General features: G+C 42.7%; 3 protein-coding genes across 6 annotated transcripts in view; all 3 read left to right on the top strand.

The window, feature by feature from the left end:
- LOC118385566 (laminin subunit gamma-3) overlaps positions 1-66,344 on the top strand; it is a 244,519-nt gene extending 178,175 nt beyond the window's left edge. The window contains exons 13-28 of the mRNA XM_052521317.1: positions 42,181-42,369; positions 43,347-43,592; positions 46,469-46,622; positions 46,783-46,925; positions 47,163-47,341; positions 49,819-49,999; positions 51,100-51,326; positions 53,619-53,695; positions 55,182-55,316; positions 58,121-58,337; positions 58,462-58,605; positions 60,268-60,370; positions 60,917-61,119; positions 61,306-61,446; positions 63,185-63,284; positions 64,447-66,344. Of these exons, the coding sequence (XP_052377277.1) occupies positions 42,181-42,369; positions 43,347-43,592; positions 46,469-46,622; positions 46,783-46,925; positions 47,163-47,341; positions 49,819-49,999; positions 51,100-51,326; positions 53,619-53,695; positions 55,182-55,316; positions 58,121-58,337; positions 58,462-58,605; positions 60,268-60,370; positions 60,917-61,119; positions 61,306-61,446; positions 63,185-63,284; positions 64,447-64,709 (2,702 nt within the window). The 3' untranslated portion in view covers positions 64,710-66,344. The remainder of the gene's footprint in view (positions 1-42,180; positions 42,370-43,346; positions 43,593-46,468; positions 46,623-46,782; positions 46,926-47,162; positions 47,342-49,818; positions 50,000-51,099; positions 51,327-53,618; positions 53,696-55,181; positions 55,317-58,120; positions 58,338-58,461; positions 58,606-60,267; positions 60,371-60,916; positions 61,120-61,305; positions 61,447-63,184; positions 63,285-64,446) is intronic.
- Positions 66,345-75,238: 8,894 nt separating this feature from the next.
- Positions 75,239-124,138, top strand: LOC118385407 (allograft inflammatory factor 1-like). 4 transcript variants are annotated; one of them, XR_004826019.2, is made up of 7 exons: positions 75,242-75,410; positions 75,656-75,717; positions 91,954-92,020; positions 96,962-97,003; positions 97,305-97,467; positions 122,058-124,005; positions 124,045-124,138. XR_004826019.2 is itself a non-coding variant. In XM_035772528.2 (6 exons), the coding sequence occupies exons 1-6, from the start codon at positions 75,386-75,388 to the stop codon at positions 97,702-97,704; spliced, it is 447 nt and encodes a 148-aa protein (XP_035628421.1). In that variant the 5' UTR covers positions 75,239-75,385; the 3' UTR covers positions 97,705-98,669. The 4 variants fall into 4 exon arrangements, 3 of the variants coding, with proteins under 3 accessions (XP_035628421.1, XP_035628419.1, XP_035628420.1); XM_035772528.2 differs by lacking the exons at positions 122,058-124,005; positions 124,045-124,138 and adding an exon at positions 97,617-98,669 and having other exon boundaries at positions 75,239-75,410; XM_035772526.2 differs by lacking the exons at positions 122,058-124,005; positions 124,045-124,138 and adding an exon at positions 97,614-98,669 and having other exon boundaries at positions 75,239-75,410.
- A 4,030-nt stretch (positions 124,139-128,168) lies between these two features.
- LOC118385406 (5'-AMP-activated protein kinase catalytic subunit alpha-1-like) lies at positions 128,169-141,278 on the top strand. The gene is made up of 9 exons (XM_035772525.2): positions 128,169-128,356; positions 129,768-129,909; positions 131,754-131,847; positions 132,461-132,605; positions 132,824-132,911; positions 133,291-133,515; positions 133,820-134,327; positions 138,515-138,641; positions 139,012-141,278. Exons 1-9 carry the CDS (start codon positions 128,257-128,259, stop codon positions 139,323-139,325), a joined length of 1,743 nt encoding a protein of 580 aa, XP_035628418.1. The 5' UTR covers positions 128,169-128,256; the 3' UTR covers positions 139,326-141,278.
- Positions 141,279-144,179: the final 2,901 nt, after the last annotated feature.

The following is a 144,179-nucleotide window of genomic DNA, read 5'->3' as shown; positions in this document are numbered from 1 at the left end:
ATATTTTGAATCAATGATTGTGTGGTGGGATGTTTACATTCCAAATGAATGCACAATGACAGGTTTTGAATGAAAGACTGGCTGTGTTACAAGTGTGACCAGTTTGGAGTTTTTTACTAAGCGTTGTGAAAATGTACCACATAAAATTTACTTGTGAAAATATTTGACCAAAGTGATAAAAACATTTGTAATGATCACTAAAAGAGTAAGGAACCCTTTTGTGAACTGTAAGGAACCGTTGAAGAGCTCAAAAGGTTTTTTGAGTCATTATGGTCACCCTCCCAAAAGAAGCCTTTTTTTTAGGGTGTGCAGCCAATGCCAGTTAAATATGTATTGCTGTCCTCATATTTTTTCTTCTATCACTCACTGATTTACTCTCCAGTGAGAGAGAAGAAGGGTGACCCTTTACTTTTCTCTCTCTCTCCCTCCCTCCATCTGTCTACCTTCATTAACTGACAGAACTTTCCTCCTTATTTCACTCACTCTTTGGCCTTTTATCTCTCTGTTTTTATGCTAACATGAGACAGGTAAAGGGTCACCTTAAATTCTCCCATATCTCTCTTTCTCTCTCCAATTGTCCTAGCCAGAGTTAGTACCCGTTCTGCCCTGTATCTGTTTATCTCCATCTCTACTTATTTCTCTCCCTCTGTCTCCATCTTAGACAGAGATCCGACCTACTTAGAAGAAGTTGCCAGAGCCCTGAGAGAGAGAGAGAGAGAGAGAGAGAGGCGTGCATCTGGAAGCCTCATTAGCAGCCCCTCAGCTAATTGAGCCTAATTTAGGAGCAGATATCCTGCTTCTCTCCTGCCCCTCTCTCTCTGTCTACCTCTCCCTCTCCGTCTCTGTCCAACTCTCCCTCTTTCTATGTCTGTATCTACCTCTCCCTATACTTCCCTTTCTTTTTCTTTCTCTTTCACTCTGGTATCTAAATTTCACCATGTCTCATGGTGCTCTAAACATATCTTTATTTATTTATTTAATTCTCTTTCTATGGTTCATCTTGGCCATCTTAATACAGAACAGGAGTTTCACAAAATGATTCTATCACAAACATAATTTGCTCTCTTTACAAAATAGCGAGTAGGAGTCAAGGAAAGAAAGAAACAGTGCAAATGTGTGTTTGTGCATGAGAGAGTGAGCGATAGCGAGATTGATTGTATACACAAATCTGTGCATGAGTTAGGGGGAGGAGATTTATTTAATTTATTTATTAACCTTTTTATCTTCAAAGCAAATTGGGTTTCAACTCAGCATGTTGAGTGGAGCATTGTTTAGCATATTTTAGTGCCTCCGTAGGTTTGTAAGTAGAAGGAACACCTAGCAAAGCTTTTATTAATATACATAAGTGTGTTCTCCCTCTCACATATTTGCAAATCATATTTTGGTATAATTTCTTGCTGCGAAACTCTAGCACAACACATGGTCTGGGTCGTGTGCAGACCTGGCGTTTTGCTTTAGCCAGCCTGGCATGTCAGATGGGCAGGGTGTACATGTTTGTTTCATTACGCAAGCACGAAATGTTAGCCATTCAAGTCATAAAGAGGTACAAAATGGTAGCATTTCAATTCACAAAGTAGAACAAAATGGTAGCCATTCAAGACACAAAGAAGTCCGAAATGTTGGCAATAAATCATGCACTGGATGACAGTGCACACCAACTTTAGAGTTGTCAAAGACATTTACAAGTAACAAAGTTAAAGCTAGGTAAGATTGCGGGTTCAGGTCAAGGAGAACAATTAAGGTAGGTTGAGGGGTAGACAGTGTTCTTTCTCCAGTGTTGGTCGGGGCCACCGGTTTTGTCATCCCTTAAAAGTCTTAATTGCTCTGTAATTACTTAGGGGGAATTCTGACCAGAGTTAAGTGCACGTAAATGGAAAGTAATTCCCTTTTTATGCACTTTTCTCTGTTTGCATATTCTTACAGTAAATTTAAGCATGAGAATAGCATGCTATTCACCCGCTCTTTTTTTGGTGGGGAAGATCAAAGAAATGAAGGTGTGTCAGAGTTGTGTCGACATACCGTATCCGTATTCTTACTTTGACTTAATTCCCTCATTATTCCACCATCTTTATTCGCTAGGAAACCATGAATAAGGTTGAGTGAACCTGCCGGTTCCAAGAGGAAAATTATTTACTTTACGCTAGCTAGCTAAATAATGAACCATAATCCCAACTCATGTCGTTACTACCCTGCATGAATCTGCAGGTAGCTAACCAACCAGGTTCGATGTTAGCTAGCTAACACTATGCTATAACCAGTCAAGCAAATGAGTCTGAAATACAAATAATAAGATCATACACGTAACGTTAGCTAGCTAGCGAGCCAGCCAGCTAACGTTAGTTAGCTAACATTCCACTTTAGCTTGAAATGAAACCACTTTAAGGTCAAAATCAGAAATGTGTAATATCTGAAAATGTAGCTAGCTAGACTATCTTACCCATATAAATCATCAATGGACGGGTCTCCTGTCGGATGCCATGGTTGACCTTAGTTTGAAGATGTAATCGGGAGACAGGTGTTTTCTCCATCTCCTTAGCTATCCTATTCGAATTCCACTGATTTCAAAACTCGATCCTCCAGAAAGTGGAGAGCATACACGTAACATTAGCTAGCGAGCCAGCCAGCTAACGATAGCTAGCTTTTTTTAAAGCTGAGTTAGAGAGGATTACCTAGACATACTGACCAGCTCAAATAGACAGAAGCATGCTATATGGCAGACCTACTCAAACTCATCTCTCTGCATCTATCTGCGGCAGGGTAGCCTAGTGGTTAGAGCATTGTACAAGTAACCAGAAGGTTGCAAGTTCAAACCCCCAAGCTAACAAGGTACAAATCTGTCATTCTGCCCCTGAACAGGCAGTTAACCAACTGTTCTTAGGCTGTCATTGAAAATAAGAATTTGTTCTTAACTGACTTGCCTAGTTAAATAAAGGTAAAATACAGATCTTTATCTTTAACATCATTATCTTAGCCAATTATGGCTAGGGGAAGATTGCTGACTTTTCTGTACCTAAACCAACTAGGCTCGTAATTTAACAGATGGCATACAAGTTTGTTACGAAGGCAAATCAAATTTCACATGTTCGAGAAGCCATTTCTGCCAAAAAATGCATTTTGATCACTAATTCCTGTGAAGTAGCGACACGTGACATGCGCCTAGTTTCCTAAAACGGGTCACATATTTAGATGGCTTTTCTTGTAGCCCTTTGTAGCTCCGTTGGTTGAGCATGTACTTGTTAACGACAAGGTGGTAGGTTTGATTTCCGTGACCAGCCATATGTAAAATATATGCAAGCATGAATGTAAGTCACTTTGGATAAACACATCTGCTAAATGGTTTATATTGTAGATCCCATTCTCTCTATCTATTCCCGTAAGTCTGTCTTGAAAATGTGTGATTAAAAGGTCCACTGAATTTAAAGGGATAGGTTAAGATAAATATACTGAAAACCCTATTGAATGAAAATGCCACGAGAAAACCATTGGCTAGCAAGAGGGAGTATTTTCAGAGGTTTAATTCAATGTATTCAGTGCGCTCAAGGGAATCATGTCTGCAAAGCCCGTTCTGCACCTCCATAAGGTAAATGTCAAATATAAAGTATTGAGAAGTGTGTAGGAAAGGCTACATTTCCTAAGTCTGAATCGGGCCCTTAATGACCTGTGTTCATCCAGGGATTAGTTAGCAGAGCAGGGATGGAATTTACACAGTGGCTGCACACACAGGAGGCAGTGGCAAATGGTTCTTCTTAATCATGTTCTGTTAACAGCCCTGCAGTCGTGTAGCTTCGATTTGCTGTAGCACAACGTAACAGATTGGAAATGTTCATATTTGCAGTGGGACGAGCAATATTTCTGCCAACAGAGTGCCAAAAAGCAAATTATGCAGTGTTAAATGAACACTGCGCTTAGTACTGATGCTGTTACACTTTGTCAGTGTTAGGGAATTAATACCTCATATAGTATTTTTAACACTAGAAAGTATATACAGTTGAAGTCGGAAGTTTACATACACCTTAGCCAAATACATTTTAACTCCGTTTTTCACAATTTCTGACATTTAATCCGAATAAAAATTCCCTGTCTTAGGTCAGTTAGGATCACCACATTATTTTAAGAATGTGAAATGTCAGAATAATTGTAGAGAGAATTATTTATTTCAGCCTTTATTTCTTTAATCACATTCACAATGGGTTAGAAGTTTACATACAAATTAGAATTTGGTAGCATTGTCTTTAAGTTGTTTAACTTGTTTCAAAAGTTTCGGGAAGCCTTCCACAAGCTTCCCACAATAAATTGGGTAAATGTTGGCCAATTCCTCCTGACAGAGCTGGTGTAACTGAGTCAGGTTTGTTGGGCTCCTTGCTCGCACATGCATTTTCAGTTCTGCCCACACACTTTCTATGGGATTCAGGTCAGGGCTTTGTGATGGCCACTCCAATACCTTGACTTTGTTGTCCTTAAGCCATTTTGCCACAACTGTGGAAGTATTTGTTTTATTTAACCTTTATTTAACCAGGTAGGCCAGTTGAGAACAAGTTCTCATTTATAACTGCAACCTCACCAAGATAAAGCAAAGCAGTGCGACAAAAACAACAACACAGAGTTACACATGGGATTAACAAACGTACAGTCAGTTACACACTAGAAAATCTGTATACAGTGTGTGCAAATGAAGTAAGGAGGTAAGGCAATAAATAGGCCATAGTGTCAAAGTAATTACAATATATCAATTAACACTGGAGTGATAGATGTGTAGATGAGGATCTGCAAGTATAAATACTGGTGTGCAAAAGAGCAGAAAAAAAACAAAAACAAATTTGGGGATGAGGTAGGTAGTTGGTTGGATGGGCTATTTACAGATGGGCTGTGTACAGCTGCAGCGGTCGGTAAACTGCTTTGACATCCGATGCTTGAAGTTAGTGTGAGAGATATGTCTTCAACTTCAGTGATTTTTGCAATTTGTTCCAATCATTGGCAGCAGAGAATTGGAAGGAAAGGCGGTGTTGGCTTTGGGGATGACCAGTGAAATATATGCTTGCGGTTATTGTCCATTTGGAAGACCATTTGCGAACAAGCTTTAACTTCCTGACTGATGTCTTGAGACGTTGTTTCAATATATCCACATAATTTTCCCTCCTCATGATGTCATCTATTTTGTGAAGTGCACCAGTCCCTCCTGCAGCAAAGCACCCCCACAACATGATGCTGCCACCCCCGTGCTTCATAGTTGGGAATGGTGTCTTCGGCTTGCAAGCCTCTTTTTCCTCCAAACATAATGATGGTCATTATGGCCAAACAGTTCTTTTTTTGTTTAATTTCTCCAAAAATACTATATTTGTCCCCATGTGCAGTTGCAAACCGTAGTCTGGCTTTTTTCTTTTGGAGCAGTGGCTTTTTCTTTGCTGAGCAGGCTTTCAGGTCATGACGATATAGGACTCGTTTTACTGTGGATATAGATACTTTTGTACCTGTTTCCTCCAGCATCTTCACAAGGTCCTTTACTGTTGTTCTGGGATTGATTTGCACTTTTCGCACCAAAGTACCTTCATCTCTAGGAGACAGAAGGTGTCTCCTTCCTGAGCGGTATGACGGCTGTGTGGCCCCATGGTGTTTATACTTGCGTACTATTGTTTGTACAGATAAAAGTGGTACCTTCATTTGGAAATTGCTCCCAAGGATGAACCAGACTTGTGGAGGTCTACCATTTTTTTCTGAGGTCTTGGCTGATTTATTTGATTTTCCCATGATGTTAAGCAAAGAGGGCTCTGAGTTTGAAGGTAGGCCTTGAAATACATCCACAGGTACACCGCCAATTGACTCAAATGATGTCAATTAACCTATCAGACGCTTCTAAAGCCAAGACATAATTTTCTGGGATTTTCCAAGCTGTTTAAGGGCACAGTCAACTTAGTGTATGTAAACTTCTGACCCACTGAAAATGTGATACAGTGAATTATAAGTGAAATAATCTGTCTGTAAACAATTGTAGGAAAAATTACTTGTGTAATGCACAAATTAGATGTCCTAACCGACTTGCCAAAACTGTAGTTTGTTAACAAGAAATTTGTGGATTGGTTGAAAAATGAGTTTTAATGACTCCAACCTAAGTGTATGTAAACTTCTGACTTCAACTGTACGTGTTTCATGAAATTGAATGATATCTGGATGAAACCTCATCAAAGTATGATGACCAAAGTATGAAAAATAACTATTGTTTCTACACTGATAAAGTTTGATCATAAAGTTACAGGTCCCCTCCCCCATGTCAAACACTTGGATTGAGAAAGTGGGATTATTAAGGGATGGGGTGACTTCATCCTAACGCTCATTTTAATACGCCCAATGGTAACATGATATTCTCTTACCTAATTTAAATAAGTACTGCCTTGTAACCAACATCGGAGAAGGTGTGTTTGCAAAGGGGGGTGGTTTTATAGCTCGATTGCTACTCTACTGGTGCCAAAATGTGTCTGTAGGGTGTCGGCAAAAAATAATTAAAGGATTACCCTATTCGTCTATGGCAAATATATATTTCCCTTTTCATCTGTATCTGATGTTAACAAGTTAATGGCAAGCAAATTCTTCAGCCTGCATGTAGCAAAAGGGAGGGAAGAGGTCGTTTAAAACGTAAAACACATCCATCAGTGCTGTTGTAATTCATATCACATGAGACATGCATCTTCAATTTGTTTGAGTTGTTTTGTGTATCACCAAATTCGCTTAAGATGAATTTACTTCAACACTGCATCCAAGAAAAGCGGTCAGTCAAGACGAGCTCGTGAATTTATGCTCCCTGCCCACTCAAGCCTGTCTTTTCAAACTTCCTGGTTGTTAGATACCTATGAGAGAAAAAGTACTTACATTTTAAGCAATTCTATAGCATTTGATGGGTGATATTTGAGCATTAAAGGCAATTTTACATTGGAATCAGAATGACTGTCCAGGACCAACATTATTTCCAAGTATTTATTGTCACATGCTCTTATGTAAGCATGTACATAGACTTCAGAACTAGCAGCAGACATGCTCAGACCTTAATTAAATGTTAACCTCCAAGGGATCGGTGTCCGCAACCCACACGGGACAGTTGAGCTAATGGTGGCTAATGTGATTAGCATGAGGTTGTAAGTACTGTAACAAGAACATTTCCCAGGACATAGACATATCTGATATTGACAGAAAGCTTAAATTCTTGTTAATCTAACTGCATTTATTCTGTCTTATTCTGTCTTATTTACAGTAGCTATTACAGTGAAATAATAACATGCTATTGTTTGAGGAGAATGCACAGTTATGAACTGGAAAATGTATTAGTAAACCAATTAGGCACATTTGGGTAGTCTTGATACAACATTTTGAAGAGAAATGCAATGGTTCATTGAATCAGTCCACAACTTTGCACATACACTGCTGCCATCTTGTGGCCAATATCTACATTTCGCCTGGGATAGAATAGTACATTATGGCCTTTCTCTTGCATTTCAAAAATGATGGAACAAAAAAACAAAAATGTTTTATTTCTTTATAATGCGTTATGTTCTACTACATTAATTTCACATTTCCACAAACTTCAAAGTGTTTCCTTTCAAATGGTTTCAAGAATATACATATCCTTGCTTCAGGTCCTGAGCTACAGGTAGTTAGATTTGGGTATGTCATTTTAGGTGAAAATTGGAAAAAAGTGTCCGATCCAAAGTGATATAATATCATGATGATTTGTATCAAACGGGTGGTAATTTTGTTTTGCAAACTCTGCTATTGTGAATGCCAGCCAAACACTAGTCTTTTGAGGTGTACAATTTAAATGACCAAACCCTCCAAAAAAAATGTTGTCTCCTGATGTGGTTTAGCATTGATGTGAACTTAGAACATCCAATTTTGTCAAAGGAAAAGTGTGATTTTGAAAGTAAAAACCTGGGGAAAAAACTGGGAAATACGAAACGTGGAAAAACAAAACCAAGAGAACTTTTTGCGTGGGTTTTGGTGTTATTATGGTGAATACATGTTTTGGCTGGTAAGAATTCTGAGTGGCTGATATACTTTTTACCTGCAAAGTGGCAGGGGAAAAAATGGTGGAAGAAAAAGTTTGTTTTCAGGCCCTGTTCTTAAACCATGTCGCGGGTCATTCCAAAACCCCTCACAGGCATTTGTTTACACCTTGTTCAGTCATGTTACCTCATTAGCTAACTAACAACCTGGTTACACTACTAGTATATCGAAACCAGGGCTCTCCAACCCTATTGCTGGAGAGCTACCATCCTGTCGGTTTTTTCTCCAACCTTAATCTATCACACCTGATTCTAGTTTTGATTTTATTTATTTAACCTTTATTTTAACAGGGAAGACCTAGAGACCTAGGTCTCTTTTACTAATGTGTCATATACATACAGCATAAATATACACATTGTAGCTAAACTATCTATCTAAATATACATACAGTACCAGTCAAAAGTTTGTCCACACCTACTTATTCAAGGGTTTTCTTTCTTTTTACTATATCTACATTGTAGAGTAATAGTGAAGACATCAAAACTATGAAATGACACATTTGGAATGATGTAGTCTTGAAGGAGTTCCCACATATGCTGAGCACTTGTTGGCTGCTTTTCCTTCACTTTGCAGTCCAGCTCATCCCAAACAATCTCAATCGGGTTGAGGTCGGGTGATTGTGGAGGCCAGGTCACCTGATGCAGCACTGCATCACTCTCCTTGGTCAAATAGCCCATACATAACCTTGTGAGGTGTGTTGGGTCATTGTCCTGTTGAAAAACGATAGTCCCACTAAGCGCAAACCAGATGGGATGGCGTATCGCTGCAGAATGCTGTGGTAGCCATGCTGGTTAAGTGTGCCTTGAATTCTAAATAAATCACTGACAGTGTCACCAGCAAAGCACCCCCACACCATCATACCTCATCCTCCATGCTTCACTTTGCGAACCACACATGCAGAGATCATCCGTTCACCTACTTTGCGTCTCACAAAGACGTTTAGTTGGAACCAAAAATCTCAAATTTGGCCAAGGGCAGATTTCCACCGTCAAATAGTAGTGGTTTCTTTGCAGCAATTCAACTATGAAGGTCTGATTCATGCAGTCTCCTCTGAACAGCTGATGTTGAGATGTGTCTGAACTCTGTGAAAAATGTATTTGGGCTGAAATTTCTGAGGCTGTTAACTCTAATGAACATATCCTCTGAAGCAGAGGTAACTCTGAGTCTTCTTTTCCTATGGAAGTTCTCCTGAGAGCCATTTTCATCACAGCGTTTGATAGTTCTTGTGACTGCACTTGGAATTGTTCCGATTGACTGACCTCCATGTCTTAAAGTAATGATAGACTGTCGTTTCTCTTTGCTTATTTGAGCTGTTCTTGCCATAATATGGACTTGGTCTTTTATCAAATAGAGCTATCTTCTGTTTACCACCTCTACCTTGTCACAACACAACTGATTGGCTCAAACACATTGAGGAAAGAAATACTTTTAACAAGGCACACCTGTTCCTTTAAATATATTCTAGGTGACTACCTCATGAAACTGGGTGAGAGAATGCCAAGAGTGTGCAAAGCTGTTTTGTGTGCAAAGGGTGGCTACTTTTAAGAATCTCAAACATAAAATATATTGATTTGTCTAACACTTTTGTGTTATTTCATAGTTTTGATGTATTCACTATTCTACAATGTAGAATAATAGTAAAATAAAGAAAAATCCTTAAATGAGAAGGTGTGTCCAAACATTTGACTGGTACTGTATGTGTAAAAATATAAACACAACATACAACAATTTAAAAGATTTTACTGAGTTACAGTTCACATGAGGAAACCAGTCAATTGAAATGAATAAATGTGGCCCTAATCTATGGATATAGACACACATTATAAAATGTGTCATGAGAAGCACAAATAGAACATCACAAATCACCAATGTGGAGATCAGGAGTTGGGATGCAGTGATGAGCATCAAAACGGTCATCTGTAACAAAACGAAGGGCACTATGGTAGATGGCATCCAAGTTAAGAGTAGTACAGTAGCAGCTGCATTTTGACAAATAATATCACCATAATCAGGAACAGATAAAAGGTTGACTGAATAATCTGCTTCCTACTGCTTAGAGAAAGGTAGGATCTGTTTCTGTGGAAAAAAGGCAACTTTAAATCTCAACTTCTTAACAAGCTCATCTATATGTTTAAAATGTCACACCCATATCAATTCAAATGCCTAAGTATTTATATGGGGAAGAACATTAGATTGGAGAAGCATCTAAGGAGTGAACATGTAGTTAATCTGAAACATTCTTAGGAGATTGAATACAACATTCATTTAGTTTCCAGCATAGCTATAACATCTGACTGTAGTGTTGACACAACCAGACCAACAGTTGGGGCAATAGCATACATAATAGTATCATCCGCATATAGATGAATTTGACAGTTTAACAGATTGACCAATGGTGTTAATATGAATATTGAAGAGAACAGGTCACAAAATTGACCCTTGTTGTACACCTTCTTTTACTTCAAGAAATGACGGCTTATGGTGGCATGAAAAAGCATGTGAACCCTTTGGAATTGATTGATCTGATCTTCATCTACGCCACAACAATAGACAAATGCAGCGTGCTTAAACTAACAACACAAAAATTATTGTATTTTTTGTGTCTATATTGAATACATCATTTAAACATTCACAGCTTAGGTTGGAAAACGTATATACGAACCCCAAGGCTAATGACTTCTCCAAAAGCTAATTGGAGTCAGGAGACAACTAACCTGGAGTCGAATCAATGAGACAAGATTGGAGATTTTGGTTAAAGCTGCCCTGCCCCATAAAAAACACACGCACAATTTGAGTTTGCTATTGACAAGAAGCATTGCCTGATGTGAACCATGCGTCGAACAAAAGAGATCTCAGAAGACCTAAGATTGAGAATTGTTGCCTTGCATGAAGCAAGAAAGGGTTACAAAAGTTTCTCCAAAAGTCAGTCCACGGTAAGACAAATTGTCTATAAATGGAGAAAGTTCAGCACTGTTGCTACTCTCTCTAGGAGATTTCCTCATCGTCTGTCACACCCTGATCTGTTTCACATGTCTTTGTGATAGTCTACACCCACCTCCAGGTGTCATCCATCTTCCCCATTATCCCCTGTGTATACCTGTGTTCTCTGTTTGTCTGTTGTCGGTTTGTTTTGCTCCTTCATACTTACCAGCGGTTTTCCCCTCTGCTCCTGTCTTTGGTGCCTGTTTTCTAGTTTTCCCGGTTTTGACCTTTCTGTCTGCCCTGATCCTGCCTACCTTCCCATACCTTTGCCTCACTACTCTGCATTACCGACCTATGCCTGCCCTGACCGCCGCCCTGTGCCTTTGCCCCACTACTCTGCATTACCGCCCTATGCCTGCCCTGACCGCCGCCCTGTGCATTTGCCCCACTACTCTGGGTTACCGACCTCTGCCTGCCTGCCTGCCTGCCGTCTTGTACCTTTGACTGCCTGTGTTCGATTTAATACATTTTTGTTATTGACCTTTTTTACCAGTCTCTCCTCTCTTGGGAGATCCCATTGCTTGGAAGGCAGCCACGGTCCGTCATTTATTTACACTGTTATAGGCCTATTTATTTTTTGCCCTGTTTATCAAAAGTGTTGGGAAAATAATAATCAATAATCAACTGACTGGCTTTCTTGACGTCTATAGTATTCTCTCGGGTATGCAATCTGTTTCTGCTCAGGTTATGGATGTGTACACTGTCCTTCTCTTGGCACATATCAAAGCTGCAGGCTAAAGTTAAATCTAGACTTGGTTTCTTCTATCGTAATCTTTTCTCTTTCACCCCAGCTGCCAAACTAACCCTGATTCAGATAACCATCCTACCCATGCTAGATTACGGAGACGTAATTTATAGATTGGCATGTAAGGGTGCTCTCGAGCAGCTAGACATTCTTTATCATTCAGATTTGCAACCAATGCTCCTTATAGCACACATCACTGCACTCCATACTTCTTCTGTAAACTGTTCATCTCTGTATACCCGTCGCAAGACCCACTGGTTGATTCTTATTTATAAAAACCTCTTGGGCCTCACTCCCCCCTATCTGAGATATATACTGCCGCCCTCATCTTCCACATACAACACCCGTTCTGCCAGTAACATTATGATAAAAGGTCCCCAAAGCACACACATCCCTGGGTTGCTCGTCGTTTCAGTTCGCTGCAGCTAGCGACTGGAACGACCTGCAACAGACACTCAAACTGGACAGTTTTATCTCATTCTCTTCATTAAAAGACTCAGTCATGGACACTCTTACTGACAGTTGTCGCTGCTTTGTGTGATGTATTGTTGTCTCTGCCTTCTTGCCCTACCTTCTTGTGCTGTTGTCTGTGCCCAATAATGTTTGTACCCTGTTTTGTGTTGCTACCATGTTGTTGTCATGTAGTGTTGCTACCATGCTGTGTTGTCATTTGTTGCTGCCATGCTATGTTGTTGTCTTAGGTCTCTCTTTATCTAATGTTGTGTTGTCTCTTGTTTTGATGTATGTTTTGTCCTATATTTTTATTTAATTTAATTTTAATCCCAGGAGGCCTTTTGGTAGGCCGTCCTTGTAAAGGAATCTGTTCTTATTAACCTACTTGCCTAGTTAAATAAAGATTAAATAAGAAATAAAATAAAATAAATAAAAACAAAGCAACACATTTCATTGTTGCATCTAAAGCACATACCACAAATTCCAGAAAATATGATCATTACAAACCAAATAAATATGTAGACTATAGCAGCCTACAGGTAGGTAAATGGTGGTTTCTTCCCTGTCTTCTCTCTGGCTGTGAAGAGCATGATGTAGAACTGTAGGCTACATGTGTGCATTGTAGAAGCCCATTGGAGGTTTGACAACTTTGGCCAATCAGAGCATGAAAAAAACAATAAAGATTCACAATCTCTGCCTTGATGTTCATAACACTCCACCGACCCCCTCTTGCGCAGTGGAACCCAGAACGATACGTGACCACTTGGTTAGGGCGAAACCGTTCTGCCAAGGCCATCCAAACTAGTGGCCACTGCAAAGCCCAAGAGCTGCTGCCAGCTGATCTCAGAACATATCGTATTATTATGTATGCATGTCCGAAACACTCCATTTAGTATGGTACGTATTAATTTATGGATGTCCATCATCCATTTCATATGATATCTTATGAATTACCATTCATACAAATTTGCTAAATGTACAATATGCAACGAATTTGCTAAACTTACAATATGTTACTAATTTGCTAAACTTATGTTAAGAATTCTAGCTAGGTGGCTAACGTTAGGGATTAGGTTTAAGGTTAGGGTCAGTGGAGGCTGTTGAGGGGAGGAGGGCTCATAATAATGGCTGGAGTAGAGCAAATGGAATGGCATCAAACACATGGAATCCATGATACCTTGATACATTGATACATTGATACCTTTCCAATTATTCCGCTCCAGCCATTACCACGTTCCCGTCCTCCGGAATTAAGGTGACAACAACCTCATGTGGTTAGGGTTACATTTAGTGGAAGGGTTAGCTAAGAGCGTTAATGTTAGGGTGAGGGGAATAGTTAACTAACATACTAAGTAGTTGCAAAGTAGCTAAAACGTAGTAAGTAGTTAAAGTGGCTAAAATGCTAAAGTTATCCGTGATAAGATATGAACTCGCAACCTCTGGGTTGCCACCCCTTCCAACCACCCTACTTTAGTTTTTGGCTTAACTGTTCTGCACTCAGATAAGGCAGAATTTACCACAGCTCTAACCTGCTCCCAAGCAATATTTTTTCTCTTATTTGTCAAGCCATTGCTGAGGGCTCCAAAAAGTATGGCTTGTTTTGCTTCCACTTCGGTGATCAAAAGTTCTATTTCTGCATCCGAAAAGTTTTTTTTCTTTGTCTTCTTTGATTCCTCCATGTTGGAGGACAGAAATTTGTGACATTTCTTGCAGCTTTAAAGGGAAGGTTTGTGACCATGAATGGTCATTTAGGTCAGTTCTTTATGTAAATGAGACTTCACGTGCACTAGCACAATGTTTTAGAACATGTCTGATTTATGAAGGCAAAATACTTACAGGTGTGTGTAAATCAAGCGTACGAGCTATTGATGAATACCAACTTTTTTGTACTTGCGAACATTCTAAATTTTCTTCATACGAGTTCATTTAGAATATTTTCTAAGCAACATTGATAAATGAGGGCCCTGGCCCCCTCTGGAAGTTGCTGTAGCCCTGCTTGGGGTATTTAGCCTATATTGGCTAATGATTGAGACACAGGGCCCATTCTAGCTTGGTGGAATTAATTGAGATGAATGAATGAATGAATGCACCACACCAAAAGCTTGATTTTATGATTTTCTTTTTTAAATGAATTTCCTGCAATTCTACATAGCAATGATTTATGTTAACTACTTGGTCATTTGATTTGATGATTTAATCTATGCAATTAAATTCTACAAATTGATAGTTCACCTCTATTTTATTGGATTCTGTAAGAGGGTATATTGTAACCATGTGTTCGAGCTAATCAAATAAATGTATTTCACGCTGTCCTTTTAGAACCAGGAAAGGGTGCTCAAATAGTAAAGGTTAGATCAAAGCTGAATCAATGTGTTAGCGTAGTAGGCCTACAACATTACTGAATACACAAAAAACACCACATTTCTAATGAGATTTTAGGATGGTTAACTGAACCTGAATAGTTCCTCTAAAAATATGTGCCGAAACTCAAAATAGCCACTAGGCAGGATAAATGCTTTGATTGAAACAAAATATAAGAAAGGATAATAGTTTATTAAAACAACATCTTCTCTAATTCACTCACGAAAAAGTAATTCAAGAAGATCGAAAAGGAATAGGCTATTCCCATGAAAAGGATTGAGATCATTCAGATGATTGAAAATGCATCTGCATGCCACCAGTAAAATTATCATTTACGATTGACAGTGATGATGGCCTATTTAAAAAAAAATGGTATGCCTAATTTGGTGTTTGAGAGTATTAAAAATATAACATTTTAGCTAGTTTATAAGATGTGTCAGGTTAGTTACAACTGGTGTTGGAAAGGACAGTAAGCACTCCAGGAACAGGGTTGGAGAGCCCTGTAATGATAGGCTATTCAATATGCTACATCTGCAGATGCAAACTTTGATTGAGGAAATGACATAATCTGTGTATTTTCCCTCACCTAAAACAATAGCACCACGCCTCTAGTTACAACTGAAGTTGGAGCGAAAACCTACAAGAGGGTAGCTCTCCAAGAACAGGATTGGAGAGCCCTGATCTAAGCTTTTGGGGGCAGAGAAAGAAATGAAAAGGGACAGCTTCTTTATAAGATCCATGATCCTATAGCAATGAATGACACTCTCACATGTCATTGTTTACAAACGCTCTTAAAGAGACAGTGTAGTTCTTTTACGCAATGTAGAAACCTAATATTGCACAAATGACTTTGTTATTCCAATGACAGGTTTTTGTATCAACATTTTTGCTTTTTCTAATAAAGAAATATTTCTACAGGGTTACATTTTTGTTTCTAGAGCACATCATGTGCTTCAAAAGTAGCCAGATTTCACATAGGCCCAATATGCTATATCTCAATAAATTTTAAAAATGCTCCTAGATTTTATGTTGTGCTCTTAACTTTAAGATAGGAGCACCGATGAACATCTTTAATTTAGAGCCCTGGCTGTGGCTACCCCTTCCTGATGGGTCCTAAGGTTGTTTGTGCCTGTGTGAATGACTATGTGGCTAGGAGACCCTAGTCAGTCCTTTGACAGAGTCTATTGCGCATCTTGTCAAGGGAGTGTCAGGTTTTTGGACACCAGAGTTAAGCCACTCGGGAAAGAATTACTTCCCATTTGAGTCTATCAGTGGGTGTGGGGAGGGCTGTTAGGGGATGCTAGGAGAAGGGGGGGTCTTCTGAGTTGGTGGATCCTGTCTTTCTTTTTTTTAACCTTTAATTTTACTAGGCAAGTCAGTTAAGAACAAATTCTTATTTTCAATGACGGCCTAGGAACATTGGGTTAACTGCCTGTTCAGGAGCAGAACGACAGATTTGTACTTTGTCAGCTCGGGGATTCAAACTTGCAACCTTTCAGTTACTAGTCCAACGCTCTAACCACTAGGCTACCCTGCCGCCCTGTCTGTCCCGCAGTGGTGTTAAGGCTGTGGTCGGGTCTGAAGTGGGCTGTTTTGTGGGCTTCTCACATCCTCCTTCAGATGCACCATTTTTCCAGAGTGCAGTCACGACGCTCTCCCTCTTCGGGCTCTCCGGATCTGGTTGAAGGGGTGTTGTTGTGCTGGTCTGTGCTGTCTGGAATGTGTTAAATCACTGTTTGAGCTCCACTAGCTCGATTTCCAGATGGGTAAATGTATCCCTCATTTTAATGAGGCAAAAGTGCTGTTGTGGGATCTGGGTTTGCGCTGTGGCTCTCCTCTTGGGGCTGCTCATCTGTGGTGCCGTTTGAGGAGGGGCTGTGATCAGACTCGCTTGGGATGGGGGAGTCATCGACAAGAGTGAGCTTCTCCTGCTGTGTTTTCTCTTTGATCGTGTAAAGTTCCTAATGAAACTGTTTGAGGTTGCCCTGCACCAATCCTGTTTCAGCCATGTACAGGTTGATGTTGGCTGTCTTGTCCTGTATTCTGAGTTTCCATGCTCCAATAATACCTTCTCTCTTGACAGAGGGGTAGTGTGTTCTTATAGCACTGTGCCATGCCAGGGGATGGTCTGTGTGTAAAATTAAGTTGCTTACGTTCCCATCTTTGTTGCAGTCGGCAAAAAGTGTCTCTGGCTTGTCCTTGTGTAGCTTCTTTTGTACTGTTTCCGTGCAAGTGTATTTTTTTTTATATCCAGGGGTTACTGAGATGACCTTTGCACAGGGGGAAGCAATGGAGCAGGTGGCCTCAGAGGCCTCTGCATTTGGGTGGGGGAGGCAGTGTTGCTCAGCTGCCATTGTTAGGCTCAAGGGCTTTACACACCTCTCACCTCAGTGCAAATTGTAGTTGCAGCTGGGACGTCTGTCCTGTCCAAGCAAGCTTGGCAGCTCTGTAGTCCTTGGTAGTAAGAATCCTTCCAGGTCATTTTTTTCAGGGTAATTCTGTCCAAAATCAAGATTGTAAGTTTTAATTTAGAGTGAAGGTCATGTTTTAGAGGGTAGTATCCTGTATAAATCTTTGTGAAGAAAAAAAGAAAAAAAAAACATCTAATTTATTATAGAAAAATTCAGGAGCACATGCACTCATGACCTCTCTCTCTGTAATAAATATATTTTTCTAATATAGAGCTCTCTCTCGCTCTCCTCTCGATCAATTTCTCCCCCTAGGCAGTGTCTCCACTCTGTTTGTGTTGACTGTCACCAGCTGGGGAAATTACATGGTCAGCCTCGTTCCTTAATTCCTTTTCTCTGTTTTTTGGAGTCTTTATTTTCTTTCTTGACCCTCTCTCTCTCTCTCTCTCTCCCATCCCCCCTTCTCTTTTTTCCTTTCCTCCATTCTCTCTCCTGATTATTCTCCTCTGTATCTCCTCTCATGCCTGGTGTGAGCTGGGCCTGAGGCCTCAGACAAACATGGTCCCCCGGAGAGCTTAGGAGACCAAATAAACCCCCATCTCTAAATTCTTTATCAGTCGACTTCCTCCTCATGGATTTTCTAACGAGTAACCTTACAAATCAGAAGATGACATTTAAACAGGCTTCAGGGGAAACTGGCATGGCCTGGTTCCTCTGTCTGGGCTCTAACGCAGAATCTTTGTTGACAAATAGGAAGTGATGAGTTACAATGCACTAGGTAGTCTAATAGGTATTGTAATGAGGAAGACGTTTTTTTTATCTCAGTGTCTGTTCTGTGTTCTTTAAAATTGATGCAAAGTGACAGGTACTCTGTGTAATGGTGGCCTTTATTAAACCCTTTACAGACATAGAACTCCACTACAGCAATTTGTCGATAGAGACAATTAATAAGCTTTCGTACAATTTAAAGTGCCGCATCAGAAACTTTTCAGACAGTAGAATTCTGCTTCGGCATAGAATGTCCGGTATTGTTTACCCGACAACAATAAATGTTGCTGATCAATGTGCCAATGTGTTGTTTTTATGCAGTTTTTTTTTATGTTTCGATAGCTAGATGTGTTTTTTCCCACTAAATGTCTTGGTAAGTCACAGTATTTAATGAACTTTAACTCACTTTTTCTAGGAGAGAGTGGTCGTCTGCCTGCAGACAGCAGGCTGGCAGACTGCAAGCAGGCAGCTCAAGATTATTTGACTGACAGTTCTAGTCGTCTAGCGATGGACTTAGTCACTTAGTCACTTCAGATGCAGCATTCCTTTATTTAGTTCTGTCTTCCTTCTGCTCCTGCTTTCTTTCCTTCTTTCTTTCCTTCTTTCCATCCTTCTCTCTACAACCTCCAAAGTGGTGACAGTAAATTATTCAGCAGTTTGACCCCGTACAAATATAATGGCATCTGTAACCCCACATGTGACCTGAATAGGAGGAATGATCCGGGCACTGTTTTCGAAAGAAACAAGCAAGAAAGTCAGCTTTCAAGTTGGCCTGGTTATATGTCTTGATTTTATTAGTCAATCTCGGGAACCACATGCAATGAATCACATGCAGGTGTGTGTGTGTGTGTGTGTGTGTGTGTGTGTGTGTGTGTGTGTGTGTGTGTGTGTGTGTGTGTGTGTGTGTGTGTGTGTGTGTGTGTGTGTGTGTGTGTGTGTGTGTGTGTGTGTGTGTGTGTGTGTGTGTGTGTGTGTGTAGCATATTGGAACAGTTGAGGTTTGCCAAAAATTCAAGTTAACGGCGAGATGCTGAGGACTTTGAAAAGGAGACTGCATGTATGACTTGAAGCTACATTCCATGAAGATTAACACGGCTGTACATGCAACAGCTCAGTAAGAGATTCTCCACTGACCTCAAACACTATTATATGGTTCAATACTGTGGTGTGTTACAGACATGAGCTACAGCTGTTGCCCAGCATTTCTGCGGATAGACAACCACTCCATAACTCAGAAGACAACAACACCTCTGACAACCACTGCACATAAAAAGAGATCTGAGGCAACATTAAGAAGAGCCCATTCGCTGAGTCAGCCTGAATGTAATGAACCCCCCTCACACACACACACACACACCCCACCCACACCCCACCCACACCCCACTTCCGCCAATATGCACCCTCTCAATTTACCTCCAATGTCCCCTCTTACTCCCCTTCCCTTGATATCCTGACCCTTCCCTTACCCTAGCTACGTCCTTCCACTCCTCTCTCCACCCCCCAGACAGAACATCTACAGCCAACTCTAAAACAGGCAAGCAGCACATCTGGGGTAGATTTTTTTAAAGAGAGTCACAGCGACATTAGCATCAAATAGCCCTGGAGCAGATGGAAGGAAGCAGCCCCTCTCCGCCTCTCTACCCTCTAGACCTCTCACACTCCAACTGCCCCCCACCCACCTGGCAAGCATTAACAAACAGATTCCTCTTCTTTTTATCCTTCCAAAAGCCCCTTAGTAGTCCAGAGAGCTACAGACCCCATCAAACCCAACAGACATAACCGATAATTCTGGGAAAATACATACCTTTTTGTTTGATAAGTTCATCTTAAAACCATGAAATTAATCATATTATTTTGGCCTGTGTCAACAACAGGTCTAGTTGACAAGTTGTAATCGTGCAGTGGAAGATACTAATTGTTTGTGTAGCGGTATTACTCTGCTTGAGTAAACCGGCTACTAGAAATTAGTAGAAATTAAATGATGGGGTTGTTTCTGGTAGTTCATTGCAAGCTTTTCTTTCTCTGGCTCAGAAAGAGTGTGTGTGTGTGTGTGTGTGTGTGTGTGTGTGTGTGTGTGTGTGTGTGTGTGTGTGTGTGTGTGTGTGTGTGTGTGTGTGTGTGTGTGTGTGTGTGTGTGTGTGTGTGTGTGTGCGTGTGTGCGTGTGTGCGTGTGTGCGTGCGTGCGTGCGTGCGTGCGTGCGTGCGTTCGCATGAATGTGCATGCCTATGTATCCCAATTCCTACAGCACCAAAACCCCACACCATTCTCCCCAGGGCTAGACCTCCCAGGTCTTGGAAACTGAGTTTGGTCATGTAAATAGAGAGATTTAGAGGAGGGGTGGAGGATGCCGGGATCAGAGAGAGCAAGCAGGATGCTGCTATGATCTCCACATAAACATTAAACCCCAAAACCTTCCTTCTAATCCACTCTCAATGACAGCTTTTCATCTTATAACCTCCATCTTCTGTACCTTCTCTTTGATACCCTGTGAAACCACATACTGTATATCTGTAACACTGAATGAAAAGTACAGAACAGTACAGCAGTGTAGTACTGCACAGTGCCATCTCAAGAAATTGCTCTTAATGTATGTACAGTGCCTTCAGAAAGTATTCAGACCCCTTGAAATTTTCCACATTTTGTTATGTTACAGCCTTATTCTAAAATTGATTCATATATTTTTCCCGCTCATCAATCTACACACATTACCCCATCATGAAAAAGTAAAAACAGTTTTTTAGAAATGTTTGCAAATTTAGCGCTCTGGAGCAGGTTTTCATCAAGGTTCTTTCTGTACTTTGCTCTGTTCATCTTTGCCTTGATCCTGACGAGTCTCCCAGTTTTGCTGCCGGTAAACATCCCCACTGCATGATGCTGCAACAACCATGCCTCACCGTAGGGATGCTGCTAGGTTTCCTCCAGACATGACAGTTGGCATTCAGGCCAAAGAGTTCAATCTTGGTTTCATTTGACCAAAAACTCTTGTTTTTCATGGTCTGAGAGTCTTTAGGTGCCTTTTGGCAAACTTCAAGCGGGCTGTCATGTGCCTATCACTGAGGAGAAGCTTCTGTCTGGCCAATCTTCCAAAAAGGCCTGAATGGTGGAGTTCTGCAGAGATGGTTGTCCTTCTGGAAGGTTCTCCATCTCCACAGAGGAACTCTGGAGTGACCATCGGGTTATTGGTCACCTCCCTGACCAAGGCCCTTCTCCCCCGATTGCTCAGTATGGCCAGGTGGCCAGCTCAAGAAAGAGTTTTGGTGGTTCCAAACTTCTTCCATTTAAGAATTATGGAGGCCACTGTGTTCTTGGGGACCTTCAATGCCGCAGACATTTTTTGGAAAATATCTCCCTTCCCCAGATCTATACCTCGACACAATCCTGTTTCGGAGCTCTACGGACAATTTGTTCGACCTCATGGCTTGGTTTTTGCTCTGACATGCACTGTCAACTGTGGGACCTTACATATACAGGTGTTTGCCTTTCCAAATCATGTCCAATAAGTTGAATTGAGTTGTTGAAACATCTCAAGGATGATCAATGGAAATAGGATGCACCTGAGCTCAATTTCGAGTCTCATTGCAAAGGGTCTGAATACTTATGTAAATAAGGTATTTCTGTTTTTTATTTAAGATATTTGCAAAAATGTCTAAAATAATGTTTTTTTGCTTTGATATTATGGGGTATTGTGTATGGATTGATGAGGAAAACAAACAATTCAATCAATTTTAGAATATGCTTGGAACAGCGCTCAGGACCTCAACAGAACAATGACCCTGAGCAGACAGCCAAGACAACGCACAAATGACTTCAGGACAAGTCTCTGAATGTCCTTGAGTAGCCCACCCAGAGCCCGGAATTGAACCCGATCAAAAATCTCTGGAAAAAACTGAAAATAGTTGGGCAACAACGCTCCCCATCCAACCTGACAGAGCTTGAGAGGATCTGCAGAGAAGAATGGGAGAAAGTCCCTAAATACAGGTGTGCCAAGCTTGTAGCATGATTCCCAAGAAGACTCAAGGCTGTATTTGCTGCTAAAGGTGCTTCAACAAAGTACTGAGTAAAGGGTCTGAATACTTATGAAAATGTAAGATTTCAGTTTTTCTATATAAATTAGCAAAAATGTCTAAAAACCCGTTTTTGCTTTGTCATTGTGGGGTTTTGTGGGTAGATTGATGAGGGAACAAATTAATCAATTTTAGAATAAGGCTGTAACGTAACCAAATGTGGAAAAAGTCAAAGGATCTGAATACTTGTCACACTTGTCTGTGTGCCTTTTTGCTAAAATGGGGAAATGTACATGGTGTACTTAAATATTTCCATAAGTGTTTTCTGTGAGTGGCTTGCTTTTTTAATGGAGAGCATTTGGCTCCATGTGTAGATAATACTACATAGACAGAGAGCAGATGTGAGAGGGGTGGGAAGGAGGGTGGTGAGGGGAGGGGGAGCAAGGGAGGTGAGCAGTGAGGAAGCATGGGTTAAGGAGCAAGGAATGGCGAAACGAGGGAGGATGGTGGCAGTGGAGAGTGAGGGAAGAGAGGAGGGGTAGGCAGGGTGGAGCACAGCAAGGGGGGGGGTATGCAGTGTGTCTGTGATGATGGGGCTCCAGTCCTGAGCAGCCAGGGGCTGCGTGTCTCACATACGGAAACATGGCCGACTGCTAATGTTCACCGGAGGGCACTGGGGAGAAAGGAGAGGAGGCACAGTGTGGTGGAGCATAGCAGTGCAGAGTAGAGCTAAGTAGAGCAAAACTGTAGCTGTGGCTGGCTGGCTCGCCAGACTTGCCCAGAAAGAATAGTCAAATCCAATCAAATTTGATTTATCACATGCTTCGTAAACAACAGGTGTTAACTAACAGTGAAATCCTTACTCACAGGTCCTTTTCCAACAATGCAGAGTTAAGAGAAATATGTTTTTTTCACACAAGGAACAAATACACAGTGAATAACGAATAACAATTCTGAGTAAAAAAATAACATGGCTAAATTACAGGGAGTACCACTACCGAGTCAATGTGCAGGGGTACAAGGTAATTGAGGTAGCTATGTACATATAGGTAAGGGTAAAGTGACTAGGCAACAAAATAGATAGGACTGAGTAGTACCAGTGTGTGTGTGTGTGTGTGTGTGTGTGTGTGTGTGTGTGTGTGTGTGTGTGTGTGTGTGTGTGTGTGTGTGTGTGTGTGTGTGTGTGTGTGTGTGTGTGTGTGTGTGTGTGTGTGTGTGTGTGTGTGTGTGTGTGTGTGTGTGTGTGTGTGGCAATGTAAGTATTTGTGTGTGGAGGGGTAGAGTCCAGTGTGTGTGTGTACATAGAGTCAGTGCAAAGAATTGTTGTTTTTGTTGTTGTTTTTTTCAAGGGTAAATGCAGGTAGTCCAGGTTGCCATTTGATTAGCTATTTAGTAGTCTTGTTGAGCAATCTTATGGCTTGGGGGTAGAAGCTGTTTTAGGGTCTTGTTTGTTCCAGACTTGGTGCACTGGATGGCAGGCATTTTGGCCCCAGTGATGTACTGGGCTGTACTCAACCACCGTCTCTAGTGTCATGCAGTTGGGTGCCTTGCAGTTGCTGTACCACGTGGTGATGCAGCCAGTCAAGATGCTCTCAATGTTGCAGCTGTAGAACTTTTTGAGGATCTGAGGCCCCTTGCCAAATCTATACAGCCTCTAGAGGGGGAAGAAGGGCTAACCTGCCCTCTGCACAACTGTGGGTGGACCATGTTAATTTCTTGATGATGTGGACATCGAGGAACTTGAAGCTCTCGACTCGCTCCAATACAGCCCCATCGATGTGGATGAGGGCTTTACTCACCCCTTTGTTTCAGGCAGGCCACGATCAGATCCTTTGTGTTGCTGACTTTGAGGGAGAGTTTAAAAAAATAAATATATATTTTTTTTTAAATACATTTTCCTTTATTATTTTCCACTAACCCTACCACACCTCCCCTAATTGGAGTAAACGAATGAACAACAACACTTACGCTTCTACTTCCAGCTTATACATACTATATACATTTTACGGACACAATCTATTTTAAATGTTATATATTTTGTTTGTTTTTAGTCCTGCCCTTCCTCTACCCTCAACCTCTCTCATCTAATTCTGATGTCCATCCAGTTTCATTTACAATAAACCATATATTTTTAACTGTGCTGTTTCACAAAAGTTCTGAAACTAAATACATTTTACGAACACAGTATTTCACATGAGTTATCCTGTTGTTACTAGTCCCCACCCATTCAACCGCTCCCAACTGTGCTGTGATGTTTTGCAAAAGTTCTGAACCTTTCTGGTCTCATAGTTTCTACAGATTGTAAACTAAAGATAAACATTTTTGCTAAAAGTATTATTGTATTATTGATCGATTGAATATGACTTTTCAAATCCCTCAGTAGTGCTATCTGCCGGGTTAGCTCCAGGTAAATGTTGCAATTCTTCAGCCATTCCTGGACCTGTGACCAAAAACAAGCTACATTTGGACACTACTAAAATAAATGATCTAATTACTCTGTCTATTCGCAGCAAAATCTGCAGAGCTGGGAAGTTTGTATCCCCCATATATATAACATTCTATTTGTTGCAAGAATTTTGTATATAATGTAAATCGAAAAATGTAAAGTTTCTATATGGCACAGTCAATTTTTTGGGTCCTTAAAATTAAACTGGTATACTTTTTTTATTTAGCACAATTTTCTTAAACCAATTTTGGTCTTTAATACAGGGCCGACAGACAAGTTCCTTACTTTTCCCCCTTCCACTTGCCTCTTCCATTTTTGCAGTAATGCTGCAATTATTTTTGTTTGCTGCATGTGTGACAAAACCCCCCTTGTCCTATTTATTTTTTTAAAACAAATTACGTTTTTTTTTTATCAATTAGTATATTTGAGGTTAACCACACTATTTGTTGTATTATTTGTTTCGTCTTTTCTGGTGGATTACACTGACTGAAATTGCAAACAACTTTCTATGACTTGTTTTAAAAATAGTGATATTTTGGAGAGTATTTCATTTTCAAATAAAATAAAGTGAGAGGTTGTAATCTGAATAAAGGGGGAAAAGCTATTCTTGAACATGGGGTGAGACATTCTTACTAATTTGTTTGAGAACCAGTTAGGAACCAGTTAAGCATTAGGGGGCGCTATAATTAATATTTTTGGATGAAAAATGTTCCCGTTTTAAACAAGATATTTTGTCACGAAAAAACTGCCAAAACTGCAAAGATATTGTCTGTGAGTGCCACAGAACTGATGTTACAGGCGAAACCCAGATAAAACTCCAACCAGGAAGTGCCGCATTTTTTGAAACCGCCTCATGCCAATGATTCCTTATATGGCTGTGCATGAGCTACGAATGAGCTTACGTTTTCCACGTATTCCCCAAGGCGTCTACAGCATTGTGACGTCTTTTTACGCATTTCCATTGAAGAATAGCCATAAGGGACCTTATATAGCAAGTGGTAACATGGTGTCTCCCGCAGAAAATCTTGCGTAAAATACTGAGTTAGCCATTTTTCCAATCGCTTCGTATGAGAAACCAATTGCCTCGACGGATATATTATTGAATATATATGTTAAAAACACCTTGAGGATGGATCCTAAACAGCGTTTGCCGTGTTTCTGTCGATATCATGGAGCAAATTTTGAAAAAAGTTTGGCGTTATAGTTGTAGCATTTTCCGGTCGATTTCTCAGCCAAGCATGATGAACAAACGGGAGCTATTTCGCCTACAAAAATAATATTTTTGGAAAAAAGGAACATTTGCTATCTAACTGGGAGTCTCCTGAGTGAAAGCATCTGAAGTTCTTCAAAGGTAAATGATTTAATTTGGTTGCTTTTCCTATTTTCGTGAAAATGTTGCCTGCTGCCAGCAGAGCCTAGCATAGCATTATGCCATGATAATGGCATAATGCTTGTCTAGCGTTGGCTGTAACTCATATTTTGAAAATCTGAGATGACAGTGTTGTTAACAAAAGACTAAGCTTGTGTTTTGAATATATTTATTTCATTTCATTTGCGATTTTTATGAATAGGAAAAGTTTCTAGGGGTAATTAGTTTGAGGCTATGATTACGATCCCGGATCCGGGATTGCTCGTCGCAAGAGGTTTTAAGCATATGTTTTAGTTTCAGTCTCCTCCATCTCCCCTAACCGAAGCTAATGTATGATTTTTTTTTCTGTTAATAATGTCAAATTAACAGCCATGCCGAAAGACTCGTGAAGGCAAAAGTAAAAAAATAACTTCTTAATGCAATTAAAGCCTTTTAGTCTGGGAAAACTTGAGGGCTGGATAGGATACCAGTGGAGATATACTAAACTTTTTTTTATATACTCAGAGGAACGTTATTAGCATGTTTTAACCACTCCCTATATCAATGGTAGATTATCAGACACTCAACAAGAAGGTCTGATTTCATTATTAATGAAACAGGATCCAAGTGGTGAATATAAAGATACAGTCCATTTACAAAATTTTAGGCCTCTTACAAGTGATGCAAAAATTCTAGCAAAATGCATAGGGCATAGATTTTAAAAGGTATTGTTGGATATTATTCATCGTTATCAGACAGATTTTTTACAAGGATCATTTTTTTTTTTTTTACCATTATGTAACTAGACAAGTCAGTTAAGAACAAATTCTTATTTACAATGATGGCCTACCCCTGCCAACCGTAACCCAGAAGATGCTGGGCCAATTGTGTGATACAGCCTGGAATCAAGCCAGGGTCTGTAGTAACGCCTCTAGCACTGAGATGCAGTGCCTTAGACCGCTGCGCCAATCGGGAACTCAAATACATTGGAGATAAAATCTGGGAAACCAGGCCTGGTATTCATAGCTGACTTCGAAAAGGCATTTGATAAAGTACGATTGGAATTTATATGTAAATGCCTGGAATATTTCCATTTTGGAGAATCTCTTATAAAATAGTTTTTAAGTTATGTAAATTAACCCTAGGTGTAAAATAGTACATAATGGCTACTTCTCAGAAAGTTTTAAACTGTTGAGGAGTAAAACAAGGCTTATCTTGTTTTATCTTCAGCATAAATATATTTGTATTATTTCCATTGAAATGTTAGGTGTTAAAATCAGATCCAACAGTAATATCAAGGGGTTCAAAAACCAGGCCATAAAAACAAAGGTGTAATTGTACTCTGATGATTCATTCTTTTAAATCCACAATTTGGATCCCTCCACAGCCTCAAAGAGGATCTAGATACTTTTTCTAGCCTTTCTGGATTACAACCAAAATATGATGTGTACATATACTACATATTGGATCATAAAAAAATTCAACTTGACCAATTAAATGGTCTGACGGTGATGTGGACATACTCGGTATACATATCCCAAAAGAATGAACGATCTCACTCAAATAAATTTTCATAGAAAGTTAGCAAAAATATATAAGATCTTGTTATCATAGAAAGGAAAATACCGGTCTAGTTGTTTAAAAAAATCACTAGTCATATCCCAGTTTACCTATTTGCTTATGGTCTTGCCCACGCCTAGCGACCTGATTTTTAAATTATATGAGCAAAAACAAAATCTAACTTATTTGGAATGGCAAGCCAGACAATATTTAAAAGAGCTTATTTATATAATTGATATGAATTTGGAGGGCAGAAATGATGAAATATTAAAGCATTAGACCTTTCACTAAAGGCGCCAGTCATACAAAAGTTATACTTAAAGTACTTTACTTCCTTTTTTCTAAATATTGTTTGGTGAATCATGGACTCTTTCATTCGTGACAAGTTTCAATAAATTATTTATGGTAGCATTTCTATGTTGAAGATTAAAAAAGAATTTAGTGCATTTTTCTCCAACAAGTTCGCTTTATTTCTATAATATATTACACTTAATCTTTCTTGGATAAGTTCCTCTATTTCTTTTTGTTTTTCCTCTAACTTATTCTGAGCCGCTATGGAACAGTTTTTATTGATATCTATCTGTACTTTTAGTCCTTCCATTTCCTTTGTTTAATATGGACTCTTTTTTTACCTAAATTGATTTTTTTTTGAGATGAGAAGTGAATTGCATGGCCTCTAAAGGCACATTAACAAGTGGCCCATACGATAAGGGGATCTGCTGTACCTATGTTACAGTATGTCGGAAAAAGTCAGTTAGAAATTCTTCTGTCCTAGTTAAAAACAAGTTATCATCCAATAGGCTTTGATTAAATTTCCAAAATCCTTGCCCACATGTACATTTTGTAAGAGTAATATGTATGCCAATTATTTGATGGTCCGACCGCATTCTGTCCCCTATCGACACTTTTTAAACTTTTGGAGCCAGGGAGAATGACAGAAGAAAGTAGTCAAGATGAATAGTTTGATTGAGCCTCCGCCATGTGTATCTCACTAGGTCAGGATATTTAAGCTTCCATATATCCACTAGTTCCAATATATCCATGACATTCATGATTTCCTTTACGGTCCATAGAGGTACAGTACCAATCAAAAGTTGGGACACACCTACTCATTGCAGTTTTTTCTTAATTTTTCTTTATTTTGTACATTGTAGAATAATAGTGAAGACATCAGAATTATGAAATAACACATATGGAATCATGTAGTAATCAAAAACGTGTAAGCAAATCAAAATATGTTTTATATTTGAGATTCTTCAAAGTAGCCACCCTTTTCCTTGATGACAACTTTACACACTCTTGGTATTCTCTCAACCAGCTTCATGAGGTAGTCACCTGGGATGCATTTCAGCAGGTGTGCCTTGTTAAAAGTTCATTTGTGGAATGTATTTCCTTCTTAATGCATTTTAGCCAATCAGTTGTGTTGTGACAAGGTAGGGGTGGTATACAGCTGGTGGAAATCTGTCCTTTGGTCTGATGAGTCCAAATTTGAGATTTTTGGTTCCAACCACCGTGTCTTTGTGAGACACAGAGTTGGTGAACGGATGATCTCCGCATGTGTATTTAACCTTTATTTATTTAACCTTTAATTAACTAGGCAAGTCAGTTAAGAACAAATTCTTACTTACAGTGACGGCCTACCCCGGCTAAACCCGGACAATGCTGGGCCAATTGTGCGCTGCCCTATGGGACTCCCATATCACGGCAGGATGTGATGCAGTCTGGATTCAAACCAGGAACGCAGTGACGCCTCTTGCACTGAGATGCAGTGCATTAGACCGCTGCGCAACTCGGGTTCCCACTAAGTTCCTACTGTGAAGCATGGAGGAGGAGGTGTGATGGTGTGGGGATGCTTTGCTGGTGACACTGTCTGTGATTTATTTAGAATTTAAAGCACACTTAACCAGCATGGCTACCACAGCATTCTGCAGTGATACACTATCCCATCTGGTTTGAGCTTAGTGGGACTATCATTTGTTTTTTTAACAGGACAATGACCCAACAAACCTCCAGGCTGTGAAAGGGCTATTTGACCAAGAAAGAGAGTGATGGAGTGCTGCATCAGATGACCTGGCCTCCACAATCACCTGACCTCAACTCAATTGAAATGGTTTGGGATGATTTGGACCGCAGAGTGAAACAAGTGCTCAGCATATGTGGGAACTCTTTCATGACTGTTGGGAAAGGATTCCAGGTGAAGCTGGTTGAGAGAATGCCAAGTGTGTGCATGTCTTAAAGTAATGATGGACTGTCATTTATCTTTGCTTATTTGAGTTGTTCTTGCCATAATATGGACTTGGTTTTTTACCAAATGTGATCGCCTGGATTCACTCTTTATGTAGCAAAATTTTAAATTGTGTGTTTTATATTGGATAAAAGTAGACTGAGAGCTCCAAAATGGTATATCATACACTGAATTTGAGGAAGAATGGGAAAGTAATCAATGTGTTGATCAATGTGTAAACTCACATTCGAGAAAATGGCCTTTGAATGTTTTGGTATCTAGTGAAGAGCTCCTCTTTGTTTACACCCATTCAGCATCGTTCACTCTCTTAATTAAGCTTAAGCCCCACCCATCTCGTTTCGCTCATGGAGTGCACATTTGACACTCTGGCTGATGATTTGTTTACCTATAGTATGGATAACATGAAACAGCCTAACCATCTCAGCCGGAAACAATTTCTTTACGCTATTTTGCAGACGTTTAACGTTACTGACACCGGCCATATTTAACGGGTGTTGTACACACATCACGTAACGTTAGCTAACGAGCCAGGCAGCTAACGTTAGCTAGTTAAACAACAATGAACAGTGCCAACAATGCCATGGTTTCTTTCAGTTTTTGATTTGTTAAAAAAGTTTGAAATATCCAATAAATGTCATCCCACTTCATGATTGTGTCCCACTTGTTGTTGATTCTTCACAAAAAAATACAGTTTTATATCTTTATGTTTGAAGCCTGAAATGTGGCAAAAGGTCGCAAAGTTCAAGGGGGCCGAATACTTTCGCAAGGCACTGTATCTCACAAGGACAGAGCACTGGTCTTGAGAAGTGATGTCCTGAGTTGTGTCGATCTGGACAGAGAACATTCCAGCTTGCTCAATTTCACTTGACATGGTCTGTTGGACAATGCTCTGAATTGTGTGAGTGACAGTGTTTACAGTATTTTTTTGAGAGGAGTGTGATTAGAGAACCTCTGCCTCTTGCCCCAGACTGATGTAGGTTCTTGCTTTTCTCAATGCATTCCGTGAGATGTTCTTTCAAGCAGACGTCATACTTTCCCGGCAGTATTATCATCTCCAAGAAATTACCTTGATAGATACTGGTGTCCTCTAATGTATACGCAGCCTTAGACTTCATCCCCCTGTATCTGAGCCCCCTCTTGCCAATGACTTTCACTATGTCTACGACACATTCCAGCACCTGCCTTCTCCTGCTTACCTGCTCTCTGTGGGCAGACACCTGCCTTCTCCTGCTTACCTGCTCTCTGTGGGCAGACACCTGCCTTCTCCTGCTTACCTGCTCTCTGTGGGCAGACACCTGCCTTCTCCTGCTTACCTGCTCTCTGTGGGCAGACACCTGCCTTCTCCTGCTTACCTGCTCTCTGTGGGCAGACACCTGCCTTCTCCTGCTTACCTGCTCTCTGTGGGCAGACACCTGCCTTCTCCTGCTTACCTGCTCTCTGTGGGCAGACACCTGCCTTCTCCTGCTTACCTGCTCTCTGTGGGCAGACACCTGCCTTCTCCTGCTTACCTGCTCTCTGTGGGCAGACACCTGCCTTCTCCTGCTTACCTGCTCTCTGTGGGCAGACACCTGCCTTCTCCTGCTTACCTGCTCTCTGTGGGCAGACACCTGCCTTCTCTTGCTTACCTGCTCTCTGTGGGCAGACACCTGCCTTCTCCTGCTTACTTGCTCTCTGTGGGCAGACACCTGCCTTCTCCTGCTTACCTGCTCTCTGTGGGTAGACACCTGACTGCCGCTGAGCAGACTTTGAATGTCTGCTCTGGAGGACATTAAAAAGTCTGCCTCAGCACTACTTCTGTGCATGTTGCTCTTCTCATGCTCTTCTACCCTTTTGGTGAACATGTTTTCAATCCGTCATTCCAGTCATAAAAAATACTGCTTGTCAGTAGGCTTTTCAAATGCCATACAAATTGAACAGTATAACACATGGCTTTCTTCATTGTATGACAGCCATTTCCGATTGGTGCCGTCTTTAAAACAGGAAAAACCTCTGTACCACAGAGTTTTGATTCCTGCATAGGGTGGAAACAAACAAAAAATGTTTTTAGGTCATCTGACTTGGGTCTCATGAAATAATCAAAAGTTGGTCTGCCATCCTGGCCTTCCCTGACTCTCTCTTCCACTGAAACTGGACTGGTCCTGTCATCAACCCCAAAGATCATCTCTTCCACTGAAACTGGACTGGTCCTGTCATCAACCCCAAAGATCATCTCTTCCACTGAAACTGGACTGGTCCTGTCATCAACCCCAAAGATCATCTCTTCCACTGAAACTGGACTGGTCCTGTCATCAACCCCAAAGATCATCTCTTCCACTGAAACTGGACTGGTCCTGTCATCAACCCCAAAGATCATCTCTTCCACTGAAACTGGACTGGTCCTGTCATCAACCCCAAAGATCATCTCTTCCACTGAAACTGGACTGGTCCTGTCATCAACCCCAAAGATCATCTCTTCCACTGAAACTGGACTGGTCCTGTCATCAACCCCAAAGATCATCTCTTCCACTGAAACTGGACTGGTCCTGTCATCAACCCCAAAGATCATCTCTTCCACTGAAACTGGACTGGTCCTGTCATCAACCCCAAAGATCATCTCTTCCACTGAAACTGGACTGGGCCTGTCATCAACATCAATGATTGTCTCTTTCACTGAAACTGGACTGGGCCTGTCATCAACATCAATGATTGTCTCTTTCACTGAAACTGGACTGGGCCTGTCATCAACATCAATGATTGTCTCTTTCACTGAAACTGGACTGGGCCTGTCATCAACATCAATGATTTTCTCTTTCACTGAAACTGGACTGGGCCTGTCATCAACATCAATGCTCAATTCCACTGAAACTGGACTTGGTCTGTCATCAACATCAATGCTCAATTCCACTGAAACTGGACTGATCCTGTCATCAACCCCAATGATAGTCTCTTCCACTGAAACTGGACTAGGCCTGTCATCAACATCAATGCTCAATTCCACTGAAACTGGACTGGCCCTGTCATCAACCCCTGACCGTCTCTTCCACTGAAACTGGACTGGCCCTGTCATCAACATCAATGCTCAATTTCCACTGAAACTGGACTGGGCCTGTCATCAACATCAATGATTGTCTCTTTCACTGAAACTGGACGGGCCTGTCATCAACATCAATGATTGTCTCTTTCACTGAAACTGGACTGGTCCTGTCATCAACCCCAAAGATCATCTCTTCCACTGAAACTGGACTGGTCCTGTCATCAACCCCAAAGATCATCTCTTCCACTGAAACTGGACTGGTCCTGTCATCAACCCCAAAGATCATCTCTTCCACTGAAACTGGACTGGTCCTGTCATCAACCCCAAAGATCATCTCTTCCACTGAAACTGGACTGGTCCTGTCATCAACCCCAAAGATCATCTCTTCCACTGAAACTGGACTGGTCCTGATCATCTCTTCCATCAACCCCAAAGATCATCTCTTCCACTGAAACTGGACTGGTCCTGTCATCATCATGATTGTCTCTTTCACTGAAACTGGACTGGTCCTGTCATCAACATCAATGATTGTCTCTTTCACTGAAACTGGATCATCATCAATGATTGTCTCTTTCACTGAAACTGGACTGGGTCATCAACCCCCAAAGATCATCTCTTCCTGTCTCTTCCACTGAAACTGGACTGGTCCTGTCATCAACATCACTGAAACTGGATTGTCATCAACATCAATGATTGTCTCTTTCACTGAAACTGGACTGGGCCTGTCATCAACATCAATGATTGTCTCTTTCACTGAAACTGGACTGGGCCTGTCATCAACATCAATGATTGTCTCTTTCACTGAAACTGGACTGGGCCTGTCATCAACCCCAAAGATCACTCTTCCACTGAAACTGGACTGGTCCTGTCATCAACATCAATGATTGTCTCTTTCACTGAAACTGGACTGGGCCTGTCATCAACATCAATGATTGTCTCTTTCACTGAAACTGGACTGGGCCTGTCATCAACATCAATGATTGTCTCTTTCACTGAAACTGGACTGGTCCTGTCATCAACCCCAAAGATCATCTCTTCCAAACTGGACTGGGCCTGTCATCAACATCAATGATTGTCTCTTTCACTGAAACTGGACTGGGCCTGTCATCAACATCAATGATTGTCTCTTTCACTGAAACTGGACTGGGCCTGTCATCAACATCAATGATTTTCTCTTTCACTGAAACTGGACTGGGCCTGTCATCAACATCAATGCTCAATTCCACTGAAACTGGACTTGGTCTGTCATCAACATCAATGCTCAATTCCACTGAAACTGGACTGATCCTGTCATCAACCCCAATGATAGTCTCTTCCACTGAAACTGGACTAGGCCTGTCATCAACATCAATGCTCAATTCCACTGAAACTGGACTGGGCCTGTCATCAACATCAATGATTGTCTCTTTCACTGAAACTGGACTGGGCCTGTCATCAACATCAATGATTGTCTCTTTCACTGAAACTGGACTGGGCATGTCATCAACATCAATTCTCAATTCCACTGAAACTGGACTGGCCCTGTCATCAACCCCAATGATCGTCTCTTCCACTGAAACTGGACTGGCCCTGTCATCAACCTGGATATGAATAAAAATATATATAAATGAACTAATAAAGGCCCACCCAATTTTTTAAAAAACTCCAAAAACACAGCAGCAGCAACCCCACTATTTCATATCAAGTGAATCAATGATAACGCAACACGTTTTTTTTGTGTGGCGGATGTGTTGTTGCCTACCCTCACCACCTGGTGGCAGCCTTTCAGGAAGTCCAGGATCCCATTCCAATTGCAGAGTGAGGTCTTCAGTCCCAGGGTCCCCGAGCTTGGTGAGGAGCTTGGAGGGGACTGTGGTGTTGAATGTTAAGCTGTTGTCAATGAACAGCATTCTTACTTAGATATTCATTTTGTCCAGATTGGTGAGGGCAGTGTGGAGTGCAGTAGAGATTGCATCATCTGTGGATCTGTTGGGACAGTATGCAAATTGGAGTGGGTCCAGGTTGTCTGGAATGATGGTGTTGATGTGAGCCATGACCAGCCTTTCAAAACATTTCATGGCTGTAGATGTGAGTGCTATGGGGCGATAGTCATTTAGGCAGGTTCCCTTGGTGTTCAACCATGACTGATGAATGGGGGAACTAGCCTCTATTTATACAAATTCCTAGCCATGTACTTTTTCAGCCACGACTGAGAAAAATAGGATATTACAGTTTCAGGACCCGTTGATACTATAGTCTCGAATGGAGTTCTATTCATCCCGTTTGTTCTCCAGTGACTGCACGTTCATCAATAGAACAGAGGGCAATGATGGTCTATTTGCTCGCCGACGTAGTCTCGTCGGGATGCCGGCTCGCCGGCCTCTATTTCACAGCCGCTTCATCTTTCGAGTCCCGGGGATTCGGGGCTGGTCTGGAGTAAATAGAAGGTCCAGAGCTGCCTTGTTGAAGTAGATATGTTCGTCCTAATCGAGGTTAGTGATCGCTGTTCTGATGTCCTGAAGCTGTTTTCACTCATGGGAAATGATGGTGCAATCATTCTGTACAAAAAAAGTTATGATCAGTGTAAAAAAAAGCACACATAATAGCAAAATTGTCAGGAGCCAGTAAGATGGCTGCTATCCACTGTAGGGCCATCTTACAGACTAGCTATAAACGTCAACAATGACTGATGAATGGGGGAACTAGTCTCTATTTATACAGATTCCTATTTTCAATTCAATTAGTGGAGGTGAAATTGATTTTAAAACAGCTGCAGTACAAATTTAACCTTGATTTTTACATTAATGTAATGAAGCAATGATGATTGGCTAGATGATGATGATGATGATGGTGATGTTGAAGATTGAGGCGGTTTGTTGGTAACCAAGCAGAACTGTTATCTTTACAGAAGAAGCGCTGAACTAAAAGCAATAGTCATACTTCTCCAGTCCCATGCAGGATGAGCCTCAGTAACTCTGAACTGTGCTCGTTCATCTTCACAAGTTGTACTGTCTGTCAGCACATTCTGAACATTAAGTCTAGCATGGCTCATTTGGCAGAGACACGGACCCACAATCGGTATGACTACACTAAGTCCTTAGTGCGTTGCAATAACCCCCAACTCTTTGTCTTATGGAGAACAATTATGAATGACTGGTATTACATGCTTGAATATCAAGAATTAGTATTAGGCACCTCAGTGAAGAACTAATAGGCTACGTCCCAAACGGCACCCTATTCCCAATGCAGTGCATTACCTTTTGGCCCTGGTCAGAAATAGTGCACTACATAGGGAACAGGGTGCCATTTGGGACACACCCATCATTATTTTTACCATGCTGTAGCTAGCGTAGCGCTCCGCACTTCATTAAACTACAGGCTAATTAGGGTTTCCTTAAAGGCTGTGTGATCAATGTAGCTTCTTGCATACGGTACATATCTGGGAAGTTAGTTGGCAGCACTTTGTCTTAATGTCTGGGTCCAAAATGGCCCTATGGGCCCTGGTCAAATGGCGTGCACTATATAGGGAATAGGGTCCCATTTGGGACGTAGAACTTTGTCTGAGCAACAAAGGAAGACAGGAAGCGGCTTCACTGACCCAATAGCAATAATCTTTGCTCGCTCAAGATAGACTTGATCATTTGAACTAAAATCGTCTCCATAGTTAATAGCTTTAAAAAGTCCTATTCAATCATACTGACGTACAGGCATGTTGGCCATTCATTGAACCAGGAAGGAAGCTTCCTATCACTACAGTATTAGATGGCCTTTGATTTTTGGACCTTCAAAATATTTAAATATTTTATGAAGAAGGCAGTGCATCTCTTTATTATAGACAGACTTCACTACTCCCCATCTTAGCTGCTACTGCATCAATATGTTTTGACCATGACAATTTACAATCTAGGGTTACTCCGAGCAGTTTAGTCATCTCAATTTGCTCAATTTCCACATGATTTATTAATCAAATCAAATTGTATTTGTCACATACACATGGTTAGCAGATGTTAATGCGAGTGTAGCGAAATGCTTGTGCTTCTAGTTCCGACAATGCAGTAATAACCAACAAGTAATCTAACTAACAATTTCAAAACTACTGTCTTATACACAGTGTAAGGGGATAAAGAATATGTACATAAAGATATATGAATGAGTGATGGTACAGAGCAGCATAGGCAAGATACAGTAGATGGTATCGAGTACAGTATATACATATGAGATGAGTATGTAAACAAAGTGGCATAGTTAAAGTGGCTAGTGATACATGTATTACATAAGGATGCAGTCGATGATATAGAGTACAGTATATACGTATGCATATGAGATTAATAATGTAGGGTATGTAACATTATATAAGGTAGCATTGTTTAAAGTGGCTAGTGATATATTTACATCATTTCCCATCAATTCCCATTATTAAAGTAGCTGGAGTTGAGTCAGTGTCAGTGTCAGTGTCAGTGTGTTGGCAGCAGCCACTCAATGTTAGTGGTGGCTGTTTAACAGTCTGATGGCCTTGAGATAGAAGCTGTTTTTCAGTCTCTTTGTCCCAGCTTTGATGCACCTGTACTAACCTCGCCTTCTGGATGATAGCGGGGTGAACAGGCAGTGGCTCGGGTGGTAGATGTCCTTGATGATCTTTATGGCCTTCCTGTAACATCGGGTGGTGTAGGTGTCCTGGAGGGCAGGTAGTTTGCCCCCGGTGATGCGTTGTGCAGACCTCACTACCCTCTGGAGAGCCTTACGCTTGTGGGCGGAGCAGTTGCCGTACCAGGCAGTGATACAGCCCGCCAGGATACTCTCGATTGTGCCTCTGTAGAAGTTTGTGAGTGCTTTTGGTGACAAGCGAAATTTCTTCAGCCTGCTGAGGTTGAAGAGGCGCTGCTGCGCCTTCTTCACGATGCTGTCTGTGTGAGTGGACCAATTCAGTTTGTCTGTGATGTGTATGCCGAGGAACTTAAAACTTGCTACCCTCTCCACTACTGTTCCATCGATGTGGATAGGGGGTGTTCCCTCTGCTGTTTCCTGAAGTCCACAATCATCTCCTTAGTTTTGTTGACGTTGAGTGTGAGGTTATTTTCCTGACACCACACTCCGAGGGCCCTCACCTCCTCCCTGTAGGCCGTCTCGTCGTTGTTGGTAATCAAGCCTAACACTGTTGTGTCGTCCGCAATCTTGATGATTGAGTTGGAGGCGTGCGTGGCCACGCAGTCGTGGGTGAACAGGGAATACAGGAGAGGGCTCAGAACGCACCCTTGTGGGGCCCCAGTGTTGAGAATCAGCGGTGTGGAGATGTTGTTGCCTACCCTCACCACCTGGGGGCGGCCCGTCAGGAAGTCCAGTACCCAGTTGCACAGGGCAGGGTCGAGACCCAGGGTCTCGAGCTTGATGACGAGCTTGGAGGGTACTATGGTGTTGAATGCCGAGCTGTAGTCGATGAACAGCATTCTCATATAGGTATTCCTCTTGTCCAGATGGGTTAGGGCAGTGTGCAGTGTGGTTGAGATTGCATCGTCTGTGGACCTATTTGGGCGGTAAGCAAATTGGAGTTTGTCTAGGGTGTCAGGTAGGGTGGAGGTGATATGGTCCTTGACTAGTCTCTCAAAGCACTTCATGATGACGGAAGTGAGTGCTACGGGGCGGTAGTCGTTTAGCTCAGTTACCTTAGCTTTCTTGGGAACAGGAACAATGGTGGCCCTCTTGAAGCATGTGGGAACAGCAGACTGATATAGGGATTGATTGAATATGTCCGTAAACACACCGGCCAGCTGGTCTGCGCATGCTCTGAGGGCGCGGCTGGAGATGCCGTCTGGGCCTGGAGCCTTGCGAGGGTTAACACGTTTAAATGTCTTACTCACCTCGGCTGCAGTGAAGGAGAGTCCGCATGTTTTCGTTGCAGGCCGTGTCAGTGGCACTGTATTGTCCTCAAAGCGGGCAAAAAAGTTATTTAGTCTGGCTGGGAGTAAGACATCCTGGTCCGTGTCTGGGCTGGATTTCTTCTTGTAGTCCGTGATTGACTGTAGACCCTGCCACATGCCTCTTGTGTCTGAGCCGTTGAATTGAGATTCTACTTTGTCTCTGTACTGACGCTTAGCTTGTTTGATAGCCTTGCGGAGGGAATAGCTGCACTGTTTGTATTCGGTCATGTTACCAGTCACCTTGCCCTGATTAAAAACAGGGGTCCGCGCTTTCAGTTTCACGCGAATGCTGCCATCAATCCACGGTTTCTGGTTAGGGAATGTTTTTAATCGTTGCTATGGGAACGACACACCGAGATTTAGTTGAGGTTTAGGGTTTAGTGAGTGTTTCGTTCTAAATACAATGCTTTTAGTTTTAGAAATATTTAGGGCTAACGTATTCTTTGCCAACCGCTCTGAAACTAACTGCAGCTCTTTGTTGAGCGTTGCAGTCATTTCAGTCGCTGTAGTTGCTGACGTTTGTCGTGTTGAGTCATCCGCATCCATAGACACTCTGGCTTTACTCAAAGTAAGTGACATGTCGTTAGTAAAAACTGAGCCTTAACAGCTCCCCTTGGGTGATTCCTGATTCTATCTAGATTATATTTGAGAGGCTTCCATTAAAGAACACCCTCTGTGTTCTGTTAGACAATTAACTCTTTATCCACATTATAGCAGGGGGTGTGAAGCCATAACACATGTGTTTTTCCAGCAGCAGACTATGATCGATAATGTCAAAAGCTACACTGAAGTCTAACAAGACAGCCCCGACAATCATTTTATGATCAATTTGTCTCAGCCAATCATCAGTCATTTGTATAAGTGCTGTGCTTGTTGAGTGTCCTTCTATTTAAGGATGCTGAAATTCTGTTGTCAATTTGTTTTTTGTGAAATAGCATTGTATCTGGTCAAACACTAGTTTTTGTTTTTCCAGAAGTTTACTAAGGGTTGGTAATAGGCTGATTGGTCGGCTATTTGAGCCAGTACAGCGGGCTTTACTATTCTTGGGTAGCGGAATGACTTTAGCTTCCCTCCAGGCCTGAGGGCACACGCTCTCTAGTAGGCTTAAATTGAAGATGTGGCACATATCGTCTGCTATTTTCCGTAGTAATTTTCCATCCAGATTGTCAGACCGCAAGTGGTTTGTCATTGTTGAGAGACAACAATACTTTTTTTCACCTCTTCCACACTGACTTTACGGAATTCAAAAGTGCTATTCTTGTCTTTCATAATTTGGTCCGATATACTTGGATGTGTAGTGTCAGTGTTTGTTGCTGGCATGTCATCCTTAAGTTTGCTTATCTTGACAATGAAAAAGTCATTAAAGTAGTTTGCAATATCAGGGGGCTTTGTGATGAACGAGCCATCTGATTCAATGAATGAAGGAGCCGAGTTGGCTTTTTTCCCAAAATGTTTTATTTAAGGTGTCCCAAAGCTTTTTTACTATCATTATTTATATAGAGTTTATCTTTGTTTCATAGTGTAGTTTATTTTTATTTAGTTTAGTCACATGATTTCTTAATTTGCAATATGTTTGCCAATCAGTTGCCCTGCCAGACTTAATTGCCATACCTCCAACCACACCATTTTAAAATTACTCATCAATCCAAGGGGATTTAACCGTTTTTAGAGTCATTTTTTATGGGTGCGTGCTTATTATAACTGGCATAAGTAGTTCCATAAATGCATCAAGTGCATCGTCTGGTTGCTCCTCATTACACACCACAGACCAGCAAATATTCTTTACATCATCAACATATGAATCACTACAAAACTTCTTGTATGACCTTTAGCCACCTTGCTTCTACACCTGCATTGCTTGCTGTTTGGGGTTTCTAGGCTGGGTTTCTGTACAGCTGATGTAAGAGGGGCTTTATAAGCACATTTGATTGATTGATTGACCTCTTATACACATTATTAGGCCCAGCCTTTGGAACTTTGGTTCTCCTAGATATGGCTATTGTATTGTGATCACTACATCCTATGGATTTGGATACTGCTTTAAAGCAAATATCTGCAGCTTGAGTAAAGATGTGATCAATACATGTTGATGATTTAATTCCTGTGCTGTTTGCAACTACCTTGGTAGGTTGACTGACAACCTGATCCAGGGTGCAGGCACTGGTTACAGTCTGAAGTTTTTTTCCTGAGTGGGCAGCTTGATGATAGCCAGTCAATATTTAAGTCACTCATAAAAATATATTTCTGTGGTGATATCACATACATTATCAAGCATTTCACACATATTATCCAGATACTGACTGTTAGCACTCGGTGGTCTAAAGCAGCTTCCCACCAGAATGGGCTTTAGGTGAGGCAGATGAACTTGTAGCCATGTTACGTCAACAGTATTTAACATTAGATCGTCTCTAAGCTTTGCAGGAATGTGGTTCTGAATATAGACGGCAACACCGCCTCCGTTGGCACTTCCGTCTTTTCCGTAGATGTTATAACCATGTATTGCTACCACTGTATCATCAAAGTTTTTATACGAAGTGAGTTTCAGAGATATATGAATGTCATCTGTTACAAGAAAGTTATTGACTTTATGGTCCCTGTTACATGTTAATATGGGCTATTTTTTAGCAGTTTTCTGGGTTATTCAATGTTTGACCAAATATTTGTTTGATACCTGAAGGGGTCCTAAAATTCCAAATGAAGTAGCTAAATCATACTTGGTTTGACCATCTTAAAACAATTCCATATGTTATCCCCAGCTTAGACTCTTAATGATTTGAATCGTGAACATAACTATTCACATAATTGCAACATATGTGAAGTGAAGTTTGATTAGGTTTATATTGAATTGTAGAACTAGTTATTTTTTACTTACGTTTGGGTTTGGAGAGTGTTTATTATTCAAACTATGATTCTCCATCATAACGAGCATATTTAACAGTTACAACTCCGTGGCTAATTATCCCAGCAAACAGAGAGAAAAACTAGATGAGTGGTCAAAAGTTCATAAAATCCATTTCTATGGAAACCAGATGTATTATATATGTGAAGAGCTGTAGCTGCATGCATAAAGCCCATAGTTGTTTTCCCTGAGGCTCTATAAGACATATGGATTTAACAGTCTGTTTTTAGGGCATAATACATATGGTAATCTCTCACTTGGGGTGAATTAGTTAACTTCTTGAAGGTCTTTCTGTCTGAATCCAGCTCTTATTTTTCCCAAAGCAATTACAGTGAATTTAGACCAGTTATTTCTGCACTCTCTCTCTCTCCGGTGGAGGACTGGGTTTCAGTATTGGCTGTTTCCTCTTATTGTTCTCTCGTTCTGCTGTGCCTGTGTGGAGAGCAATGTGTATGGTGCAGACAGCTGGCTAGAGACAGAGACACAGCGCACTCTGCTGGTGGTAAGGGGAACTCTACTCACTGTGGCCTGGATCTGTCAGAGGAGAAAATCAATACAGCATCCATCCTCCTCTCTGTGTGTGTGTGTGTGTGTGTGTGTGTGTGTGTGTGTGTGTGTGTGTGTGTGTGTGTGTGTGTGTGTGTGTGTGTGTGTGTGTGTGTGTGTGTGTGTGTGTGTGTGTGTGTGTGTGTGTGTGTGTGTGTGTGTGTGTGTGTGTGTGTGTGTGTGTGTGCACACGTTCAGGTTTGCACTAGCTTGTGCCTGTGAAAAAGAGAGAGAATGAAAGTGGAATGAGTGAGTGAGGTGAGAGAGGGAGGTGGATGGGTAGCTGGGTACCTTCAAGTGTATTGAATAGTTGCTGCATTCCCACTCACAAGTACCACCAGTCACATGTCTCAGAGTCATTCATCTGTGTCTGCTACTAAAATTCAGTATGATGGTCCTGTGTGCTCTTCAGTGAGTTGTAACGTTCTATGTCTCTCCTTCTCTCTCTACCCCACGCAGGTGTGTGTGAGTGTGCAGATTTCACCACAGGACCAACCTGCGAGCGCTGCCTGGATGGTTACTATGGCAACACGTTGATTGGCACGACCAACGACTGTCAAACTTGCCCCTGCCCGGACCGCACCAGCTGTGCTCAAATTATGGAGATTGGGGACGTGGTCTGTACCAACTGCCCTTCAGGACAGAGGGGTGAGATGAATTACTGTTACTGTTAGATTACTGTTAGATGTCTGGTAATGGAAACAAACCATGCCATTCCCCCAACCTGGGTTGGATCCCAAATGTCACCTTATCAAGGGCGGGGGGGGGCATCGTATCCGACCCGACCTGACCAATCTGGCCCGCGAGACTTAATTTTTTAAAATAATAATAATAATTTATGGTATCCAATTGGTAGTTACAGTCCTGTCCCATCGCTGCAACTCCCATACGGACTCGGGACAGGAGATGGTCGATAGCCATGCGTCCTCCGAAAGACGACTCAGCCAAGCAACACTGCTTCTTGACACAATGCCCGCTTAACCCGGAAGCCACCACAGGAGTCGCTAGAGCACGATGGGACAAGGAAATCTCGGCTTGCCAAACGACGCTGGGCCAATTGTGCACCTTGTCATGGGTTCTCCCAGTCACGGGCCAGCTGTGACACAGCCAGGATCAAACCCAGGTCTATAGTGACGCCTCAAGCACTGACGCAGCGGTCTAAGGCACTGCATCACACTCTGCATCACACCCCCGCAAATTGATTTTATTAACAAATAATTGGTCCGACCAAAAAATGCGCCCCTCCGTTGTATTTCAAAACCCTCGAGCATAAATGTTTGCCCACCCCTTCCCTATATAGTAGGGAATAGGGTGCCATTTGGGACACAACCTTGAAGTTCATTGTTTGCTAAGTGGAGCGGATTTCCACAAATTGGATTTATAAAAACCTTGCTGGTGATAGCTAACTGTCCTCGCTGTCTTGATAAAATTGAACTTGATCCGAGCATGTGTAGAGCACAGTGTGTGAATTAAAACATATTCCCTTGTCGGGTTGGGATCGTTTATTCATTACAAGAATTTCATAGAACTGAATTTGGAGTTTGTCTGAAATATATTAATTAAAGGTTCAAATTAAAATGGCCACCAAAACCCCACACACAAACACAAACATCGTCTCTGCTCAGGAACCAGGTGTGAGTTGTGTGAGGACGGTTTCCACGGCGACCCCCTGGGCCTTTCTGGGCTGGTTCGGCAGTGCGAGCGGTGCGACTGTAACGGTAACGTGGATCCCAACGCGCTGGGCGTGTGTGATCACATGACGGGCCGCTGCTTCAAGTGTCTGGGACACACCGAGGGAGACCACTGTCAACGTTGTCGACGCGGTTACTTTGGAGACGCCATGGACCGGACGATGGCCGGGAAGTGCAAACGTGAGTGTGTGAACTTGGGAAGGGCGTATATAGGTTTGGGTTACTGTGACATAGGTTTTTTAATTAAGGAGAAATACAAAATTAAAAATGTAAAATGTATTGACAATTAATGTATTTCAACGTGTTATATCATTTGTTCGTGTGCATCAATGTGTGTTTGTGTGTCTGTGTATATGTTTTTTCTCATACTGTACTATTGACTTGACTTCAGCAAGTCTCAGTAAAAATAATTCTTCGTAAAAGTTAGAGCATGAGAGTTGTGGTTAAAAGTGCCATTAGGAACTCCACAGTTGTTGTAAAGTGAGAGAACATTTTCTTTACAGGCTCTCTCTCTCTCTTTGGGTGAATAGAAGTCATAGACCTGCAAGGAAATAGTGTCAGTTGAACGTAGCTCAGAGAAAGAAGCGGAGAGCAGTCTGACATTCCAACTACAGTACTTTGTCTCCATTATAATGTATGAATAGAAGGAGAAAAGTTTCAACTTTAAATACACTTTTTTTCTCCTGATATACATGAAGGGCCTTGGAGGATTTGAATACTGCAGATGTATGAGAGCGAAAACGATATAAAGAGAAAGCTAAAGAGTGCAAGAAACGACAGAGAAAAATAGAGCCACAGAGATGGAGAGAGATAGAGGCAGTGATAGGAATAGAGACACAAAGAGCGAGAAAGAGAGAGAGAGAGAGAGAGAGAGAGAGAGAGAGAGAGAGAGAGGGATGTACGTAATGTCTTTGTCCCCCAGAAGTACCTGAGCTGTTCCATCTATAACCCCAGGGCTGAGCAGAGTTTGCTTCATAAATGACACCCTATTTGCTACATAGTGCACTACAAAAGTAGTGCACTATAGAGGGAATAAGGTGCCATTTGGAATGCACACAAATATGACAAAGTGGTGAGGGAGAGGCCCCTGAGTCTCACTCTGCTGTCTCCCTCACTGAGTTACACACACACACACACACAGGGAAACACTGAGTTACACACACACACACACACACACACACACACACACACACACACACACACACACACACACACACACACACACACACACACACACACACACTCAGGCTCAGGGAAATATGGCTGCCCCACAGACACCTCACAGATAAACGGCCTGCTCTGCCTCTGCATTGTTCCAGCTCACATACAGCCAGGCACACAGGCCAGACAAGACACACCCTACAAAGAGAAGGATTGTTGTACTTTATTCCTGTCTAGACTATGAACCTCAGAGGATTCTCTCTCCAGATGAAATCCTGCAACTAGTGAGGTCTGGCCGCCCGACAACCCTGCGCGCTCAACCCCATCCCCTCCTCCCGTCTCCCATTCATCACTTCCATCAACTCATCCCTGACCACTGGCTGCATCCCCTGCCTGAATCGCTCCCCTGAATCGCTGAATCGCTCTCCTCGACTCCTTTGTCATCAAAAACTACAGACCAGTATCCCTTATTTTCTTTCCAAAACACTTGAGGGTGCTGTCTCTGACCAACTCTCTCGCTATCACTCTCAGAAGGACCTTCTTGACCCTAACCTATCAGGCTTCAAGACAGGGCACTCAACCGAGACTGCTCTTTTGTGTGTCACGGAGACTCACCCCACTGTCAAAGCTAACATTCTCTCCTCTGTTCTCATCCTAGATCTATCTGCTGCCTTTGACACTGTGAACTGTCAGATCCTCCTCTCCACCCTCTCAGGGCTGGGCGTCTAAGGCTCTGCACACTTTTGGATTGCATCCGTCACCTGGTAGGCCACTCCTACCAGGTGACGTGGAGAGGATTTGTCTCTACATCACATACTCTCACTACTGGTGTCCCCCAGGGCTTGGTTCTAGTCCCTCTCCTCTTCTATCTATATACCAAGTCACTCGGCTCCGTCATATGTTCTCTCTTATCATTGCTATGCACATGACACTCAACTACTTTTATCCTTCCCCCTTCTGACGCCCAGGTGGCGACACGCATCTCTGCGTTCCTGGCAGATATCTTAGCTTGTATGTCGGCCCACCACCTCAAGCTCAACCTCGACAAGACGGAGCTGCTCTTCCTTCCGGGGAAGGCCTGACCGTTCAAGACCTCTCCATCACTGTTGACAACTCAACGGTGTCCCCTTCCCAGTGTACAAAGAAACTTGGCATGACCCTGGACAAAACCCTGTCGTTCTCTGCAAACATAAAAGCAGTGACTCGCTTCTGCAGGTTCATGCTCTATAAACATTTGTAGAGTACAACCCTAACTTACACAAGGAGTGGCTCAGGTCCTTATCCAGTCACTGTCACTCGTTGTTGGCTGGGCTCCCCTGCAACTTATCCAGAACGTTGCAGCCCGCCTTGTGTTAAACCTTCCCAAGTTCTCCCATGTCACCCCGCTCCTCTGCACACTCCACTGGCTTCCAGTCGAAGCTCCTAACCACTAAAAGACCATGGTACTTGCGTACGGAGCAGCAAGTTGAACTGCCCCTCCATACCTTCAAGCTATGCTTAAACCTTACACCCCAACCCGAGAACTCAGTTCTGCCACCTCTGACAAAAATGAAAAATGTAAATGTAGAATAGAGTGACGGGATAGATTAGAAGATAAAGTGAATGGATTGAAGATCGAGTGAATGGATAGAGGGTGGGAAATAATTGATCACAGCAGTGTCTGCAACATTGATATAGGGATAAGCTTCAGTGTTTTGTCAGGCTTGTCACAGACATTTTTTATACTGTGTTTAATTAGTGTAATTATTCTGTGATGGATATGATTCATGTCACTTTTTCGAGACTGTGTTTGAATTGTGTTCTGTTTTGATCATGTACTGTATGTGTGTGTGTTTAGGCCACCGTACTTTTTGATACTGTATTTGATGTTGACATGTGGTTGTGTCTTCACCCAGCCTGCGACTGCAGTCCTGCAGGGACTTCTGGGTTGTTGGAGGACTGTGACCCCCAGACCGGAAGTTGTCAGTGCCTTAGTCATGTGACCGGGGGAGACTGTGGCCAGTGCTCAGTCGGCTTCTTCAACCTGCAGCCTGGAGTAGGCTGTGAGAGGTACAGGGATTTCTCCAGGGATTCCACACTAATCTGTATGGATTAGAATAGTCCTTTCATTTACATGTTTCTGACTCTATACTTTATACTGTAGTTCTGTTTTGTCTCGTTAATAATTATTACTGTACGTGAATCACTTTTTACATCGACTGTTTCTAAGGTGCAACTGTAACCCCATTGGCTCGTCTTCCGCGGGGTGCCACCCAATCACAGGGCAGTGTGTGTGTCAGCCGGGACTGGAGGGGCGGCTGTGCAGCACCTGTCGTATGGGCTTCTTTGGTTTCTCCTCACGAGGCTGCAGAGGTAGCTACAGTAGCCTATACTGTGATTGGGTCTAGAAGTCCCTGTGTGTCAAATACTAAGACAGGCCAAAATATATGCTAAATCAAGTCATTCTGATAACAATAAGTTAAAAAAAATAAAAATAAAAAAAAAGCAAAACGCTAGCATGTAATTTCAAATACTTCCATTGTTTCACCCCTCTCTGACATTCATGTCCCCTGCCCCCTGTCCACCCCTGCCTCCCTCTGTCCCTCTCAGCCTGTAACTGCGACCCTATGGGTTCCCGCTCCATGCAGTGCCACACCAACGGCACCTGTCCCTGCCGCCAGGGCTTTGTAGGGTACAAGTGTGACCAGTGTGAGCTCAACTACTTCCACAACAGAGCCACGCACCAGTGTGAAGAGTGCCCCGTCTGCTACGGGCTAGTCAAGGAGGAGGTAAGAGTGTGCGCGTGCCTTCGTAAGGCTGTCAGTCTCTCCATCTTCTTCTCTGTGTCAGTTTGCCTCCTTTTTTGCCAGAATCCCTATACGTCTGTTTCCCAGTCTGCTTCTCAGCCTGTCTGTGGGGTAAATCTCCATAGGTAATCGGTGCTGTTATTAACCCATCACCACTGCATAATGCCATTTGCTCCAAAACAAAAGTCAGCTAATTCAAAGTCCTACCCAATAATGTCTTTGTAGTCTAACAATCGTGGCCATCTGGCCTCCTTATTTAAACAACTAAGGTAAGTTAACAGTCAGACTGAAGTCAATGTGAAGATACAGAAACAGCTACAGAAATAGACCATGTGCGTCCCAAATTGAACCCTAATCCCTATATAGTGCACTACATTTGGCCAGAAAAGTAGTGAACTGCACTATATAGGGAACCTTATGTTCTAAACGCTACACAGTGGCTTTTCTCTGCAGGCAAAGCCAATAGCAGAGTTTGGTACTTAATAATAATAATAATATATGCCATTTAGCAGACGCTTTTATCCAAAGCGACTTACAGTCATGTGTACTTTCCGTACATATGCTTTTTCTTGCTGAAGTGGTTTGTGTTTTTTTTTCTCTAGCAAACAATTTGTGTACCTGGGAAAGACTGCTGTGATTTCCACAGCGTTAGCAATTCAGAGGAAACCGGGGTCCGGTCTGCTCAGAGCCCATAAAATTACTTTGCTCTACCTATACCAGTCTCTTTCTCTCATCTCTTTCTCTCTACCATGCAGTCTCTTTTTCTCACATCTCTTCATCTCTCCCTCTCGTATCTCACCTCTGGCTCTTTACTACACACCTTCCTCCCTTCTAAAGACAGGAGAGAAAAAAAGGAGGGGGGGTGGATAGAATGTAACCATAGAGGGAGCACTACAGTATAGAAAAAGGGGGAGAAATCCTTTTGTTACAGTATGTTCCTTTTGTTCACGTACGTTTCAAAAACAACAACTGCAAGATACCATATTGTGTTGTGTGTGGAGTTATTGTTGCTCTTACCGTAATATAATAACAGATTTGACCTCTGGGTGGGCTGAAGTGTCCAAATTACACGTTTTTAAAGTGAATGTGGGTGAGTGTCCACCAAGGAGAGTGAAAGAGAAGTGGTATTATAAATGCCCTCTCCACCTACAGATGTACTATCTTCATTTGACCAATTTCTCACAGCAGACAAATAATCCTGCAGCAACAGGACATGTGAATTATTATGTGGATTATAATTATAAAAGTACATGTTTATAGGGATTGATGCATTTTTGGGAAGGGCAAATCCACTCCATTTTTTATGTGAAAATTACAATCTTTTGAAGCCTTTTTAAACCTTGAATTCACCACAAATGGCATTTTCTGCTGCACAGGACAATTCTCTGCAAACAACAGAGTGATCAAATTAAGATAGGACATCTGTACCTCCTCACCTGCTCGTGTTTAGCAGCGACACACACTCACACACACACACAGGTTGAGCCTGCTAATTGCCTACTCCAAAAACGTATGTCTCCCCAGCCAGTAATATGCCTTAATCATCGAGGCCTGGAAGCTCATGCAAAAGCAAGGTCCACTTAAGAATTGACAACCAATGTATGAAACTGTGCTTATTAGGGTTGAGCTTGCCCTGCTCCCACTGCACAGAGAGTATTGCTTTTAAAATGTACAATCGGTTTCACGTTAAGATAGACAATCGACTCTTAACGTAGATGTTTATCTCCGTGTTTTGAATGAGATTGAATACACTGTAAATATGGCTGGGTGTGATTTGTTTTTGGCCACTGTGGGATCATGTTGTCATCTGCTTTCATTGACAATCTCGTGTTGAGAAAAGTCCATCGCAGCCATTTTGTTTTCTTTCAATATCTAATCACTTCTGGGTAACAATTAAGTTGCGTTCTCAATTAAAATGTCAAAATATGAAAAACAAATATCTTCTTAGCAAAGAGCATTTTCTCAAGCAAGAACTTTGCTCGGACAGTCTGGGTGTGGTCTTAGTGGGGAGGGGACAATTGAAAACTAGCTGTTGTTGGCAGAGAGGTGTGGAACTCTTTCCTGTTGGTCTATTACTAATTTACAAGCTGAAATTCCAGGTGTTTTTTTCAAACAGCTCTAACACTAAAAGGGCAGTATCATCATTTTCAACATTTTACCGTATTATTACAACATCAGTGTGGAAATATATATAAAACACAGGAAATCAAGTTTTTGACTGCACTGGGCCTTTAAAAGGGGGAAGTGCGTACACCTATACAAAACCTTTCCAGATCCTGGATCTGAGAGGAAACCTTATCTTTGTTAGGAACCAGTTTGGGATCGAAAAGTTGTTCTTTTTTCATTACACACTTTGGGAGCAGCATACCAGAGTGCAGATTTGTATTTGTATTCTCATCATTGACAATCTCCCCACACCAAACCTCCATTGTTTGGTGTTCTGGTGTTTTCCCATACAGGCAGGGAAGCTGAAGGCACGGCTGCAGGATTTGGAGAAGCTCCTGGCACGCTTCGACTGCCGGAATGGCTCGGGACGCCAGTATCACGTGCGCGAGTATCACGTGCGCCAGCATCACGAGCGTGGCCATCAGGGGGAGGACAGCCTGCCCAATGCGCTGGAGGACTTCCTGGCTATCCAAGGTAAACAATCAGCACCCCACCCACTCACTCATTCCACTCGATCAATCAGAAAACTCTGTGACAGTTTGTTATTCTCAACCAACCAGTCAGGAAATCGGAAATCCCACTGCCCAATGCAGTTGACCACTGTACTCTCATTTGGCCATTATACCTGACGTATAGCCCATCTCACACTGTAGATTGCAATACCATCACGCCGTCCCATTCCGTGGATCAAGTAGACCTAGAGCAGATGACGCCAAACCGCACCCAGAATGACTGCCCATATGCCTCGCTGACTGTTCTGGTTAAATATATAACCCAACATAATGGGATAGAACGAGACTGAATCAGCAGTCAACCAGCCTAACAATCATCTCTCCACAATTAATGGAATTTCTCATTATTTTATGAGCAGGGGGGGAGTACCATAAAAGGCTTACAGGTTCATTGATATGGACAGAATGGAGGCTAAGTCCCAACAATACAGAACAAGGCAGGCAGGGCTGTGTATGGGCAACTTAATCCCTATTTGTATGACAGAGATGCAGCAAGCACATCTTTTAATCCCTGTACCTCATTATGATTAAAGCTATAATCAGGATTATGGCAGTCCGACCGCTGCCCACCCTACTTTGGTACGCCACTAGTCTTCGTTGGTGGGACATTCTGCTCTGTGCGGTCCAATAACGCTAGGCTAGGAGGGGGGAGTGTGTGGAGCACCGAGACAGAACAGTATACACACAGACAAACACACACACACAGACACAGTTTATCATCTCACAGAGCGAACAAAGCGGTAATGACCCTCCTCTCACAAATAGACTCAGAATGTCACATTAGCTAGGCGCACGGCAGTTAACATTATGAGACGACAATAAAACCAGAACAACAACCAAAGGCATCTGGACTCACTATGCAGTGAGTTCAGTCTAAGAATTTACAATATGCAGGCCATGATAAAATGCAACGGTTCCACTACAAATCACACTACAACGGGGTTGGCAGGCCTTGTGTCCCAAATAACAATACTATTGAAATGGAATCCAAAGGATCTGTTTACTGATCCATGCTGTGTATTTTGAAGTTTGCTCACATCTTATTTCTTTGATTCCCCGCAGAGGCAAAAGAAGCCTTTGTCAAACAGTTTGCTCTCCTGGAGATGTCTACACACACTCTCTCAGCTCAGCTGCACACTGTTGCCACCGCTATGAACTGTAGCGCCAGCGTGGAGGAAGAGCAGGAGGAAGGGTGGAGAACATTGTGCAGGACCCTTGCTGACTCTGTGTCCGTGGTTAGAAGTGCACAGACACAGCTGACGCAGGCAACTCTGGACCTGGACAACATGGTCAGTGGGACATTTACTCTCACACCGTCTCTCACACCGTTTACTCTCACACTGTCCCAAATGGCACCCCATTCCCTGCATAGTGCACTACTTTCGACCAAAGACATGGGCCCTGGTCAACAACAAAAAAAGAAGTGCACTATGTAGGGAACAGGGAGCCATTTGGAACACAACACACTGTCTCTGACTCGTCAATGACTGCTGCTGAGTCTGTCATTTGAAGTATTCATAAATGAATGCCGAACAAAACTATAAACGTGTTGGTCCCATGTTTCAGGAGCTGAAATAAAAGATCCCAGAAATGTTCAATACGCTCTCAAATTGTGTGCTCAATTTTCTTAATATCACTGTTTCAGAGCATTTCTCCTTTGCCAAGATAATCCATCCACCTGACAGGTGTGGCATATCAAGAAGCTAATTAAACAGCATGATCATTCCAAAGGTGCACCTTGTGCTGGGGACAATAAAAGGCCACTCTAAAATGTGTAGGTTTGTCACACAACACAATGCCACACATGTCTCAAGTTTTCAGGGAGTGTGCAATCGGCATGCTGACTGCAGGAATGTCCAGAGCTGATGCCAGAGAATTGAATGTTAATTTCTCTACCATAAGCCGCTGCAGTCATTTTAGAGAATTTGACAGTCCAACCATCCTCACAACTGCAGACCACGTGTATACACACCAGCTCAGGACCACCACATCCAGCTTCACCTGCGGAATCATCTGAGACTAGCCACCCATACAGCTGATGAAACTGTGGGTTTGCACAACAGAAGAATTTCTGCACAAACTGTCAGAAACAGTCTTAGGGAAGCACATCTGCGTGCTCGGGCGTCCTCACCAGGGTCTTGACCTGACGGCAACTGAGCATGTTTGGGACGCTCTAGATCGACATGTACGGCAGCGTGTTCCAGTTTCCGCCAACATCCAGCAACTTCACACAGCCATTGAAGAGGAGTAGGACAACAGGCTTACAGACCACACTCAACAGCCTGATCAACTCTATGAGAAGGAGATGTGACGCGCTGCATGTGGCAAATGGTGGTCACACCAGATACTGGCTGGGTTTCTGATCCACGCCCCTACCTTACTACAGACGCATACAATATCTGTATTCCCAGTCATGTGAAATCCATAGATTAGGGCCTAAAGAATCTATTTCAATTGACTGATTTACTGATATGAACAGTAACTCTGTAAAATGTTATAAATTGTTGCATGTTGCGTTTATATATTTATTCGGTTGACATTGCAGTAGCATACATGAACATATAGTGATCACGCTTAGCAAGGTCTGCAGTTATTTATCCATTTAAAGTATTTTGGCATTTTTTTCATTTGAAAAAAAACTGAGTTACTAGTGGCTATTCAGTAGAGGTCCAAATGCATTGATCAATAGGGATCCCTAAAGCACAGTATTCCTCAATGTGAAGCTCCATATCTCTAAAAATCGAGTGAGTGAGCACACCGTTTCTCTGACTAACTCTCGGCTGAAATGAATGATCTGTTATGCTACAGCTCAAGCTTTCCCCCGTATCTTCACGCTCAATAGCGTCAGCTTGGAATTCTATTATGAAAATGGCTGCCATGTTATGCGGTTCTGGGGAAATGAGAGAGCTTGTTTTGGCAGAGCTTTGTGTGTGTGTGTGTGTGTGTGTGTGTGTGTGTGTGTGTGTGTGTGTGTGTGTGTGTGTGTGTGTGTGTGTGTGTGTGTGTGTGTGTGTGTGTGTGTGTGTGTGTGTGTGTGTGTGTGTGTGTGTGTGTGTGTGTGTGTGTGTGTGTGTGTGTGTGTGTGTGTGTTCGTTCGTGCATTTAACTTACCTCCCCAGTCGTTTGGGCAAGCCTGGAGCCAGAGCAATGCCATTCCACATTAACAAGCAGAACGACTCCAAAATAGGAAGAGTAGTGTGTGTGTCATGTATTGCGATTCAATTATTCGAATGTTCCCAAAATAAGTGTCACAAGGTAAAATAGTCAACATTTATCTACTGGTGCCACAACAGAAAAACTTTGCCACTGTATACATTAGTGAGTGAATGTGTGTAATTGCAGCCTTCAGTATGTCTTCCTGAAATGCCTATTGAACAGTGAGTTCTGAGTCAGCCTACTTTGAGTTGAACATTGTTCATCGAAGGTCAGCAGACAACTGTGCATGGTCACAATTCAGGTTTAAAATAGCAACTGATGTCAGCCTATACAGATCATACTGTATAAACGTTGTCCTCCAGTTTTCTTTTGTCTATGAGACTGCACCGTTTCAGTTCTTCCCACTCTGCTCTGCTTTCCCAAAGGTCATCCCTTTCAAGATGACACCTGTGCCCAACCGCTGGAACTCTGCGGTAAACGAATCAGAGATACTTATGAAAAGGTAAGTCACTGGAGGTCAATAGACTAAGTGGCCAATTACGACACACAAAGGTCATCTTCTTCTAATAGAGGCACTGCCTCTTCCGTCTGTCAGTCACACAATGGCTGGCCTGCCACCGACACCCTCTGTCAATGACAACAGTACAAAGCCTCTGAATATACTGAATGAATGCCCATTCGGTCTATTGAGAGGAAGTAGAGAGATCGACGAGATAACTGGAATCCATTTGACTTGTGCTCAGCAGACCTGTTGGTTTTCTGTCAAATACTTTGAGCCGTTTCATCAAACTTGCCTGGAGTTCCATATGGGCGCTGTCAGTGTTTGCATATTCGGGTCTATTCCATTGGTTCCATTGCAGCACAAGATTAGCTAAGCTGAAGTAATTGATATAATAAATACTATTTGAACTCAGGTGTGGTAGTCAGACCCATATATATATATACAGTACCAGTCAAAGGTTTGGACACCTACTCGTTCAAGGGTTTTTCTTCATTTTTTTTTTACAATTTTCTACATTGTAGAATATTACTGAAGACATCAAAACTATGAAATAACACATATGGAATCATGTTTCAACCCAAAAAGTGTTTTAAAAAAGTGTTATGGTCAAACAGTTCTATTTTTGCTTCATCGGACCAGAGGACATTTCTCGAAAAAGTCCCCATGTGCAGTTGCAAACCGTAGTCTGGCTTTTTTTTTATGGCGGTTTTGGAGCAGTGGCTTCTTCCTTGCTGAGCAGCCTTTCAGGTTATGTCGACATAGGACTCGTTTTGCTGTGGATATAGATACTTTTGTACCTGTTTCCTCCAGCATCTTCACAAGGTCCTTTGCTGTTGTTCTGGGATTGATTAGCACTTTTCGGACCAAAGTACATTCAGGCGTTTGGAAATTGCTCCCAAGGATGAACCAGAGTTGTGGAGGTCCACAATTTGTTTTCTGAGGTCTTGGCTGATTTCTTTTGATTTTCCCATCATGTCAAGCAAAGAGGCACACAATTAGCCTATCAGAAGCTTTTAAAACCATGATATAATTTTCTGGAATTTTCCAAGCTGTTTGAAGGCACAGTCAACTTAGTGTATATACACTTCTGACCCACTGGAATTGTGATACAGTGAAATAATTTGTCTCTAAACAATTGTTGGAAAAATTACTTGTGTCATGTACAAAGTAGATGTCCTAATCGACTTGCCAAAACTATAGTTTGTTAACAAGAAATTTCTGGAGTGGTTGAAAAACAAGTTCTAATGACTCAAACCAAAGTGTATGTAAACTTCCGATTTCAACTGTAGATATTCCATAAAAAATCAGTCGTTTCCAGCTACCATAGTAATATACAACATTAACCATGTCTACACTGTATTTCTGATCAATTTGATGTGTGTTTTCTTTCTAAAACAAGGACATTTCTAAGTGACCCCAAACTATTGAACGGTAGTGTATATATATCTTATACGATTCCCTGTCTCCTTCTTTCTCCATCTTTCAGTCACACAGAGATGGCTGGTCATATAGAGTCTATAGCGACCAAAGCTTTCATGGCCTCCAACCAGACCTACTCTCTCCTGATGGACCTACTGGAGGACAACTCTATTGAGGAATACATCAGCAACCTCACGGAGCAGTGAGTAACTAGGCATCACACACGGGCTGGGAATTGCCAGCGACTTCCCACTTTCATCACAATACTTAGGTGCCGATATATGTATTGCGATTCTCACCATTCTATATGCATTGTTACGAAACCAATAACCAGCCTACTGATTTTGCTGCACTCGTTATGTCTAGGGGTCTTGGGACTAGTTAACTGGTATGTAAACCTGATTTTAAGATGTGCATCTATGTGAGGAATCAGCATATGCGCCTAGGTGTTGAATGTACATGTGCCTAGGGAGGCAACAACCTTACCTTGGTCCAAGGCCAGTTCTACCTTTCTTGACCTCTTGGTCGGCCAGTCCAAGTGGATCGTTATGTGTTCAGATGGTGATGAAAATAAATGTACACAAAAGGAAAATACAAACAGGTGTCATGGAAATGACCACTAAGGACCCCAATGTCAAGCTTAAATTAATGTAAGTTTATTCACGCCAGTGGATAGATTACAGACCAACAGCACCTCATGTGGAGTTTAGTCAGAAGCTCTGATGAGGTTTTTCCCCCATCAGTATATTTATACCATCGCTTCAGGTTACACAAAGATAGCCAAGTGCATCCTTTCTCAGCAAAGCGTTTTGCTCCCAGTGACCGGCTGCAGAGGAGGAGATCACCTGGCAACCACAGTCTGGGCGTTCAGCCAATATTTCCACTCCCGCTGACCTTGTGAGAACAAACCTCAGACACCGTGTCTGTCTACAACAGGCACATTTCTAAGTATGCAAACAGGTCAAACATATGATAAGTGTGAGAAACTGAAAAATCAGAAAGAGACATAGTACTATTCTACTACACTACCACTCCTTTTATCACTTCTTCATGATAGTTAACAATATTTTACACATGTCTCTCAAAAGGGAGGTATCTATACTAAAATTAGAAACTCAAACGAAAAGAGAACACCCAGGAAACCAGTGTGCCTCAAACCTTATCCCATTACCCTTACTGGTAAATACTTTAACAAGGCACAGTGCCACTCATTCCTGTGGGTTCTCCTCAGGGTAGAACGGCATCTCATGAAAAAACAGCTGATCATCACTGTCATTGCGTGGGGGGGGGCATTAAACATCAAAACTGCAGTCAGACGAGAAGCTAAAGATGAACAGATTACTCAGCACAGGGGTCTGAACTTGCAACCTTCCGGTTACTAGTCCAATGCTCTAACCACTAGGCTACCCTGCCGCCCCAGAAGTGGTTTAGTTAGCTGTAGCGGTGCCCCACAACAAAATGTCATAAACCTGCCTCTTTTTTTGCAGCTCTTTAAGGCACACTGGTTGAGAAAGTAAGACATTTAGTCACAGGGGAATCATGTCCAATCAATTGAATTTACCAGAGGTGGACTCCAAATCAAGTTGTAGAAACATCTCAAGGATGATCAATGGAGACAGAATGCACCTGAGCTCAATTTCAAATCTCAAAGCAAACCTTTTGAATACTTATGTAAATAAGATATTTCTGTTTATATTTTTTTTATAAATTTGCCAAAATGTAAAAAAATCTGTTTTCGCTTTGTCATTATGGGGTACTGTGTGTACATTGAAGAGGGGGGGAAATGATTTAATTCAATTAGAATAAGGCTGTAACGTAACAAAATGTGGAAATAGTGAAAGGGTCTGAATACTTTCCGTATGTACTGTATGTATATTTTTTACTGCTCTAGGGATACAGCTATTGTTTGGATAACCCTATTTACTATTATTTATTGAGTGTATTATTTTATTAAATTACGCTCAATGTAATGTGCACTGCAGAGAACACCGGAAAAATAATTACCACTGAGTTAAATTATTGTCTTTTTTGTTTATGTGTCAACTAATCCTATAAGGGATGGGATGCCAACTGGAGATTTGACAAGAAAACAAAGTATCAGTCATTCATTCTCAGACACACCTACACATTACACGCGCAGATACACAGTCTTTATCTCTTTCCCGCTCTCTCTCTTTCTCTCTCGCTTTCTTGCCAGCACCATCCCTCCAACACTGTCTCTCTTTAAAGGCTCCACATAAAGGTGCGAAAAAGCGTGTTAGCCTGCACAGAGCAAGGATAAAAACAGCCGTGCCCTAAGAGATGTTCCTTGCCCCTTGAAGCAATATCTGAACACAGTACCTAATTTCCACAATTTTGTTGCTCCTCTGTCACTCTATATATTTTTCCCAAACAGGGCCCAGAAGTGGTTTAGTTAGCTGTAGCGGTGCCCCACAACAAAATGTCATAAACCTGCCTCTTTTTTTGCAGCTCTTTAAGGCAAACTGGTTGAGAAAGTAAGACATTTAGTCACAGGGGAACAGCTCTTATTCCTTCCTCTTTAAGCCTATTGCTTTCAGGGGCTGCTTTCATGGAGTAGCAGCATGGAAGGAGCAGCATCGCTTAGCATGAGATTGCACTGAGGATTATCCCAAACGCTCAACGAAAAAATGCAAATCCCTCTGGTGGCCACGCCTCGATGGGAGTTGGTGGGAGGCAAGAAACTTGAAATTGATTTCCTTCATACCAGCACTAGACTGCTTGGTTCTGGGGAATTCTGTCATTCTTTCAGAGCAATTTGGTGGGTGGGTGGGTAGAAAGCAGGAAGTGTGTGTGTGTGTGCACACATGTGTCCATTGATAAATATGAGGGACACTCAAGAATCAAAACACTGAACGATCTATCTCTCTCTCGCTCTCTATTTTTCTTTCTCTCTTTCTCTCTCCCCCTCCGCCCTCTCTCCCTTTCTATCTCTCTCTCTTTCTATCTCTCTCCCTTCCTATCTCTCTCTCTCTATCTCTCTTTCAGAATGGCAGACATGCAGCAGATGAAGGAGAATTTGACGGCCCAGGTGAATGAGACTCTAGCCATTCAGCTGTCACTGGAGGAGGAGTCTGCTGAGATCATGGTTGCCTTTGTTAACCTCACATCCTCCATATTGGAGCTGTCCAAAAAGATGCCCAACCCCACATCAGGAACCAACCAATCAGACCCCAGCCTAAAATTGGGTGCCAACCAAACAGAGGTCAGTGGCTACGAGGGTCAGGGGTAACAAATTCATTGTACTCTCAAGTTGACTGACCGAAGGAATGGGTGGATTGGATGGAATGATGGATGAATGGATCACTGCTGTGCGTCCCTTCCCTCAGGGTGTTGAGCTGAGCAACAGGACATCTGAGCTGGCGTTCCATGTCCAGTCTAAAGGAGAACTGGCCAGTAAGATCAGAGAGGAGATGGAGCCTCGAATACAGACCGCCCACAACAACCTTGCTGCCGTACAGGACATGCACAAGGTAAAGGGGGCTTTATCTTCACACTACAGTAGATAATGATGTCAGAATTGCCTTTATTTATTTATTTACATGCAACCGAAATTTGACCTGGTGAAATGGGGCTAACAACAACAAACAGAATACACTGTACCAATAGACAAAATAACTGACACATAACTCACATGCAGTGTCAGTCTGTAAACTACAGTTATTGGGGGCTGCATCATTCGTGTTTTCTCATGTTAAGCCTGACAATTCACAAAGCTATACAAGTTGCTGCAATGCTGACATTTAGACTGTTGGCTGGCGGCAATAATGTAATTACTTGTTCAGTAATACAAGTTGGAAAATCAAACAATGCAGATTGTAAAATACATTTTCGATGCAACTGTATACTAATAAGCTACCAATAGATTTTTCTAGAATATACAACTGTCCTGTATAGCCTACCTGAACCTGCACGACCTGATCCATCCTTGCGCTCTCTCCCAGCTTGGATGGAAAGTTGTGGTGCCTAAACCCATCCTATTAATGCCAAATTAATAGTCAGTCCACCCTCAAAACACCAGCTTACTAGGGATCGTTTTATTATTGCAGTGTAGCCTACTATCTATAGCTCGTATTTAGCTGCTATTTATACACTTTTTATTTAAAAAATTACACATCAAATAGCCTAACAATTCTCCTGAAGTATTCATTGTGACATCTCTCTCTATGTGTCTGTGCTTGTCTGTAGTAGCTCCAGTATGCGACTGCGTCACCTTGTATTTTTGCGATCAAATATTTTCACCACAGCCTTTAGGCCTAGGTTGCAGGCCCGACGGGCCCGACACACAACGCCAGTATGAACGAAATCGCAAACCACTTTTTTTTTGGCCTTCAAGAACTGTTAAAAAAGATAAGTCTGTCCGCATCTGCCAATTTATTGGCTGTCCAGCATCCAGATGACCCGTCCCCAGAGCTTCCTGTACAGATAATCTCTTTTCGTAACCTGTTGAGGCTCATTTAAATATGTTGCAGAACTGCTTATCACCACTTCCTTCTGCCCAGTTTCATTCATGTTGCTATGGTAATCAAGCTGTTTTTAACCATCGAGAGATCGTTTTCTAAACTAAAACTAGTAAAGAACTACCTAAGAACAAAGCTTTGGGCTCTGTCTGATTGCACTGGCGCCGTCATAGCGTTGAACACGGCATTTGTTCACCGATATCCCCTTACTTTTAATCAGTTCAATAATGTATTTTTCAAAGCCTGAGGCACTTTGATCAGTCACATTCTTGAAGCCCAAAAAACAGGGGTTACTGTGTGACATTGATGATAGGCACATGAGCCCCCAGAGCTCGTTGCCCCTCCCCCCCTGCCTTGCGGGGGCTGTGGGGGTGTCTGGTACACCAGTGAGTACCCCCAACAGTACATGTTTGTTGTAGCCCCAGACAAACACACCTGATTCAGCTCACAGAGGGCTTGATGATTTGTTGACAAGTTGAGTCAGGTGTGTTTGTCTGGGCTTAATAAAAATTGTAGGCTACTATTGGGGTAGAACTGGAGAACTGGAGTTCGGAAACACTGCAGTAGATGGTAGATGCTTCTGGTCAGGTTGTTGTGCAGTCTAATGTCACTCATGTCCCTGAGGTTCTGTAAGGTTCACTACCCCTTCTCTCTCCATCCCTGGTGCCTCTGCAGCTGACAGTTCAAGCCCAGGGGTCAAAGGTCATTGCCCTGTCATCGGTGGTGACAGGGAAGGAAGTGGAGTCAAAGGCCATTACCCTGCGGAGAGAACTGGAAGGTGACATTTACAGCATTTTGTATTTCTTTCCATTTCTGTTTTACATTTCCGACAGTTTGCTTAGTTTTTGCATCCCCATCGCTGCAATAGCAGCCCACAGAGTTGTTCCAATCAAATCGAGAGAAAAAAACAATACTGAGAAAAACAACTATAACCCAAATGTAACCATTACGAATGTGTCTCACCCTGTTACGCTCCCCTTGTCATTTTGTGTGGGGAGTAAGAGCATCTGCGATTGTGGTCTCAAATGCACTTTCAGTTTCACAGCCTTCAACTCATTATAATAATATGTTCACTGTTTATAAAAATAAAAAAAATAAACAAGGTGCCACTTCGGATTTGTTGTTGGAAATTTCATCAGGGGAATCTGAGTAAAATGGAATAAAGTGGAATGGAACTAGAAGGAATATTTTCTCACCAACTGTGTTACTAGTAAATAGATTGTGTAAAATAAAATAGAATAGTCCTACACGACCCATTGTCAGTTATTATCACTTCTGTAGCCATGTCGCTGGCCAACCTGCGTTGCCCCTCTCCATCCCTCAGACATGCAGAGAGAGTGGCCTCAAAGGCAGGCCCAGACGAAGGTTGCTCTGAAGAGGGAGAGGTTGCTGAGGGAGAAGGTTCTGGAAGACGTCAGTAAGAAGGTGAACCAGACCAAGCGAGTCCTTAGGCCTGCCTTGGAGAGCGCTACCCTCTCCAACGCTACCGCACAAGAAGCAAAACACACCGCAAATGCCCTGTCTAAAGTAAGTATGGGTGTAGGGGGGCATAGATGTGTGTGTGTTGTGCGTGTGTGCATGCATCCAACTCACCCTGTGGGTTGAGCAATGAGATTCCATTCACACAACACACCTCACCCCTCGGAACCATGTTCATTTGTCTCTTTCCTTTATTCTTCGTATTCCTCTGTCTGTGTTTTTCTCTGAGCCCAGGAGGCCAAGGCCACCCTAACCCAGGGCAAGCACACGAGGACATTGTCTGCCCAGCTCAGCTCATCTGTAGACATAACCCTGCAGCAGCTGGCTGAGCAGGAGAACCACACTGTTCAGGCACAAACCCAGACGAACGCAGAGGTATAACCAAAACACGTGATTCAGAAATTAGGGAGAGTGTTTTAATTCGAGAAGAATGGATAAACTAGTTAAGGATACTATGGTTGTCATGTTTCACATTGTATTTATTAACTACAAAAAGGTCAGACATGTTTTTAATTCTAGTTCTGCTCTGCGCACACAAGTTAGCTAGATCTGATCCAACTTTAAGCCAACTCTCGGAAGTTCAAATACATTCCAAGTTCCTTAATAGATGCCGCTCCTACTAATTCTGTGGGGCTATTTCAGGTAATGCATGTCATAACAAGGTGCTGAGCGCTTCAAGCCTCCTCCTCCACTCTCTCTCGCTCTCTCCCCACCAACAAAAGTTCAGTCACATCTAGCCTTGACACTTGTCTGTCCATAGTGACTGTTAGCACAATGCATAGTGTTTGTATTTGTCTTCATTATGATTAAACCATACTGTTACGGCAAAAGATTTGCTCTTTTTCCATAATACAGATTTTCCCAAATAGATGAAATAGCTTACCAGCTCCATAACAAGCTGCTCTAATTAATTTAATGTCAAGCTAAATAAAAAACAAAAAAAATGACTTCAGAGGTTTAAAAAGGAACAGAAAGGAATGCTATAAACCGGTAGTTGTTTTGGTTTCGAACCGGTTCATTACTTTATTTTGCTGGTCGGAACAGTAAAATGGAACAAAATAAATAATGGTTCTGTTGAGAACAGAATTATTGTAAAATAGTTTTGGTTCCAACCACTGGTTCCATGCACTCGTTTTTTAAATCAAGGCGTATCAATGTGTCCATTTGGCAGAGGCTGGTGCTCTCGCATAAGTTGATTTTGAACTTTTAGATTTTTATAATTTTATTCAGGTTTTTATGATTAACCACTTTTTTGAGAAACTAAAACGTTATTATTGAAATTAAACTGGTCCTTTTCAAATAACGCATTTGAAAATCATCCCTGGCATGCAGATCAGTAGAAATGGTAGGATAAATTGTAAGCTTCCCCAAACTTGAAACTCATGCGCCACCTATGGTCTTTACTATAACACCCACAAAAGAATTTGGAGGTCCCGTGAAAAAAACCTGCCACCCTCTATAGAAATCAAATGCCCATCTAACTGATTGGTCCTGTCATCGGACCTACTGTTCTACAGGCTGTTCTTGTAAAAAAGCTGAGGGATGGGCCTGGAGAAATGTAACCACTCAAAATCATAGACTGAGCTATGGATTCAAGGACTGACTATGCATGATATCAACACGATCGTTTTAACCATGTTTTGAAGCCATACAGTGTTTGATTACATTCACGTTGTTCACAAATATATATGTATATGTATATGTATATGTGTGTATATGTATATATATATATGTATAAAAATGTGTATATGTATATATATATGTGTGTATATACTGTATATATCTTGGGTTTTGATGAGTATGACAGTTGATCTCGTCTCATGAGGCATTTAAAAGTTATTTTCTTCAAGAATCAACGGGTCTACAGTATATCATACAAGTCCAGAAATGGATGTATAAACTAAGGATTCTTAGCTTTAAGGTCTTGGTGAGCAGTTACTTCGTAGAATCAGATGTGCTAAAGGAGGGTTGGACTGAGAACTTACAGGATGGTAGATCTCCAGGAAGAGGGTTGGACTGAACTTACAGGATGGTAGATCTCCAGGAAGAGGGTTGGAAAGCCCTGATCTATGCACGTGATGTCACTGTATATTTCTCCCTCTGTGATCACCAGCCTGTAGAGTCTCTGGCCAGTGTAAAGGTGAACATCCAGGCAGCTAAGCTTCAGCTTGAGGCCTACTCCCTCACACTCACACAGCTCGTCAGTAAAATAGGTAAGTTAAAACCTGCTGACGTTTTCTTGTCTGTCCCAAAAAGGAATCCTACTCCCAATATAGTGCACTACTTTTGGGCCCATCAGGTCAAAAGTAGAAAAATAGGGTGCCATTTGGGATGCACATACATTTCATGCAGTAACAAATGCAACATTTCAGATCAACCAGAAACGTCTACACTTACATGTTACTGCCCTCGCCACTGATCAGACTTGACTTCCATCCAGTCAGTCATATGTCAGATAGAGAAGTCAGAATGGTCATTAGTAAATTGGTCCAAAAGGATTGCTCAGACGGAGAAGGATTATCCTGAACTCAACACACAACTCTAGGGTTGAGATAATGAAGCAATAACACACGAGGGGTGTGCCTGGATACAGCCTTTAGCCATGTTATATTGGCCATATCTCACAAACCACAGAGATATCTTATTGCTATTATAAGTTGGTTACCAATGTAATTAGAGAATTACAAAGAAATGTTTTGTCATACCCGTGGCATACGGTCTGATATACCACGGCTGTCAGCCAATCAGCATTCAGGGCTCAAACTACCCAGTTTATACATTTATACATACACTGGTATAAATCATCTAAATTAAACCCCCAAAAATATTGCTATATTTTTATTGATTTAAATGCAGAAACTAGCTGTGCAGGAATTAATTAAATGGTTTTCCACAGTTCCCGTCTGGCCCTGTCAATGAGTCACTAGGAGTCACTTACAGCTGGCGGGGTGTGTGGCACGATCCTGATCAAGAAATGTCCCTCTATTAACCCCATTATTGGGGGGGCACAACATGGTGGCACACAGATGTCAGAAGACAAGAGCCCTGCTGATGGCAAAAGTTTAATACTACACTCTTAGAAAAAGGGTTTCAAAAGGGTTCTTCAGCTGTCCACATAGGAAAACCCTTTTTGGTTCCAAGTAGAACTATTATGGGAACCATAAAGGTTTCTTCAAATGGTTATCCTATGGGGACAGCCGAAGCACCCTTTCAGGTTCTAGCTAGCAGCTTTTTTACTGAGAGTGTAGGCCTGCTCAATACTCCTAGCTTTAAAGTACCCTGTTCATCCCTCTTTCTGTGTCTCACGCTTTTTCAGAATAACTCCTGAAAGAACAATGTAGTACCTCAAATACTCTGTTGTTTTCCGTTGACCAGATGGGGGCATGGCGCTGGAACGGTTTGAACGTATACTGAGTGAGACGGCGGTGCGGTTGAGTGTTCTGCGTGGCAGCGTGGAGAGCCCGGCCCTGAACGGGAAGATCCATACCCTGCGATCAGCCGCCCAGGACCAGAACAGCCAGCTGACCCACTTGGAACAGGACCTGCAGGAGATCAGACAGGAGAGAGACAGTCTGAAGGACATTGCCCTGCACCTGCCCCAGACCTGCCCTCAGGCCTCGGGAATAGAGGGACACTAGGATCGGGGCACCAGGAGGACACTAGAGCCCTAGTCCATGCATTCTACCGCCTTCCTGGTGTATACACACTCGTTCACACCACTTCAATGATTTAAAAGAGAGGTCCCACCATGTTTCTTACACCAGAATAATTGTAATTGGGCATAGGAAGGTGAAGAGGGGACAAGTAGGGTCACAGATGATGGATAGGACATTGGTATTTGAATTATTTAGGGGAGATAATATCTGAGTCCCAAATTGCACCCTATTCCATATAGTGGACTAATTTTGACCAGGGCCCATAGGGCAAAAGTAGTGCACTGTGTAGGTATTAGGGTGCCGTTTGGGACACAGCCATAGATGAGGAGTGTAGGTGGAATCATCCAGGTATCCTTCTTAGTTTGTTCTTCAGTACTGTGGTTGTGGTTGTGCATCCCCCTATGCTGCAGTACAGTCACACAGTTCTACCACTTTGTCTCTGTGCTTTTCAAAATTTGACCTCTAATAAACTGACCTGGCTGATACCGTCAGTACCACTAAATCAAATCGTATTGGTCTTATACACATATTTAGCAGATATGCAGCCATAATCAGTTTTCCATTGCCATTGCCCGCTTTCAACTTCCACCATCATTATCACGTTCTTTCTTTTAATTCTACCCCTCACTCCTTTTTGGCTTTAACCATCCTCTCTCCTGTTCTAGCCTCTTAATCCCCTCTCTCCATCCCTCCTTCTAAATCCATATCACCCCTGCCCTGTTTCCTTAGTGTTTATGTTCATTGTCATTTAATTTCACCCTTCATATTTCCAACAGCATTTGAATTCATCTGTGAATAATAACAGTCAGCTAGCTCTCTGTGTTCTATCAAGTTTTAAATAATGCTGATTTTCCACTTTGGAGGAAGGAGTGTTTGCGCTGTGGCGCTTCTCCAACCTGACACATTCATTTACACTTGAGTTATTTTTCATCAGCCCACCATAATTAACAATGAGTAATTTTGCCCTCTGTAGGGTTCAGCCTTCTACTGCAAACACACAGACACACACACACACATAGTTTGGGATTCTGCGTGTGCCCCTCACTTTTCCTCAATCTCCTTTTTTCACTTTTCTCTAAAACATTCTACCTTTCTCTCTCTCTTTCTCTCTCTGAGCAAATTATCTTCTCTTGTCTGGCAAATGGAAAAGGACTAAAACAGCTAACTCTTTGTTTGTTCTATGTGGGTACCTGAGGCTGGAATACCTGCTGAATTATGGAAAATATAGAAATGGGACCTCTGCAAAGACTATGTTCCATTTCAGCAGGTGATTGTATTTTGTCAGACAACAAATAGTATATGATTGCTTTTGTGTTTAGATAATAGCCAGAAAAAAACTGTTGAAAGCAAAAAATGAAAATAAAATGGAGTGTGTGTGTGTGTGTGTGCACGCGCGCATGTTTGTGTGATTTTGTAAACAACATCTCTTTGCAATATCTCCTTCTGGCCACATATCGGTGCTGTTTACTAGTATTGAAGAAACAAGCACAGCAATTGCCAAAGCCATAGACAAGACTGTATAATGAACACCTAAAAATGTATACTGAGTCAAATATCGATGATGAAAAGCAGTGATAGAAGTGCCTTATATAAATAAAATTGTTATTACATTAATAACTTCAGACTTGATGGGACTATATTTCTGTTCAATATTGGATCACTTATTGGAGATAAAACTGACATACCTCCATGCAGTTATTGCATTTACCACACGGAGGAGACAAACAATCACAAGAATTTCTGGCATCCAGAGAACATCACTTCCTGTGTGTTGTTGACCCACTGTGGTGGAATGATATATACAGTACCAGTCAAAGGTTTGGACAAATCTACTCATTCAAGGGTTTGTCTTTATTTGGACTATTTTCTACATTGTAGAATAATAGTGAAGACGTCAAAACTACGAAATAACACATGGAATCATGTAGTACCCAAAAAGTGTTAAACAAATCAAAATATGTTTTAGATTTGAGATTATCCAAAGTAGCCACCCTTTGCCTTGACGGCTTTGCACAATCTTGGCATTCTCTCAACCAGCTTCACCTGGAATGCTTTTCCAACAGTCTTGAAGGAGTTCCCACATATGCTGAGCACCTGTTGGCTGCTTTTCCTTCACTCTGCGGTCCAACTCATGTGTTGGGTCATTCTCCTGCTGAAAAACAAACAATATTCCCACTAACCGCAAACCAGATGGGATGGCGTATCGCAGCATAATGCTGTGGTAGCCATGCTAGTTAAGTGTGCCTTGCATTCTAAATAAATCACAAACAGTGTCACCAGCAAAGGACCCCCACACGATCACACCTCCTCCTCCATGCTTAATGGTTGGAACCACAAATGTGGAGATCATCCGTTCACCTAATCTGCGTCTCACAAAGACACGGCGGTTACAACCAGAAATCTCACATTTGGACTTTCCACCGGTCTAATGTCCATTGCTCGTGTTTCTTGGCACAAGCAAGTCTCTCCTTGTTGTCCTTTAGTAGTGGTGTCTTTGCACCAATTCGACCATGAAGGCCTGATTCACACAGTCTCCTCTGAACAGTTGATGTTGAGATGCGTCTGTTACTTGAACTCTTTGAAGCATTTATTTGGGCTGCAATTTGATGCTGGTAACTAATGAACTTATCCTATGCAGCAGAGGTAACTCTGGGTCTCCTTTCCTGTGGATGTCCTCATGAGAGCCAGTTTAATCATAGCGCTTGATGTTGTTTGCGACTGCACTTGAAGAAACGTTCAATGTTCTTGATATTTTCCGGATTGACTGACATTCATGTCTTTAAGTAACGATGTTCTCATTTCTCTTTGCTTATTTGAGCTGTTCTTGCCATACTATGGACTTGGTATTTTACCAAATAGGGCTCTCTTCCTTGTAACAAGCACAACTGATTGGCTCAAACGCATTAAGAAGGAAAGAAATTCCACAAATGAACTTTTAACATGGCACACCTGTTAATTGAAATGCCTTCCAGTTGACCATCTCATTAAGCTGGTTGAGAGAATGCCAAGAGTGTGCAAAGCTGTCATCAAAGAAAATGGTGGCTATTTGAAGAATCTTAAATATAATATATATTTGGATTACTACGTGATTACATATGTGTTATTTCATAGTTTTGATGTCTTCACTATTATTCTACAATGTAGAAAATAGTAAAAATAAATAAGAACCCTTGAATGAGTAGGTGTGTCCAAACTTTTGACTGGTACTGTACATTATGCTGGGACCTCCACACTCTACTTCATATAGCTGTACTGCAGAAAGCTCAGCATGATCTTAAACCCATACATTCTTAATGTATAATGACACAAGACGAGACCCAAATGCAGACACAGGAGGCAGATGGTTAGAGTCTCTGATATTTAATAAAAGACAAGGGGCAGGCGGGCTCAGGATCAGGGCAGCCAGTAAAGGTTGGAACCGTGAGAACTAGAAAACAGGGACTAGAAAAACACGCTGGTAAGCTTGACGAGACGAACTCGCAACAGACAAACATAAACCACCGGTATAAATACACAGGGGATAAATGGGAGCCACCTGGTGGGGGGTGAAGACAAGCACAAGACAGGTGAAACAGTTCAGCGTGTGACAGTACCCACCCCCACCTGGCGGCCTACCCGGGCACATACTTGGTTGACCGGGATGCCTGCTGTGAAAGTCAGTGATGAGGACCGGGTCCAGGATGTCCTTAGCGGGGACCCAGCACCTCTCCTCCAGGCCATAACCCTCTCAACCAGTAACTGGACACCCCTGCCCCGAGGTTGAACCCTCAGGAGGCGTCTCGCCGTGTATGCCGGGTGGCCATCAATGAGACAGGGAGGGAGGGTGGGCCTGGAAACAGGAGACAAAGGGCTGTGAGACAAAGGTTTAATCTTAGACACATGAAAGGTGGGATGTATACGGAGGGTGCGGGGCAACAGAAGACGAACATAAGTGGGTCTAAGGATTTTAGAGTTGGGAAAGGGGTCGATAAAGCAGGGGGAAAGTTTACGGGATTCCACCCTGAAGGGCAGATCCGGAGTGGAGAGCCATACCCTCTGCCCGAGAAGATAGCGGGGAGCCGGCGTCCAACCAGGAAGTGGGAGATCTGAGGTTTGTAGGTTTTCAAGTCTTTGCCTATCCAATGTACAGTGTCTATGGGGTCATATTGCACTGTCCGGTTGAAACATTATTGAAGATTTGTGATAAAAACATCATAAAGATTGATTCTATACGTTGGACATGTTTCTACGAACTGTAATATAACTTTTTAAACTTTTCGGCGGAACTAAGTGATCGTGCATTGAGCATTTGGATCACTAGGCTAAACGCGCAAATAAAAAGGAGGTATTTTGACATAAATTATGGACTTTATTGAACAAAACAAACATTTATTGTGGAACTGGGATCCCTGGGAGTGCATTCCGGTCAATATCATCAAAGGTAAGTGAATATTTATAACTCTATTTCTGACAGCTCTCCTTCTTTGTAAAATGGCTGTATGTTTTTCTGTGACTAGATGCTGACCTAACATAATCTTCACCGTAAAGCCTTTTTGAAATCTGACACAGCGGTTGCATTAAGGAGAAGTTTTTCTATAATTCCATGCATAACACTTGTATCTTTTATCAATGTTTATTATGAGTATTTCTGTAATTTGATGTGGCTCTGCACTTTCACCGGATGTTTGTTTGAGACAATGTAGTTCTGAACATAACACACCAATTTCAAATGAGGTTTTTGGACATAAAGATGAACTTTATCGAACAAAACAGACATTTATTGTGTAACATGAAGTTCTGTGAGTGCCATCTGATGAAGATCAAAGGTTAGTGATTAATTTAATCTCTATTTCTGATTTTTGTGAGCCCTCTCCATGGCTTTATGGTTTTCTGTGACTAGTTTCTGACCTAACATAATTGTTTGGTGTGCTTTGCCGTAAAGCCTATTTGAAATCGGACACTGTGGCTGGATTTAAAAGAAGTTTCTTTAAAATGGTGTATAAGCCTCCTGGGTGGCACAGTGGTTAAGGGTGCTGCACTGCAGCATCAGCTGTGCCACCAGAGACTCTGGGTTCGCGCCCAGGCTCTGTTGCAATGGGCCGCGACCGAGAAGTCCGTGGGGCGACGCACAATTGGCACACCAGCGACTCCTGTGGCGGGCGGGCGCAGTGCGTGCTTACCAAGGTCGCCAGGTGCACGGTGTTTCCTCCGACACATTGGTGCGGCTGGCTTCCGGGTTGGATGCACGCTGTGTTAAGAAGCAGTGCAGCTTGGTTGGGTTGTGTATCAGAGGACGCATGACTTTCGACCTTCGTCTCTCCCGAGCCCATACCGGAGTTGTAGCGATGAGACAAGATAGTACTACTGACAATTGGATACCATGAAAAAGGGGGTAAAAAAATATATAGTGTATAATACTAATAATACTAACTAATAATAATGTTTGAGGAATTTTAATTATGGGATTTCTGTTGTTTTGAATTTGGCGTCCTGCAATTTCACTGGCTGTTTGCGAGGTGGGTGGGACGCTACCATCCCACATATCCCAGAGAAGTTAAAGGAGGCCAGCTGGAGCTTGCCTCTGAGTCTTGTTCTGAGTGCACATAGTGCAGGTGGTGACGAATGTTGAGGTGTCAGAAACCATAGTGGGCCACCACAAACATTGTCAGATGAAAGCCAGGGTCCGGCGGGAGCCGGGATAACAGGTAAGCTTGGGCCCATTCCAGGACTGGGGAGTGCGCCGAATCAGGGACGAACATCCGGTTAGTTCTACCCCCCGGGGTCTGGCTGGGAACGCTGCGCCTTTGCGGACGAGGCTCTTGATTCTCCAGACAAGTGTAGCAGCGAGACAGGAGGTAGGGAGGATGGTCTCTGGGTCTGATGTTGTAGCCACATCAGACCCAGAGGCCAACTATACAGGCGAGAGAGAGCGTCTAGCTTAATATTCTTGGACCCAGGGCGGTAGGTGATGGTAAAGTTAAACCGAGTGAATTAACAGGGCCCAACAAACCTGTATAGATTTGAGGCATTTGGCAGTGGGGAGATATTGAAGATTCTTATGGTCAGTCCAAACTTAGAATGGGTGTTCTGCCCCTTCAAACCAGTGCCTCCACTCCTCCAGCGCCATCTTGACCGCAAGATGATTCCGTTTACCAACGTTATAGTTCCTCTCAGCGGAATTCAGGAGATGAGAAGTGAAATCGCAGGGGTGCAACCTCCACCACGAACTGACGGGACGGGTCCGGATGGATGAGGATGGGGGCTGTGGTGAAACAATCAATACGCTGGTGGGCCATACTGGGAGTCTTCTAACTCCTATTACTCGTACCCCTTTCCATGTCATCCTTCAAACTTCTTAGAGATAGGCCCACTTGGGCAAAAAACAGGGAAAATGCAGCGCGGCAAATTTAAAAAAAGAGGATCACCCCGTACCTACTGATGAGCCTGGTCTTTTACTGGAAAGGTGGATATGTAATGCCGTGTAGCACCACAATACAGGCAACTGTTAGAGCTCAGCCTGCGTAAACGTTCATTAGGCAACAATCTAGCCCTACCCAGTTGCATAGGCTCTGGAGTAAAAAAGTCGCCCATCCCTGATTATTCCCGAGGGGGCACAGGTGACTTCGGATCCTCTCGGGAATGCAGGCGTTGGGGACTTTCATGGTTCTTCAGAGGCGAGAAAGCAGCCGTGGACGAGCAAGTGTGGCCGAGAACAGACCTCTCCCTCCTGCGTTCCCATAGGTGCCCATCTACCATGTTTGAAGGTAAGAAATGCACAAGCATTTCGCTACACTCGCAATAACATCTGCTAACCATGTGTATGTGACAAATAACATTTGATTTGATTTGAAGACCCAGGTGCAGACAATGTGAAAGTAACAAAAGTGTATTAATTTGAATACTTGCAGGAAAAGGTACAGGACTGCAGGTAGGCTAAGGGTCAGGTCAGGCAGAGATCAGTAATCCAGAGTAGAGGGTAAAGGAACAGGACGGCAAGCAGGCTCAGGGTAGGCAGAAAGGACTAAACCGTGAAAACAGGAAAATAGACAAGGCAGGAGCAAGGGGAAAAAACGCTGGTAGGTTTGAGGAACAAAACGAACTGGCAACAGACAAACAGTGAACACAGGTATAAATACACAGGGGATAATGAGGAAGATGGGCGACACCTGGAGGAGGGTGGAGACAATCACAAAGACAGGCAAAACAGATCAGGGCAGGACACCATAGGTCCTTAGGGTTAAGGCTATGAGGGAGTCAAGGTCCAAGGGTCACTCCTGAGCTGCTGGTAGGGGGATTACTCAGCACCCAGGAGGTCTCCGTTGTGGCATGCTACCAGATAGGTAGTCCACAGAAATGCTCCAGTAATGCTTTGAGACCCTGGTCATGGCGTTCCGCCAAAGTGTAGAGTCCTTCCATAAGGTTCTGAAGTAGATCATCATGTCTTCCAATGGTGGCTCCATGCAGGGACACAGTTTTGCAGCGCTGGTCCGAATCTGCTGGGTCAGTCATTGCAAGTTTGTACTATAACATCACAGGACGAGACCCAAATGCAGACACAGGGGGCAGATGGTTTGAGTCTCTGATATTTATTAATAGACAAGGGGCAGGCAAGAGGCAGGTCGAGGACAGGCAGAAGTTTGTGAACCAGGTCAGTCAGATGGGTACAGGACAGCAGGTGGGCTGAAGGTCAGGGCAGGTAGAATGGTATAGCAAATGGGATCAGGCCAGCCAGAAAAGTACGGAACCGGGAAGACTAGAAAACCAGGAGTATAGAAAAACACGCTGGCAGGTTTGACGAGACAAGACGAACTGGCAACTTACAAACAGAAACCACCGGTATAAGTACACAGCAGATAATGGGAACAGATGGAAGACACCTGGTGGGGGGTGGAGACAAGCACAAGACAGGTGAAACACATCAGGGTGTGACATCATGTTAACCCTCTGACTGGATTGTGACAGTTCCTGCTCAGACCAACCACAAATTTAAGTCGTCTGTCAGTCACTGCCTGAGGGTAGCCATTTGCCAGGCTAGTGTCTAACGATCTGATGGCCCAACCAGCAACATCTTCAAGGCATGTCCTTTAGATAAGGGAATGTTAAGTGTTTTGAAAACCATATGTGTGGCTAGAGAGGCATTTTTCTAAGGAGTGTTTGGGGGAGTTTTAAAGTTTTTTATAAGTTACAGATGTGGTTTATATTTCTGAAACATGAAAGAACTGTTATTACTCACTGGTTCAAATTGTTTTGTTGTCATTCTAGGGCTTACAAGCCTATATGACTGCATAGGTTTATAAATGTATACATCATCAATCATGATTTTTTGTGTACACAAGTTATATGAAGAATGTGTCTACATGTCTACACAGAGTGATGTGTCAACCTGCTGTCTGTGAATGATATAAGGCTACATCCCCACTTAGCCCCTAGGTAGCCTGGCAGTGCCAGACACCACACTTTATTCTTGTTTAAGAATCAGGTTTGTTTATGTAAGAGTTAAGTAAGATGCCTGAAGGATTGTGAGCGAGATGGAATAATGAAGCCAAACCTAAGCAAATGACGCATTTATGTTATATTCTTCAACAATCAATGAATAAAGATTTATTTGAAATGGTTTCAAATGCAGCCTCTGGCCCCCATTTTGACCTCTGACATGGCCCAACCTGCATTCCCCATTTTGACCTCTGACATGGCCCAACCTACATTCCCCATTTTGACCTCTGACATGGCCCAACCTGCATTCCCCATTTTGACCTCTGATATGGCCCAACCTGCATTCCCCATTTTGACCTCTGACATGGCCCAACCTACATTCCCCATTTTGACCTCTGACATGGCCCAACCTACATTCCCCATTTTGACCTCTGACATGGCCCAACCTGCATTCCCCATTTTGACCTCTGACATGGCCCAACCTGCATTCCCCATTTTGACCTCTGACATGGCCCAACCTACATTCCCCATTTTGACCTCTGACATGGCCCAACCTGCATTCCCCATTTTGACCTCTGATATGGCCCAACCTGCATTCCCCATTTTCACTTCTGCTCACCTAGACATACCAAGCTAGAACCATGGCTAAAAGACATTGGACTCAGGATCCTTCCCATTGAGACTTATGTCTAGACACAGGTGTATTTAAGTGACCGTGTTCCTTACTGTCCAGATGAGAGCAACAAAGAGCATATCTTTGGCCACAGCCATAGGGATGAAAGACTGAGCTGCCTGATAACTTTTACTTATCAACCTCACCACATCCAAACTCAGAGAGATAGAGAGAGACTTGGTAAGACCTGTTTATAATTCTTGTAATTCTCCTTTTTTTAACTGTTCAGTCCACTGTAAACCATGTAAACCATCATCTCTCTCTCTTTCATGGGGCTGTCTCTACGAACAGACGGTGGTTTACGGTGGACGAAGAGGGGGGCTTGGTTTTTACATTTTTAGTTCTGGTAAAATTAAGTAAAGATTGTGCTCAAATTATGTAACTACAGTGCCAATAAAGTTATTGTTATATAATAATAATCCCTCTATCGCTTTTCTTGCAGTTCTCTGGCCAGAAGACAGCAAAAAATATATTGTGAGTGCAGTATGATTTAGGCAATTTCTCCCCGCTACCATCTAGAAGATGGAAACAGTACAGGTGTATCAAAGCTTGGACTGAGAGACTGAGAAACAGCTTCTATCTCCAGTCCACCAAACTGTTGAACAGTCGTCAATCGCCGGCCTTTGCCCGGGACCCTGCCCTGAACCTGAGTCACTGTTCTAGCCGTCTACCACCCAGTACTCTACCCTGCACCTTAGAGACAGCTGCCCTATGTACATAGTATCATTGAACACTGGTCACTTTAATAATGTTTACATATTGTTTTACCCACTTTATATGTATTCTAGTCATGGCTCATCCTATATAACTACAGCGGTACACCTTTTCTATTCATACACTCCATACTGTCTATACATACTATTATATATACATTACATGTATATATATTTTGGTCTCTGACATTGCTCATTCGGATATTTCTTCATTAAAGAAATGGCATTTCGCTGCACTTGCAATAACATCTGCAAATCTTTGTACACAACCAATCAACTTTGATTTGACATGATGATACTGCTGCAGTGTTCACAAACTATTGGAAAAATTGGATCAGCCTTTGCCAAAGCCATAGATAAACTGTATAAAAGCACACATGTAAATGTATACAGTCAAATAAAGACAATGAAAAACATTTTTTTTTAATTAATATCAATAAAAGTGTAATACGTTTACAACTTGGGGCGTATGGACTTTAATTCTGATCAGTATAATTGGTTTGTGAAAATGTTGCTTCAAATCTCAGACATCCACAAATAGGTCTTAGGTAGGTCTGTACATGTCAGGGTTAGTTTCAAATATTTTTTATTTTGAAAGCAGTGTGTACATTACACTTGCAGTTCTTTGATTTACCACACGAGGGTAACCAAGAATCACTTTTATTTCTGGCGAGCCAGAGAGCATCACTTGCTGTGAATTGACTGACCCACTCACTGAACTATAAAAAACGGAGCCACTGCCACCGCAGCGCGCCACAGCCATACCACACAGGGCAATACCCCGCGAAGGGAAGAAGACCAGCGAGCTGCTCTCCGCTGATTTCTCCTTCCCCATCTCACTATATCAAACTCACTCCACAATGCCTGTGAATCAGAAATTTCAAGGTAATTGCAAATAACGTTATCCGAGTGGGATATTTTTTTTGGGGGGGGATTATCTATCAAGCTAAAAGGGCTAGCTTAGCGTTTGCAATCTATTGTCAGCTAGTTCTGTATTGCCTGTTGGAATGGAACGCTCGCCACTCTCCGCAATGGAGCATGCAAGGGCTAGCTAGATAGTAGACCAGCTAGCTAAACGGGATGAAATGAGACTACTGTAGCGAGCTAACGTCCGATCTATTTTCTTGCAGGAGGGAAAGCTTTTGGATTACTCAAAGCTCAACAAAGGGAGAGATGCGAGGAAATAAACAAGGTAAATCCGGTGATGTTTCTAATGTCGATATTTGCGTTTTATTTTGTCAATGAATGTATTAACAATTTATTGTCGACAGAATAATACCACTTGGCCTTGAACCTACTTTGATTTAGCTAGCACATAGCTAATCAGGTTTCAGCCCGTTACGTTCGCTAATAAGGTAAAGAGCATTGTTGCTCTCCACGTTATCTGCCTGTAATCACATTTGCATGTGATAAAATAGGTAATAAATTATTAATTTCATTGTTATTGACCCGGTGACCCGTTATCTTGCCGGCGGTCTTCACTGTGTCGTGAGAGCGACAGCCACTTGTTGCATGGCATAGCCGTCACAGCAACGTCTTCTGGGGGTCCGTCTGTGAATGTCTCTCGCACTCCTGGTTTTAATGTCTTTGCTCGCGATAGACCAGTCTAATCTCGCCCTATATATTTCCTACAATTGATCCAATTCCATATTCCCCAACCTGATTTAAAGACTAAAATCAGAAAAAGGGCAGATGCTGTGTGGCCCCTCTCCCTTGACTCCTGGAGCCGGGCGGTTATCCCCCTGCGTTTAGACGGGAAATGCGTGTTTGGGCAGCGGGCTGAATGCGCCCTTTGTGTCGGGGGCGACTGTCTGGTAGAGGGCTGGAACGGGCCCACAGCATTTGAGTAGCTTCTCTCTCTCAAAATTATTTCAAATCAAAGGGGCTTTATTGGCATGGGAACCATCTTTTTAGATTGCCAAAGCATAAGACCAAAACAAACATAAGTGAGAAAAAACTAGGCTTACAAACATACATTTTTTTAAATAAAAAATGAACAGTAGACACTGCACTCAAAAGGTTTTAAAAAGATAGACATTTAAAGTGTTATATTGTCAGCTATGTAAAGTGTTTTAGCAATGTGAAAATAGTTGTAGTATGAAGATAGTGGGAGAAGATAAACAGATAACTATTGGTGGTATTTACAATGTTTGCGCTCAAGTGTTTGCCCTTTTCTCATGGAAATGGTACACAAATCATGTTGCTGTGATTGCACATTGTGGTATTTCGCCTTACAGATATAGAAGTTTATCAAATCAAATTGAATTTGTCACATGTGCCGAATACAATAGGTGTAGACATTACAGTGAAATGCTTACAATTAATGTTGGATTTGTTTTCAAATTCTTTGTGGGTCTGTGTGATCAGTGGGAAATATGTCTCTAATGGGGTCATACATTTGGCAGGTTAGGAAGTGCAGTTCAGTTTCCACCTCATTTTGTGGACAGTAGACACATATACTGTCTTTTCTTGAGAGCCATGTCTGCCTATGGCGACCTCTCTCAATAGCAAGGCTATTCTCACTAAGTCTGTATGTAGTCAAGGATTTTCTTAATTTTCGGTCAGTCTCAGTGGGCAGGTATTTTACCACAGTATATGGCCAAACATTGAGAATGACACATATTCATTTCCACAAAGTTTGCTGCTTCAGTGTCTTTAGATATTTTTGTCAGATTTTACTATGAAATACTGAAGTATAATTACAAGCATTTCATAAGTGTCAAAGGCTTTTATTGACAATTACATGAAGTTGATACAAAGAGTCAATATTTGCAGTGTTGACCCTTCTTTTTCAAGACCCTTGCAATCCGCCCAGGCATGCTGTCAATTAACTTCTGGGCCACATCCACACTGATGGCCACCCATTCTTGCATAATCAATGCTTGGAGTTTGTCAAAATTTGTGGGGTTTTGTTTGTCCACCCGCCTCTTGAGGATTGACCACAAGTTCTCAATTGGGATTAAGATCTGGGGAGTTTCCTGGCCATGGACCCAAAATATTAATGTTTTGTTCCCCGAGCCACTTAGTTATCACTATTGCCTTATGGTAAGGTGCTCCATCATGCTGGAAAAGACATTGTTTGTCACCAAACTGTTCCTGGATGGTTGGGAGAAGTTGCTATCGGAGGATGTGTTGGTACCATTCTTTATTCATGGCTGCGTTCTTAGGCAAATTTGTGAGTGAGCCCACTCCCTTGGCTGAGAAGCAACCCCACACATTAATGGTTTCAGGATGCTTTACTGTTGGCATGACACAGGACTGATGGTAGCGCTCACCTTGTCTTCTCCGGACAAGCTTTTTTTTCCCGGATGCCCCAAACAATCGGAAAGGGGATTCATTAGAGAAAATTACTTTACCCCAGTCCTCAACAGTTCAATCCCTGTACCTTTTGCAGAATATCAGTCTGTCCCTGATGTTTTTCCTGGAGAGAAGTGGCTTCTTTACTGCCCTTCTTGACACCAGGCCATCCTCCAAAAGTCTTTGCCTCTCTGTGTGCAGATGCACTCTCACCTGCCTGCTGCCATTCCTGAGCAAGCTCTTTTACTGGTGGTGCCCCGATCCCGCAGCTGAATCAACGTTAGGAGACAGTCCTGGTGCTTGCTGGACTTTCTTGGGTGCCTTGAAGCCTTCTTCACAACAATTGAACCGCTCTCCTTGAAGTTCCTGATGATCCGATAAATGGTTGATTTACGTGCAATCTTACTGGCAGAAATATCCTTGCCTGTGAAGCCCTTTTTGTGCAAAGCAATGATGACGGCACTTGTTTCCTTGCAGGTAACCATGAATGACCGAGGAAGAACAATGATTCCAAGCACCACCCTCCTTTTGAAGCTTCCAGTCTGTTATTCAAACTCAATCAGCATGACAGAGTGGTCTCTAGCCTTGTCCTCGTCAACACTCACACCTGTGTTTACGAGGGAATCACTGACATGATGTCAGCTGGTCCTTTTGTGGCAGGGCTGAAATACAGTGGAAATGTTTTTTGGGGGATTCAGTTCAGTTGCATGACAAAGAGGGACTTTGCAATTAATTGCAATTCATCTGATCACTCTTCATAACATTCTGGAGTATATGCAAATTGCCATCATACCAACTGAGGCAGCAGTCTTTGTGAAAATGTATATTTGTGTCATTCTCAACTTTTTGCCATGATAGTACTCTCAATTTGCTCTTTTTTTTTGGTTGAGTCTTTGCAGTGTGTCAAATAGTTATCTTTTTCCTTCCTCATAATTTGGTTGGCTCTGATTGTGTTGCTGGCTTGGTGCTCTGTGGGGTTTGTTTGTGTTTGTGAACTGAGCCCCAGAACCAGCTGGCTTAGGGGACTCTTCTCTATTTTAATCTCTCTGTAGGTGAGGGCTTTGTGAGGTCATCGCTTCCTTTTAGGGCGTTGTAGAATTTAACAGCACTTTTGGGGAATTTGATAACTGGTGGGTATAATTCTGCTCTGCATGCATTGTTTGGTGTTTAGCATTGTATACAAAGTATATTTTTGCAAACTTCTGGATGCAGTCTCAATTGGGTGTCCCATTTTGTGAATTCTGGGATCTCAAGTTTTATGTTCCTTTTGATGGCATAGCAGGCCCTTCTTGCCTTGTCTCTTAGATCGTTCACAGCCTTGTGGAGGTTACCTGTGGTGTTAATGTTTAGGCCGAGGTAGGTATAATTCATTGCGTGTTCTAGGGCAACAGTGTCTAGATTCAGGTGACCAGATTTCTGAAATGAAAACCGGGGACATTTCCAGTTCGGTGGTCAATATATAATTAAAATATCCAATGTTATCTATGAAATAAAAAAGGGGGACAATTCCGGTTTCATGTATTGAGTCTAACAGGCACACTGTGATAGAGAAAACAACTATATTACAGAAACACTCCAGACAAGACAGAACTGTCCGATCTGAACAGCCATTCAGTGGCCCTGCTAGAATAAGAGCAGAAGAGAACATGAGCAAAATTTAAAAAAAAACAGACAATAGTACATGTGAAATACTTAACATAATAAAGAAATAAGATGCTGATGAGATTGGTACCTACATAATATACTTATACCAACCTAATCTGTATATTTCTCAGAATGAATGTATCTTCATCAGGATTGCTCTGTCTTTGGCCAGCTTCTCCATGAACTCCTGGCAGGGGAGGTTGAAGTTTATCTTCACAATAAGCATGGCCTTGGTGGTAGGAACAGTGAATCTATTTCTTGCTGCTGTCCATAGATCATTAATTTTGGAGAACAGTCTCTCGACTGGTGCATTACTTCCAGGTAAGCACATGACAACAGACGCTAATCTAGCCAGGTTAGTGTGTGGGATGTCATTCTCTTTGAAGTGGTTAACCACCGAGCTCCATCTCTGACTAAACGGTGTCTCAGATGTTTTCCATTCTTCAAGCGATCCCCCTTTAGGAACCCTTGCAGGCCAGTAACCTCGTCACACAATGAATCCTCATTGATGGTCACATTGGGGCATTTTTCCTGCAGTGAGCCTGCTGCCTTCTGGATCTCTTCTCGCAGAGGTTGCCTTTTTAAAAGGAGACAATGTAAATCTTTTAGATTATCTGTGTGCTTTTCCCCATGCTTGCAAGTAGTTCACAGCCGTAGTGAAGAATGATTGGGATGTTTTGAGAAAGCTATCTTTAGCATGGCTCCATTGTCCGCTAGCGCTCTCAGAAGTCCTCTGACCAAAACTGGAATGAAGTTGTCATCACGTCTTGCAGTGAGTTTTGCTTCAACGTTTCTCAGAATTGCAGCGGACTCCACAGCACAGTGGTCCTGGCCAAGCATCTTGATCGTGTCACTGAATACGGTCAGGTTTCCAGGGACAAAGGCCAGCCAAAGTTTAGTCAGCGGAGCTTCGAACATTGTTCACAGGACAACTGGGCATTTGTCTTCAGAAATAAAAAAGGATTTCAATGGCACATATATTTTCAGCACTCTTTCTAGAGCAGGGAGCATGGACATCCAGTGAACATTGCTGTGTCCTAAAATGTTATGGTACTCCTGACCAACAAACTCACAAAAGCTATTCAGTCTTTCTACTCTGACGGTGAAAATATGAACATATCCAAATATCTTTGTGAGCAGGTAGTCAACATCATATCCAAAGCTGTTCTGACCATGTTATGAATGATGTGGGCAGGAAAACCTAAGCCAATCACCTCCCATGGGCAGAGCATTTTTAACTTTGGTATGGACGTTGACCCTCCCCAGCCTATTCAGTCCTTTAAAGTTGGTATTTGTTGTCGGCAGAGAATATTTTCCAGTTTACATTTTTGGATGACCACCAGGACCTCAGCTGCAATCTCCTCTGCTGTTTCTCCATTCAATTCAACACAATCAAGCAGTTATGTTTCCACAGATGTGCTGCCATCATATATCTTACATATCTGACTACTACTGGCAGCAGCTTTACATGTCCATGATTGGACGCATCTGTCACGCCCTGGTCGAAGTATTTTGTGTTTTTCTTCATGTATTTGGTCAGGCCAGGGTGTGACATGGGTTTTTGTATGTGGTGTGTAGCTTAGTGGGATTGTAGCTTAGTGGGGTGTTCTAGGAGAGTCTATGGCTGTCTGAAGCGGTTCTCAATCAGAGGCAGGTGTTTATCGTTGTCTCTGATTGGGAACCATATTTAGGCAGCCATATTCTTTGGTTGTATTGTGGGTGATTGTCCTGAGTGTCTTGATGTCCTTGTGCTGTGTTAGTTGACACATGTATAGGCTGTTTTCGGTTTTCGTTTAGTTTATTGTTTTGTAGTGTTTATTCGTGTTTACGTTGTTTGATTAAACATGGATCGCAATATACACGCTGCAGTTTGGTCTGACTCTCCTTCACCATATGAAAACCGTGACAGCATCAATGGACAGGGACACAAATTCAACCTGGTCTAGATCCTGTGTTAGCAAAGTAGTTGCCCATGTTGCTAACACGTTACTCACTATGGCGTCACATTTTGTCCTAGCACATGTAAACTTTGGCTCACAAAGCTTCCATGTCAGTTGTGCTGTGCAGTCCATAGATCTGTAACTATGATTGTGTCACAGTGTCGTATGCAAAGACACCCTCCTGCACAGCTAAACCATATTCTTCTTGGGAAGGCTATACCTTCTTGAAGAATGTGGTGACAGAGGGTACACCAACAATCAATCAGAGAGCCTTTAAACCAACAAGCAATCAGAGAGCCTTTATGCTTTTTCGTCTGCTGATGTTCTACCACTGCCGTTCTTCTCCGTGATGTTGTGGATTCACTTGACACTTGCTAGCTTCTGGCTGAGTTTTCCACAGCAGTTTTCTCTAAAACTATCGCGAGAAAGTAGTTAGTAGAAGAAGAAGAGTGAATGAAGCTGCTATAGCGAGCAGCCCCTTCTGCTGGACAAAACAAGCACAACGCGATTGAGACTGCAACCTGGGAAGGCTCTGCTGCCTGGTCTTTCTTGCCAAGTAAAATATTTCACTTTGCGGGCTGTTTTTAAAGCACAGTTAAAAACTGGGACATTTCAGGGGACAGCTCCAGCCGGGGACAGGCCACCAAAAACGGGGATTGTTCCCGGAAAACGGGGACGTCTGGTCACCCTAGTCTAGATATAATTTGTATTTGTTGTCCTGGCAACTGGACCTTTTTTTAACACCATTATTTTGTCTGACTGTGATTCACTGTCAGGGTCTAATAGAATCTGTGCAGAATATCTAGGTGCTGTTGTAAGCCCTTCTTGGTTGGGGACAGAAGCACCAGATCATCTACAAACAGTAGACATTTGATTTCAGAGTCCAGTAGGATGAGGCCAGGTGCTGCAGACTGTTCTAGTGCCCTCACCAATTCATTGATATAAATGTTGAAAAGGGTGGGGCTCTTGCTGCATCCTTGTCTCACCCTACGGCTCTGAGGAAAGAAATCGGTGTGTTTATTGCCAATTTTAACTGCACACTTGCTGTTTCTGTACATTGATTTTACAATGTTTTCACTGAGGAAATGTTTGCTGTTAATGATACCGCAGAGGATTTTTCAGCGATTGCTGTTGACATAGATTCTCTTTGGGGCTAGAAGCCTGTTCTCTCTCTCTCTCTCTCTCTCTCTCTCTCTCTCTCTCTCTCTCTCTCTCTCTCTCTCTCTCTCTCTCTCTCTCTGTCTCTGTCTCTGTCTCTGTCTGTCTCTGTCTGTCTCTCTCTCTCTCTGGGGCTGAAAGTATGTCTCTCTGTCTCTCTCACACATTCTGGTCACATGGAAACAACCTAGAAGTGAGGAGAGAGAGAATCAGGGCACAGACATCAGTTCAACTTCTAGTTTTGATTTACATTTACATAGTCTATAGGTAAATAGCTCACCCTTTTTCACCTACCTCATTCCCATACTGTTTTTATACTGTTTTTATTTATTTACTTTTCTGCTCTTTTGCACACCAATATCTCTACCTGCACATGCCCATCTGATCATTTACAACCAGTGTTAAGAAGTGAGCCTTTTGCACACATTGTATATAGACTGAGAATCTAATTGTTTACTCCATGTGTAACTCAGGGCACAGACATCAGTTCAAATGAGAACTTGTTCTCAACTAGCCTACCTTTTGAAATAAAATTTAAAATTTAGTTGAGTTGTCACCCAATGTGAATTCAATGGGAAGTCAGCAAAACATTTCACCATGTCATTGGTTTTAGGTTACAAGTTGGATGAAAAAAAGACAATGCTGTGAAGTGATGTGGAAACAGGGTTGATTCAACCAGTTTTTGCCCAGTGGGATGTTGCGGAAAGAGGTCAATCAGGAGAATCGCCGTTTTTTTGTTTAGACCCATATTGGTGAACTGATGACATCGACCATACACGCACAAGTATACATTTTTACTATTGTAAGAAGAAAAAAAGCCCTTTTATTGTATACTCAAGAAAGCAGTAATTCCAGGTGCAGTGTAGTCACTAGTTGACTGATGATTGGCTCAGCCTTTGGTTTAGCGCTTCGCTGCCTGTGAGTAACATGCCTGCATCACCACCTCCAGTTCTATGACTCAGTTGCCAGACAGTGAATGCAGTGGTGTTCAGCAGATTTGCACTTCGGTTCAGATTTCGGGGGTTGTTGTTATGAAAATAAAATGAGGCTCTGCTGCTCCTCTCTCTCTTCACCCTGCTCTTGCTCTACCCCAGAGGTGTCAAACTCATTTTCCCCCGCAGGCTTATGCGGTCTTCAAATTGATTATATTTCCTTGCTGTCAAAATAAGCAAAGAATGCTTTTGGTATTTTCGATGTTCCCTGACTAACTTTAATTTCAATGACTGTTGGAGCATGTTGTAGCTGCAAAGGGGAACCAACTCCATATTAATGTCCATGATTTTGGAATGAGATGTTCGACAAGCAGGTGTCCACATACTTCTGGTCATGTAGTGTACATAATTTACACACAGTACATACACCATACACATACAGTGCATTCGGAAAGTATTCAGACCCCTTCACTTCTTCCACATTTTGTTACGTTACAGCCTTATTCTAAAATAGATTACTTTGTTTGTTTTACCTCAATCTACACACAATGCCCCATAATAACAAAGCAAAAACAGTTTATTTGACATTTGACGTCAAAAAATTAAAACAGGAATACTGTACTCTGTTGAAGCACTTTTGGCAGTGATTACAGCCTTGAGTCTTCATGTGTATGACGCTACAAGCTTGGCACACCTGTATTTGGGACAAACTGAGCATTCATTTTCTAGAATCAATGTTCATTGATTCTGATGTTTTTAGTCGTGTCCGCTCTGCGTGCAATTTGTGTAGTTGAGACACAACAGGTATTGTTAAAAAAAAGTGAATTTCTCTATTATAGTCAAATATTGTCTCAATGTGTTTTGGTGTCCATTCAGCCCGGTTCTATTGAACCAAACCTCAAATGCAAATACCGAGTTGAAACCGCTTGTCAGAGCTTTGGCTCCCGAGTGGAGCAGATGTGCAAGATCAGGAACAGGCCGCCTACCTCGCGAAGCTGGGCACAGTGCGCGACGCTGGGCACATTGCTCAGTTTGATTAGGGCTGTTCGGTTTAGGGTCCGCGGTTCCGATGCAGTCGTAAACGTTTGAATCGTTACAGCCCTACATTCAATGTCCATTGAGAGTTTTCCTTATATTCATTTAGGGGTGCTCTGTCAATGCTAAATCGTTGCCGGGCAGTCCAAAAATATGATTAAAAACGGTGTGTGTGTGTGTGTGTGTGTACAGTATCTATCACTAGATTATTTAAACAAATTTAAATCATATTTTTGGAGTGGCGAGTTAGCAGCGGAGGAGCGCCCCAAAAAGAATATAGGGAAACACTGTTGCTATTAATATTGTGTGCGTGTTTGTTGCAGTGATGAGTCAGACCCACTGAATCGTGCCGCTGTCCTTGAGAGATTGCCTGTAATGCTGATTCTCATATTCACCTACAATTTCACGCTCTACCACTCACACAAACACTCTTTATAACCCTTTCTCTCCTACTCACACACATGTACTGGACTAACAGCTCTTCAGGCATCAAATGTCTCTTCATATTATATAATATATTCCATTTAGCAGACTCTTTTATCCAAAGCGTCTGAGAAGGAAGTTGAGAAGGAAGTGAGTTTGTGTTTATACAGGACCTACCGGCCCGCATTGTTACAAAATTTAGGAGGTGCACGGTGATGCTGAGCTCAATTTGGCCTCGAGCATGCCTCTAGATCCATTATAGCACACGGAGCCTCCAACGACACGTGTCTTTAACAGTCATGCGTGTGTATATATTTTGTGTATGGTTGGCCCTGGTAATGAATGCTCCATACAGGGCCACATTACTGAGCTACACCTGAACAATCACAATGGCTGCCTGCCTTTCTTTACTGACTCCGGTATCAGTCATTCTCATGTCCCACTTTCCTGTGCTATAGAGCACAGGAAGAAACACACTGTGTGAGTCCCAAATGGCACCCTATTCCCTATACAGAGCACTACTTTTGACCAGGACCATAAGGGCTTTGTTCAATATAGAGCACTACTTTTGGCCAGGACCATAAGGGCATTGTTCAAAAGTAGTGCACTATGTAGGAAATAGGGTTCTGTTTGGGACACAGGCTGTGTCTTTACAACCCCTAGAGACATAGCATGGCCAGCAGCATACCACCATGCATCCCACTGTTGGCTTGGCTCTGAAGCTAAGCATGGTTGGTCCTGGTCAGTCTCTGGATGGGAGACCAGATGTTGTTTGTAGTGGTGTTTGAGGGCTAGTAGGAGGCACTCTATCCTCTGGTCTAAAAAAAAAAATATCCCACGGCACTGATAAGGGACATTACTCTGTGTAGGGTGCTGTCCTTTGGATGGGATGGTAAACGGTGTCCTGACTCTCTGAGGTCACCAAAGATTCCTTGGCAGTTATCATAGGGGTGTTAACCCCGGTGTCCTGCCTACATTCCCGATCTGCCCCTCGTACCATCATGGCCACCTAAGCATACCCAGCTTCCAATTCTCTCAATCATCTCCTCTATGGAAGTTCTGCTCCGAAGCAACTTTGCAGTATTAACATTTTTTGTGTGTTATTTCATACAGCCGGCAATAACTTTTGGATATCAGACCGGCGGTAACTCACCAGCATTACGGCCAGGAATACGACTTTCCCGAATTGGATCCTTTGTTCGTACCCCCGAGGGCAATTGATCTTATTCCAGAGGCTGCATTCAAAACACCGCCGGACTTCTAGTCTGACTCAGGAGGCGTGCACACCATCCACCACTTCCAATTCTATTATTTGCTTATATTCAGTCTCTGGATAACAAAGTACACAAGCTCAGGGCAAGGATCTCCTTCCAGAGAGACATCAGGGATTGTAGCATACTCTGTTTCACAGAAACAGGGCTTTCTTGGGATATACTGTCCCCGTCCATACAGCCTGCTGGGTTCTCAGTACATCATGCAGACAATAATAAAAACTCTCCGGGAAGAAGAAAGGCGGGTGTGTATGTTTCATGATTAACTATTCATGGTGTGATTGTGATAATATACATAAACTCAAGTCCTTTTGTTCATCCGACCTAGAATACTTCACAATCAAATGCCGACCATATTACATCCCAAGAGAATTATCTGCGGTTGTAGTCACAGTCGTGTATTTTCCCCATCAAGCCTATACCACGACGGCTCTCAAAGAACTACACTGGATTTTATGCAAACTGGAAACCACATACCCTGAGGCAGTATTTATTGTAGCTGGGGATTTTAACAAAGCATATTTGAGGAAAACGCTACCGAAGTGCTACCAACAGATTGACTGTAGTACTCGCTCTGGAAAACATTGGACCACTGCTACTCAAACTTCCAGGATGCCTACAAGGCCCGCCCCCAACCTCCCTTCAGCAAATCTTATCGACTCCATTTTGCTCATCCCTTCCTATAGGCAGAAACTCAAACAGGAAGTACCCATGCTAAGGTCTATTCAACACTGGTCTGACCAATCAGAATCCATGCTTTAAGATTGTTTTGATCACGCGGACTGGGATATGTTCCGGGAATAACATTGACGAATACGTGGATACAGTGACTGAGTTCATCAAGAAGTGTATAGGGCAGCCTTTCTTAAAGTATGGGTCGCGACCTGTTAATGGTGGGTCGCAACGTGTCAGAGTAAATTTATAATTATTTCATTAATTACTGGAATTGATTTGGCCAAGTGCATCTGCGCTCTCTGTTCAGTGCGCTCTCTGCTTAGAAGCGTTCTCTGCTCAGTTTGGCAGCTGCGCTAGTATGAGAGGGAGATGCCTGTGTGCTTCGCGGTTCACCAGATCTTTTTTCTGCAGTTTTCGTGAAGATCACTCCGCAACACACACAATGCAGCGCTGTCTTGTTATTCCCACTCGCCATCACTCCCCTCTGTCATGAAATGGACTCATGCTAGCCAGAAGTTCTGACTGAGCTCAATTGTCATGAAACGCATATACAGTGATGAGTTTCTCTCTTTCATACAAACTTATAACGAGGAGCGCCCACAATGTGTTTTGTGCGGGGAAGTGCTTAGTAATGAGTCTCTCATAACGAACAAATGAATAAAACGACCTGACCAAACATCCTGACCAAACATCCACAGCATGATGGTAAACCCAGGGAGTTCTTTTAGAACAGGGCAGATTAATGCTTCAGGGAACAGTGCTTCAAAACTGGAAAAGTTAGTCAGCTGGCAAGGCATTGTTGTCATTTTATAACAGATGATAAGCAGAAATAACCGGGGTACTAACTAACTCTCATAGTAGTAGATGTTTCAATCAATCCCCTGGCCTTCTACACAGCTAATAGCTAACATTCGCCAAAGCAAGCTAGCCACAGATACAGCAAGCTAGCTACCCTAGTAACAGTACAGATGAAGATGAAAAATGACCAGGTTTACTGTACATCTTACTGTATAGATTATTGTTGAAAACTAGTCTAGGTTGGAACTTTTGCTGTTAAAATAAAAAAATAAAAAATTCTTAACTGCAAAATGCTTTTTGAGGTAAACACACTCACACAGTTCTGGATTGCTCATCTACAGCAGAAAGCGGTCTCCTGCCTGACTGAGAAAGCAGTAGATGTTCTGGTCCAGTTTGGCACCACATACCTATGTGAGTCAGGGTTCTCAACTCTGACATACTTAAAAAAAACAAGTACAGAAACAGTTTCAAGGCTGAGCATGACCTCAGTGTTACACTGTCAAAAACAGAGCCCAGAATAGACATGCTCTCATTAGGACTGTGTGTTTTCTGGTCTACATCTGTGTGATGTGATCAATCTGTTTATTCCAGTTCAGAATAAAAAATATGCATTGTATTTTAACAGTTCCAACCTAGACTTTATTTCAACAATAATTTCTACAGTAATATGTACATTAAGCCTAATCATTTTTCATCTGTACTGTTACTTGCTATCAAAAAGCCTGTGTGTGTGTTCTGGTATTCATCTCTGTGACGTGATCAAACAATTTATTCCAGTTCAGAATTTAAATAATCTATTGTATTTTAACAGCACCAGTTCCAACCAAGACAGATATATGTAAGTGTTTTTAATGGGGGACAATAAACATATTTAGATATACATATATATATATATATGGATATTTCATTTAATTTGTTTTTGTCTGTATTGCATTTGTTTTTTAGGCATTAGGGCAATGAAATGTACCAATATTTATGTATAGTTTTTTCTAAGCCTGCATTCCAGGAAAAATACAGAAATTTTAATTTGGGTCCCAAGCTGAAAGCGTTTAAGAATCCTTGGTATAAGGGATGTTGTTCCCACTGTGACTACTTAAACATACCCAAACCAGAAACTGTGGATAGATGGCAGCATTCGTGCAAAACTGAAAGGGGCCGAACACCGCATTTAACCATGGCAAGGTGACTTGGAATATGGCCAAATACAAACAGTGTAGATATTCCCTCCGTAAGACAATGAATCAGGAAAAACGTCAGTACAGAGACAAAGTGGAGTGGCAATTCAACGGCTCAGACCCGAGACGTATGTGGCAGGGTCTACAGCCAATCGCAGACTACAAAGGGGAAAACTGCCACGTCGCAAACACCGACGTCTTGCTTCCGTACAAACGCTAAACACCTTCGACCGCTTTGAAGATAACACGGTGCGACCGACGCGGCACACTACCAAGGACTATGGGCTCTCCTTCCCTGTCTGTGGCCGACGTGAGTAAGACATTTAAGCGTGTTAACCCTTGCAAGGCTGCCGGCCCAGACGGCATCCCTAGGCACGTCCTGGTCTGCTCATGCAAAGGTAACTGGACTAAATTACTATCACCCCGTAACACTCACTTCTGGCATCATGAAGTGCTCTGAGAGGCTAGTTAAGGATCATATCACCTCTACCTTACATGACACCCTAGACCCACTTGAATTTGCTTACCGCCCCAAATAGATCCACAGACGATGCAATCGTCATCACATTGCACACTGCCCTGTCCCCTCTGGACAAGATGAAAACCTATGTAAGAATGCAGTTCATTGTCTATAGCTCCGCATTCAACACCATAGTACAGGCTCATCATTAAGTTTGGGGCCCTGGGTCTGAACACCGTCCTGGACTTCCTGACTGGCCGCCCCCAGGTGATGAAGGTAGGAAACAACACCTCCACTTCGCTCCTGTACTCCCTGTTCACCCATGACTACGTGGTCACGCACGCCTCCAATTCAATCATCAAGTTTGCGGACGACACAACAGTAGTAGGCCTGATTACCAACAATGACGAGACAGCCTACAAACTTTTACAGATGTAAAAACTGCACCACTCACAACCAGGGCTCTCTAGACGGTGGTGCGGTCTGCTCAACAGATCACAGGGGGCAAACTACCTGCCCTCCACGACACTTACAGCACCCATTGTCACAGGAAGGCCAAAAAAGATCATCAAGGACATCAACCACCCGAGCCACGGCCTGTTCACCCCACTATCAATCAGAAGGCAAGGTCAGTACAGTTGCATCAAAGCTGGGACCTAGAGACTGAAAAACAGCTTCTATCTCAAGGCCATCAGACTGTTAAATAGCCACTCAGTTATACAACCCTGTCCCTTAGAGGCTGCTGCCCTATATACATAGACTTGGAATCACTGGCCACATGAATAATGGAACACTAGTCACTTTCTTAATGTTTACATACTGCTTTATTAATCTCATATGTATTTACTGTATTCTATTCTACTGTATTTTAGTCAATGCCACTCTGACATTGCTCGATCTAATATTAATATTTTTCTTAAATCTTTTACTTTTAGATTTGTGTTTATTGTTGTGAATTGTTAGATACTACTGCACAAGCATTTCGCTACACCCGCAATAACATCTGCTAAATATCTGCTAAATATCAGTTAGTATTTGGTAGCATTGCCTTTAAATTGGTTAACTTGGTTCAAACGTTTCGGGTAGTCTTCCACAAGATTCCCACAATAAGTTGGGTGAGTTTTGGCCCATTCCTCCTGACAGAGCTGGTGTAACTGAGTCAGGTTTGTAGGCTTTCTTGCTTGCACACGCTATTTCCGTTCTGCCCAGGGCTTTGTGATGCCACTCCAATACCTTGACTTTGTTGTCGTTAAGTCATTTTGCCACAACTTTGGAAGTATGCTTGGGGTCATTGTCCATTTGGAAGACCCATTTCCGACCAAGCTTTAACTTCCTAACGGATGTTTTTAGATGTAGCTTCAATATATCCACATAATTTTCCACCCTCATGATGCCATCTATTTTGTGTAGTGCACCAGTCCCTCCTGCAGCAAAGCACCCCCACAACAAGAAAAAGCTTCCCTCTTTTTCCTCCAAACATAACGATGGTCATTATGGCCAAACAGTTCTATTTTTGTTTCATCAGACCAGAGGACATTTCTCCAAAAAGTACAATCTTTGTCCCCATGTGCAGTTGCAAACCGTAGTCTGGCTTTTTTATGGTGGTTTTGGAGCAGTTGATTCATCCTTGCCGAGTGGGCTTTCAGGTTATGTCGATATCGGACTTGTTTTGCTGTGGATATAGATACTTTTGTACCCGTTTCCTCCAGCATATTCACAAGGTCCTTTGCTGCTGTTCTGGGATTGATTTGCACTTTTCGCACCAAAGTACTTTCATCTCTCAGAGACAGAACACGTCTCCTTCCTGAGCAGTATGACGTCAGTGTGGTCCCATGGTGTTTATACTTGCGTACTATTGTTTGTACAGATAAACGTGGCACCTTCAGGTGTTTGGAAATTGCTCCCAAGGATGAACCAGACTTGTGGAGGTTTTTTGATTTTCCGATGATGTCAAGCATAGATGCTCTGAGTTTGAAGGTAGGCCTTGAAATGCATCCACAGGTACACCTCCAATTGACTCAAATGATTTCAATTAGCCTATCAGAAGCTTCTAAAGCCATGACACCATTTTATAAAAAAATTCAAAGCTGTTTGAAGACAGTGAACTGAGTGTATGTAAACTTCTTACCCACTGGAATTCTGATACAGTGAATTATAAGTGAAATAATCTGTCTGTAAACAGTTGTTTGAAAAATGACCTATGTCATGCACAAAGTAGATGGCCTAACTGTCTTGCCAAAACTAAGAAATTTGTAGAGTGATTGAAAAACACGTTTTCGTGACTCCAACCTAAGTGTATGTAAACTTCCGACTTCAAATGTAGATACTGTAACCTCTGCATTGAAGAGTGTAAATGACATGGGTGCGTCCCAGTAATATTTCATTGCACCTGAAGTTTACACTCGTTCACTACTTCCCACCAATCGAAATAGCATTGGATTGGTGGAGGCATGTTCACTTCCCTTCCCTGAAAAGGAATGACCAGGTGCACACGTGGGAGGAAGGAGCAATAATTGAGATGTAGCCACGATGGTTAAATGTTGTGAATCTGATACCATGTTAGACCTGTTTCTCTGATGGGCTCTCAGACTCAGTTTCTCCCCTCTTCCTCTCTCCTCAGGAGTACATGGAAGACCAGAAATACCGGGATGAGGAGGACCTCCCGGAAAAACTAGATTCCTTTAAAAGTAAGTCATTCTGCCAGGAAAGACCTTCCCGGCCTGGAATGTCAGATGTATCACTGTCCCAAATTTGGTCTGAATCAAAGAGGGGTGTGAGTAAGTTGTGTCTGTGGGTTTCCTGTGTGGGTGTGTGTGCCATATGTCAATGTGTTTATATTTTGTGTCTTTTTTTAGTGTGCCTGTGTGTTCTGACCTGATTTCTAAGTGGGTTATGAGGCCAGGTGGTTTCACAGTGGTCCAGACAGCAGGAATGTGGCTGCTCCTCCTCTCCTCTGGTTGTTATTGTAATTCTAGGGCTCTGGGGGAACAGGTGGTTTTAGAGAGTAGAATGACACTGAAACCAGGACCAGATTAGTCCCCCCCACCCCAGCAGCAGCACCTTGTTAAAAAAAAAATACCTGGGCAAAACCCTGGTGTGTGTGTCATCATTCACAGACAGGTCTGGTCTGAGTGTGAGTTGCAGTGGTGTTCTGTGTGTGTATTTTACTTGCAAATCCTGAGATTATAAACATAGGCTTATCGCAGAGGAGGCTGGTGGGATGAACTACAGGAGGACGGGCTCATTGTAATTAGAGGTCGACCGATTAATCGGAATGGCCGATTAATTAGGGCCGATTTCAAGTTTTCATAACGATCAGAAATCGGTATTTTTGGATGCCGGTTTTCATTTAAGATTTTTTTTTATTTTTTAACAGCATTATTTAACTAGGCAAGTCAGTTAAGAACATTCTTATTTTGACACCCTAGGAATGGTAGGTTAACTGCCTTGTTCAGGGGCAGAATGACAGATTTGTACCTTGTCAGCTCGGGGATTCAATCTTGCAACCTTACAGTTAACTAGTCCAACGCTCTAACCACCTGCCTCACGAGGAGCCTGCCTGTTACGCGAATGCAGTAACCCAAGGTAAGTTGCTAGCTAGCATTAAACTTATCTTTATATGGTCCTTTATATGGTCCTTCTGTAGCTCAGTTGGTAGAGCATGGCGCTTGTAACGCCAGGGTAGTGGGTTCGATCCCCGGGACCACCCATACGTAGAATGTATGCACGCATGACTGTAAGTCGCTTTGGATAAAAGTGTCTGCTAAATGGCATATATTATATTATATTATTATATTATATATATTATATTATATATTATAAAAATCAATCAATCATAATCACTAGTTAACTACACATGGTTGAATATATTACTAGTTTATCTAGCGTGTCCTGCGTTGCATATAATCGATGCAGTGCGTATTCGCGAAAAAGGACTGTCGTTGCTCCCATGTGTACCTAACCATAAACATCCATGCCTTTCTTAAAATCAATACATAGAAGTATACATTTTTAAACCTGCATATTTAGCTAAAAGAAATCCAGGTTAGCAGGCAATATTAACCAGGTGAAATTGTGTCACTCCTCTTGCGTTCATTGCACGCAGAGTCAGGGTACATGCAACAGTTTGGGCCGCCTAATTTGCCAGATTTTTACGTAATTATGACATAACATTGAAGGTTGTGCAATGTAACAGGAATATTTAGACTTATGGATGCCCACCCGTTAGTGTGGAGCGGTTCCGTATTTCACTGAAAGAATAGTTTCTGGATTCGACAATATTAATGAGCTAAGGCTCGTATTTCTGTGTGTTATTATGTTATAATTAAGTATATGATTTGATAGAGCAGTCTGACTGAGCACTGGTAGGCACCAGCAGGCTCGTAAGCATTCATTCAAACAGTACTTTCGTGCGTTTTGCCAGCAGCTCTTTGCAATGCTTCAAGCATTGAGTTGTTTATGACTTCAAGCCTATCAACTCCCGAGATTAGGCTGGTGTAACCGATGTGAAATGGTTAACTAGTTCGGGGGGTACGCTATAATAGCGTTTCAAACGTCACTCGCTCTGAGAATTGGAGTAGTTGTTCCCCTTGCTCTGCATGGGTAACGCTGCTTCGAGGGTGGCTGTTGTCGATGTGTTCCTGGTTCGAGCCCAGGTATGGGCGAGGAGAGGGACGGAAGCTATACTGTTACACTGGCAATACTAAAGTGCCTATAAGAACATCCAATAGTCAAAGGTATATGAAATACAAATGGTATAGAGAGAAATAGTCCTATAATAACTACAACCTAAAACTTCTTAAGTGGGAATATTGAAGACTCATGTTAAAAGGAACCACCAGCTTTTATATGTTCTGAGCAAGGAACTTAAACGTTAGCTTTCTTACATGGCACCTATTGCACTTTTACTTTCTTCTCCAACACTTTGTTTTTGCATTATTGAAACCAAATTGAAATTATTTATTTGAGGCTAAATTGATTTTATTGATGTATTATATTAAGTTAAAATAGGTGTTCATTCAGTATTATTGTCATTATTACAAATAAATGTTTTTAAAAAAACGTCTGATTAATCGGTATCAGCTTTTTTTTAAATCCTCCAATTATCCGTATCAGCGTTAGTCATAATCGGTCGACCTCTAATTGTAATGGCTGGAATGGAATACATGGAATGGTATCGAACACATCAAGCACATTGAAACAACATGTTTGTCTCCGTTCCATCGATTCCATTCAAGTCATTATAATGAGCCCGTCCTCCTTTAGCTCCTCCCAACAGCCTCCTCTGGCCTATAGGAGAACTAGATAGAACCCTGGTGCTGTCTTTATTTCTCATAACAGCAAATGCTTGAAGGTATTGTTCCCGTTCGAGAGCGGGTGAGAATGAGCAAAGAGCAAGGACACAAGCCGTTATTGTTTTGGGAAAGAACGACAGGAGGCTTTCATGTAGCGTCCCACACTGTCTCAGCTGAGGCCTCAAGCCTACAGCCCCACGCCCCAGAGGCTCCAGGGGTTGATGTGTGTATCACACAAATATGTCTGTCAGAGCAAACTCCTAACCATGGTGAAAAGAGAGGGAGGGAAGGAGAGAGCGAGACAATGTGTGATTGTCCGTCCTTGCCCTTTATGCTCACAGCGAAGGCCTGATGGAAATAGAAGGGCGCACGGAATAGGGGAAGAGGAGGAAGAGAGAGAGGGCCTCCAAGATATTTCACTCATTTTGAAGACATGAGGAATATTGGAGAGGAGGAAGAAGCCACTTGTGTTGTTGAGACTATCAGTGTGTGGACGGATGGATGGTTGATTGACAGAGCGCTTCAGGACAAGAGGCCCACTCACAGAGCAGGTTGGAGGCGGAAGAGGGGCCCTCTCCTCAGAGTTCACAAACAGGGTCAGCATTGTCCCCCAGCTGCCCCCTCATCCCTCCCTACACGGTGACAAAGTTCCACAACTCAAGGCCTCACACACAAACACACGCACAGAGGCTCCATTGTGACAGGGGAAACAGCTAGGCCTAATCCAGAAAGCTGACTAACTACAGAGTTCCAGAGAGAGAGAGAGTGAGTTCCAGAGAGAGAGAGAGTGAGTTCCAGAGAGAGAGAGAGTGAGTTCCAGAGAGAGAGAGTGAGTTCCAGAGAGAGAGAGAGTGAGTTCCAGAGAGAGAGAGAGTGAGTTCCAGAGAGAGAGAGAGAGTTCCAGAGAGAGAGAGTGAGTTCCAGAGAGAGAGAGTGAGTTCCAGAGAGAGAGAGAGTGAGTTCCAGAGAGAGAGAGAGTGAGTTCCAGAGAGAGAGAGAGAGTGAGTTCCAGAGAGAGAGAGAGTGAGTTCCAGAGAGAGAGAGAGAGTGAGTTCCAGAGAGAGAGAGAGAGTGAGTTCCAGAGAGAGAGAGAGTGAGTTCCAGAGAGAGAGAGTGAGTTCCAGAGAGAGAGAGAGTGAGTTCCAGAGAGAGAGAGAGTGAGTTCCAGAGAGAGAGAGTGAGTTCCAGAGAGAGAGAGAGTGAGTGAGTTCCAGAGAGAGAGAGAGTGAGTGAGTTCCAGAGAGAGAGAGGTGAGTGAGTTCCAGAGAGTTTCAGACAGAGAGAGCGAGTGAGTTCCAGAGAGAGAGAGAGTTCCAGAGAGTTTCAAGAGAGAGAGAGAGTTCCAGAGAGTTTCAGAGAGAGAGATGCGAGTTCCAGAGAGAGAGAGAGTTCCAGAGAGAGAGAGAGTTCCAGAGAGAGAGAGAGAGTTCCAGAGAGAGAGAGAGAGAGTTCCAGAGAGAGAGAGAGTTACAGAGAGAGTTCCAGAGAGAGAGAGAGTGAGAGAGAGAGTGGAGAGAGAGAGTTCCAGAGAGAGACAGAGAGAGAGAGAGAGTTCCAGAGAGAGAGAGGGAGAGTTACAGAGAGAGAGAGGGAGAGTTCCAGAGAGAGAGTTTGGGAGAGTTCCAGAGAGAGACAGAGAGAGAGAGAGAGTTCCAGAGAGAGAGAGGGAGAGTTACAGAGAGAGAGGGAGAGTTCCAGAGAGAGAGAGGGAGAGTTCCAGAGAGGGAGAGTTCCAGAGAGAGAGGGAGAGTTCCAGAGAGGGAGAGTTCCAGAGAGGGAGAGTTCCAGAGAGAGAGAGTTACAGAGAGAGAGAGAGAGTTACAATGAGAGAGAGAGAGAGAGTTACAGAGAGAGAGAGAGAGTTCCAGAGAGAGAGAGTTCCAGAGAGAGAGAGAGAGACAGAGAGAGTTCCAGAGAGATCTGTTTCTATCTCCACAACAAGACTTGTCATTGGAGAGGCACAGGGCAGTTGGCTACTGACTGATAAAGTATTAGGCTACTGCGTGAACTGTAGGCCAGGCCAAATTAGATGATCTGTTCATTGCCATGAGGCCAGGACCATCTTTTTTCCTCGTTGGCCTGTCTGACCCTAGCCTGCCATTGCGAGACACACCTGCTATGACCAGCTGTGTCTGGGTGTGGTGTGTGTGTGTGTGTTTTCCCTTCTTCTTGGTCTTCTACCCTTTCCCTAATGCGTTCTGTTTGTGTGTGTTATTCCAGGCCTTGAACTGTATTAGGTGTTACATTGAGACACCTCCACCCTCCTTATTTAGTCTGCTGTGTGTTAACCATGCAAGCTAACCATGCGGTTGTGTGTCGATTTTTGTTTTGCAGACAAATATGCAGAGTTTGACCTGAATGACCAAGGAGAGATCGGTAAGTAGTGGAAACGACAAGCAGCCAGGTGCTCAACGTTGATACACAACTGCGGTGCTTTGTGTGTGTGTGTGATCACTGAGCAGTAGTTTAAGACCTCCGTGTGTTGTGGGTATGGGATTAACCAGGGGTCTATGAGGGTTTCATGTATCACTATTGCGTCTCACTAGAAAGGTGATACTGTATTTGGCCTGCTGGCCTTGAAAACAGGTGTCAGATAAGGTGTTGTGTGTGTCTGTGTCTGTGTGTGTGTGTGTCTGTGTGTTTACCATTCTCCTCCTGTGTGGGTGTCCCCCTGCAGATATGATGGGGATGAAGAGGATGATGGAGAAGCTGGGCGTTCCGAAGACCCACCTGGAGATGAAGAAGATGATCTCCGAGGTGACCGAAGGCATCAGCGACAGCATCAACTACAGAGACTTTGTCAAGATGATGCTGGGCAAGCGCTCGGCCGTCCTCAAACTGTGAGTGCATTGTGTGCTGTGTGTCTTGGTGTGTGTACGGCACTTGTCGCCAACAAATGTACATTGGCATCTCTGGGTGGGTGTTGGCTTTTGCTGTGTGTGTGGGAATTCACCCTCCGCTGTGTCAGCCAGTTTTTATCTTTCAGCAGGGGTCTGGGAAGACAGATGATGAGATCATCACTCGTCACATGGCACCAGCGTTTAATCGCCATGGTATTCATGGTGGGAGGAGCATAAAACAGACATGCCTCAGTACATACAGTCTAAGACTTTGCCCTGTCCAAAACCGCCATTCATCTAAGGGCAACACTTAAACAATAAATACAAAAATACAAGGTAAACATCTCTGAGTTGAGACATGAATGGGTCCTTCGAAAGCCAGTCAACAGGTGTTTTGGACAGGGTGACTTGTGTAAGCAGGGCCTAAAATTAACACCTGCCAATTGCGGGTAGATTTTTGGCATTGGCGGGTAGGATGTCTATTTCACCAGCCACGTTGGCAGGTAGTCAAGGCTCCACAATGCAAGCATTTCACTCACATTTGGGAATAAAAATAGTCAAGTGCGATCACATTTATAGTTAAATAAATGCTGCAGTAGCTGTTTTCAATGTATTTCCTCCATTTTGTTTCACAGCTGGTAAATTAATCAAAGAATTACGAATCCGATATAGCCTATTCCACCTCGAGCTTCAACACTGCCTCGCTTGGGGGATGTGCACACCTGAAGAGCTGAGTAAAATATTCATTTTTAGAAGTGCTGGGAACAGGCATAAAAGTTGGTCTAATTTACTCGAAACGAAAGTCTACTGAAGTGAGGTTGTCCTTGTGTTTCTTGGCTATTTACATTGTTTTGTTCACAAGTCAGGTTGTTTTTCTATGTTTGCGTTTCAACCGCTAGGGAAGAGAAGACGACGCTTCTGCTAGTCAGACTCAATCTCACAGGCACAAACTTGACTCGACATGATATGTGTGATATTTTGGTCACAGAAATGTTATTATTCAATATACCACATCATGTACTTCGTACTAGTAATACATGTACAAAGCATGCTCATCTTTTTTTTTTTTTTGTATTTTGTTGTTTATATTTTGGCTGTTAAACAATCTGAGTGGCTGGTAGATTTTTAAATCTACCTGCCACAGTGGCTGCTGGACCAAAAAGTACATGTTTTGCCCATTGTGCAAGCCCTTTTTAAAACAGGAAAACGTGCCCGGGATGGGGTGGGTTGGGTTTGGGCAGATATCTGCGGGTCTAGTCAGTGTGTGTTTGCTATTGCGTTTCAGCTCTAACTGGACTAAACTGGCCACTCATCATCAGGCAGAAACAACTTTTCTCCACTGCTCCTTCCACTCTTTCTTTGTTAATCTCTCTCTCTCACTCCAAATATTTCTCTCTCGCTCTCTCCCTCGCTCTCTATCCTTCATCAGCAGAGGTGGTGAGCCTAGTGAGAGAAAAAGACAGAGGCCTTTTCTCATTTGGGGAAAAGTCTGTCCTCCACCCTCTCTCCTCCGTAACCCGGAAACCGACAAGTGGTGGAGTGTTCGAGGAGATGTCAATTTTTTTAGTAGGCGAACGGAAGACTTGTCCTGTCCTCCTCGATAGCCACCTTACATCGAGGATAGTCATACGTATCCTACCTGAGTCCTTCCCGGAAGAGTTTTGGATTCTGCCACACCCCCTGTGAATCAGCGTTTGTTTTGTCAGAGGAGCACGCATTCAAAAACAGTATGCTACTTAACGTTTTATCTATGAAACTTAACTTAATTTGTTTTTAAATCACTTTACACACTTATTTTGGTATCCACACTTGTAAATGTAATTTGCCTGATGACGCGTGAGTGGAGGAGTCTCATTTGAAACAATGAGACTCCTGCACACGTTCCCCCTCCCTGTCTTCCTCTCCTCGATTACCTTTTGACCTTTTTCAAAAAGGAGGCAAGGGAGGATACAGGAGTTGAGCAAATCCAATTGAGAAAAGGCCAGAGTAAATGTTGCTACCTTTTTATTCTCTGTCTGGGTGATTTGAGACCCCCCCCCACCTTTCAAAAACCTTTCTCCCACTCCAGCCTTTTAATGTGTGAATTTGATTGGACGTCAACCAAGTTGGCCACAGCGATCTTCAACTGCTCTCTAGTTGTTTTATAGTGTTCCGTTTCTCTCCTGGGACGGAGAGGGAGAAGGAGGGGGAGTTTGAGAGAGAGAGAGTGAGGGTTTTGTGGACAGAAAACAGGAGCTATTATATAGTTAGTAAACTGTTATTCAGAGTTTCTTGGCAGAGGAACAATTGGTTTTGTTGCAATTACAGGGAAATAATTTGGGTCGGGTACTACTAACGGCCGGGGGGGTTCTGGGGTCAAGTCCAGTCCTAATGTTTCCTGGGTTGGCCATTTGAGTGCCAGAGTAAACTAAACACACATTTGGCTTCACACACACACACACACACACACACACACACACACACACACACACACACACACACACACACGCCAGGGTTTCCGTTAGCAAAATGTGGCGCCAGACATTTGACCGGCAACATTTTTTAATTTCTCAGACATTTGAAAAATGTACAGGACCCATATGCATTGGGTGCGCCAGCTGATTAGGGCATCTACCCACGGTGCTCAGAATGACTGAAATCACATTTGGAATATGATAATTCATATTAACAGAACATGCAAGTCAAGGATGCAACTATGTGCGGCCCTTCTTTCCGAATTCTGATGTGCACTTTGAACATTTTACTTTTCTTCAGCCAACAAGACGAGTAACGAACAGCAAAATCACTAGCCTATGTCAATCTACTATATAGTGCTCTTATTTACATATCCAAAATGTGCATAGGCTCTTGGGGAACTCGTACACTTGTGTACGCCTCATGTCAGTGTCCAACCTTAACATGTGATAACAACACAACAGAACAGATTAACCATAATTACATTTACTCACGGGTAGCCAAAAACAACTATCTGAAAACCATGCCCCTACTAAGCCACTCCTCCAGTCTTCTGATATGTCCCATTGGGTCATCTCTCTCAATAACTCAGCATCAATAACCCAGCAATTTTTCAAGACATCAACCCAACTAAGTGACCCAATGCTTGCAACACAGCAGTTTGGTCATCCAAACCCAGAATGTTATGGAATGTGTGGATGGGAGCATTGTTAACCTAAAATGTTAAGCAAAAATAATGGCCTGCCCAGCATTTTTATACATGACACTATGTAGGATGAGATGTTTAATTAACTCAGGAACCACACCTGTTTGGAAGCACCTGCATTTAATATACAGTACTTTGTATCTCTCATTTACTCCAGTTTTTCCATTATTTTGGAAGTTATCTGAAGGCTGACCAGAGGTTAGGCCTAGTAGTTAATGAATAACTGTGGATGGTTCTGTCTTGTCCCCAGAGTGAATCCTAGTTCAGGTCAGTGTGATGGGCTTAGCAGGTTTAGCATGTGAACCACCACACGGTGAGAGGAGGAATCCCTCTCTTTCCTCATGGAGCCCAGCCAGCCAATTAGATGATCCTGAGTATTTTGGTGGAACTGTGGTGTGACTGTGCCTGACGGCTGACTGTGGCTCGCTACATTGTCATAAGGGAATCTACAGGCATACTTACCAAGGCTAAGTGCAGAATCACTGATCTACAAATCATCATGCATCCCAAATAACTACTCATTACATGATTTAAGATGCGCAAATCTGTTCAGGGCCTTGCTCAGGCTGATCCCCTCGAACACGCTGCTACAGTAGCCATTAAAAGCCATCCAGTGAAACCATTGGTAATGTAGTCAGGAACAGAGTGGGAAGTGGTTGCCAGGGACACGTTCGCCAGCATTGGAGTTGCCGGGGAGGCGGTTTGGCCTCCATTGGGATCAACACTCCTTATGAGCTTATAGGAGCTTTGCTGAGGTTAACCAAAAAAGGAAAGTAAAGACGCCTCGCTCTGAATAGAGGCCGTCAGCTCTCTCTCTTTCTCTCGTTTTCTATACACATCGCTCCCTTTGTCTATCTCCTTTGTTTTCCCTTAGTAAAACATACAATCTGTCTTCCTCCTTCATTCTCTCAATGCCTTTCTGGGTATCTCCATCCGTCTATTTTATTCCTCCTTCTCCAGTGTTTCACTTTCAATCTTTCACCTCCCTCCCCCTTTGTCTTTTTATTTGCACTCCTATCGCTCATATTCATATTGTCTCACTCTGTAGTTCTCTCATTCCCTTGTGTGCTTGTCATTCTCTCTATCCCAATCTCGCTCTCACGCTCTCTGTGTTTTCCATTAGTGCCGGCTGTCTGCTATAATCAGCTGGTTGCAGGCTCATTTTCATCTGGCTATATTTTACCACTTCATGTTAACTAGGCTTCTTTTCATGTAAAGGTTTCGATTCGCTAGTCCGTCGAGTCCGCTCCCGCTAGAATGAACGATATGCACCTTCTGACGATCTATTGATAGGACAGTTGCCTGTCCGTCAGTCACAAAGTGAGCGATGACAGGGAAACGCAGCAACGAGGATGAGGCGAAGTGAGAGGTTTCACTCTCACCAAAATCTGTCCAAAATGGGCTTATTTTGGACCAAATCTTGCCTGCCTGCCTGCCTTTGGGACAACGCCTCCCATTGTTAGGGTGGAGACATGAACATCTCGTCATTTACATTAATGCTGGGCATTATACCGCATTTTACTATATACCAGTATTGGTGCGCGGACCGGTTTTGTTTTTTTACTTTCCCTATAACGGTATTTGAATGTTTGGTTTGTTAAATGTGATACGCCGTGTGTAATGTCCATTTGTATAGTTTACTCCACTACTGGAGTCATCCCTTTCTGCTCTCTCTCTCTCCATGCCACTTTTCACGCAGACCTAGTCCCATCCCCTGTCACTCAAGGAGCGCATTTGTTGTTGCTTGACCACGAGACACTTTCGTTCAGTCTGCATGGTCGATGCAGCACATACAACAACTTGGATCCACAAGTGTTCTATAATTACAATATTAGTTTGTGTTTCTTACATCTGCAAACAGTTTGTATTTTCTTAGCAAGTTAAGCTAAATCGTTGCTAAATGCTAATAGCTGGCTGGCTCGCTAACTAGCTAATAAAAGTACTGAGTCCGAGCAAACGTAACTAGCTAATGCAGCCTGATACCAGTACTGGTGGAGGCCTAAATCAGCATGTTGTTTGTTCAACTGTATTGTAATATTAATATGTGTAAACATACTGAATTGTAATTGGATGCATTTTACCGCCATATCATACTGTGCTGTGGTTAAGACCACCCAACTGGTTAGGTCATGGGCAGTTTGATCCTGGTTGGCGATCTGTGAACATGCCAGTTATAGCTAGCTAATAAAGAGCTACGTTAAGAAATATCCTCTAGTACTGCATTTTATTATTTTGTACAAAGTGTTCAAAACAAGACATGGTGTCAGAGTAAAAGGTCTTACAAGATGGATTTTTTCTGGAGTTCCTTCACCTCGAATGGACTGGGAGTCTACAAACTTGGTGTAAGTACAAACAGCCTGTGGAGCAAATGTTCACGGGTCCTCTGAAGGACAGAGAAGAGGAAAAATGCAGCTACTTGCTCCTCTGGATCGGTGAAACGGGGAGCGATATTTACAACACATGGACACTTACCGTGGCTGAATCAAAGGTACTGAAAACACTACGATTGTTTTGAAGGATATGTTGTGCCGAAGACAAGTACGATTTTCGCTCGGTACAAATTCCATGAGAAAGTACAGGGAGCTAGCGAGTCTTTTGAACAGTTTGTGACAGAGCTGCGTCTGCTTGTGAAAGACTGTGATTATGCAAACAAGGATGAGATGGTCAGGGACCGTATTGTATTTGGAATACACTCACCGCGAGCGAGAGAAACTTATGAATGTTGGGTCTGAGGTAACGCTGGATAAAGCTATCAACATAGCCAGATCTCAGGAGCGAGCACAGGCTCAGATGAAAACCATTTTGAGTGGCAGCATGAGCGCATCACGTGAGCAAGCAGTGCACGCAGTCAGGCAGACATCAAAGCACACCTCTGGTGCACAGAGAGCGCGTTTTAGAACGGAGAGAAACATAACTCCAAAACAGAGCGACACAGACTCAAAACACCCCAAAACATGTGGATATTGTGGATACAAAGTGCATGGCGAACAAGGAAATTGCCCAGCTAAAGGCAAACGGTGTACTAAATGTGGAAAATAGAATCACTTTACAAAAGTGTGCAGAGCTTACTGTGGAAAAACAGTACACACAGTGAGTGAAGATGAAATGTCAATCAGAGTCAAACGCTGATGAACTGTTTTATTGATTCAGTGACACAAAAAAGTCAAATATCATAGAAAGAGCAATCCTTTGCTGACATTGAGATGGGAACACAAGGCACAAAGCAAAAGTTCAAACTAGACACTGGTGCACAAGTAAACATTATTCCTCTGAATAAGTACCACAGCTTGACATCTGAATGCGAGCTACAGCCCACCACGCGCAGACTGACTGCTTATGGTGGCGAACAGCTCCCAGTAAAAGGCACATGCACTTTCAAATGCAAATACAAGTGACATGATTTTGGACTTTTATGTTGTTGACACTAGAGCACCTGCAGTGCTAGGTCTTAAAGCATGTTTAGACATGGACCTCATCAAGCTAGTTTTATCAGTGACAGCACCAGTAGAGACAGACGATGTACTAGAGGAGTTTGCTGATGTTTTTACAGGAATGTCTCTCTCCATTCTAAAACCTGCTCTCTGTGCACCGGAGGTGTGCTTTGATGTCTGCCTCACTGCGTGCACTTCTTGTTCACGTTATTCCCAGGAGAATGTACCAGACGCAACCCCTGTGGTTTACCCACGAGAAAGATTCCCCTTGCTCTCCTTGCCCGTCTGAAGAAAGAGTTGGAGAGCATGGAGCAATCTGACATAGTCACCAAGGTTACAGAACCGACTGACTGGGTAAACGCGTTAGTGATGGTGGAGAAACCACTCACAAGCAAGCTCCGAATATGTCTCGACCCAAGAGACTTGAACAAGGCTATCAAACGCCCCCATTATCCTTTACCGACGCTAGATGGCATCACACACAAGCTAGCGGGAACACACTACTTCAGTGTCATGGACGCTAGATCAGGCTACTGGGCTATCAAGCTCATAGAAGAGTCATCTAAGCTCACAACATTCAACACACCGCTTGGATGCTACAGGTTCCGCCGCCTGCCTTTTGGGATTATCTCAGCCCAAGACGACTTTCATCGAAAAATCGACGAAGTGTACGAAGGCCTTGATGCAATTGTGGACAACATCCTTGTCTATGGTCGAACCAAAGAGGAGCACGACCGAAACCTAGAGAGAGGAGTCCGGCTCAACCCCGAGAAGAGCATAGTCGGCGCTACAGAGGTCAGCTACTTCGGACATCTTCACCAATCCTTGCCTTGCGACAAAGAGCTCAAGACTCCAAGTGGACGCGTTGAAGTATGGACTAGGTGTAGTGCTACTGCAAGAAAGAAAGCCCATCGGCTACGCTTCCAAATCTCTCACAGACTGTGAAATCGACTACGCTCAAATCGAAAAGGAGCTCTACGCCATTTTGTTCGGATGTAAACGTTTCCATCAGTACATATATGGACGACAAGTCATTGTGGAATCAGACCACAAGCCCCTTGAGTCAATTATGAGGAAACGACTAGCCGCAGCCCCACCAAGGCTACAGAGAATGATCCTTCAACTACAAAAATGTGACTTCACAATCACTCACCATCCAGGCAAAGACATCCCTGTCACAGACACACTCTCCAGGAAGTGTCTTACCTATAAGGACAGCAGCCTCCGTGAAGGCATGGACATGCAAGTGCACACAGTGTACAGCAACTTAGTGACACAGTTAGTGACACAAAACGGAAGGAGATCCAAGCAGAAACAGAAAAGGACACACAACTCACACAGCTGAGGAAAGTCATACAGGATGGATGGCCTGAGGAGAGGAGAAAATGCCCTCAGAGCGTCTCAGAATTCTGTAACCATCGTGATGAACTATCACAGATCAACGGAATACTTTTCAAAGGAGAGAAAATCATTTATTCCTACCAGTCTCAGAGAAGAGATTTTGACAAAGATCCATGCTGGACACATGGGCATGGAAAAGTGCAAACAGAGAGCACGGGACATTTTGTTTTGGCCTGGAGTGTGGAAATTAATAGGACATTGTTGGTAAATGCGCCATATGTCTTGAACGACGCCCCTCCAAACACCAAAGAGCCAATGTTACCTCACTGTATCCCAGACCGAACCTGGCAGGTCGTGGCAACCGATCTGTTCACCTGGAACAACGAGGACTACATTGTAACAGTGGATACTTCAAACTCGACAAGCTTCACAGCACCACATCTGCAGCTATGATACACAAGCTGAAAGCAGCCTTTGCCGGGCATGGCATTGTAGAGACTTTAATATCTGACAATGGGCCCTGTTACAAATCATACGAGTTTGAATCCTTCACAAAAGCATGGGAGTTTACACATGTCACCACAAGCCCACATTACCCTCAAAGTAATGGACTTGCTGAAAAATCTGTGCAGATTGCTAAATCATTACATTTAAGACATTTACATTTAAGTCATTTAGCAGACGCTCTTATCCAGAGCGACTTACAAATTGGTGCATACACCTTATGACAACCAGTGGAACAGCCACTTGCATCTAAATCTTGTTGGGGGGGAAGGGGGGTGAGAAGGATTACTTACCCTTACTTACCCTATCCTAGGTATTCCTTGAAGAGGTGGGGTTTCAGGTGTCTCCGGAAGGTGGTGATTGACTCCGCTGTCCTGGCGTCGTGAGGGAGTTTGTTCCACCATTGGGGGCCAGAGCAGCGAACAGTTTTGACTGGGCTGAGCGGGAACTGTACTTCCTCAGTGGTAGGGAGGCGAGCAGGCCAGAGGTGGATGAACGCAGTGCCCTTGTTTGGGTGTAGGGCCTGATCAGAGCCTGGAGGTACTGAGGTGCCGTTCCCCTCACAGCTCCGTAGGCGAGCACCATGGTCTTGTAGCGGATGCGAGCTTCAACTGGAAGCCAGTGGAGAGAGCGGAGGAGCGGGGTGACGTGAGAGAACTTGGGAAGGTTGAACACCAGACGGGCTGCGGCGTTCTGGATGAGTTGTAGGGGTTTAATGGCACAGGCAGGGAGCCCAGCCAACAGCGAGTTGCAGTAATCAAGACGGGAGATGACAAGTGCCTGGATTAGGACCTGCGCCGCTTCCTGTGTGAGGCAGGGTCGTACTCTGCGGATGTTGTAGAGCATGAACCTACAGGAACGGGACACCGCCTTGATGTTAGTTGAGAACGTCAGGGTGTTGTCCAGGATCACGCCAAGGTTCTTAGCGCTCTGGGAGGAGGACACAATGGAGTTGTCAACCGTGATGGCGAGATCATGGAACGGGCAGTCCTTCCCCGGGAGGAAGAGGAGCTCCGTCTTGCTGAGGTTCAGCTTGAGGTGGTGATCCGTCATCCACACTGATATGTCTGCCAGACATGCAGAGATGCGATTCGCCACCTGGTCATCAGAAGGGGAAAGGAGAAGATTAATTGTGTGTCGTCTGCATAGCAATGATAGGAGAGACCATGTGAGGTTATGACAGAGCCAAGTGACTTGGTGTATAGCGAGAATAAGAGAGGGCCTAGAACAGAGCCCTGGGGACACCAGTGGTGAGAGCGCGTGGTGAGGAGACAGATTCTCGCCACGCCACCTGGTAGGAGCGACCTGTCAGGTAGGACGCAACCAAGCGTGGGCCGCGCCGGAGATGCCCAACTCGGAGAGGGTGGAGAGGAGGATCTGATGGTTCACAGTATCGAAGGCAGCCGATAGGTCTAGAAGGATGAGAGCAGAGGAGAGAGAGTTAGCTTTAGCAGTGCGGAGCGCCTCCGTGATACAGAGAAGAGCAGAGTCTCAGTTGAATGACTAGTCTTGAAACCTGACTGATTTGGATCAAGAAGGTCATTCTGAGAGAGATAGCGGTAGAGCTGGCCAAGGACGGCACGCTCAAGAGTTTTGGAGAGAAAAGAGAGAAGGGATACTGGTCTGTAGTTGTTGACATCGGAGGGATCGAGTGTAGGTTTTTTCAGAAGGGGTGCAACTCTCGCTCTCTTGAAGACGGGAGGGACGTAGCCAGCGGTCAGGGATGAGTTGATGAGCGAGGTAAGGTAAGGGAGAAGGTCTCCGGAAATGGTCTGGAGAAGAGAGGAGGGGATAGGGTCAAGCGGGCAGGTTGTTGGGCGGCCGGCCGTCACAAGATGCGAGATTTCATCTGGAGAGAGAGGGGAGAAAGAGGTCAGAGCATAGGGTAGGGCAGTGTGAGCAGAACCAGCGGTGTCGTTTGACTTAGCAAACGAGGATCGGATGTCATCGACCTTCTTTTCAAAATGGTTGACGAAGTCATCTGCAGAGAGGGAGGAGGGGGGGGGAGGATTCAGGAGGGAGGAGAAGGTGGCAAAGAGCTTCCTAGGGTTAGAGGCAGATGCTTGGAATTTAGAATGGTAGAAAGTGGCTTTAGCAGCAGAGACAGAGGAGGAAAATGTAGAGAGGAGGGAGTGAAAGGATGCCAGGTCCGCAGGGAGGCGAGTTTTCCTCCATTTCCGCTCGGCTGCCCGGAGCCCTGTTCTGTGAGCTCGCAATGAGTCGTCGAGCCACGGAGCGGGAGGGAGGACCGAGCCGGCCTGGAGGATAGGGGACATAGGGAGTCAAAGGATGCAGTAAGGGAGGAGAGGAGGGTTGAGGAGGCAGAATCAGGAGATAGGTTGGAGAAAGTTTGAGCAGAGGGAAGAGAAGATAGGATGGAAGAGGAGAGAGTAGCGGGGAGAGAGAGCGAAGATTGGGACGGCGCGATACCATCCGAGTAGGGGCAGTGTGGGAAGTGTTGGATGAGAGCGAGAGGGAAAAGGATACAAGGTAGTGGTCGGAGACTTGGGGAGTTGCAATGAGGTTAGTGGAAGAACAGCATCTAGTAAAGATGAGGTCAAGCGTATTGCCTGCCTTGTGAGTAGGGGGAGGGTGAGAGGGTGAGGTCAAAAGAGGAGAGGAGTGGAAAGAAGGAGGCAGAGAGGAATGAGTCAAAGGTAGACGTGGGGAGGTTAAAGTCGCCCAGAACTGTGAGAGGTGAGCCGTCCTCAGGAAAGGAGCTTATCAAGGCATCAAGCTCATTGATGAACTCTCCGAGGGAACCTGGAGGGCGATAAATGATAAGGATGTTAAGCTTGAAAGGGCTGGTAACTGTGACAGCATGGAATTCAAAGGAGGCAATAGACAGATGGGTAAGGGGAGAAAGAGAGAAAGACCACTTGGGAGAGATGAGGATCCCGGTGCCACCACCCCGCTGACCAGAAGCTCTCGGGGTGTGCGAGAACACGTGGGCGGACGAGGAGAGAGCAGTAGGAGTAGCAGTGTTATCTGTGGTGATCCATGTTTCCGTCAGTGCCAAGAAGTCAAGGGACTGGAGGGAGGCATAGGCTGAGATGAACTCTGCCTTGTTGGCCGCAGATTGGCAGTTCCAGAGGCTACCAGAGACCTGGAACTCCACGTGGTCGTACGCGCTGGGACCACCAGGTTAGGGTGGTCGCGGCCACGCGGTGTGGAGCGTTTGTATGGTCTGTGCAGAGAGGAGAGAACAGGGATAGACAGACACATAGTTGACAGGCTACAGAAAAGGCTACGCTAATGCAAGGAAATTGGAATGACAAGCGGACTACACGTCTCGAATGTTCAGAAAGTTAAGCTTACGTAGCAAGAATCTTATTGACTAAAATGATTAAAATGATACAGTACTGCTAAAGTAGGCTAGCTGGCAGTAGCTGCGTTGTTGACACTACACTAATCAAGTCGTTCCGTTGAGTGTAATAATTCTACAGTGCTGCTATTCGGGGGCTAGCTGGCTAGCTAGCAGTGTTTACGTTACGTTGAGTTAAAAGAACGACAATAGCTGGCTAGCTAACCTAGGGAATCGGTCTAGACTACACAATTATCTTTGAAACAAAGACGGCTATGCAGCTAGCCACGATCAAACAAATCAAACCGCTGCACTGCAATGAAACGAAAATGTGAAACCACCTGACCGGGTTGTTGAATTCAAAACAGCAGACGTTGGCTAGCTGTTAGCAGTTAGCTGTTGGCTAGCTAGCAGAGTCTCCTACGTTAAGGACGACAAATAGCTGGCTAGCGAACCTCAGTGAATTAAGATAATCACTCCAAGGCTACACACACTAAACTACACAATTATCTTGGAAACAAAGACAGCTATGTAGCTAGTTAACACTGAACTAATCAAGTCGTACAGTTGAGTGAATAGCACTACAGTGATGCTAATCTGTGTGCGTTAGCTAGCTCCTGGGCGAATAGCAGTGAAGGCTACGTTAGGGCGACGAAATACGATAATTATGCAATTATCTCTGATACAAGGACGGCTATGTAGCTAGCTAAGAAGAATTGCTAAGATTAGACAAATCAACCGTTGTACTATAATGAAATGTAATGAAAAAGTTATAAAAAGTTATACAACCTGCAGAGCGAAGTGCGAATGCGACCGCTCGCTCCAACCGGAACCGGAGAAAGCAAAAGCAGACGAGAGACCCCTACCTCAGTCTCCTTGAATACCGCAACACTCCAGTTGACAACTTCAAATCACCAGCCCAGCTGTTGATGAGCCGCAGACTTCGCTCAATCCTTCCCAGCACCAACCAGCAGTTGCAACCTGAGGTCATCAGCTACAAGGAAATGCATGAAAAACGTGCAGAGACAACAACAAAAGCGATACTACGACAGGTCAGCTAGACCACTGCCACCACTGATCGACGGAGAGTCAGTTAGAATCCAGGAGCATGGCCTCTGGAAGCCAGCAGTCGTCATCTAGCCAGCTGACACTGAACGTTCATATCACGTCCACACCGCAGAAGGAGCGGTGTACCGCCGCAGTCGTCACCTACTGAACACAAAAGAACAACACACTGATGAGATGAACTGTTCCCCTGAAAGAGAACGTGATGGACTAAACACACACAGCACAACATACACCATACTTATCGGCAACACCACAAGAACTGTTGACTGACACAGAAGCATGCTCAGCATCATATCGCACAAGGTCAGGAAGAGAGGTCAAGCCCAGAGCTGTCTTAGACCTGTGAAATGTCAAAGGGTGTAGGCGGATCGCTGCCCTAAAAGAATTCCAGACTGTAAACTTGTTATTGAAAGTTCACTTGAAATGCTTTGGTATTGTATTTGTTTGAAATGTTGAGATGTTATTTCTACAGTGGAAGCTGAGTTGCTGAGAATCCCTTGTTTGAAAAGTAACAGTATGTTGGATTATTGTTTCAGAGTCTATGTTGATTCAGTTAGTGTAGTATGCAATATAAATGGGTACCTACCTTGAGTTCAAACTTCAGAGCATGTATTCAAAAGAAACGCTTAGAATATGTAAACATTTTTCTTTTGTTTTAAAAGAAGGGGGATGTAATATGTGTAAACATACTGAATTGTAATTGGATGTATTTTACCGCCATACTGTGCTATGATTGGTTACGACCACCCAAATGGTTAGGTCATGGTCAGTTTATCCTGGTTGGCGATACGTGAACATGCCAGTTATAGCTAGCTAATAAAGAGCTGCGTTAAGAAATATCCTGTAGTACTACATTTGACTATTTTGTACAAAGTGTGCAAAACAAGACAAGTATCTTATAACAAGTATCTTATCAAATAGGAATAGGCGAGGCATGAATATGTTGCCTACATGAATAAAGATTTAATGTAGCCAAAGTTTATAGGGTCCCCTAGGAAAACATGGACCATCACTTTGGTTCCTACCCTGTCACAATTACTCCTCCATGGCATTTTCATTCGTTGTCATGTCAAACAACACTGTATTCAAAGTGCCCACTATTATTTATATTCTAACTATAGAGTTAGAATAAACATTCTATTTCCATGATTCCAAACATTCAAGTTTTTTTTATCTAAATCGCAGTTGCAACGTTTGGTTAAAAAGTGGTCCTTCTGTAGCTCAGTTGGTAGAGCATGGCGCTTGTAACGCCAGGGTAGTGGGTTCGATTCCCGGGACCACCCATACGTAGAATGTATGCACACATAACTGTAAGTCGCTTTGGATAAAAGCGTCTGCTAAATGGCATATATTATATTATTATTATATTTAAAAATAAGGCCTAGTTTTTTTGCCCATATAGTGGCAGTGTGGAAATTATCTAGAATGAGTGCAGGAAATGCAGAAATTGATGGAAATGCAGGAAATAATTTTAGGTTGAAGTTGATTTGAACAGTATTAAACAATCAGAATGGAGAAAGACCCATTGAAATAAATGTAGAATATATGTGTTGCCACCCTAGGCTCATGCACTACTCATAACGCAAATGTAGAACTTTTCTTCATCAAAAAATTTAAATACCGTCAAATTTGGAAAAATACCATGATATATTTTGGCCATATCGCCCAGCCCTAATTTATATACAAATCTCTGGTAACAGTCAATTTTCTTTACATGGAGGGGGAGAGCATGATGCTCGTGAATTTGTGCGTCCCATGTTGTGTAAATTGTAACGATGAATCGAAATCCACGACTTAGCCTAATTATTGTTTTCTGTGTGTTTCACATTGCCAACCACACAGAGTCATGGCACAAAGTAGGCTATTTACCGTGCGTTGATGATAACTGAACAGCAAGTGTTGACTAGTTTATAAAAAAGTGTCGATCTGACTGAAATAAAGTCTTAACTCCCATATCCCTTTGCCATTCATAAATATAACCACGTTGCATGATTTATGTCCGTGGAATCATATTGGGACAAGTATACCTTTCCTAAGATGTCGGGGTTTGCCAGACAGTGACACTAAAATTTGTGACGTCTCGTCAGTGAAGCCTAACCAATCGCATCCATGAGAGAGACGTTCATTTGGCTCTCTATTTTGCACAGGTTACTGGTAGGCCTAGGCTGTTTGGCGATTATTTGCAGTGCAGATACGTTCTGAAAACATTCAATGAAGATGGTGAATCATTACTGCAGGAACAATGGGCAGTGGAGAACCTTTATTCTGATCCAAAAATGATAATTAGGCTTCATGGACTCCATGCATTAAAACGGAATTCAACAATATTCAAAAATGTATTGAATCATCTAAATGTATTGAATATTCATAAGACATGAAGAGAATGCATCAGTGATTCGTATTTCCTGCAACTTTGTGAATGAGGCCACGAGAATGCCCCTGTGTGTGGCTGTTAGTGATGATCAGGGGTGCAACTTTCACTGGGGATGGGGGGGACATGCTGGTTGAGACAATGCCAAGAGTGTGCAAAGCTGTCATCAAGGCAAAGGGTGGCTACTTTGAAGAATATAAAATGTATTTTGATTTGTCTTTTTGGCTAGAAAATAGTAAATATAAAGAAACCCCTTGAATGAGTAGGTGTGTCCAAACTTTTGACTGGGTATACAGTTGAAGTCGGAAGTTTACATACACTTAGGTTGGAGTCATTAACTCATTTTTCAACCACTCCACAAATGTCTTGTTAACAAACTATAGTTTTTGCAAGTCGGTTAGGAAATCTACTTTGTGCATGACAAGTCATTTTTCCAACAATTGTTTACAGACAGGTCATTTCACTTATAATTCACTATATCACAATTCCAGTGGGTCAGAAGTTTACATGCATACACTAAGTTGACTGTGTCTTTAAACAGCTTGGAAAATTCCAGAAAATTATGTCATGGCTTTAGCAGCTTCTGATAGGCTAATTGACATCATTTGAGTCAATTGGAGGTGTACCTGTGGATGTATGTCAAGGCCTACATTCAAACTCAGTGTCTCATTGCTTGACATCATGGGAAAATCAAAAGAAATCAGCCAAGACCTAAGGGGGGGGGGGGAAATTGGTTCATCCTTGGGAGTAATTTCCAAACGCCTGAAGGTACCACATTCATCTGTACAAACAATAGTACGCAAGTATAAACACCATGGGACCACACAGCCGTCATACTGCTCAGGAAGGAGACGCGTTCTGTCTCCTAGAGATGAAAGTACTTTGGTGCGAAAAGTGCAAATCAATCCCAGAACAACAGCAAAGGACCTTGTGAAGATGCTGGAGGAAACGGGTATATAAGTATCTATATCCACAGTAAAACGAGTCCTATATCGACATAACTTGAAAGGCCGCTCAGCAAGGAAGAAGCCACTGCTCCAAAACCGCCATAAAAAAGCCAGACTACGGTTTGCAACTGCACCTGGGGACAAAGATCATACTTTCTGGAGAAATGTCTGATGGAACACAAATAGAACTGTTTGGCCATAATGACCATTGCTATGTTTGGAGGAAAAAGCGGGAGGCTTGCAAGCCGAAGAACACTATGCCAACCGTGAAGTACGGGGGTGGCAGCATCATGTTGTGGGGGTGCTTTGCTGCAGTAGGGACGAGTGCACTTCACAAAATAGATGGCATCATGAGGAAGGAAAATTATGTGGATATATTGAAGCAACATCTCAAGACATCAGTCTGGAAGTTAAAGCTTGGTCGCAAATGGGTCTTCCAAATGAACAAAGACCCCAAGCATACTTCCAAAGTTGTGGCAAAATGGCTTAAGGACAACAAAGTCAAGGTATTGGAGTGGCCATCACAACCTCAATCCCATAGAACATTTGTTGGCAGACCTGAAAATGAGTGTGCGTGCAAGGTCTACAAACCTGACTCAGTTACACCAGTTTGTCAGGAGGAATGGGCAAAATTCCCCCAATTTATTGTGGGAAGCTTGTGGAATGCGACGCGAAACGTTTCACCCAAACTAAACAATTTAAAGGCAATGATACCAAATACTAATTGAGTGTATGTAAACTTCTGACCCACTGGAAATGTGATGAAAGAAATAAAAGCTGAAATAAATCATTCTCTCTACTATTATTGTGACATTTCACATTCTTAAAATAAAGCGGTGAACCTAAGACAGGAAATCTATATTAGGATTAAATGTCAGGAATTATGAAAAACTGAGTTTAAATGTATTTGGCTAAGGTGCATGTAAACTTCAGGTGTGTGTGTGTGTGTGTGTGTGTGTGTGTGTGTGTCACGTTCTGACCTTAGTTCCTTTGTTATGTCTTTTGTTTTAGTATGGTCAGGGCGTGAGTTGGGTGGGTTGTCTGTTCGTTTTTCTATAATTTGGGATTTCTGTGTTCAGCCTAGTATGGTTCTCAATCAGAGTCAGCTGTCAATCGTTGTCCCTGATTGAGAATCATACTTCGGTAGCCTGGTTTATATATATATATGTATATATGTATGTATATATACAGCCTGAAACTGGGAGAAACGGAAACCTGGAAAAACAAAACCTTTAATAAATGTGTCTGTTTTTAATAAAATACATAATTTGAAGAATAAACATTGATTTTTCCAATCTGGGAAGTAAACTCGATTAAAGTATTCCAATAATTTTACTGTGCATTTCAGATGGAATCAAGGCATTAGGATGGACACAAATATACCTCTTTCTGCAAATACATTTGAACTACTTCTCCGATTTGGCCGGCTACTCTATGTACTGTACTTGTGGAAACACTGTCTTTCCCTCTCTCTCTCTACTCCATATCTATTTAGATCAGTGTGTCCTTGTTGGGGTCATAAGCCCCCTGTTAAACTCAGCAGGGCGTCCTGTTTTGATCGGCCCCTCTGGCTTGACTGCTCGTTAGGGACTGTGTCATTAGTGACTGTCGTTAGGGACTCTCGTTAGTGTGGGACACTGAATGGACACGGCACTGCAGCCATCTTAAATCCTGCCCAGCTCTCAGTTCCCAGGCACTGGGAATAGAATAGAGGCAGTCTTGGGAGGGTTGCCAAGCATGTTCCCCGAACCCCATCCCTTGGTGCATGGCCCAAATCCTGCTATAGCATACACATGTGAACGTACTCTCTCTCTCTCTCCCGTTCTCGCAATCATTCACTCACTCTAGTGCTGTCCCTGACTAAAATAAATCTTTGTCGACTGAGAGTCGGCTGTTCTTTCAACCAAACGATTGGTCAACATTTTTAAACGTGTATTTTTCCATATATAACGACACCCTATGTTTGAATAAAATCAGCTGTATGTAGGCTACTGAGCTTGCTGATGCTTTAAGCACCGCGATTAAAAGTTAAGACACACAAATTAGACTCCCAGTTACACAATAAATGTTCCTTTTGTTCCATAAAGATTGTTTTTATATCCAAAACACATCTGTTTGTTTGTCGTGTTATGTTCAGAAATCCACAGGAAAGAGCGGTCACGACAATGCAGACAAATTCCAAATAGTTTCCGTAATGTCCACAGAAACATGTCAAACGTTTTTTATAATCAATCCTCAGGTTGTTTTTAAAATATATAATCGATAATATATCAACCGCAACAGTCTTGTTCAGTAGGAGAGGGAACGGCAATAGCTGCCCAAACTCTGTTGCGCAAGCAAAACTCGTGCGAACACTTGACACGATGTTATCGTTCTGGCTCATTTTTCAAAATAAAAGCCTGAAACTATGTCTGTATACTGTGTTGACACCTTGAGGAAGCAATAGGAAAGGGAATCTGGTTGATATCCCTTTAAATGGAGCAAAGGGAGGCTATGGAACATGGAGTTTTCAAAATAGAAGCCACTTCCTGGTTTGATTTTCCTCTGGGTTTCGCCTGCAATATCAGTTCTGTTATACTCACAGACAATATTTTGACAGTTTTGCAAACTTTAGAGTTTTCTATCCAATACTACTAATAATATGCATATATTAGCAACTGAGACTGAGGAGCTGGCCGTTTACAATGGGCACCTTTTCATCCAAGCTACTCAATACTGCCCCTGCAGCCATAAGAAGTTAACCTAATAAAAACAGTTATGTAGGAATGGTGTTTGTGCAGTAGGCCTAATACATTATCACAGCATATTGGCTATATGCCTGGCCTGACAATATCGTTCTTCTCAGATCATATTACACTGAACAATAAATATAAATGCAACATGTAAAGTGTTGGTCCCATGTTTCTTGAGCTGAATAAAAGATTCCAGAAATGTTCCATATGCACAAAAAGCTTTTTTCCTTCAAATTTTGTGCACAAATTTGTTTACATCCCTGTTAGTGAGCATTTCTCCTTTGCCAAGATAATCCATCCACCTGACAGGTGTGGCATATCAAGAAGCTGATTAACCTCTTGGTCCTACCTGGCACGCAGGCGTCCCATCTAGAGCTCTGGAAATGCAAATGCGCTACGCTAAATGCTAATAGTATTAGTTAAAACTCAAACGTTCATTAAAATACACATGCAGGGTATTGAATTAAAGCTACACTCGTTGTGAATCCAGGCAACAAGTCAGATTTTTAAAATGCTTTTCGGCGAAAGCATGAGAAGCTATTATCTGATAGCATGTAACACCCCAAAAGACCCGCAGGGGACGTAAACAAAATAATTAGCATAGTCGTCGCTACACAAACCGCACAAATAAAATATAAAACATTCATTACCTTTGACCATCTTCTTTGTTGGCACTCCTAGATGTCCCATAATCACTATTGGGTCTTTTTTTCGATTAAATCGGTCCATATATAGCCTAGATATCGATCTATGAAGACTGTGTGATAAACGGAAAAAAATAGCGTTTCATAACTTAACGTCATTTTTTTAAATTCAAAAAGTCGACGATAAACTTTCACAAAACACTTCGAAATACTTTTGTAATGCAACTTTAGGTATTAGTACACGTTAATAAGCGATACAATTCATCAGGAGGCGATGTCAATTCTATAGGTGTCTGTTTTGAAAAAATGTCTTGGAGAGAGCTCGACCAAAACATCCGGTCGGAGACCGGAGGGAATCGATTCCCTTGATTCGGTTAGACCAAGAATCAATTGCGACTCAAATGACAAGACTCTAGACAACGTGTGGAAGCTGTAGGCACTGCAACCTCGGCCTCATTTAATTCGATTCACTTTGAACAATTCCTTGAAGTCGCGGATGGATATTTTTTTCCATTTTCAGTGATCAGATATTCCTGCACTTTTCGATGAAACGCACGTTCTGTTATAGTCACAGCTGTGATTTAACCAGTTTATAAACATCTGAGTGTTTTCTATCCACACATACTAATCATATGCATATACTATATTCCTGGTCTGAGTAGCAGGGCGCTGAAATGTTGCGCGATTTTTAACAGAATGTTCGAAAAAGTAGAGGGTCGACTTAACAGGTTAAACAACATGATCATTACACAGGTGCACCTTGTGCGGCCATTTTAAAATGTGCAGTTTTGTCACGGAACACAATGCCACAGATGTCTGAAGTTTTGAGGAAGCATGCAATTGGCATGCTAACTACAGGAGCTGTTGCCAGATCATTTTATGTTAATTTCTCTACCGTAAGCTGCCTCCAATGTCGTTTTAGAGAATTTGGCAGTACTTCCAACCGGCCTCACAACCCTAGACCACTTGTAACCACACCAGCCCAGGACAACCACATCTGGTTTCTTCGCCTGCAGGATCGTCTGAGACCAGCCACCTGGACAGCTGATGAAACTGTGGGTTTGCACAGCCGAAGAATTTCTGCACAAACTGTCAGAAGCCGTCTCAGGGAAGCTCATCTGCTTGCTCGTTGTCCTAACCAGGGTCTTGACCTGACTGCACATTTTTGTAATAATGACAATTCCAACAGTACTGAATGAACAATGAACACTTTTATTTTAACTTAATATAATACATATGGGCTTTTGGATAGGTGTTCTTAAGGTGATTCCACCGGTTGGTGCTATTTTTTGATTTAGCCGTTGCTGACCCCATGCCAATGGTGCCAATTCCATGTAATAGTCCCACACTGGTGCTCTGCATTTCTCTGCCAACTGTAAAACACACACACAGCTCTGAAGTGACAATGATACTGAAGAGTCTGCTTAGGAGACAAATACTCTCAACTGTTTGAATAAAAATAGAGTTTAAGTTACCTGTGATGAATGTTGAAAACAAAAACTATCATTTATATATGCAGGAAATCCTATTTTAATAATGGACATGCTAAGAATTGACTACCAAAGTGCGAGTCATAATTCCCATGACACCTTCTAGCAAAATCTGAAAATGTATTTATTCCATAGGATATTTTTAGATTCACTTAAAATAAGGTCTGTGTTTCGTGTAGGCTTACACCACCTTGCCAATTGTATAACTGTGTAGATATCCATAGGACACGGTAACTCTGATCAATATTGGCTAAATATAAGCAAAGATCATTTGTTTTGTAGAGTGGATTTATGAAAATATTTTGACAAACGTTACCTTATCCTAGTGAGGTTTACACGGGTATCAAAACCCGAGGCGGTTTAAGCCTGCACGAAACACATACCTTATTTGAAGTAGATCAAGACATTCTGTATGGCAGACATGAACGGTAAAATAACGAAGGAACCCCTTTCAAGTTCAGCCGCAAGTTGTTACAGGAATTATAACGCGTCGACTATTTCTCTCTAAACCATATACCTTTGACTATTACGAGCCTGCTGCTGCCTACCACCCCTCAGTCAGACGGCTCTATCAAAAATCAAATCATAGACTTAACAATAATAAACACACAGAAATACTAGACTTAGGTCAAATCTGGAAACTATCACCTCGAAAACAAAACATTTATTCCATTCTGTATTTTATCTAACGGGTGGCATCCATGAGTCTAAATATTCCTGTTACATTGCACAACCTTTAATGTTATGTCATAATTACGTAAAATTCTGGCAAATTAGTTTGCAAAGAGCCAGGCGGCCCAAACTGTTGCATATACCCTGACTCTGTGTGCAATGAACGCTAGAGAAGTGACACAATTTCACCTGGTTAATATTGCCTGCTAAGCTGGATTTCTTTTAGCTAAATATGCAGGTTTAAAAATATATACTTGTGTATTGATTTTAAGAAAGACATTGATGTTCATGGTTAAGTACACATTGGTGCAACGGCAGTCGTTGATTGATTGTTTTTTATAAGATACTTTTAATGCTAGCTAGCAACTTACCTTGGCTTACTGCATTCGCGTAACAGGCGGGCTCCTCGTGAGGCAGGTGGTTCGAGCGTTGGACTAGTTAACTGTAAGGTCGCAAGATTGGATTCCCCGAGCTGACAAGGTAAAAATCTGTCGTTCTGCCTCGTTCCTAGGCCGTCATTGAAAATAAGAATGTGTTCTTAACTGACTTGCCTAGTTAAATAAAGATTAAATAAAGGTGTAAAAAAAAATAAAAAAACATTGGCAAAATCGGCGCCCAAAAATACAGATTTCCGATTGTTATGAAAACGTGAAATCGGCCCTAATTAATCGGCCATTCCAATTAATCGGTCGACCTCCACTCTGGATCGATGTGTATGACAGCGTGTTCCAGTTCCCGCCAATATCTAGCAACTTTGCACAGCCATTGAAGAGGAGTGGGACAATATTCCACAGGCCACAATCAGCAGCCTGATTGTGTTGCGCTGCATGAGGCAAATGGTGGTGACACCAGATACTGACTGGTTTTCTGATCCACGCCCCTACTTTTTTTAAAGGTATCTGTGACCAACGGATGCATACCTGTATTCCTAGTCATGTGAAATCCATAGATTAGGGCCTAATGATTTTTTTAAACAATTTTTCAATTTGTTGTGTTTTATGTTTTTGTTCAGTGTATATTGCAAAACTCGAGTTTTAATAACAAAATAGATCAGTTGGTGTTGGACTTACAATGAACAGGCTGAGCATAAATTGAAATAATATGCACTAATTAGCTTTATTATTTTACTGGACTGGTTGTAGGCTACCTGCATCTGATGGTAATGGTGCTTTCAAGACAACTGAGAACTCTGGGGGGAAAAGACTAGGTCAAATCATAACATCAGTGGTCGAAACGTCGGTGGTCTAGAAACATACCAGAGTTTCCAACTTGGAGGTTTCCAACCGGAGTTTCCAACTTGGATTCCCGGTTGTCTTCAACGCACTGAAGTCAGAAGTCTGAGATTTCCCCGAGTTCCCAGTTGTTTTGAACACTGCATTACTCTTAGCGGAAGGAGGGAGAGCGCAGCAGAGGGTCCGCCTCTCATGTTCCCTGCTCTTTCCTTACTTTCATCAGTTGAAACGGACCAGAGAGAGGGGACACAGTCTTCCACCTGATGGCGAAACTCGAGTCGCACCGTATCTGCCTCAGTCATGCACAAATTCATGTTGTTCCTGGGACCAGAGAAGGTCTCAATTAAAATATACACGATGAGCTGCTAATAATTACAAATGCAGGACAATCGATACACTTGACTACTCTTTCATTGCAGAGGCAACGCGACTAGAAGTAGGGAGAAATGCGTTTGATGTTTTCTAATAGTGTTGAATAAAAACGGTTGACTGTGCTTAATAAAAACGTGAACTCACTCGTAAAAACAGCAGCTTTTTGCTGTATTCTTTGACAGTCTCGTACTGGTCATGGTTTTAAAAGTCATGACATTTCACGTAGGCTAGTGTCAAACTTTGCTGTGGCCTAGGTCTTGGAAGCTGTAGGCACAGTGATATGAGGTATCCGATTGACCAGCGCAGTAGGCGCTCTCGATTTAGCCACAGATCTCCCGGTCCGCAGGGCTTCTGAATAAAGTGTGCCTACCGCAACAACGTAACACTGGGGGGCAAAGCCTCTATCGTTGGCTTTTCAACTGAAATGTTTTGTGATCGACTTGGAATGCCTTGAAGATCGACCAGTCGATCACGATCAATTGGTTGGTGACCACTGCTTTAGTGCCTTGTTGCAATCAGGATACATGTTTTGGAATATTTTCATTCTGTACAGGCTTCATTCTTTACGCTCTGTCATTTTAGGCCTAGGTTAGTATTGTGGAGTAACTACAGTGTTGGTGATTCATTCTCAGTTATCTCATATCACAGCCAATAAACTCTGTAATTGTTTTAAAATCACCATGGCTTCATGTTGAAATCCCTGAGCGGTTTCCTTCTTCTCCGGCAACTGAGTTAGGAAGGGTACCTGTATCTTTGTAGTGACTGGGTATATTGTTACACTATCCAAAGTGCAATTAATAACTGCTCCATGCTCAAAGGGATATTCAATGTCTGTTTAGTTTTTTTTACCCATCTACCAATAGGTGCCCTTCTTTGCAAACCATTGGAAAAACCTCCCTGGTCTTTGTGTTTGAATCTGTGCTTGAAATGCACTGCTCAACTGAGTGAACTTTAAGATAATTGTATATGTGGGGTACAGAGATGGGTTAGTGGTTTAAAAAGCATGTTAAACACTATTATTGCACACAGAGTGAGTCCATGCAACTTATTATGTGACTTGTTAAGCACATTTTTACTCCTGAACTTATTTAGGCTTGCCATAACAAAAGGGTTGAATGCTTATTACTCATACATTTCACCTTTTCAATTTTAACTAAGTTGTAAACATTTCTAAATTGTAAATTCGGGCTGTAACACTACAGTATTGAAAAAGGTCAAGGGGTGTGAATACTTTCTGAAGGCTATGGGAGACTGCCATAGCTTTGACTTTGTTTTGCAGTCCACCACTGACCTCTCTCTCCCTCTGTTTTTCTCCCCCCCAGGGTGATGATCTTCGAGGACAAGGCTAATGGGGCCAGCTGTAAGCCTGACGGGCCTCCACCCAAACGGGACATAGCCAGCCTGCCATAGACCCAGGACATCCAGAGCCTCTAGACTACAGAGGGGTCATAGGGACCCGACCTCGACCATTTCACCATCCTAGGCCCCTGCACTCAGCCAGGGACTTGTGTACATAGCCTTATCAACTCCCCACCTCAGGACGCACACGCGTCCCAGAAGGGGGGGGGGGGGTGTGTGTGTATCCTCCTCTGTTCAAAACATGTGGGAAAAAAAGAGGGAGGAGCAATCTCTTAACTATATATATTTGCTGTGAAGACGTTAAGGCAGATTAGCTTTTTTTATGACCAGTACATACCTGTATATATTTATATTGATCATGGCGATGAGAAATAAGTATTTTTAATTAGCGTGATCACTTGTAACCCCTGGCGATAACTGTGGAATTGAGTCGTTTTGTGAATATGAGCAAATTGTTGTTGTGTTTGCTGGGGATCAAACTAACAGAGGTGACTGTTTTGTATGTATGTGTTAATGAGAATATTGTGTGTCAACAACTCACATGTTCTACAGCAATCTGTGTATGGATACGAGTGAATTTATCATTAGGCCTGTTTTATCATGATTTCAATGTGGCGTTTAACCGTTTGACAGATGTAATGATTTCAGTGTAGTTGTAGTTAAGAGGTTTGGGGAGCTTGTTAGCTGTGACCCGTTTTAGGGAAACTAACCCAAATCCTTCATCTTATTTTCCACCCCTCCCTCTCCCCTGTTTCGCCCCCCACCCCCCACCACCACCAAATGTTCTAGTTTCTCTTTCAGATATTATATTTTTTAATTGTGTTAAAGTAGCATGCTGGTGATTTTAAAGCACACGTAATAATAAGAGCACAGTTATTTTTAACACCTTTACACACAGTAATCAACATCGTCCCACATGTTGGATTAGTGCCATGCAGACTCTGCTTGGTCATCGTCTCACTAGGTCAGGTTTGAGAGATTATGGTCCAACCCCATTCTTTCAGACGAGAGATGGGTTACTGTAGTTGGGATTAGGATTAGGAAGGGGGTCGGGGGGCATTAGGTCAGAGTATGATATGACTAGATCCGGTGTTGTAGATCGACACTGACTTTCTCAACCTAAAGGTTCCGGGGTGAATGGGTTCTCGTGAGTTGAGTTTAGGATTCAGGAAAGATTGGTTTTACGGTACGTGCACACACTGAAGATTCTCAGCCTGTTAGTATGAATTATGATTAAATCACATTCTTTCCAAGTGCCTAAAGTAGCATGTGGATGGAAGTCAGAGAGAAGAGTAGAGGATGGTGGAGGAGGTTTAGAGTTGGTCTTTATTCTCCCTCCTGAACCAGACCATTAAGTTGTGTTGTAGGTTATTGGAAGATGGTTTTAAAGGTGTTTATTCATGTGTATATTAGGGTAAGGCGTTTCTTGTTTGGTAGTGTACCCCTAGGTCTAGGCTATCAGATACTGCATTGATACTGGAGATCTGAATACATCTATGAAGTGATATTAGATACGCAGCTCAGGCCAGTGTCCCACATTTCCCGGCCTGACTATCCTAATCTCCATAGTGGCACCTCTTGACTTCCGAATTTCTATCTCGTCTTTGTAAAATGTGATGTACCTGTCCCATTTCAAATGGTATTATCTCCATCTTGCTATGTTTTGCTATTATCTTGTTCTTGAAAAAATATATATTTTCATCTCGTCTTATTCTGTACTTGTTCCTCTTCTTACTTCTCAGTCATTCCCCATCTCAGGCCGGGTTCATTTGTTTGTCACGTAAATTCTCTAATCTGTGCCTCAGCGCTGCTTTTCTATCTTTCGTTTTTTTCTCGAACTCACACTTAACATGGAATATAATAGTAACCGTAGTGTTTTAATTCATTAGCTTTACATTTTGTTAATGGAACGTCAGTTATGCATTTTCATTCCCAGTGTGTTGGGTAGAGGTCTTTTTAGTGGTATTTTAATTTAACCACCCGGACAATGCACATTTTTGTTTTGCAAACACCAAAGGAATTAAAGTTATTTCTGTTACACCGGCATATTTGTTATTGACTAGTTTGTTGTATGAGTAGTTGTTTGACAGAGTGAAGAAACTGTTCAATCAAACACTGAAACCAGCTTTCCTGTTTTTCTAGTACTGTTTGTAGGTGGATGGAAATAGGGGTTTAATGCTGTCACTTCTAGAAACAGAGAGGATTCCACTATGTCACAGGGTGTTTTAAATCACATAAACATGATCATGTACATGGATGTGGTTTATTCTAAGGTACTGTGTTTCAACCCATTTTGATATACAGTTATTGCTTCATTTTAAACCATAGACTTAATTTCATCCCATTTACAGTGTACTTTATGATTTAAATTCCATGTTACAGTAATTCATGTAGAGAAATATTAGTCACAGGCACTATAATGCTGTTCCACACATGTATACATGTGTTTTTCTTATGTTATGCATTGCCTCAAGGGAATGAGCTGGTGCTCCATGGCGGAAGCCCACTACCAGTGTCAGATTATGACATATACAGTAGAGGAAATATAGACGCAGATACCTCAGGCTATAGAGCCTTTCAGCATGTGTAAAACACCAGGCAACAACACTGAGCCCCTTTCACAGCTACCAGCAAAGACACATGGGCTATAAACCCATTTCACACACACACACAGCTAAACGTGTCAATAGGCCTAGTTGCTCAGCCACTTAGTCAAATGAACATGCACATTGCAAACCAGTCTCTTCTCGACATGGACACTTTCCACATGTTCACCAAAGCCTGGCGACAGAGTTCTCTGACTTCACTGGTTCGTAAAACACACAAACCCCGAAGCCTTACTATATTGTGTGTCAGTGTATGTGTGTGTCATTGTGTGTATTTGTTTGTGTGGGAGTGCTAGGAAAGTAACGTCCTGCTGGGGAAGGGGAGATGGCGGGGAGGAAGATTAGAGGCGATACGGAGGGAATACACTAATGAGCACAGCACACTGTGAGGAGGGAATCTGATGGGACAATAAGCACAGTAAGCACTTGTGTAATTAAAACAATCATCAGTGCTCTATGTGAAGACCTGTCACTAATGCCAGAGGCCTGTGCAACGACAGCGGACAAAGTCCTACTGAGTTACAAGTTAGGACTAGCATCTGGCATTCACTCAAAACAAAATGCCCTACTACTCGACAGGCTGACTCTAGCCCTGGTGCTCTTGTTAAGTGCTTCACTTTGTCCATGTTCCCTGACCGCTATCCAACGGGAAAAGTTGATAAGCTAGTATCCGTATCTATCCTCCAAAAGGTGCGTCTCCAACAGCTACATCTTATAGCTGCATTATATAGGCCTGTGTGAGAGTAGTAGCCTGATTGATCATATAGGTAACTGTCTATTGCTACTACTGCAATTTTTTTCAGCAGCGTTTCGCCACAGGTCTTCGCTGATTGACCCAGTCTAGACAGACTAGAGAAACACTTCAAACCATTTAAAACATCAATGTTGTAGCCTGGTCTGATTCCCTGTGGCAGGTACCCTGCTGTTAGGTGATCATGTAACACCCGGCGTTCCCAACAACCCCACCCTCTCGTTATCTTTGATCTTTCTCTTGGTTCATTCTATCCATCCAGGCTTTCAACAGCACCGCTCCCTCTTCAACCCCTCTCTCTCTCTCTTTCTACTCTTTCTTTCTTTTTCTCTCTGAGGTCTCTAACCCTGGGTCGGTCCTAATGAGCTTCAAAGCATAACATCTATTCGGCATGATAGAGAGAGCATTGAGATTAAAGAGCCTCCTCTCCTCCGAACAGTGAAAAGACTGCCTCACACGTACACTGAGTGTGGAAAACATTAAGGACACCTGCTCTTTCCATGACATAGACTGACCAGGTGAATCCAGGTGAAAGTTGTGATCTCTTATTTATGTCACTTGTTAAATCCACTTCAATAAATGTAGATGAAAAAGGGGAGACAGGTTAAATACTTATTTTTGAGCCTTGAGACAATTGAGACATGGATTGTAAATGTGTGCCATTCAGAGGGGGAATTGGCAAGACAAAAGATTTAAGCGCCTTTGAACGGGTTATGGTAGTAGGTGCCAGGCGCACCGGTTTGTGACAAGAACTTGCGGCGCTGCTGACATTTCTCACACTCAACATTGTCCCGTGTGTATCAAGAATGGTCCACCAGCCAACTTAACACAACTGTGGGAAGCATTGGAGTCAACATGGGCCAGCATCACTGTGGAACACTTTTGAAACATTGTGGAGTCCCTGCCCTGACTAAATGTTTTGTACACTCAGTGTACATTCTCTGCCTTTGATTTCTCCCTGTTTCACACTCCTCTGCTTTCATTTCAACTTCGTCCATCATTCATCCCTTTAAATTGTGACACCACCGAGTGGTGGTGGGATGATTCAGATATCATGTTACAGTAATCTCAGAAATCACAGACTCTGATGAGCCAGGATTGGGATTTATTTCCAGGATTTCTATCGGTCTGTTGCTGATTTCCATGAAATTCCATTCCCTAGTACTGACTAGGTGAATAGCTGTACAAGCAATTGTGCTTCATTCTCTCGTGTAGGCTACATGTTCTAAATGTCACCCTATTCCCATAGGGCTCTGGTCAAAAGTAGTGCACTATGTAGGGAATAGGTTGCAATTTGAGACGTATCCCCTGTTTGGAAAGGAAATTATGCATGAAACGTTCACTGTTAGTCCCAGCCTGAGGCTTTTCTGTGTGGCGTGGCTGTGACCTTTATTCTGTGCTAAATACCCCCCGTCCCCCCGTCCCCCCCGTCCAGGGCTCCTATCCTCCCTGGAAATACGATGACATCTTCTGGGGCACACAACAATGAACTGGTACTATTTCACATTTCTATTCAACTCAGACAGTTAGTTTGACTGTCATCTGGTGGCTGGAAAGTAGTATGCACATGTGTCAGACTGATAATTGGCCAGTGATCGTCACACAAATGATGAGGGCGAATATGTCTTACGATTTTAAACAACCTTTTTACAATCCGCTACATTGCAGGGGCCAGGAGTCACAATCGTGGGGAGAAAGACAGACAGGGTGGGGCGTTTTGAGATGGAATTACGCCGGGATGCCACCGGTGGGCAGCAAGCAAAGTTGGGAGAAGATGAATATTGGGACAGGGACACAGAAAGGAGGATTTCTGAGGAAAGGAGTGGAAAATAATATGATGAAGAGGTTGAAGAGAATGAGGAAAGCAGATTTTTCATTTCAATTTGAGGAAGATGCCGATAAAAGTGGAGATGGGTTGTCGAAGAGATTGGTGTCAAGTGCAAACAGAGTGAGTCGTGTGCCAGACCAAGTTCTGGAGGTGAAGTGGATGAGGGCGAGTTAAATGAGGTGGAAGGTGGGGTGAAGAGCTCGGAGCCCAAGCATGGCATCGATGAACGTGATACAGAATAATCTGGTCCAGTAGGAGTGACATTTTTGGAGAAAGTGGATCCTTGCCTTTTACCGGATCCATGTGTGGTTTCAGGGTGGTTGGGAAAGGAGTTGAATCAGTGAAGGTAACCTGTAGTGGACTTGTGGCTAGAGTCAGAGTAGTGCAGAAGTTGTCGTATGCCAAGACAGTGAAGAAAGTAGCGGGTGGATCAAGGATGAGGGATTTTGAGAGGATCCCTGTGAATAGCAGATATGTGCCAGCACTGAGGGATAGGCTAATGAGTGATATATGCTTCAGTAAGTTTGGCTTCTTAGTGTTCATATAGCAATCACAGAAAATAGATGTTGTGGTGGCAGCTGCAGAGAAGTGCTTGAGGGTAGGAGATTTGAGTAGAGTTACAGCCTGTGTTGAGCGGTATGTCCAGTTAGCCTGGGGTCGGATCAGATAGGGTTAAAGTAGTGGAATAAGATGATGGGTTTTAATGAGTATAGTGTAGTACAAATATATATATTTTTTTATTTTCTATATTTTGTTATGTTTTCCTGTTACCCTTTCCCATTTTGTATCACACGGTGTAATGGATCTATACTATAGTTCAGTTGGGGGCGGTAATGTAACATATCAAACCTTACCGAAGAAGAAGAAGACCGGAAGAGTATTTTTTCACGCTGTTTCGCATTTTCTTGCTCGCTCCAGCTAGTCTGCTCCGTCTGCCCGCAGCAGCAGATAGGCTAGGCTAGGCCACTGCTGGAAAGATGGCGACGACGGATAAACAGAAACATGAAGGAAGAGTGAAAATCGGACATTATATTCTTGGAGACACACTTGGAGTGGGGACGTTCGGGAAAGTTAAAGGTAACCGTTATGGCCTTTCTTAGCGAGTTGCCACCGGCAGTTACCCGCGAGAGAGGATGGGGACGTTTCTCTGTTAGCTAGCCAGCCGTGTGCTAACACTTATTGGCCTCTAACGTCTTTTAGCTAGCTTGCTTTGCTAGGCTAGTTCGTCAACGTCGTTAGCTCAGCCAGGCTCTAGAATCAAACAGTTAAGTTAGCGTACTAGGCGGTCTACCTTTGATCGATCAACCGATAGTGCTGTCATGTGTTCAACCTAGTTAGCTTGCTAGCCAGCGAACGTTAGTTATGTGGTCGAGTTACTCAGAGCTTTAGGTAACCAAGTTTACACGCTTGCTGGCTAACCGCAGTTGGCAAACTAGTATAATCTTAGCTCAAATTGCTAGCCAAGGCAATACAACATTAATGGTTTCTCAACCAGGAAACCTGTTTATTCAGTTAACTAACGTGAGCTGCCCAGTTACACACTGACCATCTAGCCGTGCTCGCCCCATGCCATACATGCATTTATGCAAACTATCTTGGGCCTGGCTGAATTATTGAGGACAGATATCTCCCACACTTTCCATTTGTGTTGACACATTAGCCATTGTCCCTAGGTTGCTTTCAGTCGACACGGTCAAAATACCATACCTTTTCTAATGGCATATCACCTAAAATGATGATAGTCAGGAGGACCAAACTGACTTGTATAGCCAAGTTAGGCCCTAATATTAAGTCTATTTCAAACTAGAAAATGTACATTTCCCTTTTGTCTTCCTTGGCTTGGGATTTGAGAACAAAACTCCATATCAAGCCACCAACTAGACTATATAGCTGTTAATTCCTATTCCTCCCAGTTTAGAACATGTTGGACATTGGACCATTTATTCCATGACCTATTATGTTCTAAATGACTGGCTGCTGGGTTAATGCTTTACCAACATAACAGTTAAATCAATAGAAGTAATTTGTACAACCCCTTCTACAGTCCTCCCTCTCTGTATAGTTCAGTACATTTTTCACCTGTTCTTCTTCTGACCAATTTTTAGTTGGGCCTATATTTGCTTGCGTTTTGCAATGGTGTGTGTGTGTGTGGGGATGTAGGCCTATAAGCCGTGTAGAAGGAAATGTTAACCCCAATTTAGTTTGTGTACTGCTCACAGGTGACTCGGTGGTGGTGTAATTTGTATCACCTTTGGTTCTAAACAGAACATTGCAGATGTAGGCCTGTCAGTCATGATGCATAATGAATTTATTTTGATTCAATGGTAAAATGCCATGCTAGTGTTCTTTCACTGCAAGTAATGTCAGTCATCAATGCTGATTTGCTTGTGTCATTGTGTTAGCTGGGATCTGCTAAGCTCGTTATGACTGGATTCTTGTTACAGTATTTCCTAACCTCCTGCCCTCTCTTGCTCTCTCTCTCCTGTAGTGGGACAGCATGAGCTGACCAAACACCAGGTGGCTGTGAAGATTCTTAACAGACAGAAGATCCGCAGTCTGGATGTGGTGGGGAAGATACGTAGAGAGATCCAAAACCTCAAGCTCTTCAGGCATCCTCACATAATTAAGCTGTAAGTCTATAACCTCAGCTGCTTCAGGCATCCCTGCATCATTAAGCTCTAAGGCTGTGTACACACAAGCAGACCAATTCAGATATTTTTTTTCACAAATTGGTCTTTTGACCAAAAACATCAGCCCTGAAAAAGATCAGATTTGAAAAGATCTGATGCGATTGGTCAAAATACCAACTAGTGAAAACAAAGATCAGTTGTGCTGCCTGTGTAAACGCAGCCTACATTAAGCTGCGAAGTATAACTCTTTTGGGTGCTTTGGGCATCCCCACATCATTAAGCTGTAAGATCCCCCAGCTTTTTAGGCATCACCACACGCTGTAAGTCTAGAACCTCAGGTGCTTGACACGTTCACACATCTTTGGAGGGGCGGCAGGTGGCCTAGTGGTTAGAGCGTTTGGCCAGTAACCGAAAGGTTGCTAGATCGACTCCCCGAGCTGACAAGTTGTTCTGCGCCTGAACAAGGCAGTTATCCCACTGTTCTCAGGCCGTCATTGTAAATAAGATTTTTTTTCTTAGCTGACTTGCCTAGCTAATGTTTTTTATTTTATTTTAAACCTTTAAGTCCAGAACCTCCAGCTTTTCAGGCATCATTAAACTGTAAATCCTAGATTATACAGCTCGCTCCATCGTTTGGACCCCTACGTAATCCCACCACTGCCACATTAATGCCACCCAGAGAGCTATTTTAGGGCTTTTAATGGTGGGTTTTAGTGTGCATCACTCTTTCCCTTTTGTTTCTGCTTCACTGATGCACACAATTTTTTTCTCCTCAATCTCTCTCTCACCCACTATTTCTTCCGTGTTCTCGCTCTCAACCTGTCCATCCCCTGACCTCAATTTTTTTCCCTCGCTTGACCTCTGTCAGAGTGCGGGCAGCATAAATCCAGTGTTTTCATGATTTAGCTCATTGATAAGGAAGGGTCAGGTCTCTACTTTGTTTCCGGATTCTTCTCTTATTTTTTTTTTTAAAACTAGGCCTACATCTATTGACTGAATGAAAAATCCCCGTACAATAGTCTTCTTGACCTGTGAGCGCCACCGAGTATCATTGCGTAGGCTTAGTTGGGGCATTTCCGGGCACCTGATCCCTTGTGACTAGACCTGTATTTTTCCACTTAGCGAACTTTCTTTTTACACTCACCCCCTGGAGTCCGATTTGAAAATGACACGAGGCTACAGACGAATGAGTGAAGTTGCCCTTTGCCCTTTATTTACTGATGCCTTGTTTGTAGAGGCCAGAAGAATGTGAGTTTTCTGAAGCTGCGGTGGGACTGGTTTAACTTTGAACTTCACATGCTTGCTCCCTTTCCTTGGCTACTGTGCTGCGGTTTGAGATGGAACTCAGGCAGCGAGCTTGTACGACACTTGTTGATAACCTTGTGGCACAAGAATGAAGAACAGTAGCGTTTTGCACATGGATGTTTGCTCTAGGGAAGTAGGCCTATGTTTAGCCAGTTGAAGGGTTCCAATACCAGTCTCCCTTACACCGACCAGCCATTGAATGGCCCACTAAGGAGTCTTCCTGCAAAATGTCTGCCTCTATGCTTAGGATCAATAAATTCCTCAGAAGTTGAGTCTGTCCCGAAAGTGCTACCTCTCAATCTTAGACTTTTTATATAGCAATTTGCCTGCTTTTTATTGCTGTGGTAAAGCTGATATATAGTTATGTGGGTTTGTCATCCCTCTGAGAAGTTTGGTGATCCTTGACCATTTTCTCTAGTGTTAAACAGTAGTGCCCAGAGTTTTTTTTTTCTTGGTCAGGTGGGTGGCATGGTTCTGGAAATCTGGCTAGCCTATTTTTTTTTCTTCTAAGTTTTGTGATTTATCCTATGGGACTGTAGGTACCAGGTGATCAGCACCCCGACAGACATCTTCATGGTGATGGAGTACGTGTCCGGAGGAGAGCTCTTTGACTACATCTGCAAAAACGGAAAGGTAAGGGGAAGAGAAACGTTATTTCCTCTAGCGTATGCAGGTTTTGCGAAAATTATAGACCTGTTTTTTTTTTGTTCAACCAAAAAAAAAAACATTGACCCAGGGACCCCAATCATATGTTAGCAAGAAAAAATGTATCATCCATTTTAAACGGAACATTTTAAAATGTTTAGATTTCTACTGCTAATGTTTGTCTATTGAGATTGCATTGCTGTGTGCTCAATTTTATACACCTGTCAGCAACAGATGTGTTTGAAATGTACCCGGATCCACTAATTTGAAGGTTTGTCCACACACTTTTGGTCATGGGGTGCATCTGTGGTTAGGAGAGTTGGGAAGTGTAATGGTTATGTCAATAATAGTCATGTTAGCACCTGCCTCATGTATGGACCACCCCTCTGTACACAACAGAAATCACAAAGCTCTATCGCTGCACTGCATTCTTTCCAATGGGTTTTTAAGGCCACTAAAACTTTCAAGCAAAGACATTGACCAAATATCCAGAGTGGTTACAATACTGAAATGGACTGACTGGACCGCTAAAAAGGACATTTCTCACCTCTCGTGTGTGTTGCTGTGTCTGCGTTTCGTGCGTTTGCCACTGTGACTCCAGCTGGATGAGAAGGAGAGCCGTCGTCTTTTCCAGCAGATCATCTCAGCAGTAGACTACTGCCATAGACACATGGTGGTGCACAGGGACCTGAAACCTGAGAACGTCCTGCTGGACGCACAGATGAACGCCAAGATCGCAGACTTTGGTAAGTCTATCACCCTCAAACTCACACCGACCAGCACCTTTCTACACCTGGACCTTATTTACACCTCCAGATTGAGCCACACCTAACTGTACTGGGCTGGTGTGGTTATGCATCCACTGTAGTTACTGGAACCCTGATGGAAAGGGTGTGTCAGAAATGAAACCCTATCATTATATTGGACAAAACACTTATGTGATATTGTCTGGTGTTTTCTGAAGGTTTGTCAAACATGATGTCGGACGGAGAGTTTCTGAGGACAAGCTGTGGTTCTCCGAACTATGCTGCCCCTGAAGTCATCTCTGGAAGGTACACGTGTCCTCTTTCTTTTCTCACCGAAACTGGCAGACGTGATGGGGAATATGCTAATGTATGCAAAAACTGCTCTTAGACTTCAATAAAGAGGACTGTTCAATTTCACGGTTTTGCTTTGTTTGACAGACCCTGCTGTTCTTAAGTGTCACAAAATATTCACCATGTTAAGACTCCCTTGGTTCATGTCAATGTGCAGCTCTATCCTCTCCCCTCCCCTAGATGTGTCCTTCCTAGTTTATATGCAGCTAGTATTGTCTTCTGCTTCTGCCTGCTCTTTGGAGTCGAGACTTAGTTATGCTAAACTACGTTTCGGCAACTGTTGTAAAGGAATTCCTAAATAAATGTTTGCTTGATTTGACCCTCGCCTTCCCAGGTTATATGCAGGTCCTGAGGTGGACATCTGGAGCAGCGGAGTGATCCTATATGCCCTGCTATGTGGGACACTGCCCTTCGACGATGACCACGTGCCAACGCTCTTCAAGAAAATCTGTGACGGGATCTTCTTCACGCCCCAGTACCTGAACCCCTCCGTCTCCGCCCTGCTCAAACACATGCTGCAGGTGGATCCCATGAAGAGGGCCACCATCAAAGAGATCCGGTAAGGAGTGGCAAGAGATCAACTTTGCCTACAAAGTGCATTTAAACACCTCTATATGCTTTGCAGTAAAATAATAGAAAAAAATGCTTTTTTTTAATAGACTTTTCTCCACATGCATCATTAAACTCCGATCACAGGGATGGCAAACTCCTGTCCTCTGTGCAGGCTTTTGATCCAGCCCAGCGTTAACAAAGTGAACCCACCCCTCCTGGTCTATATGTTTTCTAGCTGCCCTGTTGCGAGAACAAATGTCCCTATGAAATAATAGACTGCCTTGAACATGCTCTGTCTTCCCTCCCCACAGAGAGGATGAGTGGTTCAAAGATGAGCTCCCCAAGTACCTGTTTCCAGAAGACCCATGCTACAGCAACAACATGATTGACGACGAGGCCCTGAAGGAGGTGTGTGAGAAGTTTGAGTGCACTGAGGAGGAGATCCTGACTTGCCTGTACAGCCGCAACCACCACGACCCCCTGGCTGTGGCCTACCATCTCATCATCGACAACCGCCGCATTATGTCCGAGGCCAAGGACTTCTACCTGGCCTCCAGTCCCCCAGACTCATTCCTGGACGACCAGCACCTGACCACCGCGGCCGGCCTTAAGCCCCACCCGGAGCGTATGCAGCCCTTCCTGGCGGGGGAGACCCCTCCCCGGCCGAGACACACGCTGGACGAGCTGAACCCCCTAAAGTCGAAGCACCAGGGGGTGAGGCGGGCCAAGTGGCACCTGGGGATCAGGAGCCAGAGCAGACCAAATGATATTATGTCTGAGGTGTGCCGTGCCATGAAGCAGCTCGACTACGAGTGGAAGGTGAGGGAGGGGATGGAGAGATTGAACAACGGAGGGAGAATTGTAGAGAGTGGGGATGAGGGTGGTGGGAGGGAAAGGAGTCTGTAAAGAGGTCCGGTAGAAATAGACAGAACTGTCAAGTGGCCCCTCATATTTAAGTGGATCAGAGGTTTATTGGGATTTGCCTAGATAGTGATTCCACACCAAACTCAGACAAAAAGACAGTGATTAGTTTTGTTTTTCACAATTGTATCCATATAATAGTCCTTTAGAGGAAGGATTGTTGACATGTATATGACATTTGTATCTAAAAGTATAATTGAGAAATAATCAGTTGGCATATTTAATTTTGGTTTACCCCAGGCCTCCTTTAAGACGCTATAGTGCTTAATCTCTAAATGCAAAACTTTACTCAAATGACGCTTTACCGCTTACTCTATACGAGTATTTTGATTTCAATTATGTTTTTTACATTTTATGAATATTGAAAAACATGACTATTTGACATATTTCAATATTTTGATGAAAATATAATCTAAGGGCATATCAAAGTTCCAGAGTGGATCCCTGCTAGTTTTAAAGTTCTGGCACATTTTATTCTGAGAAATTGGCTTAGTAGGCAATGCAACTAGTCACAGCCCTCATTTTACTTGTATCGTTGCAAATCACCAGCAGAGGCTTACCTATATTGAATCCACTGTTATTTTCCCTCTGTTGGTAATGCTTACATTTTTTAATCATAACTCTAAAAGTAGCAGAGATTCCACTCTGGAACTTTTTAAATATATATTTTTAAATTAAATATTTAAACATACAATATACTTGCAGTGAAGCCGCTCAACGACTACATCACATTAGTCATCTAACAGACTCGCAACCAGGGTCAACGCACTGCTCAAGGGCAAGTCGGCAGATCGCCCACAAGGTCAAAAACAGGGACCCAATCCATCAGCCACAGGCCCAAGCGCCCAACCACCAGGCCACTAGCCCTCCAAGACCTCCCCCCCACACACAGATTTTTTTTTTTTATACAACCAAGAAAAGAGAGACAAAGGAAAACGCAAGGCCAACTGAATGGTTGAGTGCATGTATGGCACTATTTGTGAGTGTGTGTATATGCATGGCATCAGCCTCAGGCAAACCGGCATTAGCTGTAATTACATTGCCCCTCAGTGTTGTTCAAACTTGATTTTTGTTCAGTTTTATCTTTGACTGTCATTCTATCCCCCACCCAGCAGCGTCACTCTCACTTGTCTCAAATTCCACATCCCAAATCTTAGCTTCCCTCAAACCCTCGCACCTCAACCCCTCGCACCTATCTCTGCTGGCTACCCTCTTCCGATTTCTACGCAACATATATCTTTCAACTATGCTGTGATGTTTAATGTACTAATGTACAATTTCTATCTAATCAAATAGAATCCACAGATTGCGAGTTGCAGATAAATACTTCTACCAGCAGTATTAGTAATTGACGGACCCGGTCTCTCCAGATCTCCCAACAGTGCTATTTCTTTAGATCAATGTTATGCATTTTCAGCCATTACTAAACCTGTGACCAGAAAGCGGCTACTTGAGGGCAATGGCAAAATCGATGGTCTATTGATTCTATCCTCACTACAAAATCTGCAGCACTTCGATGATTGTATGCCTAAAATATATATTGGTGGCAAGAGTTCTATGTAATTTTAGCTGAAAAGCACGAGATCTTGACTCTTGCGTCGTTTTTTTTATCAACTCATACACACTATACTGTAGAATCGGTGCATAAAACCTCTTCCCAACTATTTTGCAATCTGTATGGCACAGTTGTCAACATTCTGTTCCTCAAATGAAACTGGTATATATTCCTGTTTATGCTATTTTTAGTCCAAGTTTTGATCCTTTATATTGGGCAGTTCCCTACTACCTCCCGCTGCCACCTGCCTCCATTTTTGGGGTAAACTGTAATCAATTGATTATAATCTCAGATTGCGCAGACCTTCCTGTACAATTCTGTTAACTTCATGAAAGACAAATTTACCCGTTTCAAACACTTGCCATAAATACAGGTATTCTATTAACCAACACATTTGAGTTGAGCCATATTTTTTTCTATATTTTCAGGGGGATGAAATTGTAGCAAATTTTGCAATGCTTGGTAAAATGGATACTTTTGAGTGATTTTCAATTAATCGAAAATGAGACATGACAATCTGCAAAAAGGCATTTTTTTTAAACAATGAATGAGCTTTTTCTAGTACTCTACTTGAGAACCATTTCAGGGTTCAATTAAAACTTTTGAATAAGTGACGCTTTTAGAGCCGTTTATTGCTTTTATATTTCATCTCAGCCCACCCTATTCATTATATAGATGGGCATGCTTTATATTTTCTAGTTTAGAAAATGATATCATTTATATATCTTGTGATATGAATATCAACAATGTCTACTTCAGTCAGCCCATTTTATAGGTAATGTAAAAGTTTTTTTTTAGAGCCAATGTGTACACGTATCATAATTGTTTTACTCCAGAAAAGTCATCTAGATCTTCAATAAGACATTGCAGGGATCTAGCTTTCCGACTTCAAATAACAGTTTTATAATAAGTTTTATATTATCTGATTTTTTTAATAGCTAGCATTATGATGGCCATAACGAATAGGTAAGGTGACAGCGGACACCCTTTAACTCCTCTTGACAATTCTAAACTCTGAGAAGTAACCGCTATTTACTGTTTTACAACTGGGGTTGCTATACATGACTTTTACCCATTTGTATAAGAGAATCACCGAATTTGGAAAAAAATCTGTGCATTTATCAAAGGACTTTTCAAAATCTGCAATACCAGGCCTGACTTCTAATATGTTTCATGATCTATTAGTTGTCGTATATTATCTCCAATGTATCGTCCATGTAGAAGAAAAGAAAAAAACATTTTTAAAAGTGTCTGATCAGGATGAACGATACTTGGTTAAAAAAAGAAAATGTTTGAGTGCTATGCATTTCGCTAGTGTTTTTGCATCACAACATTGGGGTGTAAGAGGCCTCAGTTTCTGAATCTTTAAATTTTCCATCTGGGTCTTGTTTTAATAATAGTGAAATCAGACCTTCCTGCTGAGTACCTGGCAGACCACCATTTCTATATGCGTAGTTAAAACAAGCTAACAATGGCGCTCTGCGACTGATATACCCTTAGAGTATATTATGGTCAATATATTGATCAAAAATGATTTTTTCAATTCATAAATGTAATGTAAAAAAAAAAGGTTCTTGAAATAAAAATACTACTCGTATGGAGCAAGCGGTAACTTCACGAGCCCAATTTGAGCTTTGTAGTATCTACAGACTGTCTTAAAGGATGCCTGGGTAAAAGCAAAATGTCATAAATATGCTGACTTTGATTATTTCTCAATTATCCTTAAATATCCAAATGTGTCAACAATCCTTCCTCCAAAGTACTATTCTATGGATTACATTTCATTAACTTATTTTTTCCCCATGAGGATTTACTGTAGCCCAATCCCAAATAAACCTTAAAATCTATGGTCTTAATCTTAGAGTAGTTGTAATGGTGGAAGATCAAAAAAAGGGGTGAAAACCTGGTTCTTTAAACATTAAGATGATGTATATATATATTGTTTTTTCTGCATGGTGTAAACTACTGGCTCAGTCTGAGTTCTACTATCACCTAGAATGGAATGCTGCTGTTTCTTCTCTTGGGTTCTATTTCTGGTATGGCATGACCTTTAGACCTGAAGAATAGATCAGCTGACTGACTCTCATTTTGTATTCATCTTAGAGAAATGAGAGCAATTTCTGAAGGAAATGTTCAGTTTCCTGTTTATCCTTCTCTTGCCCTGATGGATAGAAAGCAGCTATTGATGGTTTAATGTGTTTGGGTACACAGTAGTGGGCGAGGCATTTCCGATACTCTCCCATAACATAAAGCACTGTTCGGCCTAGACTTTAGAACTGCTGAAATGGTGAAAGTGCTCTCTGTAATATTTTTTAGCAAAACAATTTTTTTTTAGCACAAAACAATTTTGATGACTAAACAAACAGAACATGTTAAAGTTGCAAATCTCTGAAATACAGACAACTGAAGCAGCTACAGAAGCCATGTTGAAAAATGTAATTTTACGCTGTGTATTCCATCTATTGTGTATCTTACCCAGCTTGTGTGATTTTAAAGTATGTGTAACTAATCTCCATATTCTCCTCCCCAGGTGGTGAACCCGTACTACCTGCGTGTGAAGAGGAAGAACCCAGTGACGGGCATGCAGACCAAGATGAGCCTTCAGCTCTACCAGGTGGACGGCAGGACCTACCTCCTGGACTTCCGTAGCATAGACAGTACGTCAACCTGGACGTAACCCTTTACTCTAACAACCCGTATGCGGATTGAAAACAGCCGAATTGGTCATTGATGAGCGCCTAAATTGGAACGCGGTGGCTGTACAGTAACATGCTATACATGACGTCTGAGTTCAAGGTCTCCGCTTTACAGCGCTGTATGGGGTTCAACTGACATTTCTGAGTGGTTGTCTTTACTGTCAACTTTGCCATTTAATGGAAAATGCCTAAAGAAGTTGCTTTTCCCTGCTGTGCAATGTAAAGTGACTAGACATGGCACAGGTCTGTGTTCAGAGCCTTTGTGTTTTTGGCTGTAACCACAGAAGTATGTTTAACATTATATTTCTCTTCTGTCTTTCTCTGTCTGAAGATGACATGCTGGAGGCTAAATCTGGGACTGCCACTCCTCACCAGTCTGGTTCAGTGGGGAACTACCGCACGGCCCTTAAGAACGAAGCTGCAGAGGGGGGGTCCCAAACTGAGGGGGCTAAGGAGAACGCTACCCCTGCCACATCTCTCCCTCCCACTAAGGCCTCCGAGAGCTCCCTGGCCTCCTCGCTCACCTCCTCCGTTGACTCGACAGGAGGCGACCTCGCACCCATGACTGCGGTTCCGCGGCCCGGCAGCCACACCATAGAGTTCTTTGAGATGTGCGCCAATCTCATCAAACTACTTGCACGATAGCTTGCAAACAAATAAAACAACGTTAGCCTTTTTTCCTCTGAGTGTCTTTATAAGCAATAAGCATGCAACCGATTTTCATGGCTCGATTCATCCCTACCGCAGGCGGGTTAGACTGCTAGGGTTGTTCCAAGGCACTGATGATGCAGGTTCAGTTCGCAACCCTCCTGGCTGACTTGGGAGTTGTCAGAGCACGGGTGGACTTTAGGAAAAGGTGAACGACAATGACCAAGCAACTACATTATAGTCATGATGACAGAATACTATTTTAGAGGTGGTTTTACATTTTCATGATCATTATTATTATTGGCCTACGACTATTTCCCCCCCTATTTGATCACGTTCCAAACAGTGTGTGTGTGTGTGTGTGCTAAGTCTGAGTGATGCACAGAATTTGCTGTACTGTGCTCAGTGGGCGTTGCTGTGCTTTTTTTCAGTAGAGAAAACAAACGCACGTTTCTGCGTGGGGAAAGGAGAGCTGTAAGGTCTTGGGGGGTGCACTTAGGGTGGCTGAGGGGAACGAGGCACTTTTGCACAGTTCCGCTGTTCTGTCTGTTTCGCTATAGTAGATGTCTGAGATGCCTGTGCAAATTCAGGACACTGCACTACAGGCCTTTCAGGGGTAGCTGCACTGACCATAACATGGGTTGTCATGCCAACAATGTCCGTTTGACTCACTGAGGAAGTGCAATTACCCTCTCGATCGCGTCAGGCGAAAAAGGGAGTTACTACTTCATCAGAATTTTTTTTTTTTTTGTTTGTGTGAAATTGAATTGTCAAGACTAGATTTCAATGTTTGTCTGTTTGGATTGGTCTGTCCCCTACATAATATAAAGAATTTAAAAAATATATGCATTTTGATTTCAGTGCTTTAAATGGGAATTGTAGATTTATATTGAGAAGTTATTACTGACTGAAAGGTTCGGGTTTTTTTATATTTTCGTTACGATGCCATTTTATTCCTTTACAGATTTTTTAAATTATCAATTTTATTTTTTAATCATTTCTATGCACATGATTGTTTACCTTCACACTCTCAAAATGAGACCCACTGTCCTATAATGAATTCAAAAGTTAATTTAGTTAGATTTGTAAAAATTATCTTGAGGTTAGGGGCTCCATGTGTTCATAAATCTGAATGCATGTTGACTGAGTGATATGCATTTTAGCAGGATTGAACTAATTTTGTACACATGTCCATTGAAAGATCGGGGGCATTTGTAAGTGGTGATTTGCAGCAAGTACATGCAGTGCACGGACAATGTGTATTAATAAAGGAAACAAATCAATATTTTTTTTCTGGTTTCAAAATTCTATTTCACTTTTCTTGGCCCACATCCCCCACAAGAAGCTACATTTGAATTGAAGTTTACATATTTTCCCAAACCTTAAATTTGTCATGTGCATCTGGAGAATTCTTTTTTTTTTTGTCATTCTGTTAGCTGCCTTATCAATACTGTTGATCAGTTGTATATCAGTGAGTATAAAAGAGACATCTACTTCTATCCTCTATTGCGTGGGGCTCGTTTTGGTCTGAAGAAATCTTGCGTATGGATTGTGACTGCAAGGTCTCCTTTTTTAGACCAAATGCTCATTGAAATATTTATAGGACTTACAAACAAACTCTTTAGTTTTCAAGGATGCGTAAGTTCTGATTCCAAGTAGTGCATAAGGTGAATTGTGGGGTTGTTTTGAAAAAGTGTGTGAGGCCATGATCGGCTTATGTGAGTTGCACATTGGGTGAGTAGTTTTTCTCCTTTTAAGTGGGAGTGTTAAGTTCTGACTATTTGCAGGATCAATATCAATCATTGTATCTGTCTTAACTGCTTTAAACCTTGTTTTATTTGTTGTGTAAAGGGACCCTACTACTAGAATGACCAATGTAAATGTCAAATGGACAGTGTTTAAATCATTTGTATAAATAACTGCCTAATAAAACAGATCAATTGCACAAGTTTTCATGCATTACTTTGTTTCTGTTGGAGCCATTGGAAAATGTCTTTAAATTTTGTATTTTTAATTGATACTATGATGCATGGCTGCAAAAGTCAAATATTAGAAAGCTCTTAAATTTAAAGAGTTTATCAAAATACCTTTTATCATTTTTAAAACTGATTTACAGTAAATTTGGAATGTGTTCATAACCCTTGACCTTTTCCACATTTTGTTACGTTACAGCCGTATTCTAAAATGGATTAAAAACAAGTGATCTGCACACAATGTCCCATAATGACAAAGCGAAAACATGTTTTTAGAAATGTTTGCAAATGTGTTAAAAATATAAATCAGAAATCTTCTGTACATGTCTATTTAGACCCTTTTATATGTCTATGTAAATAGGGCAGTAGCCTCTAGGGTGCAGGGTTGAGTAAGCGGGTGGTAGCCGACTAGTGACGGCTATTTGACAGAAGCTGTTTTTCAGTCTCTCGGTCCCAGCTTTAATGCGCCTGTACTGACCTTGCCTTGTGAATGATAGCGGGGTGAACAGGCAGTGGCTCGGGTGGTTGTCTTTGATATTGTTGGCCTTCCTGTGACATCGGGTGCTGTGGGTGTCCTGGAGGACAGGCAATGTGCCACCGGTGATGTGTTGGGCAGACTGCACCACCCTCTGGAGAGCCCTGTGGTTTCGGGCAGTGTAGTTGCCGTACCAAGCGGTGAGACATCAAGACAGGACACTCTCAATTGTGCATATGTAAAAGTTTGTGAGGGTCTTAGGGGCCAAGACAAATTTCTTCAGCCTACTGAGGTTGAATAGGTACTGTTGCGCCTTCCTCCGCACACTGTCTGTGTGGGTGGACCATTTCAGATTGTCAGTGATGTGTATGCCGAGGAACTTCAAGCTTTCCACCTTCTCCACTGTGGTCCAATCGAGGTGGATAGAGGCATGCTCCCTCTGCTGTTTCCTGAAGTCCATGATTAGCTCTTTCGTTTTGTTGAGGGAGAGGTAATTTTCCTGGCACCACTCCGCCAGGGCCCTCACCTCCTAACTGTAGGCTTTCCACTTTGTCTCTGTATTGACATTTTGCCTGTTCGATTACCTTACAGAGGGAATAACTACGCTGTTTTATTCGACCATATTCCCAGTCACCTTGCCATGGCTAAATGCGATGGTGCTGCCATCTATCCCTGGTTTCTGGTTTGGGTAAGTTTTAATAGTCACAGTGGGAACAACATCCCCTATACACTTCCCTGTGATCTCAGTCACCGTGTCCGTGTATATGTCAATGTTATTCTCAGAGGCTACCAAGAACATATCCCAGTCTGCGTGATCAAAACAATCTTGAAGCATGGATTTCGATTGGTCAGACCAGAGTTGAATAGACCTTAGCATGGGTACATCCTCTGAGTTTCTGGCAATAGGAAGGGAGAAGCAAAATGGAGTTGTGATCTGATTTGCCGAAGGGAAGTCGGGGGCGGGCCTTGTAGGCATTTAGAAAGGGGAAGTAGCAGGGATCGAGTGTTTTACCAGAGCAAGTACTACAGTCAATGTGTTGATAGAACTTCGGTAGCGTTTTCCTCAAATTTGCTTTGTTAAAATCCCTAGCTACAATAAAGCGGCCTCAGGATATGTGGTTTCCAGTTTGCATTAAGTCCAGTCTAGTTCATTGAGGGCCGTCATGGTATTGACTTGAGGAGGAATATACGAGGCTTCGACTATAACTGAAGAGAATTCTCTTGGGAGGTAGCATTTGATTGTGAGGTATTCTAGGTTGGGTAAACAAGGTCGGGTGAACAAAAGGACTTTAGTTTCTGTATGTTATCACAATCACACCATGAGTTGTTAATCATGAAACATATACCACGCCCTTCTTCTTCCTGGAGAGTTCTTTATTCCTGTCTGCGCAATGTACGGAGAACCCAGCTGGCTGTATGGATGGGGACAGTATATCCCGAGAGAGCCATGATTCTGTGAAACATAGTATTTTACAGTCCCTGATGTCTCTCTGGAAGGAGACATTAAAGCTCATCTACTTTAATGAGAGACTGAACATTAGCGAGTAATATACTCGGAAGCGGTGGATGGCGTGCACGCCTCCTGAGTCGGACTAGAAGTCCATTCCAAATACATCTTCTAAATTGGCGGCATCTTGGAGCAGCCTCTATGATAAGTTAAATTGCCCTGGGGGTATACACAAAGGATCCAATACGGGAAAATCATATTCCTGGTTGTAATGCTGGTGATTTACCGTCACTCTGATATCCAAAAGTTTTTTCTGGCTGTATGTAATAACACCCCAAAAAATTCTGGGCTAATTATGTAAGAAATAACACACTACCTTATGAGCTAGAAGCAGAGCTGCCATGTCTGTCGGTGCCATCTTGCTATATTTACCACCCAGACTATTTGCATTGACCCCCCTGTATATGCATAGTAACTTTACCTCTACCTACATGTACATATTACCTTGACTAACCTGTACCCCTGTATATAGCCTCATTATTGTTATTCGTTTATTTAGTAAATGTTATCTTAACTCTATCTTCTTAATTGTTAGTTAAGGGCTTGTAATTAAGCATTTCATGGTAAGGTCTCCTGCAGACTCCTCCGGTTCTGTCCACCAGTGTCAACATCGCGGAGAACGACCTTATCCAGTCTGGTGCAAGTGTAGCACATGGGGATGAGTGAAACTTACTCCTTAGCCTGAAGTGTCCCCACTTGTGCCAGTGAATAGCTGAAGTGGCCATTTTTATATTTGTTTTGCATTTAATTTGAACATGTTTTGAATCTTAATTGGAACCACAATACAGTTTCACTTTCATAGTCACTTTACAGATATAGGTTTATCATCACATGTCATAGAATTAAAATCAAATATTTTTTTTATTGGTCACATACACATATTCAGCAGATGTTAT

The sequence above is a fragment of the Oncorhynchus keta genome, chromosome 6, assembly GCF_023373465.1.
Source record: "Oncorhynchus keta strain PuntledgeMale-10-30-2019 chromosome 6, Oket_V2, whole genome shotgun sequence".
NCBI classification, from domain to species: domain Eukaryota; kingdom Metazoa; phylum Chordata; class Actinopteri; order Salmoniformes; family Salmonidae; genus Oncorhynchus; species Oncorhynchus keta.
The sequence above is the reverse complement of the archived record's forward strand: the minus strand, read 5'-3'. Positions and strand labels throughout refer to the sequence as shown.

Excerpts from the sequence above, each read along its gene's own strand:
- LOC118385407 (XM_035772526.2), top strand. The coding sequence starts at position 75,386 with ATGCCTGTGAATCAGAAATTTCAAG. Across the intron at positions 97,004-97,304 it reads GAATGACCAAGGAGAGATCG|ATATGATGGGGATGAAGAGG; the intron begins GTAAGTAGTGGA and ends GTCCCCCTGCAG. Across the intron at positions 97,468-97,613 it reads CGCTCGGCCGTCCTCAAACT|CAGGGGTCTGGGAAGACAGA; the intron begins GTGAGTGCATTG and ends TTTATCTTTCAG.
- LOC118385406 (XM_035772525.2), top strand. The coding sequence starts at position 128,257 with ATGGCGACGACGGATAAACAGAAACATGAAGGAAGAGTGAAAATCGGA. Across the intron at positions 128,357-129,767 it reads GACGTTCGGGAAAGTTAAAG|TGGGACAGCATGAGCTGACC; the intron begins GTAACCGTTATG and ends TCTCTCCTGTAG. Across the intron at positions 131,848-132,460 it reads ACATCTGCAAAAACGGAAAG|CTGGATGAGAAGGAGAGCCG; the intron begins GTAAGGGGAAGA and ends CTGTGACTCCAG.